Genomic DNA, 144,179 nt, shown 5'->3' with positions numbered 1-144,179 from the left:
CAAATGCACTAGATAAGAAACCATGTAGTGTTACAACCTTTTAGTTGCCCAAATCAACAAAACATAAGTTCTTTCCATAGATGTGTACAGGGTCTCATATTCCAGAAACTTTTTGCTGAGGTAATATATGGCATGCTCTGCCTCCTTTTTGTTTCCTTCTGTGCTAGCAAAGAGCCCATGGAATATTCTCCCATGGACAGATACAAAAGAAGTGGTTCTCCTTCCACTGGCTATGTCAATACTGGTGGATTCATAAGGTACTCCTTGATCTTGTCAAAGGCTTGTTGGCATTGGTCATTCCATTCCATGGGCTGATCCTTCTTCAGTAGATTGAAAATTGGTTCACAGATTGTAGTCAACTGAGCTATGAATCTACTAATATATTGGATGTGACCTAGAAATCCTCGTATTTGCTTCTCAGTCTGAGGTGTGGGAATTTCCTGAATTGCATTGATTTTTATAGGGTCGACTTCAATGCCTCTTTCACTCACCAAGAAGCCTAACAAATTTCCTGTCGTTGCCCCGAACACACACTTCTGAGGATTCAACTTTAGCTGATACTTCTTTATTCTTTTGAAGAATTGCCTTATTATAGGAATATGCCCCTATCGATCTTTCGACTTTACTATCATGTCATCCACATAGACTTCCACATCTTTTCTCATCATGTTATGCAATATGGCAGTGGCTACTCTTCGATAAGTTGCCCCGGCATTCTTCAGTCCAAAAGGCATCACCTGGTAAGAATAGGTTCCCCACGGAGTGGTGAAGGCTGTTTTCTCATGGTCCTCTGGGTTCATACTTATTTGGTTGTATCTTGAGAATCCATCCATAAATGACAACAAAGCATAACCCACCATATTTTCTACCAATATGTCAATGTGGGGTAATGGGAAGTCATCTTTAGGGCTCACTTTGTTAGGATCTCGAAAGTCCACACACATCCGTACCTTCCCATCTTTCTTTGGTATTGGTATAATATTGGCCAACCAATGGGGGTACTTCACCACCTGTAGGAACCCCACATTCCTTTGCTTCATAACTTCTTCTTTGATCTTTTCACTCCATTCTAGCTGCATTCTTCAGAGCTTCTATTTTATCGACTTTGCCCCAGGGTAAGTCAGCAATCAATGCTGCACGATGTTGGGGTTGATACCAAGCATATCCTTATAAGACCAAGCAAATACCTCAGTGAATTCCTTCAGAAGATTAAGCATCCACTCTGCTTCTTCGTCATCAAGGGTACTGCCAATTTTCACCTCTCGAAGGCATTGGTCGGTTCCAAGATTTATAACCCGAGTATCCTTATGGATGGGTTGGGCTTTCTTTGGTTTACATTGTTTTATTAATTCTTGATATTTATTAAGATCATCATCGAAAAAAGGAGGTAAGTCATACTCGAAATCAGAAATTTCATTCATGAACGAAGGAGTAGCAGACTCGATATACAAGGACTCTGGACTCTTCTCAAGAGGGGAGGTTGACCCAGAATCATAAACAGCAAACTTGACTACAGACTCGATAACTAGCTTGATGCTTTCACTGGGGGTAATCAGGGTGGTTGACTCAATAGCATGAGCAAACTTGAAGTTTTCTCTAATACTTGTCCAGTTCAGAAGTGGTTCAATGGCCTGATGGATGAGGAGATGTGGCAAAGGGCCTTCTTCTTCTTCTGAGAAAGTTGTTCCTGTTTCTTCAGTGGCACAATGGGTCCTCTGGACAGGTGCCCGCTTCTTCATGAATACCAACTGATCAATCTCGTGCTCTCGAAAGCCAAACTTTCTGAAGGGTGAAGATTAGTGGAGACTGCTCAATCCCTTTTCTATGAAGTCCATTTTTTTGAGCCTACTGAGGGATGCCATCCCATTGCCTCAGTCACATCTTTGACCACCTTCATGAGCCTTCCCATTGCAATTGGTTCTGGCACAATACATACAAACCATCATCCTCTGTGCTCTCCTTTGTTTTGCATACGTGCTTCTTCCTCCAAAAGGATAGGCTTTGAGCTCATACAACTCTCAGGCCCTTGGCTCTTGTAGGAGGGAGCAAATGAAGCCTTTCACATTAAGAGAAAGTGTTAGACTCTAGGTGAGTCTTATCTTCTTTTCCCACTCCCTTTTCAGGAGGACTCGAGGACTTGGCAATTCTTTAGATTGGATTAGTATTGTGGGGTTGCCGGAGGTGAACCTATCTTCAATCATTGCAACTTCCGCTATCCCAATAATGCAGCTATCTTGATCACTTTCCTTAACTAGCATTTGCTATTGTTCCACTTCATGAGTCACCCAATCGAACTCGTCTTGGAAAAAAACTTCAAGTCCTGGTTGCATCTTGGCGGCGGTTTCATCAAACCATAGCTCCACATTTCCACAAAAAGGGAAGTCCTCTCCTGCTTTCACGAAGTACCCATTAAGAGTAGGATAGTAAGTGACGGAGATCTTCCTAGTCATCCTTAGCACTTTCTGCCCTTTGACAGTTGGGGGAGTGTACCCAAGACCATTCTTCCCTTTGTTCACTGCCAAACTAGGTGGCTTTGGAACTCCTTGATGATATTTCCCTAGCCCCATGCCAGGAAAGTACTATATATTCTTCATCATCTGATCCACTGGAAGATTTTATCCTTTGGAGCTTCCTTGGCAATGGCTACGCAACTGGTGTCTAATTCAAAACCACTCAGTTGCACCTCTTGGTCTCGTTCCCCATTTTTAATGTTAGCCAAAGTGTTAACCACTTCAGGATCTTTAGCCACTAAGACCACCTTCCCCTCATGAATGAACTTCTTTTTTTATGGAGACTAGAGGATACCGCCTTCGCAGGATGCAACCAAGGCCTCCCCAAGAGCATGTTAAAAGCTGTCGGTATATCAATGACTTGAAAATCAACTTCAAACTTCACCGGGCCAATCTTTACAGCAAGGGTAATGATGCCAAGGAACTTCCTCTTGGTATTATCGTATGCCCTTATGGTTTGGGTGGTTGGCCTCATTTTTTCCAAGTTGATGCCGATACTCTTTGCTGATCTCAATGGTAGCACATTCAAAGCGGACCCATTGTCAGCAAGAACCTAGGGAAACACTTTGTCAAGGCATTCAACTGTAATGTGGAGAGCCTGATTGTGTTGGGTTTTCTTAGGAAGCCAAGAATTAATTTGAGAACATCAGAGACTACACTACATATGTTGCTCCTACTATATGTGCAAGGTGTGTCAGATTTATCTCAATTGGCACTTGCACATTAGCGAGAGACTTCAAGACTGCTTCAAGGTGCGAAGGGGACGCCATCAACAATCCCCAAATAGAGATATTTTCCTGAGACATCTTGAGTTGAGTCAAGATTGGGCTCTCTAGCTCTTTCTTCATGCTGCTAGTTCTGGCCTCATTAGCCCTTGGTTGTTCTATTGCTAAAGCCTTACCCTTGCAATCTTTCCCACTTCTAGTTTCCGTCATGTTGATTGGTTTTTTCACAATAATCTTCATGGGATAATTATCTTCATCATCACTATTGGTTAGGGTGATTATCCCCACCATAGAATCATTTTCTTCTTCTGATTCTCCTTCCCTGCTTGGCGTGGGAAGTCGAGGACCTCCACAAATATCCACAGCCCTGGCTCATAGCTTCTTGACTGCATTGGAAACTTATTGGAATGCAGCGTCTATTGCCTCTACGATTGTGTCATCTGGTCCTATTTCCTCCAGATCATCCAATTGCTTCCAATAGTAAAGATCACTGACAGTTTCTTCACCCAGCATTTTGTCAATTTCTTCTATCCTTTCTTGCATCTTTAAGGTAGTGGAGTATACTTCATACAGCTTTTGTTCTGGCTTAACTAAGGAGTTTGGTTCATCCAAATAAACTTATAGCGGCACTCTAGATCCTTCATCACTTTCTAAATATGATGTAGAGTCATCTCCTCCCATGCAGAGGGAAGGGTAAATGCCACCTGTTCAATCAGCTATCAGATGATCACCACTAATAGCATAGACTGAGAAACTTATCAAATATTCTGGTGAGTAATATTCTGACTCATCATCATAATCATTGTACCAAGGCCCTTGGTAGTCATCCCAGTCTGGATACCCATCATCTTCTAGAGAATCAGAGTCATCTCAATCCTTCTCATTTTCATTTTCATCCTCATCGTCACCGTCGTCATCCTCTGTGTCACTTCCTATGTGGATTAAGGAAGTGTATTCCTTGATCTGCTCCCCTATGGCCAATGTGGTTACTGCTAAGATTAACTGTAATCTCTTCAATTACTTTTGAATTGTCTTTTAAAGTTACAGTAGGCTAAATTAGAGAAGTAGGATCATTCTCCTAGTCTTCCCCTAATGCATTTACTAACCCTATTGATGAAGTCATCTTTGGGAAATTTGGCAGTGTAAGCATATCCTTCCAATCATACTCATCCATCCATCCTTCTTTTGGGTTATACACCGAACCCTGAGAATGGGATTGGTATGAGGGTGATGAGGGATATGAAGTGGGTTGGTATGAAGATGATGTAACGTGAGTGGTAGGATATGAAGACTGGGGGTGATAGGATGAAGAGGTTCCTCCACTTTGATGGTGGGGGAAAGGTTGATGATATAGCGGAGGCTGATAATATGGTGGAGGTTGATAATATGGTGGGGGTGGAAAATATGGTGGGGGTTGGTAATGTGGTGCAATGGACCCTTTTGTGGATCAAGAAGGATGAACGGTGGGCGTATGATCTTTTGATTCTTCTTCTAATGATTCTCTTCTTCTGGGGGTCTTATGACTCCAGCCCTTTGACTCATGACTCTTCTGTAAGCATGGGCATTCATATGATTCTTCCGAGCTCTGGGTACAATGAGTTGAGTGGGGTCACTCTCTGCAGTTTCTTCATCCAGATTGTTCATATGATCAGGGAGTGGATTGGTATTGACATTGGGAGGTTGTTTGACCATGACCTCAATGGTTCCATTGTCTACCAAGTTCTGAATTGACCAAGTCCTGAATTGTATGTTGTAAACCGAAACATCTTTCAGTATTGTGCCCCTTCTAAGTATGGTAGGCACAATATCATGATCCCTATACCGAGCTGGAGGAGGGTTGCTGATCACTCTTGGAGCCACTGTCCCTAGCAATCCTTGCTTCTTTAACTTCTCATATGTGGTTGTTATAAGCATTCCCAAATCAAAAACTGCCTTCTTGGGTAAGGGGCCCTTCGGGCGGGTGCATCTACTTGTATTATGAAGGGCTATGAAGAAGTGGTGGGTGAGATTGACTGCTGAACTGCACTCACCACATTAGTTTTCAGACCCTTTTCCCGTTCGACTTAGGTGTTCTTGCTTGCATCTTGGGAGGATCCTTGATACTGGGCCTCTCTCAAAATTCTATTCTCAACATGCATTTTGGTGGCTATTAAGGCATCAAAAAGTTTGTAAATGCTGATAGTAAAGAACATCATAATAGGGTTTTGATAGGTTTTCTATCAACATCTCTACCTGCTCTGCTTCTGAAGGCCTATCTACCATCTTGGCAGCCTTGGCTCTGAATCTCATCAAGAAGATGGTGAATCCTTCTTTAGGCTGTTGCCTTATAGTCTCAAGCTCCCAACGTTTCACATCCACCTCAGTATTGTAGGAGTACTGCTTGGTGAAGGATTTAACTACCGCTGCCCAGTTCTGAGTTTGTGGTGACTCCAACTGTGTGAGCCACCTCAGTGTTGGTCCTGATAGGGTTAACATGAAGGCCTGCCCCATCTGGTTATATGTAAGTTGCTATGACTTGGCGATGCTAAGGAAGACTTTAAGATGAGCCTTAGGGTCTCCTGACCCATCAAACCTATCAGTCTGTCACTTGAATTTTTCTAGAATTATTGCCCCAGAGAAGAAACTCATTTCCTTAGAATCCATGGTTTGGCCTTCTGAGCCTTTTCTTGCTCGAATCATGTTCTCCAACTTCTCTAAATGCTCTCTGAATTTCCTTTCTTTCTCTGTCTTTGGAGGCTCAAAGTGGACGTGTGCTCCAAATTCCTCTTCTTCATCTTCAATCACTACCCTAGGAGGAGGGACCCTAGAATAGGCCACTCGTTGACCATTTAAATGGGTAGGTGAAGATCCTCTCTGACCAGTTGGTCAGACATGCTCTGGTTCTCCTGAGTTAACTCGGGAAGAATTCTCACGATGACCTATCGCTCCATTCTGTTCCACATCTCTCGTAGTCGATGCTGGCTCATTCCTGGGATCAGCTCTGGGAGGGTTCTGAAGTGTTTTTAATATCTGAGCTATCTCTCCCTTGACTTTAGACATTTCTTTCTTCAAGGTCTCCACGGGATGGACCTAGGCCAATTCGGGTGTTTCCATGTTGGGTCGATCCATGCTTACGAGGCTGTAATCACCTGGTGGTAGACAATCTCGAAGAGATGATGGAGGCAATTCTAGACTTAGGCAAGTCAATCGATTACCTTGACGCGTCCAAAGGGACTGCGGAGAATACTTGAGGTATGGAATTGTGCCTGAACTAAAAGTGGTTTATTTTAGGATTCTTGAATTCCCAACCCCTTGTTCATACATTAACAAACATTAATTCATCAAAGGTCAGTCCACTAAATGGTAGGGGTGGATAGGGTTTGATGCCCTTGGTCCACCCAATGTCATAAGCGGGAAGTTCAAACAAATGGCTTGTTGAGAATATTCCCATAAAATATTCCATGTAATAAAGTCATGCTTTCCTTGCTCTTTTTCGCCTAGGTGTCCTTCCTCCTGATTTTTCTCGGGACTTCTTGGGTCTTGACGTAACTGCGATAGGATTGCCCCTGAGTCACATATCTGGACATTCTTCTTAAGTAGGAGGGATACCTTTTATCCAAAACCCACTTAGGAAAGTAATTTTTTATGCTGGGAATATAATATAGGAATATTCCTTTTCAAGACCGCAAACAAGTCCTATAGTTAGCTTGTGGCGCTCTTAGCTTCTTCATCTATTTTCTACATGATGCGAGCATACGATGGATGCAATAGGACCATCAAGGCTTCCTTGACAAGATCTATATACGCAAGGTACATGATCCTTTTGATACACCCGTAGGTACGAGATCAAGGGGGTGACTTCCTTACCCATTACTCCTGACTACACACGAGGTTAAGCAATTGGCCACAGGGTGGTGGAACCATTAGTGATTGTGTGCATAAGTGTAATGTAGGGTAACCATCATTTGATCTCAGAATGTTATAAAGTGCACGGACCTCACCGAGGGTGCTGGCACAAATACAACATCCTTACCGTTTGACGATACCTTTCATTCTTGTATAGGAAGGAGGTATTATTTGCTCTCAGAGTACTCTCCATGACATGCAATGACCTCCCTGAGGGTGTGGGCATGATAGGGAGTCCCTTGCCAAATGATTTCACTTTGAGCATGATGTATGATGCATGATGCATGATGCAATTAGTGAATACAATTACAAACATAGGATTAGCCAAACATGTTTTCAAACAACTGTGGTGGAAAATGTTCATGCATTTAAAGGTAGTATTTAGTATCAAAAGCTTGACATTTATCCCAATGGAGTCACCACTGTGAGGGTTGCGGCGGGAGGAATGGACTACGCATCCCCCCATCCTCCCTTCTCTCTCTTTCTTCACTTTCGTGTGAGGGAAGGGGTTCGTTTCGTGGTGTACTTTGCTTAAGGGCCCTACACCGCTGTATCGTCACTTGGAGATATGTGGAGGCCTATTTCACAAGAGTGTAAAATTCATCATTTGAGACGACGGTTTTGATGATGGTCTAATTTTGGGGATTAGGATCATACAAATGGGGTTTGGAGACGCCACCTAAGGTTATGGGCCTAAGACCCAACGGTGGGCCTAATTCTTGAGAAAAGGGCCCAAAATTTGGTCTGGTCCAGAGATCTAGGGTAAGTGTCAGGTTACAGAGTTGGGAAGGTGTTAAGCATCAGATCTGTTCAGTTCAATCGGTCTTCTTGCTAGATGCTTGAGAACGAACATTTTCCATAATTATTACTATTCCACATGTATGACTAAGTTATCACACATGTATACATTAATTGGATTCAAACTACTAGATACACTAAAGCAAGGCATGTATAAAGTCTACATTATGATGAGTTGGTTGAGAAATTATACCTGAACTTAACCCCTGTTTAGTCAATAGGGGTGGCCCCCTGACTAGTACCCATTTGGACTATCTTTCGTGTTCTCCTAGCTCAGGGGAAGATTCTCTTGGCCTCTAACTTCCTTTCTTGAGCGATGGTGATTGTGATGGTATCCAAATAGAGTTTTGGCTAGGAATGGTCGCTTTCGGATTTGGATTGGGATAGAGCTTCGGCTAGGGAAGGCTATTTTTGGATTTGGATTCGAACAGAGCTTTGGCTAGGGAAGGCTATTTTTGGGCTTGGGATGAGGTGGAACTCCGATAGAGCTTCGGCTAGGAAAGGATATTTCTAGATTTGGGATGAGGTGGCACTCTGGTTGAGCTTCCGTTGGGGATAGGCTAAGGGAGGGCTAGGCTGAGGTGGCACTTCGACAGAGCTTCCACTAGGAATGGCTATTTCTGGAAAGATTCCAAGGACACTCAGACAGGGGTTCGGCTAGGAATGACTATTTTTGGAAAGATTCCAGGGACACTCGGACAGGGGTTTGGCTAGGAATGGTTATTTTAGAAAAGAAATGGGTTGACCTAAAAATGGATTGAAGAACTCCAAAGTCCAGAATAACACTTTAAAGATCCAAACAGAGTTTCCAATCTTAACAAATATCTCTTCATAGACCCGAAGAACATCCAAAAAGGGGGGGTTTCTATCTCATAAACGCTCAAGAACACTCAAGAACATACTATTTTTGACTAAAAACTGGATCTAACTAAGATTTTGGATTGAAGATCTTAAAGATCCTGAAGAACACTTCAAAGATCCGAATGAGTTTTTGGATCTTGATGAAGATCGCTCCGAAGATCAGAAGAAAATCAAGAGGGGGAGGGGAGGAAAATTTCACTATGAAAGAGAGAAAGGGGATTCTAGTCTTGGTTTATTTTTTCTAAGGGAGGGGGTTATTTATAGTTTTTTCTGGCTAAATAGGAGAGGGGGAATCCCTTGATCCAGTGGAAGGAATAGGGGTTCTTGCCTAAAGTGAAGAGATAGGATTTTTGTCCAGTGGGTAAAGGGGGGATTGAAGGCAAGAATGGGTGGGGAGGGCTTTTGTCCGGTGGGTAAAAGGGGGTTTTTGAAAAAATGGGAGGAGAGAAAAATTTTAGACGAAAAAAGGTGATTTTCGAAAAAATGGGAGGAGAGAGAAATTTTTGTTGAAAAAGGCAATTTTCAGAAAAACAGAAGGAGAGTGAAAGTTTAGCCGAAAAAAGGTAGTTTTTAGAAAAGCAGGAGGAGAGAGAAAGTTTATTTGAAAAAAGGTAATTTTTGGAAAAGTGGGAGGAGAGAGAAAGTTTAGCTAAAAAAGGTAATATTTAGAAGTTTAGCCAGAAAAAGGTAGTTTTTGGAAAAGCAGGAGGAGAGAGAAAGTTTAGCTTGATAAAGGCAAATTTTGGAAAAGCGGGAGGAGAGAGAAAGTTAAGGCAAGTAGTGCAGGTGATGTCACAGGTGCACGACGGATGACACGTGGGTAATGGCCGAGGTGGTGCGGGGCAGGGGCAGCAGGTGCGTGCATGCATGGGCAGCAGGGTGGGCAGCAGGGGTGGGCAGCAAGGATGGGCAGCAGTGGGTGGCAGTGGGCAGCAAGGTTGGCAAGGCCGCGGGCCTGTGCCCGTGGGGGCATTGGTCTATGCCTGCGGGGGCGTAGGCTAGCAGGCCCAAGGGTGGCAGGGGTGTGTGCATGGACTTGGGGCTGGGCATGGCTACGTGCATGACATGGCTGCATGCATGTGTGCATGCGCATGTGTGCATATGTGCATGTGTTGCAGCCACACGCTGCTGCCATGAGCAGCAACCAAAGACAATAAGCATGCACGCGGGCTGGCCCTTTTGTCCAGTGCGCACAACATGCACGTGATTATGGGTTTTTTCAATGATGATTATGGGAGATCCATCGGTCTGATTTTGGTGTATCATATATCGTCGGAATAGTATTTCTGAGCACTATTCATCTATATGGTCATCTTAACCGGATTCTCTTATATATGAAAAGTCAAAAATGGACCTTCTCTCTCTCCCGCACAGGGTTTCTAGGGTTTCGGATAGGGGAATATCTTTATTAGCATCTCTGTCGATCGGAAGCCTGGAATTCGTGCCCGAGATTCATATTTCATCATAGCTAGAGGAGGGTGAAAATTTTGGGTGTCTACACTGAGATATGTTATAAGAACGATATCCTTGCAATTTCTCCTATGAGTTGTCTCTCAGGTATGTATTTTCTTCCTTATTAGGATTTAATTGTACATTGTAATAATTTCATCATACTTGCACTTTCGGCCGAGTCTAGAACATTTCATATATGATCTAGTTCTAGTGGTGTGGTATACTGATACTAGTCAATTAGATATACCCTCATATTAATTTCTTGTTTTCATCAAATTTTACCGTCAAGGTATAATCACTTGCCTTTTGCATTGCAGCTCCGCTATTCCTAAGCAGGATATTGGTAGTACATGCTCTAGGGTGACAAAAATTTGTTGTTCTTTTCTTTGCCCTTCGACTGTTGCATAGTCTCGGCCAAAGAGGGGCATTCTGTGGACACCAAATTTTGTCCCCCCTTGGCAATGATGAAACATGTATTCTCTCTTTTGGAAAGAAATACAATTTTCGGAACAAGTCCAGACTAGCCCAGCTATCCCAACCTAAAGCCGTTATGCAAGAACTTGCGATGTAAAATGGAGTGTAAGACAGACCAGGAGTTTAGCACGATATTTTTAATGATGCAGGGAGGATGACTGAAACTGGTCATTAATACCTTTTTTCAGAATACGACAATTAAGCCTAGCATGTGCTCGATTCCCGTATCTTCGGAAAGTATTCGGAAACATGGTCCCATTGATATCTTTTGTGGAAAAGACGGATACCCAGATGTGCCGTATTGCCTACCTAAACTTTGAACCAGTTAAACCAGAATAAACCCGAACCAAACAAAATCTGAACCAAATTAGACCAACCTGGACCAAACCATACCAGCCCGAACCAAACCCCAAACCAGACCAAACTTGAACCAAATTAGACCAACCCGGACCAAACCATACCAGCCTAGACCAAACTAGACCAGCCCGAACCAAACAAAACCTACCTGCTTCCCCTCAGTTGATAAGAATCAACTAGAACTGCCTAAACCTATGGCCGCCTGATTTACTAACTAGCCACCCAATCTATTCCATTCCACAGAGCCATAAATTGGATTCTAGGGAGATGATAAGGTTTACCATCTCCATGTAAGCCCTTACACAAAGATGGTTGTTTCTGTTTTAAAAGTAGCCGCAAGCGTGCTGATCAATGTAGCTAACGGGTTGAACACAAGGAGACCAGCCACTTTAATTTTAACTACCGCCCTAACACAAATGCATCTAAAAACGTCCTAACCAACGCATCTAGGGAATTGGAATTGCAATTGAAAGAAAAATTGAACGACCTAACCATTCACATCTAACCCTAACAATTCATCATCAAGGAATTTAAATACTCAAACCACGCAATTAAAAAGCAAAAAAATGAAGGTAAATATGCTGAAATAAAAAGTGCTGAAAAGTAAATAAATAAAATAAAGGGGGAAAAAGCTAGAGAGAGGCACACAAGTAGGTATCTCTACTTAGCATGAGGGATGCACCATAAATAATATGAGCTTCCCTACTTGACCAGAGAGTACTCTTACAAGGGCTTTTCTACTTGGCTTTAGGGGAAGGGATGCAATATAAATAATCAAAATAAAATGATGGTTCCATAGCTAGAGAGGGGCAAAGCCAACACATGCATCTAGCCAAGGACCATGGGGGAAAGGGAAAGCAATAATGTAAAAGTAAAAATTTAAAACCTAATTTAAGAATGATGGGTAGAAAGAAGAGAGAATGTGAGGGGGGATGAGAAGACAACTGTAGAAGCCTACTTACCTAATTCCATACTTGAATCCTTGAATCAAAATAACTTGATTGATTTGAAATACTACTAGCCCCAAATAATTAGATCTGAACTAAATCAAATATGAAATTGCTATGTCTAAAGAAAACAAATCATGAAGAGAAAAATTGAACTTGAAAGAGATGCTCCACAGCTTGTTCTTGTCACCTAGAACTAAGCCTAGAACTAGAAATTAAAATTATTACACCTTTGAATAACTTGAACAATAAAATAAAAGGCATGCATTAATCAAAATAAAAGACTTGCATTAATAAAAAAAAGATTACAAAAGTGCTTGCATAAAAAACTAAGACAAAGAACTAAAGAGAATAAGAGAGCACAACTGAAAACCTAGAAGAAAAGAGGAAGAGGGGAAGAGAGGAAGAGAGGGACATCCCTTTAGGGTTTGGTCAACTCCCTTATATAGGGAATGGGAGGAAGTACGACTATTTTTGGTTTCCTAGTTTAGGGGATTTTTTGAGATTCTTGTTGATGAGGTGGAAATTAGGAGAGGAGAGAAAAAAGAGAAAATAGGGGAGAGAATGAGAAGGATGACCAAGTGTGGGCCCCTTTTGGATCAAATTTTTGTGGTGGAGGAGAAAGCAGAGAGAAAATAGGAAAGAAAGTAGGGGAGAGAGAAGCTTGGACGATTTTTCCTTTTTTTTCTCCCTTTTTTCTATTTTTCTCTTTTGTTTCCTTCTTTTCCTCTCTCTCTCTTCAAAATTGCACACAAAGCTCTCCTTTGGCTGACCTTCTTGCTTTAAGTAATGAGTATGAGAGAGAAAATTTTTTAAGAAAAAAATCTCCAAAATAATGGCAGCCAAGAGGTTCAAACTTGAGACCTTTTGGTGAGCAAGGGATTTTTGCACACTATAACTCACCAATTGCGCTAGGTAGTTGTTGTTACCAAAAAAGATTCTTCAGTCACTCAAAGGGGGGTCCATCGATCCTTGTTGGCATTTAGAATATTTCTTGTACACTTGGACAACTGCAAACGGACTAGTTCTACATCTCGGTTCAGTTTTGATCCATTATTCTTTTTTCTGGCCTGAAAAGAATAATCACTTATACGGGTGACCAAACGGATGTGTACTTTTAATGCAATATGTCCATCTTGCTTAGAATTTTGTCCACTTCGTAATCATTGAAAGAAATGGGACCTCTTTACGTGTAGAATTAGAGATATGGCACCCGATAGTCCATAATACCTTCAAAATACAAAACCTACAAAAAGAGAGTAAAATCCAAGGTAGCTCCATTCTAAATATATAAAATGCATACTTTTATACCCTAGATTTCACACATAAATGTGCTCATCAAAATCCCCCCACACGTAAACTTTGCTATTCCTCAAGTGAAACAAAAAGAAGAAGAATAAAAATAAAAAGCCTAACTCACTTTTGTAGTAATCATTGTTGCACTTAGCATGTGCAAAAGCCTTTAAACCCCTAGGTCACCCCTAGTAGATGAGTTATGTCTCATGGGTGTTTGCAGTGAATATACACCCAAAATTCAAGAAAAACAAATCCCAACCTTGGCTAAGGTAAGGTCCATACCAATCCTAAGCAAAGATAATTACTCTTACACTTGATCTAGGGACCCCTACACTTGAATTTTTATTACCCTATATCAATTTCAGGCACAAACACATTTCTTTAATTTGGAGCTCACATTGTCTCTTCCAAACACATCCATATCTTAAGGTAATACCACATGTGAAGTAATAGGGAACCAAGGACTAAGGGGTTGGAGTGTTTTTGACCAAACATGTTACCAAGGCATTGATGACATTTGCACATACTTTCCTGCTGTGTGGTTTTCTTTTTTTTTTTTTTTTTTCATAGTAAACTCTATCCTACTCCACTATTGTTGGCTTGAATGACATAGTAGAGCAAACACCAGATACCCAAGTTACTATGTAGCTTCACTTTTTGCACATGCCCACATAGACAGTGATGCTAGAGTTTTTTCAGAAGTTTCCTTCCTAGAAATTTCGATCAAAACACCACGCTTCCTGAGGCACAATGCCTTGTCTAGTTCTAAGGAAACCAACTCTTACTTTTCATTTATATCACTTTTCACACTTCATTTAAAATTGTGTATTTATCAACTCATGCCAATCTAAAAAGAAAGTCTCAACTCCAAATCAAGAGTGCAAGGAACTCATAGACTTACATATGGTCCAACACTGCAAAACAAGGGTTTCTTATTTTTCAAAAGAGAGTCTCATCTCAAGACACAAGCTTGTTTTTTTTTTTTCTCAACAGGGATTTTATGTGTTCAAGATGGGTACCTTAATCAAAAATTCTTACATTCATACATCAAGCAACCGAATGGTATGATCATTAACCAAAAGCCAAAGTAAGATTTCAACCTTAGCAAGCTCAAAAACAAAAGAAAAACAAACAAAGGAAAAGAAAAAGAAAAAGAAAAAGAAACCGATTTCCCTCCCCCTCACTTAAGTCATGCAATGTCCTCAATGCATGGAAAGAATTAAAAATAAAGACAATTCTAGAGGGTCATACCTGATTAAAAGTTAGTCATCAGTATAAAGAGGTTCATGGAGATCCATGGCCCCTTCACTAGCAACAGTAGGAAACTCGAGGAATGATTTCAAACATTGACCATTAACCTTCGAAATTACCCCTAATCCTAGATTCAAAATCTCCACAGCCCCATGGGGATATACATTATGTACAATAAATAGGCCATCACGTCGGGATCTAAGCTTACCAGGGAAAATGTGCAATTGAGAGTTGTATAACAAGACCTTATCACCAATTGCAAAAGATTTGCGTAGATTGTGCTTATCATGGAATGCTTTGGTCTTTTCCTTGTAAATCCTAGAACTTTCATAGGTATCATTCCTAAGTTCCTCCAACTGAGATAGTTGGAGCCTACGATCAATACCAGCATCAGACAAATCAAATTGAGCTTCTTGATGGCCCAAAAGGCCTTATGCTCCAACTCAACTGGTAAGTGACAGGCTTTCCCATACACCAAATGGTAGGGAGACTGACCAAGGTCGGTCTTAAATGTAGTCCGATGGGCCCACAAGGCATCAATGAGCCTAACGGACCAATCCTTATGGTTGGGATTAATAGTTTTCTCTAAGATTTATTTAATCTACCTATTAAACACCTCCACTTGGCCACTAGTTTGGGGGTGATAGGGGGTAGATAACTTATGGGTGATCCCATACTTTTCCATCAAGGCCTCAAAAGGCCTATTATAAAAATGAGTACCCTTATCACTAATTGTAACACGTGGTGTACTACAGCGGGAAAGATGTTTTCTTTAAGAAACTGAACAACCACTTTGTGGTCATTAGATTTACAAGGTATGACCTCTATCCATTTAGAAACATAATGAACGGCCAAAAATTCCTAAAGGAATTAGGGAATGGTCCCATGAAATCAATGCCCCACACATCAATGATCTCAACTACTAGAATTGGGTTGAGGGGCATCATGTTCCTCTTATTAATATGGCTAAAAGACTGGCAGGCGGATAAGCCTTGAAAAAATCTAAAGCATCTCTAAAATGAGTGGGCCAATAAAATCCGCATTGGAGAACCTATGCGGCAGTCTTCTTAGGTCCAAAGTGTCCACCACATGCTTGATCATGGCAAAAGATAAAATTAAGTGTTGCTCATGATCAAGCATAAAATGTTTGATACTTTGGTCAGGATATACTTTAAAAAGATAAGGATTGTCCCAAAAGAAGTGCTTAACTTGGGAAAGGAATCGATACCTATCTTGGGTGGACCAATGATCCGGAGTCACACCTAAAACTAAGAAGTTGACAATGTCAGCAAACCATGGTTCACTGGACACTGTAAGTAACTGTTTATCTAGAAAGTTCTCATTGACTAGAGAATCGATAGTTAAGGAATTGAGAAGCTAGGATAAATGGTCTGCAACTAGGTTTTCAACGTCTTTCTTACCTCTAATTTTCAAATCAAACTCTTGCAAAAGTAAAACCCACCTAATGAGATGGGCTTTGACATCCTTCTTCTGATCTAGGTATCTAAGAGCAGAATGATCAGTGTACACCACCACATGTGACCCAACTAAGTAAGACCAAAACTTTTCTAGCACAAACACAATAACTAAGAATTCCTTTTCAGTGGTTGTGTAGTTGAGTTGTGCATCATTTAGGGTCCTACTAGCATAGTAAATGACGATGGGCATCTTATTAATCCTTTGACCCAAAACGTCTCCTATGGTAAAATCTAAAGCATCACATATCAGTTCAAAAGGTTCAGTCCAAACAAGTGGTTGAACAATGGATGAATTGGTCAACTCCTTCTTAAGGTGCTTGAAAGATACTAGGCACTCTTTAGAAAACTCAAAAGTTTGATCTTTGGCAAGTAGTGTAGTGACAAGGTGGGCTAACTGACTAAAGTCCTTGATGAACCTTCTATAGAAGCCAGCATGGCCCAGAAAAGACTAGACGTCCTTAACAGATTAGGGAGGTGGTAAATTATCAATTAAATCTACTTTGGCTCTATTTACCTTAATTCCCTCCTTGGATACTACATGGCCTAAAGAAATAGCATATTTAACCATAAAATGGCATTTCTCCCAATCCAAAACTAAATCCTTAGATATGCACCTTTTCAAAATTAGGGAAAGATGGTGAAGACGCTCAGAATAGGAATTCCCATTAATCAAAAAGTCATCCATAAATACTTCTAAGAATTTTTTGACCATGTTAGAAAAGATGCTCACCATGCATCATTGGAATGTAGCAGGGGCATTGCAAAGCCCAAAGGGCATATACTTGAAAGCAAATGTTTCATATGGGCATGTAAAAGTGGTCTTATATTGGTCCTCTAAAGTAATTGGGATCTGGTTATAGCCAGAATATCCATAAAGAAAACAATAGTATTTATATCCAGCTAACCTTTCTAACATCTAGTCAATGAATGGCAATGGAAAGTGGTCCTTTCAGGTTGTCACATTAAGTTTCCTGTAGTTTATGCATACTCTCCACCCTGATTGGACACAGGCTGGAATTAGTTGATTATTGGCATTGGGAACTACAGTCACACTAGACTTCTTAGGCACTACGTGAACTGGGCTTACCCATTGGCTATCAAAAATAGGATAAATTATTCCATAATCCAAGAACTTTAGGATCTCTTTCTTAATGGCTTCTATTATCACTGGATTAGCTCCTCTTTGGGGTTCCGTGGATGGTTTGGAATCCTCCATAAGATGTATATGATGTTGCACGATAGAAGGGTTTATACCCTTGATGTTAGCCATGGTCTAACCTAGGGCTTCCTTATTGTATTTTAACACTTTGAGTAATTCCTTTTCTTGGCTAGAAGTCAAATCTAAAGAAATTATTATAGGAAGAGTCTGGTCAGGCCCTAGGAAAGCATACCTCAAATCAGATGGTAACTCCTTAAGATCTAGCTTAGGGGGCTCCACTATAGAAGGTTTGGGAATGAAATTGAAAGGGGCTCCTAAGGCCTCTATAGGTGGTTGGAGACTTTAAACCTCAGACATAATTTCATCATCAAAACCACCCAATTGATCCATACACTTTTGAAATTCATAATCGAAATCAATATCAAAATATGTCTCAATGGAATCTGGAATTTCCTAGAGCATATGAACTTCCTTCTCATGGGGATTTGGTTGCTTAGCCAACCTAAGGATATTAAAATCCATAGAAGTGTTGCCAAATGAAAGTTTCATGGTACCGTTCCTACAATTAATTATGGTACTGTTGGTTACAAGGAACAGTCTACCAAGAATAATTGGGATCTGGTCCTGAATGTTGTCAACTGGTTGGGTGTCTAAAACAATGAAATTAATAAGAAATAAAAATTCTCCAACTTTAAGTAAAACATCCTCAACAATCCCTTTAGGAATTTAATAGATCTATTTGCCAACTGAAGAGTAGTTCCAGTGGCTTTCAATTCTCCCAATCCTAGTTACTTATACACATGGTAAGGTAAAAGATTCACATTTGCACCAAGGTCAAGTAAGGCATGCTCAATGTAGGTGTTGCCTATGACACAAGCTTTGGTATGGCTCTCTGGATCCTTATACTTGGTGGCTATAGGCTGAGTAATTATGAAACTGATGTTACCTACCAAGAATGCCTTTTTGGGTATACTAGTGATACGTTTGTGAGTACACAAACCTTTTCAGGATCTGGGATATGGAATCCAAAAGTGAGATGTTCACTTCTACCTTTTTGAAGACTTCTAAAATCTTGTCCATAGAAGCAGTCTTCTTTTTGTTTACCAAGGAATTAGGAAAGGGGACAGGAGGAACATAAGGACTGCTAGGGATTTGTCCTTTTTCAAAAGAATCATTTTTTATTTTCTCAACCAAATCATCTTTAGTGTCAGAAAAATCTTCAGGTTCATCAGATGAACCTGGTACAAGAGGCACACTTGTGTCCTCAATAGAAGGAGAGTTAACAGGAGTAATAGATGGGGAAGATTTAGGAACACTCTGTTGGTACTCTTTACCACTCCTAAGGGCACAAATAGCATGACATTGGTTGGAGGGCCCTTGTTGGTTCTAACCTTGTACTACATTCAATGATGCATTAGGTGGTGCTTGTGAACTGACTGGCTGATGCCTAGGGTTATGCTCTGGTTGACTAGGCAACGTTCCTTTTTCCCTCTCACGTAAAAAATTGAGACAACTTGGGAGAGTTTTCTTATAATATTTTGATGGCTTTTCATGAGGGTGATGAGCACATTTATGTGTGAAATCTAGGGTAGTAAAATATGCGTTTTACATATTTAGAATGGAGCTACCTTGGGTTTTACTCTCTTTTTGTAGGTTTTATATTTTCAAGGCTTTAAGGACTATTAGACACTATATCTCCAATTTTACACATAAAGAGGTCCTGTTTCTTTTCATGGTTGCGAAGAGGATGAAATTTTGAGCAAGTTGGACATGTTCAATTAAAAGTACACATTCGTTTGGTCACCCGTACAAGTGATTATTCTTTTCGGGCCAGAAAAAGAATAATGGATCAGAACTAAACAGAGACGCAGAACCAGCCCGTCTACACTTGTCCCAGGGTACAAAAGAATATTTCAAATTCCAATAAGGATCGATGGACCACACCCTTAAGTGACTGAGGATTCATTTTTTGTAACAATAACTACTTAGCATAGTTGGTGAGCTGTGGTGTGCAAAAATCCTATGTTAAACAGGAGGTCTCAAGTTTGAACTTCTTAGCTGATTTTTTGCTCTCCTATCTTTCAACTACTTAAAGACTAAGGGCATGGAGGAGATTTCCCATTAAATTAAAAGATTGGTCAAAGCAAAGCAAGAGAAATTCTGCCAGGGTGGTTTCTTGTGCAAGAAGAGAGAGAAATAAGGAAATAACAGAGAAAAATAGAAAAAAGGGAGACAAAATAGGAAAGAAAAAAAAAGGAAAAAGGAAGAAAAATCGTTTGAGATTCACTACTTCCTATTTTCTCTCCTCTCTTTTCCCTCCACCTCATCAAAATTGCACAAAAGACCCTAACTTGGACGTCCTCCTCTACTCTCTCTCTATCCTTATAAAAGGGAGTCCACCAAACCCTAAAGGGTTGTCCCTCTCTTCCTCTCTACTTCTCTTCTTAGGTTTTTTTTTTTAGTTGCTCTCTCTCTTTCTCTTTCCCTTTCCCTTTAGTTTTAGTTTTTTCTTTTGCTATTAAAAACTTTTGTAATCCTCTTTTATTTAATGAATGCAAGTACTTTTATCTTTGATTTAGTCTTTTAATTTTATGTTTTATGCAATTGAAGTTGTAATTTTCAAGTTCTAGTTCTAGTTCTAGTTCTAGGTGAAAAGAACAAACTATGGAGCATCTCCTTTCAAGTTCAAGTTTCTCTTTCAAATTCGTTTTCTCTAGTACTAGCAATTTCAGATTTGGTTTATTCCAGATTTGGTTTTTAGTACTAGTAGTATTTCAAATCTCGATCAAGTTTTCAAGTTCAAGTATTAACGATTCAGGTAGGTAGGCTTCTTCATAAGTCTTCTCACCCCCCTCTCATTCCTTCTTCTTGCTACCTTTTCATTCTTAAAGTAGGATTTAAATTTCAATTTTTACTTTGATGCTTTCCCTTTCCCCTAAGGTCTTTGGCTAGATGCATGTGTTGGCTTTGCCCCTCTCTAGCTATTGAACCATCTTTTTATTTTGATTATTTATATTGCATCACTTCCCCTAAAGCCAAGTAGAAAATCCCTTGTAAGAGTACTCTCTAGTCAAGTAGGGAAGCTCATATTATTATGGTGCATCCCTCGGGCTAAGTAGAGATGCAACTTTGTGCCTCTCTCTAGCTTTTTCTCCTTTTTATTTTATTTATTTACTTTTTAGCACTTTTTATTTCAGCACTTTTACTTTCAGTTATTTACTTTTTAATTGCGTGGTTTGAGTATTTGATTCCTAGATGATGAATGGTAAGGGTTAGATGTAAATGGTTAGGTCATTTAATTTTTATTGCAATTTCAATTCCAATTTCCCTAAATGTATTGGTTAGGACATTTTTAGATGCAATCATTAATCTGTGCACTTTTGCATTACTAGATGAAGCCTAAAATATAGTGGCTGCTCTCCTTGTGTTCATCCCATTAGCTACACTGATTCATACGCTTGCGGTTACTTTTAAATCTCAAACAGAGGGCCATACTTTTTTCCAAATCACTTACTTTACTTGCCTCTCCAGTGTTGGTAAACCCAGGGGGTTGCTGATAAGATGATAGGAGGGGGGCCTAGGGAAACTAGCCTGAGGTCCTACATTTGGCCTAGGAAAAGTATTTGGTGCCAAAGGTTATTGTTCACAAGGAGGGCTTTGGCGTCCAGTTGACCTTGACTATGGAAATTGGAAGGCCTTGCTTGGTTGCTCTGGTTCTAGGAGAAATTTAGGTGAGTTCTCCATCCTGAATTGTAAGTGTTACTATATGGATTATTCTGATATAAGGTATTAGCACTGTCATTGAAAGTGCCCCCAAAGGTGTTGGGGCATTCTTCTATAACATGATTAGGGGACTAGCACCAAGCACACATCTTAACCATATTAACTAGTTATGGCTCTCTAGGAATAATAGCCTCAATCCTTTTATTTAGGCTATCCAAGTGGGCTTCTTTGGCTACTATCTCATCCATAAAATATCCTTTCCCTCCTATGGTGCTTTCACTTTCTTTGGTTGATTCCCACTCACGGGTTTTGTCAGCTAAGTCAAGTAAGAATTCTCATACCTTTCCTTCATCTGCAAACGATGTGAATCCCTTAGGGCACATAGACTCTATCATTTGCTTAGTTGGGTAATCAATACCCTAATAAATTATTTGGCATAAATGCCATAAGTCTAGGCCATGGTGAGGGCATTCTTGGAGTAGATCCTTGAATCTCTCTATAAGTTTGGAAAAGGACTCACGAGGCTTTTTCCTAAATTGAAGGATATCACTTTTAAGCTTATTTTTTTTGTGATTTGGGAAAAACTTCTTGAGGAAAACAACTATGAATTTTTCCCATGTGGTTATGAAATTTGTGGGTAACCCATACAACCACTTCTTAGCTTGGTCTTTCAATGCAAAAATGATGAACCTAAGCTTAATAGTATCATCAGAAGACTATTGAATCTTAATTAGAACACATACCTCTTTTAATTCCCTTAAAAATAGGTATGCATCCTCAGAGGTCAGCCCATGGAAGTGGGGCAACATAGTGATGTATTGAGATTTGAACTCAAAATTATTGCACTAGGCTTATAGTAGAACTATGCAAGACGGTTGGGCTGCTCTAGCAGGGTAGAACCTATCTTTCAAAGATTTAGGTGGAGGGTTTTGCTGTTGGTCTTCCATATTGAAAGGTATTGATGAGAGTATAGGTATAGGGTCACTACTTGTTGGATCTCTTCTTTCTAACCGATTCTTAGTATTACGTACCCACCTAGCGCTCATACAACAAAAGGAAAAAAAAAACCCACAACTAGAATAAGACAAACACAAAAGAATGAAAAAAAAAACTTTTTTTCATTTTTTGGTTGGCTTTTTGGGAGCTTACCGGTAGGGTTTTGGGGTTGCTTGAGTCAATTCCTGAGGTATTGCTACAGGAAAAAACCTGTCTTTATCATACTATGAGGCTTGGGACCTCCACCGATACAACTATTATTGTAAGTTGTTATTCTCAAGAATTAATAAAAGAAAAGAAAAAATAAAACAAAGTGAACAAAGCACTACGATTTACCAAAAGAAAGCAAAGAATAACATGAAACTATCTCCCAGGCAACAGTGCCAAAAACTTGTTTTTGTTTTAAAAGTAACCATAAGCGTACGGATCAATGTATCTAACGGGTCAAACACAAGGAGAGCAGAACTTTATTTTTGGCTTCTTCTAGTAACTCAAGAGTGTACAGATTGATTGATTGTGATCTAATATTAACTACCGCCCTAACACAAATGCATCTAAAAATGTCCTAACCAATGCATCTAGGGAAATTGGAACTGCAATTGAAATAAAAATTGAACGACCTAACCATTCACATCTAACCCTAACTGTCACACCCCGTTCCCACAGAACCGGACCAGTGATCGGGTTAACTCCGGTTAACCCAACCCTGCAAGGATCATCTGATACAGTACCCAACCACAGCATACACACAACTAAGATAATCATTCAAAAGCTCAGCGGAAGACTTAATTTATCTGTAAATACCCCCAATATACTTGATATCCAAATTGTAGTATATAGATAAATACATGTGGGCCCGCAAGCATGATATTTACACAAAAAGAATAACAATTCATATATCAAGTACGCAAAAAGGGGTATTCAAAAGAATCAAAAAGTGAAACTCAGCACGGTGTCAATACTGCGGTCCCGCAGCACAGCCCACGCACGAGCAATCCGTGTCGTGCTCATATTCCTCGGGGACCCACCAATCCTCTTCGGGGAATTCAACTGTGGGGCCCGACCCTTGATCTTCAGGCTGGTGACCTGCAAAATCATCTAATGGAGGTGTACACGTGGGATGAGCTCACTAGCTCAATAAGTGAAAAGAAGGACCACACAGCAGTCCACACAACAGTCACAACCATATGCACTATATGCTATGCAATTCATTTTAAATCACATCCACCTAAACAACATTACTAAGTCTTTGGTTTAGTGCTACTACAATCACAGAGCGCGTATACTACGGGTACGAGCCACGAATTCCATCCCGTGATATACTCATAGGGCTGTCGGAGAAGGCCCACCGTGAGTACTCAGAAAAGTGAAGCATGCCGACTACTGGCTCTCAACATAAAAGTAAATGACAGAAAATAAAGGTGCTGACTCCAGCAATTTAAAAGCAGTACGATTGGCCCTCTTGAATATACCACCGAGGTTGCCAACTGTCCTAATGACCAGCCGGGCGTATGTCTAACCGCCACAGTGACCCGACAACCGCGACCACTGCTTCCCCCGAATGGTAACCCAACACCTCAAACCATGTTGGGAAGGGTTGTAGCACGGGAAGATGATAATCCTAAACCGCATGCTCCTATATGACATAGTACGATTGCATAGTGCCACCGTGTCCCATTCCACGGGCCACCAATGCACTCGTTTCCAAGCCGACTATGGCATCTAGTCTATTAATGCATCATGCACAATGATGTCAATATTCATCACATAAGCACATCATCATTTGACATTGAGAAAGTAAACACCACACACATGTCATAATAATATGAGGATGGCTAAACTACATATAACTTGCATGATGACATGGCTAGTCTAGATACATTTGAATGAATGCCAAACAAGCCTTGAAATAAAGTCAAACGTCCTCTCCCCACTTACTTGTAGTGTACAAAGACTAACGCCCGGTACGGGTGAGATCCGGTGCGAGAAGCGTAAGTTTTGGTGAACCTATCATAAGTGAATGGGGTTAGCATTTCACCACTTTGGGGTCAAAACTAACAAGATTTGATGACAAAATCATGTTTAGAATCATAAAATAAGGATGCACGTCCGTTTTGGGACCATTCGGATGTAAAAATCACGTTGGGAGCCTCTCGGGTGTGTCGGACAGTCCACCCGTCACAGCCCACCGGTCTTCACAGGTGGGCGGGTCAGCCCACCGGTCATGACCGGTGGGCAGGTCGACCCACCGATAGGGGCCCATCGGTGGAGGCCGAGGGCCTGCTAAGACCGACGAGCAGGTTGGCCCACTGGTAAGGGCCCGCCGATTGGCCCCGAGGGCCTGTCCTCTCAGGCAGGTGCCCTCAGGCGACCGTTTGGCCCATCGGTCGTGGCCCACCGACCTTGGCAGAAACATGCCATTTTTCCTAAAACCTTCCCCAACCTTTGGGGAATCAAATGGGGCTTTTTCAAACCCATTTTCCACACATTCAAGGCCTCATAAAATGATTCTAACCTAAATCTAGGTTAGATTTAAGGAATGGAAACCATCTTACCTTCTTTGCTCAAGAACTCTTTCAAAAATCCCCAAAATCACTTCAAATCACCAATGCTTCTCCAACCTTGTAAACACTTCTTCAAATCCTTCAAAATCAACACATAGGCCATCTATTAAACCTTAGATTCATCATCTCAAGGGGGATTTACCAGACCTCAAGAAACTCTACCCAAATCAAGGATTTTACTTGGGTATAGTGAAAGTTTAAGGAATATAGCCTTCGCTCACCTCTAAACGTAGATCTCGTGTTGGAGATCACACTTCCGACGTCAGAATGGGAAGATCAAACCTTGGTGCCGCTTAAATCCATTTCTTCTTCCTCTTCCTTCCCCTTTCTTCTTCTTCGTTCTCTTTTCTCCCTTCTCTTCTCTCTCCTCTTAAATCTTCTCACCGACTTTCCATGTAATAAATGAGATATTGAAAAACACAAATAATGCTATTTATACTTTCTTTAAATCATTAGTAGCACATGGGTGGGTTACTCAGGTGGGCGGATGCGCCCACCTGTGACCGCCCACCTGAGGGCCGAAAATTGGCCAACAAGTGGGATTTTGATGGAATTTGACTCCCGTCATGAGTCCCACACTCGGCACAAGGTATAATATGCGTATGCGCTTTATGATACGGCTACATACCAGCTTTATCCATACATGGCCTTATGATACATGCATGTACACGGCTTGGGTACACCCGTCTCCTCTGGCACTGACTCGGACTTGTCTGGCCAACCGGTGTTCAAAGTCACCCTCGCCATCATGGTCCATAAGGAACCTGCCTTAACCCTCTCCGGTTCGGGTCCTGCATGGTTAAACTGGGTCAACCATGTAATTAGACTGGGTTTAAAAAGTAGGGTATCACACTAACCATTTGTCATCTATGAATTTAAATACTCAAACTACTTAATTAAAAAGCAAATAATTGAAAGTAAAAGTGATGAAATAAAAAGTACTGAAAAGTAAATAAATAAAATAAAAAGGGGAAAAAGCTAAAAAGGCACACAAGTAGGTATCTCTACTTAGCCCAAGGGATGCACTATAAATAATATGTGCTTCCCTACTTGACTAGAGAGTACTCTTACAAGGGCTTTTCTACTTGGCTTTAGGGGAAGGGATGCAATATAAATAATCAAAATAAAAGGATGGATCCATAGCTAGAGAGGGGCAAAGCCAACACATGCATCTAGCCAAGGACCTTGGGGGAAGGGAAAGCAATAATGTAAAGCTGAAAATTTAAAACTAATTTAAGAATGATGGGTAGCAAGAAGAGGGAATGAGAGAGGGTTGGGAAGACGATTGTAAAAGTCTACTTACCTGAACTTCCATACTTGAATCCTTGAATTAAAATAACTTGATTGATTTGAAATACTACTAGTCCTAAAAACCAGATCTGAACTAAATCAAATCTGAAATTGCTAGGCCTAAAGAAAACAAATCATGAAGAGAAAAACTGAACTTGAAAGAGATGCTCCACAGCTTGTTCTTGTCACCTAGAACTAAGCCTAGAAGTAGAAATTAAAATTATTATACCTTTGAATAACTTGAATAATAAAATAAAAGCCTTGCATTAATCAAAATAAAAGATTTGCATTAATAAAAAAAAAAAAAGATTACAAAAGTGCTTGCATAAAAAACTAAGATAAAGAACTAAAGAGAAAAAGAGAGCACAACTAGAAACTTAGAAGAAGAGAGGAAGAGAGGGACACCCCTTTAGGGTTTGGTCGACTCCCTTACATAGGGAACGGGAGGGAGTACAATGATTTTTGGTTTCCTAGTTTAGGGGATTTTTTGAGATTCTTGTTGATGACATGGAAATTAGGAGAGAAGAGAGCCAAAACAGAAAACAAGGGAGTGAATGAGAAGGAGAAGCTTAGATGATTTTTCCTTCTTTTTTTTCTTTCCTTTTTTTTCTCCCTTTTTTCTATTTTTCTCTTTTATTTCATTCTTTTTCTCTCTCTTCAAACTTGCCCACAAAGCTTTCCCTTGGCCGACCTCCTTGCTTTAAGTAATGAGTAGGTGAGAGAAAATCTTCTAGAAAAAATCTCCAAAAAAATGGCAACCAAGAGGTTTGAACTTGAGACCTCCTGGTGAGCAAGGGATTTTTGCATACCACAACTCACCAACTACACTAGGTAGTTGTTGTTACCAAAAAAAAATCTTCAATCACTCAAGGGGGGTGCATCGATCTTTGTTGGCATTTGAAATATTCCTTGTACACCTGGGACATCTTCAAAAGGGCTGGTTCTGCATCTCGATTCAGTTCTGATCCACTATTCTTTTTTCTGGCCCAAAAAGAATAATCACTTGTATGGGTGACCAAATGGATGTGTACTTTTAATGCAACACATCCATCTTGCTCAGAATTTTATCCTCTTCGCAACCATGAAAATAAATGGACCTCTTTACATGTAAAATTGGAGATACAATACCCGATAGTCCTTAAGGCCTTTAAAATAAAAGACCTGTAAAAAGAGAGTAAAACCCAAGGTAGCTCCATTCTAAATATGTAAAATGCATGCTTTAATACCCTAGATTTCACACATAAATGTGCTCAACAATGGTAAACCTTATCATCTTCGTGTAAGATATCCCACAGATCTCATCCTTTTAGTGCATGCTTCCACGGAGATGATAAAGCTTACCATCTCCTTGTAAGCATTCTTCATGGATTTCTCCTTTCTACTATAAATAGGTGACACCGGGTAACCAAGAAAGGCAAAGATAAATCTCCAGAGAGTGAAATCTCTGTTCTCGAGACCCCTGAAAATCAAAAAGAGAAAAAAAAATCCCGAAAGGCTGAGAAGTCCTGAGAGTAAAATCCCTGTTCCCAAAATCCTGCAAAGAGAGAGAGAGAGAGAGAGAGAGAGAGAGAGAGAGAGAGAGAAAATGCAAGAGTCTGAGGAATTTCAAAGCAGATCATTCAAAGCACGCTAAAGTCGACACCCTAGTATGGAAGCCTTATTGCCCTAGGTCTGGAAGCCTACGTCATCAATTTCAGGTTCGTATGTGTCACACCGCACTTCCAGTAGACCCAACTTACCATTAGGAATATCGACGGTGTGAGTAAAATACGTACCCGTCTTACCAATCTACCAGGATCTCTGATAGCAGTACCTTAACATTTTCACAATCTCACATCACAAACCAACATAAGCAGCGGAATCATAGTATAATAGCAGAATCATAAATAAAATAGAAAATTATCTAATAATAAACATAATATCATTAACCAAGTTATTCTGTTTACAATCCTTCAAGACTTACATATATCAAGTTTTAAACATAATATTCATAGACCTGTATCAACATAATCAAAAATACGCCGAACACCTCATGGCGCTGCATATGCACAAAAGTCACAAGCACAGTCCTGGCCATGCTCCTCCGCTTCCAACATCCACCAGTCACTCACTTCGTACTCAAGTTCAGAGAAAAAGAGTCACTAGCCATAAGCACGACCATACTTGCATCATCATCTAAAAAGTGTGTAGACGTGGGGTGAGCTTTCCAACTAGCTCAGTGAGAGGCGGGGTCAAACACATCCAAGCAAGGTAGTAGTAATAATAATTCATGATGCATGATAGCAAAAATTTAACACATAGTCCATGATGCTCGTGATGCAGTTTATTTATTTATTATCCACCTAGCAATACAATCTAAGTCTGGTAAATGCTACTACGGCGCATTAGGCTGTATCCTTCTTCTCAAAACTGCCATCGACTACGCAAGGATACAAACCCTAGCTGTGAATAGAAGCCTATCGATCCCTGTATGCATCCGTGGGTCACCCAGTAAATCCCTGATAACCCCCTCCTGGCAGTCACGAAACCGGTAACACAACGGTCACGCTGGATAGGTTCCCACCTCGGGCAACAATCGCATCGTACCCGGGTGTGGCATTCCGAAAAGGCACATCAAACATACCATAATGAGTTATCCAACACTTCAACCCCTATTGGCAAGGGTTCGTAGCATAGGGAGTGATACCTAACCACATATATTCTACATGCCTTCATAGTGATACAGTTCGTATAAATTACATGATACCGGAAAGACCTCGGCCACAAAGTGTAATCCATCTCCAAATACAATCCCAAGTGCACAATACCAGAGAGACCTTGGTCACAAAATGAAACCCGAGATCGTGTACCTAATCTAGCATACATACCACACATCCTTTTATTTGCCTATGTACATCAGTCAACAATATGGGCTCGAGGCAATGGACTCAGAGGAGTTAGTGAACTTTCACCCACCCGAAGAGTTGTCTCCCCACCTTGTTGCTTACCTATCTTGCCTATGGTAGGAAAGTTGTTCCCTTTTCCATAATTCACTTGGTAATAGAATGAGAAAATATTTGGGTTTTCGTGTTATCCTAATTATTCTAAGTATAATTTGAGTCGTGGAATTGATTATGCCTAAACATTTCAAACCATAAACAAAAAAAAAAAGGGAGAGATTTTCTTTGTGCCAAAAATAAATTTTCATTCCTAAGATGCCATAATAAAATGATGAAAAAACAAAAGGGAGGGAAAAGGAAAAAAAATATACATATGTTTGTGTTTTGCAGGAACAACAGGAACAGATCTCTAGGGATCACCATCCTCATCTGTGCCATATTCAAACCTATTTATGGAAGTCATCAAGTTACTAGACGTAATAGTATCATGCGCTAACAGCGAACTCGCCAACTGTGCTGTGAGGTCCTCAATCTGGGTGGCCTGGTCAGCATTTTGTTCCCTCAAAGAAGCAACCTACCCATCTTGGGAGGCACAAAAGATGCTCAAAGCAAGGAGCAATAATAAAAGAAAATTAAAGATAAAAAAAAATTTGTGAAAATCCCCACCCTCAATACAAAATTCAAAAAAAAAATCAAATAAAAAAAATCAGAAGAAAAAATTTTTAATCAAGAATCAAAATCCAAAATTCAGATCAAGATGGCAAAATCAAAATCGAAAATGAAACTTCAAAGTTCAAAATCAAAACCTAAAATAAAAAAAAATCAAAAAAATTCAAAATTCAAAAATCAAATTCAAATAAAATTTCAAATTTTAAATTTTAAATCAAAATTCAAAAAAAAAAATCAAAGGTCAAGCATCAAAGATCAAAAATCCAAAAAAAAAAAAAAAAAGATTCCAATTCCAAGGTATAACTCAAAAATTCTTACCACAAAATCCAAAACCCAAATCAAGTTTCATGAGGAAGGTGAAATTTACATCACATTCATAAAGGTGAAAATCAAATTCAAGTGGAAATTAAAACTCAAAGTAAATTAATGTGATAGATAAAATTTACATCACATTCATGTGAAAGATGAAAATCAAACTCAAATGGAAAGTAAAATTCATGTGAAAAGCAAAATTCAATCCAAATCAAGAGCAAATCAAGATTCTAATTCAAAAGTCCAAATTCAAGATTCCAATTCAAAGGTCAAAATTCAAGATTTCAATTCTAAAGTCCAAAAGATTAAAAATCTAAAGAAGAATCAAAGAATCAAAGGCAAAAAATCACAAAATCAAGAATCAATTATTAATGTCTTTTACAGGATTGAAAGAGCAGTGAATTTCTTTCCTATAATTGACACTACTAGATAGCCTAGATTGATTCAAAAGAACCTGCCTGAAAGACCAAATAGCCCAGCCTGGTTCAAAAGAACCCACCTAGAAGACCAGTTAGCCCAACCCGGTTCGAGAGAACCCGCCTGGAAGGCCAGATAGCCTAGCTCGGTTCGAAAGAACCCACCTGGAAGACCAGATAGCTTAGCCCAGTTTGAAAGGACCTGCCTGGAAGATGAGATAGCCCAGCCCAATTTAAAAGAACCCACCTGGAAGACCAGATAGTCCAGATTGGCTCGAAAGACCAAGCCTGGAGACCAAATCCCCTGAATTGGCACAAGTGAAGCCCAGCTAAGGAAAATCAAAGAATCAAATGTTTTTACCTGTTGCAAGATTGGAAGAGCAATGAATTCCATTCCTGTAATAGACAGTCCCAGATAGTCCAGATTGGCTCAAAAAACCCAGCCTGGAGACCAAATTCCCTGAATAGGCACATGTGAAGCCTAGCTAAGGAAAATCAAAGAATCAAATGTTTTTACTTGTTGCAAGATTGGAAGAGCAGAGAATTCCTTTCTTGTAATCGACGGTCCCAGATAGTCCAAGTTGGTCTGAAAGACCCAGCCTGGAGACCAAATTCCCTGAAGTAGCACATGTGAAGCCCAGTGAAGGAAAATCAAAGAATCAAGTGTTTTTTCCTATTGCAAGATTGGAAGAGTAGCGGATTCCTTTCTTGTAACCAATGGTCCCAGATAGTCTTGATTGGCTCGAAAGACCTAGCCTGGAGACCAAATTCCCCATACCGGCACATGTAATGCCCGGCCAAGGAAAATCCAAAGATCAAAGTACTAACATCTTTCGTAGGATTGGAAGAGCAGCGAATTTCTTTCCTACCATATTTTGTAGAATTGGATGCGACCTTTCACCTCCGATCAACAGAGTTGATAACTGACTGAGGTAACTATCCCCAAGAGCATTCCATACTCATCCAAAATTCCCAAAAAACCCACGTGAGAGAAACGAAGGTTCCAATTATGATATTTCATGTACGAAGGAATCCGGTCAAAATGACCGCATAGATGCATAATACTCAGAATTCTGATTCAAATGAAATATCATATGCCAAAATCGGACCATCGGATCTCCCGCAATCACTCCTAGAAATTGCACCTTGAGTACCCAAACCCCGCCCATGCAAGCACCCACACAGTGTCTCGAATGCCCAAGCCCCACCCATGCAAGCACCCACACCGTGCCTCGAGTGCCCAAACCCTACCCATGCGAGCCCCGTGTGCATGCAACCAAGCCTGGCGTACACAAGGTAAAGCCCCATATGCACAAAATCAAGCCTTGCATACAAATGAGCAAGCCCTACATGCACTGGACTGAGCCCCACGTGTACTAGACCAAGCCCACGTGTACCTAACTGAGTCTCGTGCATTCTCGACTGAGTCCTGTGCATTCCCGACCAAGTCCTGCACATTCTTGTACCCATTTTAAAGCCCCAACCCCACTATTGGAGCCCTAGCACCACTGCTGGAGCCCCAGCACCACTGCTGGAGCTCCTGCAACTATGCTAGAGCTCTAGCGGCTGTGTTGGAGCTCCAATGGCTATGCTGGTGCCCCAACAACTGTGCTGGAGTTCCAGCACCCCCACTAGACCTCCAGCACCCCTGTCGAAGTTGCCACACCCCTACCGAAGCCTCCGCTGCTCCCACCGACGATCGGAATCCCCTTTTGGCAGTCGGATCAAAGAAAGAATTCCCTCTTCACCTGCCTGTGTACCCTACACTGCCCCACTAGCACACCCTACACTGTGGCCTCCCATTGGTCTAAAAAAGAATCTTTTCTCATAACTGGTCCAAAAAATTTTACCTTTTACCCCATTGGATATGGAAAATTACCCTACACCCTATTGGTAAAAAATTTCTTACTTTCACCCCATTGGTTTAGAAAAATTACTTTTTACTACCACTGGTTGAAAATTTTTCTCTCTCCTCCCTATTGGTCCAGAAATTCTATAAATACCCCCCTCCCTTTGGTTTTCACACAACATTTTCACCACATTCTAAGTCTCCTAGTGAGCAACCCATAGTAGAGATGCTCTACCCTCTCTCCTCCCCTTTCCCCCATTGAGGTTTTCCAAGTCTACGGAGAGATCTTCATAAGATCAGAAGTTTCTTCGGATCTTCAAAGTGTTCTTTGGGCCTTCGGGAATCTTCAATCCTTTGCTTTCTTTGAGTGAGATTTTTAGGAAAAGTCCCCTCCTAGTCCTCCGATAGCCTATCCCTAGTGGAAGGTCTGTCTGAGTGCCACCTCAGTCTAGCCCTCCAATAGCCTATCCCCAGCGGAAGTTTTATCTGAGTACCACCTTAGCCAAAACCCAGAAATAGCCTTCCCTAGCCAAAGCTCTGTTCGAACCCAAATCCAGAAGTAACTGTTCCCAGCTGAATCTCTACCTCGAATATCACCACAATCAGCATCTCTCGAGAAAGGAAGTTGGAGGTCAAGACCATCTTCCCCTGAGCCGGGAGAATCCATAAGGAAGTTCATACTAGCATAAACCAGGGTTTCCATCCTCTTGACCTGAAAAAGGGGTCAAGCTCAGGTATAATTTCTCAATAGAATTAGCACAAAGCAGACCTTATGTAGGTCTTGTTTTAGTGTACATATTTATTTAAATTCAGTCAATGTACATATGTGTGATAACTTAGCCATGCATGTGAAATAGGAATAATTGTGGAAAATGTTCGTTCTTAAGCATCTAGTAGGAAGACTAGTTGAACCAGGTAGATTGGGTGCCTAACACCTTCCCAATTCTGTAACCTGACACTTGCCCTAAATCTTTAGACCAGACCAACTTTCGGCCCTTTTCTCAGGAATTGGGCCCACCCCCAGGTCCTAGGCCCATAATCCTAGGTGACAACTCCAAACCCTTTTGCATGATCCTGATCCCCATATTGAACCATCATCAAATCCCCTTCTCGAATGACAAACTTTACACTCCTGTGAAATAGGCCTCCACGTATCTCCGAGTGGTGATACGGCGTGCGGGGCCCATAGGTAAGCACACACGACACATCTCTCCCTCATGAAAGAGAAAGAGAGGAGAGAGGACAGAATGAATGCAAGCCTTTTGTCTTCCCCCATGAGGGAGGAGAGAGATCTCATCATCATCTTTCGGCCGCTACCCTCACAGTTAGAAAGAAGAAATCCAACAAGTATGGATCCTATACGTATACTCTCATCAATAGCTTTCAATATTGGAGGCCTATACCAACAGCAAAACCCTCCACCTAAATCTCTACAAGGTAGGTTCTACCCTTCTAGAGTAGCATAAATAGGGTTCATCCAAACAAGCCCTAAGGCCTACTTAACTTATAAGTGGGAAATGAGGATTCATTTCCTCATTTCTCATTTGTGTGCAAACATGGGAGAGGAAAAGGAGGAGAGAATAAAAGAAAAGAAGAAGAGGAAGAAGAGGACAGAATGCCGACTGCTGCCTAGTTTCTGGAATCCCAGTCGGAGGTAAGTGCATCCTCTTCTACTACTCTCTCTCTCTTCATTTTGACCTAGGTTAAGCTAGGAATAGGATTGATCTTGGGTCATAACCCTATTGAGCTCGATAAATATGTATTTCATGTCCTCGGTGCCATTGCTGAGCTCAAACTGAGTCCAGTGAGCTCCGGCAACAAGATTGGCCAAATGACCAATTAGGTTTTCGATCGATTGATTGATGTATCTCCCAAACAGCTCAGTGGAATTGGGATTTTATCAACTCATAGTGATGGTAGGAGCATCCCCCACAAACTCCAAAGAACAAATCCTGACGATCGGGCCCAAGTCAGAAAGACCCAATTCACCTTGGCAGTTCTATACTACCACCCAAAACAAGCCACCAGAAACACTGGTCCTGCTTTTCGTGGGCTATTTTTGCTAAACATTCAAGCCTTAGGAGATCTTTGCCATCTCCACTAGAAACAACACTGATATTTTTGGTTCACAGTGTCTATTTTCGGTGGGTGTTTCCGGTGACATTACTATCACTGATGGACTTTGACTGTACCCTTTGGGGGTGACCAATGTGGGCCCCTCCTGATGTTCCCGACACATATTAACGTTCATTTACCTTTGTGTCTAAGATAGTGATGCATACATATTCTGAGGTCAAAATTGAGTTGAATGATCGGTGGCCATATTTGAACCCTAATTCACATGAGAAAATCAAGGTGAGGGATGGATTGCATTTATTTTATGTAGAATTACTCATATGAATAGATCTTCACATGATTTTCAAATTGCTCAAATGATGATGGTATTCTATCGCATGTTACATTTTTATTAGATTAATATGAAATGTTTATGGATATGTATGGTGGGATCCGGTGTGGCCGAGGTGGTACCGGTACCATGATTTTTGTATGTCTCTTGCATTCATGCATTGATTATGTGCATTAGAGTTAGTTGTAGTCATGAGTTACACTTTGTGGCTGATGTATTACTGGTACCGTGTACTTTGGGATTGCATTTGGAAATAGATACGCTTCGTGGCCGATGATTGGTACCGGTGTTGTGTAGTCCATATTGAACCATTATATGCATGCTAGATTAGGTAAAAGGGCGTGGGTTACACTTTTTAACCAAGGTGTTACCAGTATCATGCACCCCGGGACTGTACTTGGCGATGGATTACACTTTGTGGCTGATGTGTTACCGTATTGTGTAATTCATACTAATTATATCACTATGAAGGCATGTAGAATATTTATGGTTTGGTATCACTCCCTATACTATGAACCCTTACCAACAGGGGGTAAGGTGTTGGATAACCCATTTGTGGTATGTTTGATGTACCTTTAGGGAATGCTACACCCGCGGTACGATGTGATTGTTGCTGGAGGCGGGAACTTGTCCTGTGTGGTCAATGATTGGTACTGATGCCGTGACAGCCAGGAGGGGGTTATCAAGGGTTTTCTGGGTGTCCCATGGATGCATATGGGGATCTACAGGCTTCTATTCATGGGTAGGGTTTGTATCCCTGCATAGTCGATGGCGATTTTGAGACGAGAGTTACAACCTAATGTGCCATAGTAGCATTTACCAGACTTAGTTGTATTGTTAGGTGGATAATAAAAATAAATGAATTGCATCATAAGCATCATGGACTATGTGTTCAATTTCTATAATCATGCATCATAATTACTTATGCGAATGCTATGCTTGGATGTGTATGAACCCCACCCCTCACTGAACGAGTTTGAAAGCTTAGCCCACGTATACACCCCTTTTTAGATGATAATGCAGGTATGGTCATGCCTATGGCTAGTGACTCTCTTTCCATCGGACCCGAGTTTGGAGTGAGAAATTGGTGGATGCCAGAACTGGAGGAGCATGGCCAGGACTATGCTTGTAATTTCTGTGCATACGCGGCACCATGAGGTGTTTAGTGTATTTTTGTTATTTGATATGAGCTTGTGGGTGGTACACTTTTGAACTTATTATTTATAAGTCATGGATGATTGTAACAGGATAACTCAATTATTGATATTATATTATCATTAGACATTTCCCTATTTTATTGATGATTCCACTATTATACTCTGATTCTGCTGCATTTGGTTGGTTTGTGATGTGAGATCGTGAAATATTAAGGTACTGCGATTAGAGATCCCGGTAGGCTTGTAAGATAGGTATGTATCTCACTCACACCAGCGGTATTCCTAATGGTAAGTTTGGTCTACTGGAAGTGGGGTGTGACAGCTTGGTATCAAGGGTGATGCTCTGCCTTAACTCACAATCTCAACCAAACCATGGCTTGGGGAAATTTAGGATTTAAAATAAAAACTTCAAAGACAACAATAATAGAATTTACACAACTAGGAGACATGCATAGGTGTTAAACCCATTTCATTAAATAAAAACTTGATTATATAAGCTTACACCATTTTCATGAAAATAAAAGACGAAGCTAGAAATCCTAACTAGCCTAAGTCTATGAAACTCAATTAATTAAAGCAAATGACAAAAAATAAATTCAACTAAAGTCTAGAATAAGGAATTATAAAGAAAACACTGAAAGGGAAATCCTAAAATTACAATGGCAACATGCCACTACTCCTGCTGATCCTGCTGCTGCTCTTGGCCTTGAGCCTAGTTCTGGGGTTGGTTTTGTGCTCCTGGAGGTGGCACCAGTATGGGGAGATGGAAGACCATCGCTTGCATATGTGCCTCAAGAGAGGCCACCCTATTGTCCATAAGACAATAGTTCCTATCCATGCTTTCAAGCCGATTGTCCAACCTCCTCAATAGCTCTGTAGTGGTGTCCAGGTGGGTCATCACATTGTTGAGACCATAAGGCCTTGCACCCTTAGTGCCTTGGGAAGTAGAAGCTACTCTGGAACCCATAGTCTGAGGGTTAGGTGGTGGGACACCACCAACCCCAGTAGCTCCTCTTCCAACACCACCAGCACCTCTTACCAACACATCCACCAACTCCACTAGCATCCCCCTCTGCACCTCAACCAATGACTCCAGCATCGACACCCAGCTGACCCTCTACCTCCATTAGTTGATCATCCTCATCCTCAACAAGTGATACCTCACTCATGTCTAGGATCATCTTCCTCAGGGAGTCTTGGTTGAAGGCTCTGACGTCATCTCCTAAGTATTCCTCACCTTCCAAGTCTACTCCAAAGCGAAGGAGCACGTCTGTCAAGATTCTCTCATAACATAAGTTCCTGGCTCTACGTGCCCCTCCCTCGGACTGAATCACCATGGTCCACATCAGTAGGTAGGGAAGGCATATCTGTACCCCATGTACACGCAGTATGTTACGTAGGCATGTAATACAGACACCTCATCGAAGTGTCCATAGGTGGGAAGGATGTACAGTTGGACTGCTCAGCAAACAACCTTCGGAGTGTCTAGGTAATTGGCTGTGCGGTCCCACCCATAAGCATCCTTAGTTAACATGTTATTCATCTCTTGAAGCACACTGGGGTTTCGGAACTCATAGGTTGGAGTCCGAGGTGGGCAATAAACCAGATCCCCTGTGTTGTCAACCATCAGAAGGTTGGCCAGTTACCTCATGTTGAAGGAAATCTTTACTCCCTTCACACAGGATGTAATCCACATCTCTTTGGTGCCTCAGTTCACACATTGGAAGTTGGAGTAGAACAATCTCACCAGTCGTGGGTAGTACTTCTTGTTGGGTTTCAAGATACGGTACCACCCAATCGCCTTAAATCATTGGCGAAGGTGGAATTACAGAAAGTCCCTTGTCCTCACTTACTTCCCCAAGTCCACATTGCAGTACTCGAAGTTTTCCCATTGATCTTGCTCGGCCATAGAGCAAAACAGAAGTGGGTTGTACTATGCCTCTTCTAAAATGCCTTGTTGCTCTTGTGCAATGGTGTGGCGAGTATGAATGAGATGTCCAGACATGGTTTCAATAGGATTCCTAAGGATTCAGAGAGGAAAACCTGAGTTAGGAGATTGAAACAAAGCTCACAGAGAAGAAAATCTCAAAACTAGGTCAGAGACGAAGAAGAACTTACCTTGATGCCTATACGGTGCAAATCGGTCGTGAAATTGTAAGAGAAAGGTGGAGAATGGGTTGGGGAATCTTCCTTGGTCATATTCTCTTCTTCTCCACAAGTAGGAATAGGGTTTTGCAAAAGAAACCCCAAATCCGAGCCTTAAATAGAGATTTTAGGTCCACCGAAAACAACCCACTGGAAACATTGGACCTGGATCCGGTGACTTTTCTTGGTGGGTTGAAAATCACCAAGTCAGCCTCTGCCAGTCCCATCGGAAATAGGATTGATATTTCCAGTGGAATGGCCCATATTTCTGATGAAAATAGCCCCGGTTTCCAGTGAACTATTTTGGGAATAATTTTTTTTCCAAATATTTATTATTATTTGTTTCCTTAATTATGGGGCCCTTCATGATATCCGTGCGATCGGATCCCAATATTCGTGGACCCCACTTTTGCATGCTCAAACCCTAATTTTTCCTTATGTATACGCGTGGGACCCACTATGTATGCATGTGTTCCAATTACATGCAACATTGTATATGTATGTGAACTAATCAGATTCCTTCAAAGGAGTCATGTAACTCTGGAACACCCGGTCCCCATCCTAGTCATGCCCATCACCTCCCGCTTCCCCTACGTAGAATCAAGTTAGACCCCACAATGCACCCCCAACTCCACTGGTGCTTACAGCTCATGATGTGGCTTCCATCATGAATAATATAAGGAGAGAAGTTGAGGAAAGACAAAATCAGTTCATGGCTGGGATCGATAATCATATCCAAACTGCAATGGAAGCCAGTAATGCACCGCATGCACCCCTACTCCACCGACACCCGTTATGATTCCCACTGGCTTGGCTACTCTTCAAACATCTGGTGGGGCACAAGGGCAAGTGTATGGGCAAGGTCAGCCACAAGTACATGGGTATGTACAAACTTAGACAGCAGAACAAGCCCAGGCACACGTAGAGGGCTGGATGGACCTAACAAAGATGATGGAGAAATTTCAGAGGCTTAGGCCCCATATTTTTCCAAGGTGGGCCAAGATCCGTTGTATCCATCAAGATGGATTGGTGGCATGGAGAAGGTGTTTAGGCTAATGGGCTACATCGAGGAGTAAAAAATTCTATGTGCGGGTTACTAGCTACAAAATGATGTTGATGATTGGTGGGGTGCTACTGAGCCCATTCGAAGGCCAAAAACCCAAACCCCTTTTGGGTAGACTTCAAAGGGGCCTTCTTTGAGAACTATTTTCCTGAAAGCTTCTGGGATAGGAGAGAGAGTGAGTTCTCCCAGTTGGTGCAAGGGTCCCGGTCCATGCTCGAGTATTAGCAGTGTTTTGAGGAGGCATTCCATTTTGCTCCTTGGCATCTCCGAGGTGATAGGTCTAAGGACAAGAAGTTTGAGAAAGGGTTAAGGCCTGGAATTGGGTCAACCATAGTTGGGTTGAAATTGCAGACGTATGCCGAGGTGGTTCAAGTGGCCAAATCTATTGAAGACCGGCATAGGGATAACTTCTCGGCCCAGCAAGGAATGGGAAAGAGGCCTATGAGGTCCACTGACTCCAAGGGAGGTAACAAACCCTTCTAGGTGCCTTATATCAACCAAACTCAGTACAGTTCAGGAAGCCCGAAGCTAGTCAGACTTCCCACTCCTCCTATTCTAGTGTTGTATCTCAGTTTGTGGGGTCAAGCCTAAGGTTTTTTCATTGTGATCAGCTGGGCCATCTAGCAAGGACATGCCCTCACTAGAGGCTAGGTGATGTACCATACACTATGCCACCTAGGCCCCAGCAGACCTATACAGCATCTAGACTAGCACAGTCCCCCACAGGGCCAGAGACCACAGGGAAGGGTGTTTGCCATGACAGCAGAAGATGCAGAGGTTGCACCTGGTGTAGTGACGGGTACATTATTGATATAATTATTACCTGCACGTGTTATTTGACTCAGGAGCCTTGCTCGTTTGTGTCATCAGCATTTGCAAAGAATATGGGGATTCCACCCAAAGGACTAATTTAGTGTTTTGCAGTGAGTACCCCTATTGGGAGTGTAGTGGTCTGAACTATGTGTATGAGCCTTATCTAGTGACCATAGGTGGACATAAGCTGAATGCTCACTTGATCGAGTTGGATATGACCGACTTCGACATGATTCTAGGGATAGACTAGTTGTTCGCATACAGAGCCAGTGTCCTATGTGTAGAGAAGACGATCATTTTCAAACCTTATGATGAAGGTGAGTTTTTCTTTCAAGGGGATAAGCCCAAGAAACCCAAGAAGGTTATCATATTTGCACTCCAGATGAAGAAACTGCTAGCTAAAGGGTGTCAAGGCTACTTAGCATCTATGATGGATACTGAGATAGAGATTAGGCCATTGACCGAGCTAGATGTGGTAAGGAATTTCTCGATATATTTTTGGATGACTTGGTAGGTTTGCCCCCAGATCGAGAGACAGAGTTTGCTATAGATCGACTCCCTGGCTCAACACCAGTGTCAAAAGCCCCTTACCGTATAGCCCCCATAGGGTTGAAGGAATTGTAGGTGCAATTTCAAGATCTTCTAAAGAAGGGATTCATTAGACCTAGTGTGTCTCCATGGGGAGCACTAGTACTATTCGTCAAGAAGAATGATGAAAGTATGAGGTTGTGCATTGATTACCGGGAGCTTAACAAGCTAACCATCAAGAACCGATATCCTTTGCCAAGGATAGATGATTTATTTGATCAGTTGTAGGGTACCAAGGTATTCTCCAAGATTGACCTTAGATCGGTCTACCACCAGCTCAGGATCAAGTATAGTGATGTCAACAAGACGGCCTTTGGATCAAGGTATGGACATTATGAGTTCTTGGTGATGTCATTTAGGTTAACCAAAGCACCAGTTGCATTTATGGATTTGATGAACCAGGTATTCCAGGATGTCTTAGAAAAGTTTGTAATTGTATTCATTGATGACATCTTGGTTTACTCCAACAGTGCAAAGGGACATGCTGTTAATCTAAGGTTGGTACTGCAACATTTGAGAGAGAAGTAATTCTACGCCAAGTTCAGAAAATGCGAGTTCTAGTTGTCATAGCTAGCATTCCTAGGACACATTATTTTAGACAAGGGTATAGAGGTTGACCCAAGCAAGGTGAAGGCAGTCTTAGAATGGGAGACTCCCAAGAGTGTAGCAGACATACGTAGTTTTCTAGGATTAGCTGGATGCTACAGGAGGTTTATTGAGAACTTCTCCCGCATTGCTACCCCAATGACCTAACTCACACAGAAGGGTGTGAAATTTGAGTGGTCTAATGCTTGTGAAAAGAGCTTCAAGGAACTAAGGTGAAGATTGGTATTAGCTCTAGTTTTAACTATTCCAACTGGTATAGGTGGGATTGGGTTGTGTATTGATGTAGCACGGGAAAGTCATTGCTTATGCATCCCGCCAGTTGAAGAATTATGAGAAGAACTACCCCACTTATGACTTGGAGCTGGCAGCAGTGATTTTCACCCAGAAGGAGCTCAACATGAGACAGAGGCATTGGTTAGAATTGATGTAGGACTATGACTATACTATCCACTATCACCCAGGAAAGGCTAATGTGGTAGCTGATGCACTTAATCTGAAATTCCAGTCATTGACTCTTACATCATTGACCACTAATGAGCATCTCATAGAGGAAGCCAGGAAATTGGATTTGGAGCTACTAGTGGAAGGTGTCACTTTATCACTATCGGCATTAGTAGTACAATCTAGTCTTGTACATAGGATCACTGCAGCTCAGGGTACTGATGTAGAGTTGCAAAAGCTGATAACAGAATGCAAGGAAGGAACCCAAAAAGATCCGAATTTCTCCGTAACTAAAAGCGGGATTCTAAAGTTTAAAGGGAGGTTATATATGCCTAGTGATGGTGATTTGAGAGAAACATTTTTTAGAGAGGCACATAGCTCTTCATACTCCATTCACCAAGGCAGTACTAAAATGTATAAGCATCTCAAGGGTTCCTACTGGTGGAAGGGAATGAAGAATGATGTGGCCACACATGTGTTTAGATGCCTCACATAGCAGCAAGTCAAGGCTGAAAGACAAAGGCCCCATGTTTTATTACACTCACTACCTATTCTGGAGTGGAAATAGGAAAATATTACCATGGACTTCGTTATAGGCTTACCCCACACTCAGAACATAATGGATACCATTTGGGTAGTTGTGGGCCGCTTGACCAAGGCAACTCACTTTATCCCAATCAAGGTCACATTTTCTATGGACAAGTTGGCCAAGTTATATATTGACAAGATCATGCAGTTGCATGGTGTACCGATTAGCATTATCTCTGATCGAGATCCCAGGTTCACTTCCAAGTTCTGGACATGTGTGCAGAAAGCTATGGGCACACAATTGAATTTCAGCGCAACATTTCACCCACAGACCGATGGTTAGTCGGAGAGGACTATCCAGACATTAGAGGACCTACTTCGAGTGTGTGCCTTATTTATAAGTTATAGTTGGGATGAGCACATTTCCCTTATCGAGTTCTCCTATAACAAGAGTTATCAGGCCACCATCAAAATGTCTCCATTTGAAGTATAGTATGGTAGAAAGTGCCAGACTCCACTCTATTGGGACGAAGTTGGTGAGCAGCATATTTTGGGTCTAGACTTGATATAGGCAACCAGTGAGAAGGTGAACATGATCAAAGAAAAGATTAAAGCAGCTCAGTCCAGACAGAAGAGCTATACAGATGTCAAAAGGAAACATCTAGAATTTGGAGTTGGAGATAAAGTATTCTTGCGGATCTCCCCAGTTAAAGGGGTAATGTGGTTCGGCAAGAAGGGAAAGCTTAGTTTGAGGTTTATAGGACCATACGATGTGCTAGAAAGGATTGGACTGGTAGCTTACCAGATAGCTTTACCACCAGAGTTGGAGGGTACACATGATGTCTTCCATGTATCCATATTGAGAAAGTACATTCCCGACCCCGCTCACGTCTTAACTTACATACCCCATGAGTTGGATGAGGATTTTACCTACATGGAGTATCTGGAGAAGATTGTTGACTGGAAGGACTATGTTCTCTGCAACCGCACTATTTCCTTTGCCAAAGTGAAATGGATGAACCACCCCAAATAGGAAGGATTTTGGAAGCAGGAAGATGAGATGTTGAAGCAGTATCCTGGATTGTTTGATTTACCAGGTATGCTCAATTTCGAGGATGAAATTCTTGTAAGGTGGGGGCAATGTTACACCCGTTCCCTAACCTGATCTAATTTGAACTGTTGTGATAAGCCTCAGACTAGAGATCACAGGTACAGCTGGGTTTTGGCTCACGGCTACCCATTACCGAAAGGGAAGAGATGACCCCATATGTTCATGCATTTCCTGCTAGTCAAAATGGAGGGGATTCATGCCTTCTGATTCCAGAAGATAAGTGACCCGACACCTGAATCTTAACACGTAACGAAATTATCAGAAGACCATGAGCATGACTGAGGGCAACTACCCATTTGAAACTAGCTGGTGGACAACAAGCACTCAAGACAGTTTACTGTCTTGACCACTGAAAATAGCCTGAGCTTGAATCTGGTGACCGTTTTTGGTGACCAATCAGGTTGTTGGTTGGGTTACCATGCCCGTGGGACCCACCACCCGCATTGTGGATAGCCCTGGATGGTTCCAAATCCTCCCCCAAATCTTCCTCATGATATGAGCACCTTACGGACCAAAGTAGTCTGGTCCTCGTGTTCTGGAAGTTGAATTAACCCGATCGGACCAAATAGGGTTCAGCCAAACAGGCCCTAAGGCCTACTTAACTTATAAGTGAGAAATGAGGATTCATTTCCTCATTTCTCATTTGTGTGAAAATGTGGGAGAGGAAAAGGAGGAGAGAAAAGAATAAAAGAAGAGGAAGAAGAAGGAAGGGAGCTTACCTTAGTGCCGGCTACTGCCTAGTTATCAGAATCCCTGCCAGAGGTAAGTGAATCCTCTTCTACTACTCTCTCTCTTCATTTTGACCTAGGTTAAGCTAGGTATAGGATTGATCTTGGGTCATAAACCCTGTCAAGATTGGGGAATGCGTATTTCATATCCTTGGTGCCATTACCGAGCTTAAACCGAGTCCGATGAGCTCCGGTAACAAGATTAGCCAAATGACCAACTAAGGTTTCGGTTGTTCGATCGACATATCTCCCAAATGGCTTGGTGGAATTGGTATTTTATTATTTCATAGTGATGCTTGGAGCATCCCCCACAAACTCCATAGAACAAATCCCGGCGATCAGGCCTGAGCCGAAAAGCCCCAATTCACGTGGGCAGTACTATACTGCCACCAGAAACACTGGGCCTACTTCCAGTGGGCTGTTTTTAGTGAACATTCGAGCCTTAGGAGCTCTCTGTCATCTCCACCAGAAACAACACTAATATTTCTAGTGGACAGTGTCTGTTTTCGGTGGGTGTTTCCAATGACATTACTGTCAGTGATGGACTTTAATTGTACCCTTTGGGGGTGACCCACATGGGCCTCTCCTGATGTTTGCAACACATATTGACATTCAATTACCTTTGTGTCTAGGATAGTGACATGCATGTACCCCGAGACTAAGATTAAGTTGAACGATTGGTGGCCACAGTTGAACCATATTTCACACGAGCAGAATCAAGGTGAGGGATGGATTGCTTTTATTTTGTGTAGAATTACTCACCTGAATAAATCTTCACATAATTTCCTAATTTCTTAAATAATGATAGTATGCTATCACATGCTACATTTTATTAGATTAATAGGAAATGTTTATGGATATGTATGGTGGGATCCGGTGTGGCCGAGGTGGTACCGGTACTGTGATCGCCACGTGGTTGTTATATGTATGAGACAAAATCCAGTGTGGCCAAGGTGGTACCGGTACCATGATTTTTGTTTGTCCGTTGCATTCATGCATTGATTATGTACATCAGAGTTAGTTGTAGTCGTGGATTACACTTTGTGGCCGATGTGTTACTGGTATCATGTACTCCGGGGCTGCATTTGGAAATGGATACGCTTCGTGGCCGATGATTGGTACTAGTGTTGCGTAGTCTATACTCAACTGTTATACACAACGTAGATTAGGTAAACAATCACAGGTTACACTTTGTGGTCGAGGTGTTACTAGTATCGTGTGCCCCAAGACTGCACTTGGAGATGGATTACACTTTGTGGCCGATGTGTTACCGATATCGTGTAATTCATACTAACTATATCACTATGAAGGCATGTAGAATATTTGAAGGTATCACTCCCTATGCTATGAACCCTTGCCAACAGGGGGTAAGGAGTTGGATAACCCATTTGTTGTATGTTTGATGTGCCTTTCCAGAATGCCACTCCAGCGGTACCATATGATTGTTGCCAGAGGCAAGAACTTGTCTGGCATGGCCGATGATTGATACCAATGCCATGACAGCTAGGAGGGGGTCATCAGGGATTTGCTGGTGACCCATGGATGCATATGGGGTTCGGCAAGCTTCTATTCATGGCTAGGGTTTGTATCCCTACGTAGTCGATGGCGGTTCCGAGACGAGTTATACAGCCTAATGTGCTATAGTAACATTTACCAGACTTAGTTGTATTATTAGGTGAATAATAAAAATAAATGAATTGCATCACGAGCATCGTGGACTATGTGTTTAATTTCTGTAATCATGCATTATAATTACTTTTGCTAATGCTATGCTTAGATGTGTATGAAGCCCACCCCTCACTGAGCAAGTTGGAAAGCTCACCCCACATATACACCCCTTTTTAGATGATGATGTAGGTACGATCGTGCCTAAGGCTAATGACTCATTCCTTTAGACCAGAGTATGGAGTGAGTGACTGGTGGATGCCAAAAGTGGAGGAGTATGGCGAGGACTGTGCATGTGATTTTTGTGTATATGTGGCACCATGTGGTGTTCGGCATATTTTTGTTATTTGATACTAGCTCATGGATGGTACACTTTTGAACTTATTATTTATAAGTCATGGATGATTGTAACAAGATAACTCAGTTATTGATATTATATTATTATTAGACATTTTCCCATTTTATTGATGATTCCGCTATTATACTCTGATTCCACTACTTTTGGTTGGTTTGTGATGTGAGATTATGAAATGTTAAGGTACTGCGATTAGAGATCCTGGTTGGTTTGTAAGACAGGTACATGTCTTACTCACACCACAAGTATTTCTAATGGTAAGTTGGGTCTCCTGGAAGTGGAGTGTGACAACTAAAGATGATTTGGTTGAGAAATAAAAAAATGATTCTTCTAAAAAAAGGCAAATCCCTAACAGTCCTTATGTTACTCCTGTCCCCTTTCCAAATCGTTTGGTAAACAAAAAGAAGCCTGCTTCCATGGACAAAATTTTAGAAGTCTTCAAAAAGGTAGAAGTAAACATCCCTCTTTTGGATGCCATATCCCAAATCCCCGCTTATGTAAAGGTCCTAAAAGATTTATGTACTCACAAACGTATCACTATTGTGCCCAAAAAGGCATTCTTAGTAGGTAACATTAGTTCTATAATTACTCATCCTATAGCCGCTAAGTATAAGGATCTAGGAAGCCCTACCATAGCTTGTGTTATATGCAACACCTACATTGAGCATGCTTTACTTGACCTTGGTGCAAGTGTGAATCTTTTGCCCTACCATGTGCATAAGCAATTAGGATTGGGAGAATTGAAAGCCACTATAACTACTCTCCAGTTGGCAGATAGGTCTATTAAGATTCCTAAAGGGATGGTTGAGGATGTCTTACTTAAGGTGGGGGAATTTATTTTCCCTGTTGATTTCATTGTGTTAGATACCTAGCCCTTCTCAACCAAGGATGAGATCCCAATAATTCTAGGAAGACCATTCCTGGCTACCAGTAATGCATTAATTAATTGCCGAAATGGTTTCCTAAGGTTGTCTTTTAGCAACCAAACTATTGAGTTTAACATGTTTAGGATAGGCACGCAACCACATATGGAAGAAGAGATCAATATTATTAAGGATTATTTGGATTTCTCTGCTGATTTACTTACCAACTTTGATATTGATTTTGATTTAGAATTCCAAGAGTCTTGAGTTTTCATACACCTGTGGAGCTGTGAGGGTAGCTACTGGAGAAATGGACTATACCTCCCCGTCCTCTCTCCTCTCTCTCTCTTTCATATGAGGGGAGGGGTTCATGTCATGTGTGCTTTGTTTGCGTGCCCCGCATCACCGTATCGTCGCTTGGAGATAAGTGGAGGCCTATTTCGTAAGAGTGTAAAACTCATCATTTGAGACGGGGATTTGATGATGGTCCAATTAGGGGATTGGGATCATACAAATGGGGTTTAGAGTCACCACCTAGGCTTATGGGTCTAGGACCCGGGGGTGGGCGCAATTCCAAAGAAAAGGGCCCAAATTTTGGTCTAGTCTAGAGATTTAGGGTAAGTGTCAGGTTGCAGAGTTGGGAAGGTGTTAGGCACCCAATCTGCCCGGTTCAACCGGTCTTCTTGCTAGATGCTTGAGAATGAACATTTTCCACAATTATTACTATTTCACATGTATGGCTAAGTTATCACACATATATACATTAATTGAAATCAATCTACCATATATACTAAAACAAGTTCTGTATAAAGTCTACATTATGACAAGTTGGTTGAGAAATTATACTTGAACTTAACCCCTGTTTCGAGTCAAGAGGGGTGGGCCTCTTATTAGGGAAATAGAGAAGAAGTTTTCCCTACTCTTTGTGTGTGAGTGTGAATGCCATTATTGCTCCATTGAAAGTAAAGACAAGGAGAAAAGAAAGAAGAACTTAGAATTTGGTTCTTGTGAGTTGCTTTAAGAAACCTAAGTACCAACCGGGGTTGAAGCATTAGCGGCACTGAGACAACGTGGTTATGTTCCGCATCAAGTGGAGATCGACATTATTGCATCTCCGACGGTTACTCCTTGCCAAGGCAACCTCACTTTTGCCAAATTTCCATTATTATAAATCATTGTAGGTAAGATGTTTGATAAAATGCCTAAGTGATAGTTATAGTCTATTTGGGGAAAATTTGCATGTATGAGTGTTTCACTATAGGGCATTGTTATAAGCCCAACTTTATTTTTGATTGGTGTTCAGTGGGTGCTGGACACAAGGGCAATGTGTTCCTTAGTAATTACTACTACCTAAACCTATTAGCCGTGGGTGCGACGTCTCAGATCATTTTGAGAAAACTAGGGTGAAGACCTAGCCATTGTATGCCATTGGTGGAAACTGGGAATGTGTTCCCTTAGTTGTGGGTGCAGTTATAATTAGTATTGAGTAAATGCTGAGCCCGACAGTGGGCATTACTCCGAGTATATAGGCAACTGGCCAAAGCATGTATTTCTTGTGTTGTGGATGTGTATGCTTGTATTTGTATTGTAGATTGCAGTGATTGGCTACAGGATGGGTGTGTACATCTGGTAGACCTAGCCACTTGGTGGTGTAGTGTGGATGTGCATACGACTGTATATGTATGAGATAGTGCTTACCATGTGAGATTTATGAGACAGCTCTAGGCAGCAATACATGTTATGTGAGTAAGTTCCATGCAGCAGTAAGAATTTTCAGTAGTATGCATAACAGCTCTGAGAAGCATCAGTAGACTATGTATGTATCTATTGAAGTGCAAATAGTGATTGTCACATCAGCGGTACAACTGAAAAATGAAAAAGGATTTGGCACATTGATTCACCCCCTCTCAGTGTCAACCAGAACCCAACAGTTGTTACCAAAGAAGAATCTTCAATCACTCAAGGGGGGTCCATCGATCCTTGTTGGCATTTAGAATATTCTATGTACACCTGGGACAACTGCAAACGGGTTGGTTCTGCATCTCGGTTCAGTTCTGATCCATTATTCTTTTTTTTTTTTGCCTGAAAAGATTAATCACTTATACAGACGACCAAACTAATGTGTACTTTTAGTGCAACACGTCCATCTTGTTTAGAATTTTGTCCTCTTCGCAACCATGAAAATAAATCGGACCGCTTTATGTGTAAAATTGGAGATACGGCACCCGATAGTCCTGAAGGCCTTTAAAATATAAAACCTGAAAAAAGAGAGTAAAACCCAAGGTAACTCCATTCTAAATATATAAAATGCATGCTTTTATACCCTAGCTTTTACATATAAATGTGCTCATCATAGCCGCTTACTGTACAAGGGTGTGGGGTATTATTAAATGGCAAGGATGTTTGTAATTGTGCCAGTACCCTTGGGGAGGTCCGCGCACTTTATGACATTCTGAGATCGAATAATGATATTCCCACATTACACTTTTGCACACAATCACTCACGGTTCCACCACCCCCATGGCTAGTTGCTTAACCTCGTGTGTAGTCACAAGTAATGACCAAGGTAGTCACCCACTTGATCTCATACCTTCGGGTGTATCAAAAGGATCACGTACTTTGCTTATATAGATCTTGTCAAGGAAGCCTTGTTGGTCCTATTGTATTCACAGTATACTCGCATCATGTAGGAAATAGATGGAGAATGCCAGGAACGCCATAAGCTGATTTGTAGAATTTGTTTGAGGTCTTGAAAAGGAATCTTCCTATAATGCATTCTAGTCATAAAGAAATACTCTCCTAAGTGGGTTTCAGATAAAAGGTGTCCTTCCTCCTTGGAAATGAGATGTGGATGATTTGGTATACGTGACTATGCGGTGGTTCTCATCAAAGTCCCACAAAATGCCAAGTTATTTTAAAGACCCGAGGAAACTAGGAGGAAGGTCACCTAGTGGGATAAGATTAAGGAAAGCATGACTTTATTGGCAGAGAATGTCTTACAGGAATATTTTATTCAATTCATTTGTATATATCTCCCACCTATGACATTGAGTGGACTAGGGCCATCAGCCCCTATCCACTCCCTATCATTGAGTGGACTAACTTTGGATGAATCATTAGTTGACAATTGAGTGGATGAATGTACAAAGGGGTGGAAATACAAGAATCCTAAGATAAATCACTTTTGGTTCAGAACAATTCTACACCTCAAGTATTCTCCACGGTCCGTTTGGACAAGTCTAGGTAACCGTTTGACTTGTTTAAGTCTAATGTCACCTCCATCGTCTCTCTGAGACTGTCTCCTTCCAAGTGAATACAGTCCAGTTCACATGGATCCACTTAACCCTGAATCACCTAAGCAAGTATGGGTCCACCCAGTAGAGACATTGCAAATAGAAATTGTTGAAGTCAAGAATGGATTAGCTTAATTATTGTACCTATTGCGGAACCCACCCAGGATTGATCCCAGGGTTGAACCAGAACCAGAACCAGCTACGGGAGAATTGGAATAGAATGAACTGATGGGTTATCATGGGACTTCCTCTCAGTTGAGTCAGAAGAACTAGAACTAGCCAGGCCAACCGGTGTAGACACCCAATTTTGTCACCCCCTTCGGCTATGATGAATTATGGATCTTGGACGTGACTTCTTGCTTCTGATCGACAGAAATGATAATTGATTTAGGAAACCCAGAAACATCCTCTACCTAAAAAACCCCAGAAATCCCACGTGGGAAAAAAGAGGGTCCAATTTTGAATTTTATATACAAAAGAATCCATGAAGATGACTATACAGATGGATAGTACTCAGAAATACAATTCCAATGATATATGGTACGTCAAAATCAGACCGTCGGATCTCCCACAATCTTCCCTGGAAAATCATATTTTTTTACGCACATGTCGCATGCATTGGCCAGCCAGCTAGCCAACCAACCAGCAGGCTAGCCTCGCATGCTGGGCTCATTGGCCAACCAACCAGCAGGGCAACCTTGCATGTTATGCACCCCCACTATGCCATGTCATGCTCCCCTACCGTGCAATGCTGTGTGCCCCAGCCGTGCTAGCCTACGCCCCTGCGTGCCATGCTGCACTCCCCCTCCATGCCATGCTACGCTCCTGCCATGCCATACCGCTCACCCCTACCGTGCTGTGCCTCACTCCCCTTCCGTGCCATGCCGTGTGCCCTCGTGTGCCATACTGTGTCCCCCACGTGCTAGCCTGTGCTTGTGCGTGCCATATCATGTGCCTCTGCATGCCATACCGCACGCCCTTATCGTTTCAGGTTGCTCCCTCGCGTGCCATGCCACGTGCCCCCATCATGCCAACCCATGCATGCACCCCCGTGTGCATGCCAAGCTGCACACCCTCACGTGCCATGCCGTGAGCCCCCATCGTGCTAGCCCCACGCACCCATTGCCTGCCAGCCCTTTTGCACCCATACCTGCCATGTGTCATACACCGTGGCCAGCCCCTTGCACGCACCCATGCATGCCCCAAACACCCCTGCCTAGCCTTATGTGACACCGTCAATGGCTGGAATACGTGTTCTGCAGACTCAATGGGTGAAGAAATTTTCTCTTCACCCACTTGTGCCCCTTACCTTATCCAGCTAGCATACCCTACTCTACAACCTCCCATTGGCCCAAAAAGGAATATTCTCACCTCATTGTCCTAAAAAAAAGACTCACTTTTTCTATTAGTCCAAAAAACCATCTCCCACCCCCATTGGCCCAAATTTCCATTTTTTCGTTCCCATTAGCTTGAAAGAACCACTTTGTTTTACCATTAGCCAAGGGAATTCCCTTTCTCTCCCCATTGGTTCAAGAATCCTATAAATACCCTCCTCCCTTTGGCTTTTGACAACACAACACCACAACTTTCAAGCCTCCAAGTGAGCATCCTAGAGAGAGAAGCTCTGCCCTCTCTCCTTCCCTTTCCCCCCTGATATTTTTCAAGTCTTCGGAGAGATCTTCATAAGATCCAAAGTGTTCTTCAGATCTTTGAAGTGTTCTTCGGGCCTTAGAAGTGGTCTTCCAGCCTTCGAAGTTCCTCAATCCCTAGGATTGACCTATCAATAGTAGAAGCGCTGCCGAAGTGCCACCTAATCCTAGCCCTCCTATAGCCTATTCCCAGTGGTAGTTTTGCCGAATCAACACATTAGCAAAAATCCGAAAGTAGCCCCTCCCTAACGGAAGCTCTTTAGAACCGATACCCCAGTTTAAAACCCGAAAGTAATCGTTCCCAGGCGAAACTCTGTCCAAATATCACCACAGTCAACGTCTCTCAAGAAAGGAAGTTGGAGGTCAAGACCATCTTCCCCTGAGCCAAGAGAATCCAAAAAATAGCTCATGCCGGCACTAATTGGGGTCCCACCCCTCTTGACCCGAAATAGGGGTCAAGCATAGGTATAATTCTTAAACAAATTAGCATAATGTAGACTTTATATTGACCTTGTTATAGTGTATATAATCATTTAAATTCAATTAATGTTCACATGTATGATAACTTAGCCATACATGCGGAATAGGAATAACTGTGGAAATTGTTCGTTCTGAAGCATCTAGTAGGAAGACCGGTTGAACCGGGTAGATTGGGTGCCTAACACCTTCCCAACTCTGCAACCTGACACTTACCCTAAATCTCTGAACTAGACCAACTTTCGGGACCTCTTCATAGGAATTGGGCCCACCCCTGCGTCCTAGGCCCATAATCCTAGGTGATGACTCAAAACCCTTTTGCATAATCCTGATCCTCATATTGGAACATCATCAAATCCCCATCTCGAATGACAAACTTTACACTCTTGTCAAATAGGCCTCCACGTATCTCCAAGTGGTGATACGATGGTGCGAGGCCCACAGGGCAAGCACACATGACACACCCCTCCCTTGTGAAAGAGAAAGAGAGGAGAGAGGATGGAATAGATGCAAGTCCTTCCCTTCCCCCTAAGGGGAGAAGAGAGATCTCATCTTTTGGCCGCTACTCTCACAGTGGCGACTCCACTGGGGATAAATGTCAAGCTTCCGGCACTAGATGCTACCATTAAATGCAAGAACATTTTCCACCACATCTGTTTGAAAACATGTTTAGCTAACCCCATGTTTGTATTTGTACTCACTAACCGCATCAATCATTATGCTCGAAGTGAAATCATTTGGCAAGGGACTTCCTATCATGCCCACACCCTCGGGGAGATAGTGTATGTTATGGAGAGTACTCTGAGAGCAAATGGTAGCCGCTTCCTGTACAAGGGTGTGGGGTATTGTTAAATGGCGAGGATGTTCATAATTATGCCAGCACCCTTGGGGAGGTCCGTGCACTTTATGACATTCTGAGATCGGATAATGATATTCCTACATTACACTTTTGCACATAATCACTCACGGTTCCACCACCCCGTGGCCAGTTGCTTAACCAGTGTGTAGTCACGAGTAATGGGTAAGGAAGTCTCCCCCTTGATCTCGTACCCATAGGTATATTAAAAGGATCACGTACCTTGTGTATATAGATCCTGTTAAGGAAGCCTTGTAGGTCCTATTGCATCCACTGCATGCTCGCATCATGTAGGAAATAGATGGAGAATGCTAGGAACGCCACAAGCTGATCTGTAGAATTTGTTTGCAGTCTTGAAATGGAATTTTCCTTTGATATATTCTAGTCATAATAAATTCCCTCCTAAGTGAGTTTCAAATAAAAGCTGTCCTTCCTCCTTATAAATGAAATATGGATGATTTGGTAGGCGTGATCTAGGCTGATTTCTGTTAAAGCCCCACAAAATGTCGAATTATCCAAAAGACCCGAGGAAACTAGGAGGAAGGTCACCTAGTGGGATAAGATTAAAGAAAGCATGACTTTATTGGCAAAGAATGTATTAATAGGAGTATTCCAGTCGTGCTATTTGTATGAATCTCCCGCTTATGGAATAGAGTGGACTAGGGGCATCAACACCTATCCACTCCCTACCATTAATTGGACTAACTTTGGATTGATCATTGGTTGTTAATCTAGTGAATGTGTGAACAAGGGGTTGAAAATTCAGGAATCCTAAAATAAGCCACTTTTGGTTTAGGCACAATTCCACACCTTAAGTATTCTACGTGGTCCATTTGGACACGTCAGGGTAACTGGTTGACTCGATTAAGTCCAGTATCACCTCCATCGTCTCTTCGAGATTGTCCACCACCAAATGATTACAACCTAGTTCACATGGATTCACACGATCTTGAATCACCTAGGGAAGCATGGGTCCACCCCGTAGAGACCTTGTAGACGAAAATGGTTAAGGTCAAGAGAGGGATAGCACAGATACTGCATGCACTCCAGAACCCTTCCAAGATTGAACCAGCACAAGCTATAGGAGAGTTAGATCAAAATGGACCCACGGGTCATTGTGGGAATTCTTCCCGAGTTGACTCAGGAGAACCAAAGCAAGTCAGGCCAATTGGTCAGAGAAGAGTTTCACCTACCCGTTTAAATGGAGAATGAGGGGCTTATTCTAGGGTCCCTCCTCTCAAGGTAGTAATTGAAGATGAAGAAGAAGAGTTTGCAGCGCATGCTCGAATGGAACCTCTAGAGACAGAGAGAGAAAGAAAAGTTAGAGAGCATCTGGAAAAATTGAAAAATATGCCCCGAATGGGAAAGAGTTCGAAAAACCAAACTGTGGATTGTGATGAAATGAGTTTCTTCTCTAGGGCAAGAATTCCTGAGAAATTCAAATGGCAGACCGACAGGTTTGATGGGTCAGGGGACCCCAAGGCTCATCTCAAAGTCTTCCTCAGCATCGCCAAGTTATGGCAACTTGCGGACAACTAGATGGGACAAGCATTCATGTTAACCCTATCAGGGCCCGCACTGAGATGGTTGACACAGTTAGAGACTGCCCAAACTCAGAACTGGACAATGGTGGTGAAAGCCTTTAATAAGCAATACTCTTACAACACCAAAGTGGATGTGAAACGTCGGGAGCTTGAGATATTGAAACAATAGCCTAGAGAAGGATTCACTTCCTTCTTGATGAGGTTTAGGGATAAGGCCGCCAAGATGGCAGATCGGCCTTCAGAAGCAGAGCAAGTAGAAATGTTGACTGAAAACTTGTCAAAGACTTATTATGATGTCCTTTACTATCAACATTTGCAAACTTTTGATGCCTTGATAACCACTGGTACACGTGTGGAAAATAGAATCCTAAGGGAAGCACAGTATTAAGGATCCTCCCAAGATGCAGGAAAGAATGCCAAAGTTGGACGGGGAAAGGGTGCCGAGACCAATATGGTAGGTGCAGCTCAATAGTCAGTCTCACCTATCACCTCTTCACAACTATTCATGGTACAAGTAGATACACCCTCCCAGAAGGCTCCTCGTCCAAGAAGGCAGTTTATTGATTTGGGAATGCCAGTGACAGCAGTGTATGAAAAAGTTAAAGACACAAGGATTTCTAGGGACGGTGGCTCCAAAAGTAATCAAAAACCCTCCCCTAGCTTGGTACAGAGATCATAAATATTATGCTTATCACACTCAAAAGGGGCACAACACTGAAAGATGCATAGGTCTCCAGCATGCAATCTAGGACTTGGTAGACAATGGGACCATTAAAGCAAGGTGAAGCAATCTCCTAATGTCAATACCAATCCTCTCCCAAATCATGGAACCATCAACATGTTGGCAACAATGAGTGACTGGTAAAATTGGGATCCTAAGTTTTATAATCCAACCCATTTTATTATGGATGCCAAGAAATACGAAGAAGAGAGGCATGTTGAATGGCAAGAGAAGTTTCAACTTGTGCAAAGGTTGTCCCTTCTTCCAGAATTGGTAGGGCACATTAGTGGATTCGTTAAGGATGCTTGTCAAAAGGAGTGTGACTCCTTCCGAAGGGCTATTCACATGTATCAGTTGGATAAGCACTTTTGTCATCCCATGTTGTACGACCGTGTGAACAACCTAGATGAAGAAGAAACAGAGAGTGATCCCACTCAACTCATTATGTCCCGAGCTCGAAAGAATCACATAAATGCCTATGCTTACAGGAGGGCCATGATTCATTAGAAGGGTCATTAGAAGAAGGATAAAAAAATCAGACACTCGCCGTTCATTTACCCTCATCATCAGAAGAATCCACCGTACTAAACCTCCAACCTTCACCAGATTACCAACCTCCACCATATTACCAACTTCCATCATGTTACCAACCTCCACCATACTATCAACCTTCCCCACACCATCAAGGAGAAGGGACCTCATCATCTTATCACCCCCTATCTTCCTCACAATACCCCATTTCTTCTGTCACATCACCTTCATACCATCCCACCTCATATCCCTAATCACCCTCATACCAGTCCTATTCTCAAGGTTCGATGTATAACCCAAAAGAAGGATGGACAGAAGGGTATAATTGGAAGGATATGCTTACACCACCAAACTCCCCAAAGATGACCTCATCAACAAGTCAGTGAATGCTTTAGGAGAAGGCCAGGATGGTGATCCCACTTCTCTAATTCAGCCCACTATATCTTTAGTGGATAATCCAAAGAGGATTGAAGAAGTCACATATGATCTCCTCAGAGCAGTAATGGCATTGGCAGTGGGAGAACAAATCAAAGAGCACACCTCCCTAATCCATATCGGGAGTGACATAGAAGATGATGAGTCTTGCCTAATCCGTATTCGAGCTAATGAGACCAAGTCTGGCCCTATGGAAATTTTTTGATCCATACTCTCTAAATACTACGAACGTTTGGATGCCAGGGAATTTGATGGTCAAGAGGGATCTGATGAAGAACCAAGTGAGGGGGAAATCAGCGAAGAAGAGGATGACGACAACGATGATGACGACGAAAGTGAGGATCAGAATGATGGAGATGACTCTAATTCTCAAGGCGATGATGAGTACCCAGATTGGGATGACTACCAGGGGTCTTGGCACAATGATGATGATGAAGAATCAGGGTACTACTCACCCAGGGATCCGAGAGGATATTCTGTGTATGCAATTGGCAACGATGACCTGATAGTTGATCCCATAGATGCTATTTAGCCAGCACTCACAATCCATATGGAAGGGGAAGATCCGGCATCGGATTCAGAAGATAGTGAAGGGTATGAGATCATTGTTGAAGGTGAAGCAAATCCTATAGCAGAACACATGGCTTATGTTTATAATCGTTTGGTTGACATCAAACTCGAGGCTGATGAGATTGATCAGATGTTAGGTGAAGTAGCCATCAGTGACTACACCGAGCAGTTGATAATCCTTGAGAAAACAGGGGGCATTCCACACTTACAAAAATGATAGATACAATAGTTGCACAGCTTTCCAATGCAGTCAAGAAGGTACGAGTCAGGGTCGTGAATATTTGTGGGGGAGCTCAACCTCCTAGCCCAAGTAGTGAAGAGGAATCTGAGGAAGAAGATGACCCCATGGTAGGGATAATTACCATGACAAACAGTGATGATGAAGATTGTTACCCTGCGGAGATCATCGTGAAGAAACCTGCCAATGTGATGGAAACTCAGAGTGAAAAAGACTACAAGGGCAAGGCCTTAGCCATAGAGCAGTCAAGACCTAATGGGGCAGGAACCAGTGGCTTGAAGAAAGAACCGGAGAATCTAGTCTTGGCTAAGCTCAAGAAGTCCCAAACTAATGTCTCGATCTGGGGATTGTTGATGGCCTCCCCCACGCTCCGTGAAGTAGTCTTAAAATCTCTCACCAATGTGCAAGTGCTAATCGAGATAGATCCGGTACACCTCTCACACATAGTAGGGGCAACATATGTGGTATAGTCATTAATGTTTTCAGACTCTAAACTCCCTAAAGGAGCCCAGCACAATAAAGCTCTACACATCATGGTAGAATGTCTAGACAAGGTGGTTCCCCAAGTTCTCATTGACAACGGGTCTGCTTTGAATGTTCTACCCTTGAGATCAACAAAGAGTATTGGCATCAACCTGGAAGAGAAAAGGCCACCAACCCAAACCATACGGGCATATGACAACACTAAGAGAAAAATCCTTGGCATCCTCACCATCACCGTATTAATTGGCCCGGTAAAGTTTGATATTGATTTCCAGATCATTGATATACCGACATCTTTCAATATGCTCTTAGGAAGGCCTTGACTACATCATATAAAGGCATTGTCCTCTACTCTCCATCAGAAAATGAAATTCATTCATGAAGGAAAGGTGGTTACAGTAGCCGGAGATCCCGAAGTGGTGAACACCTTAGCCAACATTGAAAATGGAGAAGAACAAGACCAAGAAGTTCAACTTAGTGGTTTGAAATAGAAGAAACTTGTGCAGAACTCACCAAGAAAATGCCAGATGAAAAGATTTTGGCTAACTATAAAGCTATAAAGAGTCCTCCGGTGAATCAAATGATGAGGAACATGCAATACTTTCCAGGGATGGGATTGGGAAAGTATCATCAGGGTGTTTCAAAATTACCTACTCCGGTGGTTAGTAAAGGAAAGAGTGGTCTTGGGTACATTCCTCAAACCCCCCGGACCAAGGAGCAAGAATGGAAGCAAAGGGCAGAAGGTACTAAGGATGACTAGAAAAATCTCCACCTCTTACTACCCCACTCTCAATGAATACTTCGTAAGGGAAAGAGAAGATTTGCCCTTTTACGAAATGTTGAGCCATGGTTTGATGAAACCGCCCACAAAGATGTAACCAGGGTGTGAAGTATTCTTTCAAGATGAGTTCGACTGGGTAACTCATGAGGTAGAATGATAGCAAATGCTAGCCAAAGAAAATGATCAAGACAATTTCATCACTGAAATAGTGGAAGTAGCACTAATTGAAGATGGGTCCTCCTCTAACAACCCCACAACACTGATCCGGACAAAAGAATTGCCAAGTCCTCGAGTACTTTTGAAGAGGGAATGGGAAAAGAAGATGAGACTCATATGGAGTCTACAACTTCCCACGGATCTGAAAGGTCACATCTGTTCCTTTCTACAAAAGCCACGAGCACAGGAGTTACATGAGTTTAAGCTCAGGCCTTTCAGAGGAAGAAGCACTTATGCAAAGCAAAGAAGAGCACAAAGAATGATGGTTTGCCTGTACTGTGCCCGAATCAACTGTAGCGGTAAGATCCGTGAAGGTGGTCAAAGATGTGACCAAGGCACCGGGATGGCATCCCTCAATAGGCTGGAAAAGATGGACTTTATAGAAAGAGGATTGAGCAGTCTCCACCAATCTCCACCAATCTTCACCTCTTAGAAAGTTTGGCTTCCGAGAGCACAAGGTTGATCTGCTGGTATTTGTGAAGAAACAGGCACCTATCCAGAAGAACCATTGCACCATTGAAGAAATAGTAGCAACCTTCCTGGAAGCTAAAAGAGGCCCATAAATTACTTGTCATTTAAAATTATATTTTTATATTTGTTTTGTTTTGTTTATTTATTTATTTACTAATGATAGGGGTTTGGTGGACTCTTCAAGGTGATGCTATTTCTATCTTATAGAAGTTTGCCATTCGAATTTTGAGCCAACCATGTAGTTCTTCGCTTTGTGAGAGAAATTAGAGTATCTGTGATGCAGCACAAACCAAAATGAGGAACATATTGTCAATAGAGATGTTAGATGATTTAGTCTATGTCATAATGAATTTGTTGATGATGGAAAAGAGGGGTGAATTTGAACAGAAAAGATATAATTCATAATGGGGACTGGCTTCCAAGACCACTTGCTCTTTTGATTTGATTAATGTTTGAGATGAGCTATCAAATATCCAAAGGTTACATCACCTGAATGAAGATTTAATAATGTAGAAGGGAGATCCTAAAGGCATTTTCACCACCAAATCAGCTTGGGAAGTGGTAAGAACTAATGCAAGTAAGGTAGAATTGTCAAATTTTATTTGGTTGGCATTCATTTACATCTTGGAGATGTTTGATTGATGCTTTACCCACAATAGACCATCTTATTAGAAGAGGCATTCAGGTTTAACCTTATTGCATTTTCTGTTGGGCTGGATTTGAGAATAGGAATCATATATTTTTTGAATGCCAATTTACTTCTGAGATTTTAGGGAATAGTTTTCAATTATGTGGTCATATTGGTAATTAAGCTACCAATATTGCGGACATTGCTACTTGGGCTACGAAGGCTTTTGGTATTGATGAGCACATGGCAATGATAGTAAAACTTGGTTTTTGTGCCACTATTCACTGTGTTTGGTAGGAGAGGAACATGAGAATGCACCAAAATAAAGTTAGGACTAGACCTCAATTGGTAGCAACAATAAAAGCTGATGTAGTCTCAAAATATTCTTTTATATCCTTGTCGGCCCCTTCTACTGATAGAAATCAGAAGATATTCATATTTGGGGTTTGAATGATAAGTGGAAGAACAAAGTCCCAAAAACGTGCTCATGGCCCAATCCGCCTACTTCAATGGTGGCTCTTCATTGTGACGGTGCTCTGAATAATGGAAGAGCATCTTATGGTGGTCTAATTTATGACTTTAAATGATGACCGATCCTAGCTTTTGTTGGAGGAAGGGCTGATTTGTCAGTCCTTACTATGCTATGCTATTTATAGGGGATTTCTTTGTGTACTGAGAAGGGGCTGCTTCATGTCTCTATTTAGTTTGACTCCGTGCTTATGTCCATGTAATGTCCAGATTTTGAAGTGTAGGATTCTTATCTTAGTGCATTCTCTAGCTAAGAAGGAGTTCATTCATGTGTGGAGGGAAGCAAATCATCCAGCAGATCTCATAACTTCCATCAATACTGTATGGCTGAGTTGATCTTATATCCCTCGGATTTCCCTACAGACCTTCTAGGTCTTGCAAGAGGTGATAGGGATCATGAAGTTTATTATAGAATTTAAAGAGTCCCTTCCCAGGAACTCTATCTTGTTGTTCGATTCCATTTGTTGATGGGGGCTATCCCCCAGGGGTGTTGTGGGGCCCAACGCTATCTTTAGGCATGTCTAATAGGGGATTATAGGGTTGCCAGTTTTTCTGTAAATTCTTTCTCTTCTTCTTCTTTTCAATACATACTACTTACCAAAAATTAAAAAAAAAAAAAAATCCTTGAATAGAAAAACATGTTTCCCATTAATCTTGACACCATTAGTGTCAACGATTTTAATCGGAGGATTGAGGCCATTGATAAAGAACTAGAGAGATTGTTGGATGATGTGGATGATAGCATCACTGAAGAAATGCTATTTGGTGCAAGTACTAGTTTTACTAAGAGCGGGATTCAATCCAGACAATTTTATTTGATTTAGTTGAGTTATGGTGATGTAATACTGATATGCTTTTGCTGATGTTTTGCTTTATTTAGAATAATTTTTCCTTTGAAGCATGGATGATGGAATTTGGTGAGCCATGGGCTAAAAATGATATGATTTTGAACTTCTAGGTTCCTACCAAGACTATTGGTGGAAGGTTCGAAGCATTAGTACATGCTTTAGAAATTGAATTACTGTAACAATTGCTTCCATCACTCAATGAGAACTTTTTCTAAGTTTTGATTGTAGTGCATATGGCCTACAACAATTTTCTATTTCCAGGTTAATTTTCACGTTAATTACTTGATAATATAAAATAGATACAATAAATTATAAAAATAATATCCAAAATTTTTGCTCCTCTATTATTTTGGTAAAAGAATAATTCTCGAATCCGAATATGAATTTTATTTTTCCTGCTTTTTTAATCGAACATGTAAATTAATCATGGAATTATTTCGAATAATTCCTGAATCCGAATTTGCTAACTAGGTTCCAAAGAGGTGGTTTATAGAGCAAAAGTCACATTTTTAAGTTAAAAAACTGTGTTTAGAAGGTAAGGAGGAGTATGGGTTGAGCCCTGAGCCTAGCCCCAACGTGCACGCAAGCCCAAGCCCAAGCCCAAGCCCAAGCCCAAGACCAGCCAGGAGTGGCTCCGTATGGGCTAGGTCAGGCCCTGGATGGTTCATGTGCTGCCGCGCGTGCGTTCAGAGATTTTACTCTCCAGTTCGGCCTCTTCAATTCTCAGTTCTCAAACATTATTCGTACATTGGAGCTTTTCGCCCGCAGTCGAAGCTCCTACCCTTGATATTGGTAAAAGATATATTTCTCTCTGCGACTTCCAACTCTCTCTCTCTCTCTCTCAACGACTAATGGAGACACGATCCTTTTGCAGACTGGAAGGTGATCTAGGGTTTTGCGTTGCCGTAGACTCTTCAACTGAGCAAAAGGTAGGTCTTACCCCCCCTGCTACTCTTTCTCTGTTGCATTTCAATTTTTCTGCTAAACTTGGAATAATTGTTTCAATCGTTTCAATAATCTCCTATTGCATAATCATAGTGCTTGTGGAATTTGGTGCACTTCGATATCAATAATTTCTTCTCGTTGTTTAATTTTGCATACTTTAGCCTCGTTAAATTTGGTGTGCCCTGAATTCCAACTATTGGTGTAGTGCTGTCAGATCTATCTGTGACGACAAAGAGTAAATGGGGAGATTAGAACGCTAGTATCATACAGGATAGGTAGGTAATGCTATGGAAACAATATATAAACAATATCCATTTTGAGCAATAACTCTTAATAGCTATTCTAATCCAGAAAAATGAACTTAATGTATGCTACAGTAAGGTCACAGTTTTGTGTGTTGCTCTTGAAGTTAAAAACAAAAAACTTAGTTAATTTTGAAGGTCTCTCTCTCTGAATAAAGTTGAGTCTTTCATTTTTATTTTATTGGGCTTGTAAAATTCCCAGTCACCATTTGATTTTAATTAATTTAGTTTGTTTGTTTTGGAAAAAATGAAATAAAAAATAACTATCGATCTGTTACTTGGAAACTCAAAATGAGTTGACTAATTTTATTGGATCACTACGAAAAAAAAAAAAAAGGTTGATCAAGTTCTTAGGTTTCCACTAGCGTTAATGTTCTAAAAAAAATACAGATTCTAAGTCCCAACTTGCCTCATCTGTATAGGAGTTTATTGAGCTGTTGTTGGAGAGAACAATGGGTCTTTCCATTAATTTGGAACTCTAATCAATTATGGTCTACTTGACCGATTCTATTAGGTTGTGGATGAGGCTAGCTGGCCACATCACCAACATCTCCCACTTGACAATTTTGGCTGAATCCACACTTCACGTTCCCATTTCCAAGAACATCCGTCATGAAAGTTTCATCTCCATTTCCATTTCCAGAAACAATCATGAAAGGATTTTCATTGTCATGACTCATGACGAAGAACATTTATTTCCTATTCCAGTCTTAGGCTGCTTTGAGTTCCATAAATATTCTGAACATTTAGTTCCGATTACAAGCTTAGGTTGCTCTAAGTCCCATTAAATTCATATGTTTATATAAGCTTCCACATGAATTCCCTTTGTGAGGGGATCGGCTACCAAATCGCTCGTCGGTATATAGGTTACTTTGAATTTACATTTTTTTACTATATCTTTTATATAATAGTACTGGATTTCTATGTGTTTTTCCCTTGAGCTGTTTGCACTACTGTGTATCTGGCTTATTGTTGCATGATTATCATAAAAAGTTCCCATTGGATTATTTACAATATCTACCCCAAATTCCATTAAGAATTGTCTTATCCAAATTGTATGAGTACTTGTCATACTACAAGCAATGTACTCAACTTCTATTGTGGGTCTTGCAACACACCCTTGTGTCTTTCTACCTTAAGAAACAGTTGCACCTCCATATATAAACATATGACTATCAAGGTTTAAAGTATTGGATTGGCCGATACCGATATGATACACTATTTTTTAAAATGCAGTGTATTCTAACGTATCGATACAATACACACCGATACGCACTAATACACGATCGATACACTCCGATACATACTGATACTTAAGATACCTATCTACAAAACACATTTCACTTTCGAAACAAAGCTTATTCTCATTGACGGTACTTAAGTTCCCAAAGTTTGAAACACAATTGCACAATCAATCTCCTTTCATTTCTAGGACTTGGGGCTTTGAATTATTTACAGAGAACGGTTCAAAATCTATAATCATTTCTTATGTTTAAAAGATTAAAGCATAAAAAATCATTCATTGAACAAAACCGGTAAGTTGAAAAAACTCAGATTTTTTTTTTTGCAAATATTTGTTTTGCTTCTGTTTTTGCCATGCTTGAGTAGATTTAGGTGAAACAAACTAAAAGAAGGCATCAAACATGAAATTATTGCATCAATTTGTTTGTAGATTTTAAAATTTCTTCGAAAGTCAACAATAGACTATTTTTACTACATATAAGAAACTTCATCATTTATAACAATTTCAATTGAATGCACTTGTCTTCGTTGGGGACACCCACTCACCTTCGAAAATTGACTCCAATGTTGGTTTTGATGATAACAAACAAATGGACATGCTAATGAGTATCTATCAAGTTATGTAAAGGCAAGTTCTCAATATAGCACATGTATCAAGGCTTTCAAGATACTAGACTTAAAAGACCTCAAGTGTTAAGACTTAAAGATCAGATCATAATCCCAAGCATCAAGGACTTGAAGATATCAAGTTTACAAGACAATGTGAAGATGCTAAAGACGGTATACAAGAAGTCAAGTTAAAGACCTATTGTGTAGAATATTATGTGATAGCACAAACATTGCACACACTACACTACATCACATTGTGCATACATGCATCGCAATTAACCTAGCATGACCCTAGGTGGTTTCTATTGACCATCCTTTTAGACCTATAGTATGTTGGCTATGCCAAGTCACACCAATTGCTAAGTTAATAACAAGGTACTTTATTGTCACACCCTGCACCCAGTACTAGGATACAAGCGGTGTGAGTAAGACACTTACCCGTCTCACATCTCTACCAGGATCTTTGATAGCAATACCTTAACCATCACAATCGCATAACAACGAACCAAAAAAATGTTACAATGAAATCAGAGTATAATATAGCGGAATATTAATTAAAATGGGGATGTCATCTAATGATAGTATATTACATAACCTAGTTATTCCATTCACATCAGTGCATGACTTACATATAATAATCCCAAAAGAATACCAGTTAATAGTTCGGTATCAAAACAATAGAAGACCTCCACTTCACTCAAGGTGCTGCATACGCACAGGTGTTGCATGCACCATTAGGGTCGTGCTTCTCGGCCTCTGGCATCCACTAGTCACCGGCTCCGTACTTGGGCCCGGAGGAAGTAGAGTCACAGCCCAAAGACACTATTGTACCTGTATCGTCATCTAAAAAACAACATATAAGTGGGGTGAGCTCCAATTAGCTCAGTGAGGGTGGGGTTCATGCAAGCATATACACATAATCCCTGATGCGAATGAATGGAGAATTAAACACATAGTTCATGATGCTAATGATGCAATCCATTTGATTATTAAACCACCTAACATACAACTAGGTCGGGTTCATATTACTACGACGCATTAGGTTGTATCCCTGGTCCTGGAACCTGCACATCGGTCACCCATCGATACAAACAATAGTCGTGATTAGGAGCCTGCCGGTCTTGGAATGTGATCATCGGTCACCCAGCAAACCTTGATAACCCCCTCTTGGCAGTCACGACACCGAAATCACTATCGGCCACGCCGGACTAGTTTTCGCCTTCGGCAATAATCACATCGTACTGCAGAAGTGGCATTCTGAAAAGGTTCATTGAACACCACAATTGGGTTATCCAACACCTTACCCCTGTTGACAAGGGGACGTAGCATAGGGAATGTAACCTAACCACAAATACTATATGCTTTGTATAATGATACAAGTAGTATGGACTACGATATCAGAATCAACCATCGGCTACATCACATCCATGTCCAAGTTTATCTAACATATAAGCAGTTAAGTATGGGATACGCAATATTAGAATTACCATCGACCACAAAGCGCAGAATCACCATCAACCACAAAGTGCAATCTACCACTATATACAAATCTAATGCACACCAATTGCATGAAGCAAAGAATTATACGACAATCACGGTATCGGAACCACCTTGGCCACATCAGATCCCGTCTCACAATACATAACATGCATCAAATTCCCAATTTTACATAATTAACACAGTTCAATATATCATAGCATGTTATGAGATTCACATAATCATTTAAGCAATTAAAGAATCGTTATAGGATTCCTATCACATGTAAACAATTCAAAAATATTAAACACTCCGAAAATTAAGGTCAACCACCACTCACCCTGGTTGTGGCTTGGATAGATGAGATTCCAAGTTTGTTAACCTGGTATCAACTCATGTTAGGGCTCGCTGTTACGTGCTTGTCTCTGTCCTAGGTACAAGGGTAAACGGTTGTTAACAAGTGTCTAAAACACCGGAGGGGGCACCCACAAGGTTTGCCCCAGAGAGTACAAGCACTGTCAAATTTGCCAGTACAGTGACAGTCATCGGAAACAGAGTCTGGGTCATCGAAAATGTTAAAGCTGTTTCTGATGTCCTTGGCAAAGGTGATGCAGATGCAGTTGCACTTACCTGGTTGTTCAACAGCTGAACTCCTATAAGGGAGAAACTGATGCAAAATTTAAAGCTCTCACTACCATTGTCACTTCCCTTAAGACAATGATGGAATCCATGCAAGCTTCTATTGATCGTTTGGAGGTAGCAAATAAAGGAAAGAGTCTCACTCAATTTGGGGATTCTTCCAACACCACTCCACAGGATCCGTCACTATTGCTACCACCACTGCCACTGCCTTATACACCACTGCCACCACATCATACACCGCCACCACCACCTCCACCTCCACCTCCACCTCCACCTCCACCTCTACCATATGGAATTGGTAGATATGATGATGGAGCAGAAAAAACTGCAAGATTGGATGTCCTTGATTTTTATGGAGACAACTATCCAGAACTGTACCTTGATTGGATTCACAGCTTAGAGACATTTTCAGATGGTACAGGTTGACTAAGGCTCGAAAGATCCTATTTGCAGAGGCTAAACTGAAAGGCACGGCCCGAGTCTGGTGGATCAAGCAACAGCAACAGAATTGAACCCGAGGTATTGGTTTTATCACTACTTGGGTTGAAATGCATGAAGTCATAAACCAGAGATTCTTGCCTTCTGATTACAAACAATGCATGCATCTCAAGTTTGCACAATTGAAACAGGAGAATTTGACTGTTGAAGAATATGTTGTTAGATTTTATTACTTGGCCACTTGTTCTGATTTTGAGTGGAATGAAGAAGTATTGGTGGCACAATTCCGCAATGGTTTGTACCCTCAACTTAGTGCTGCCCTTGCCTCTAGCCGACTGCTTACAATGGAAGATGATGTACAAGTAGCATATTAGGTTGAGGAAAGTCTGAACACCCATACAATCGAAGGCCCATTTACAGATGTTTTTCCTAAGGGTCCTAGTTCTATTCAACCACAGTCATCTCCACAGGAAAAGTCAATCAGTAGACCACAAGCTAACGCTTTAGCTATGTCATCTTCACGACCTAGCCGGCCGTATTTTCCCCCTCGACGTGATTCAGACATATCATCTTTATAGCTTAATCATCCATACTCCTCACCTCAGTGTGGTTATGACAGGAACTCAGTATTTTCAAAGGAAGCTATTCAATGTTTCCAATGCAAGGGGTATGGGCATCGAGCAAATCAATGTCCTAACCGGCTGTTAGAGTACATCGACGAGGACAATTTTATACCCTACGTACTAGAAGAGCAACCAAACATATGAACAATGAATCTGGAGGTTGAATGTGACCGTGAGCCTAATGAGATTAATGATGGTGAGCCTCAACCGTTCTCTGTGATCCGTCCTCTTTTGACTACATAGAAGATTCCTAAGGAGGATGATTGACGCTGTAACACTATCTTTCAGACCAGGGTGCTATGCAATGACAGTTTGTGTAATATGGTGATTGACCCCGGCAGTTGTACCAATGTTGTTATTGAAGATGCTGTTCGCAAGTTGGGTCTAAAAACTGAGCCTCAGTCGAACCCCTACAAGGTTGGGTGGGTGAGCAACAATAATCTAAAAATTCATGAAAGGTGTTTGCTCACGTATTCCATTGGTGGACTAATTGATCAGGTTCAATGTGATGTTCTCCTTCTGAAAGTCTATCACAATCTTCTGGGGTGCCCATGGTTGTTCGACAAGAAAGCCAAGCACTGTGGATATGAGAATACATACTCTTTTTACCATGGTGGCCTTGAGATGAAGTTCCTTCCAACAAAGAATCTTCCCCCTCTCAAGCTTAAGAGGATGGTACTTTTCTTATCAAGCGCATTGACTCTGACGACATTCTTTGACCTCATCCAAACTCAACGGAGTCGAGTTCTTTTCAGACAAGGAGAGTTGATGCAGATACAACTGCACTTATCTGGTTGGACCAGCATGACCAGCTGTGGAAGCCAAGGGCCAAGAAGAACCAGTCCAGCCCAGGTTTTTGGTCCAACAAGGGCTGGTACTATTTAGTTTTATATTATGTCTTTTATTGTCTTAAGTTTGTCTCTGGGTAGGATACGTAGGAGATAGAGAAATAGGATTCTGTTTCAGTGTTAGAGTCTAAGGAGGAGTTTTATTATTTTCTCTTTTAAATACTTGCACATACTCAATGTTAAAAAAGACGATTTGAATAGTGAATGAGAATTGGTTGAGTTTGAGCATTGTGCGAGTACGTGATTCCCTTCCTTTCCCTCTTATTATTCTGGTTTTCCTCTCTTCCCTAAGGGTACCCCATCAAGAGGCTTCCTAAGGCCTCAGGGTTCATCGAAAATATACCACCGGATCCTGCCCAGGTGTTTCTAATGGTGAACCCAGAATTGTGCCACCAATTTGGGGGGTTCTTCGGCTCGAGTCCAGTTGCCTGGATTTGTTCCATGGAGTTTATAGGGGGTCTTCCCACCCCTCCTTTAAGCCAAAGAAATCAAATTTCCACCAAGCTATTGGGGAGATACGGCAACCGAATAGTTGAAACCCTAACCTCCTATTTGGTCAAAATGTTGCCAGAGCTCAACCGGCTCAGTTTGAGCTCGACAAACACATGGGGGAGTGCGATGCACACTCACCCGACCTCCGGGAGTGCCGGGGTCGAGGCTCACCTCTCCAACCCAGTGATTCCCTACCTTGCTCAAAGGTAAAACTCAAAATGAGAGAAAAGGGGTCTTGGGGGAAGGTAGCACCTACCTCCGGCAACAATCGGCAACCAAGTGTGAAGCTGGGAGCTAGATCAAGCTTCCTTCCTTCTTCCCCTTCTTCTTCTTCCTTTTTCTTTTTTTCTCTCCCTCTCCCACATTTTAGACAAGTGAGAAGTGAGAAATGAACTCACTTCCTTTATTTATTGTATAAGGCCTTAGGGCCTGTTTGGTTTTGCACTTGTCCATTACGTAAGTGAGTTAAGTTGTAGGTTGGGACATGTGGATTCGCCTCCTTAGACTCATAGGGTGTACAAGTCATGGGGAAGGGTGTGAGGTAGTGTGGGGGGTTAGTTGGGGCTGGCTATGACGCAGATAGCGGGGCCCACGGGCATATAAGTCAATTCAGCAGCACATCCGGTGGCTTTGTTTTCGGTGGCCAAGACAATGCTGTGCCTTGGCTGCTTACTGTCCCCCTTTGGTCACTCCATAGGGGGTTGCCCTAGGATACATGCATAGTCTTCTGGCAATTTTAATGCATGTCGGGACTCGAGTGTAGAGGTGCGAATTCACGTACCACTTGGAGTCGGAAGGTTTGAATCCCCTCCAGTTTGACAGGCATGAAATGCACGGGCAAGTAGGATCACCCCTCCCCTTTTTGCAATGGGCTGCCACGAGCCAAAGCACATTGGTACTCTTTATCTCCGGCCCAAGATCTATCACACGTTCAAATTTTACAGGGTTAAGGCATGGGTGTAACACTGATTCATAAAACACTTTGTTCTGCAAAAGTGTAGGTCCTTCAGTTGTGAAGCCAACATAACTTGAATCGGGCCAATCCTAATCTGTACGAGGAAGTTACGACTGTTTTATTAAAGACAGGTTGTTAGGCCAAAATCCAACAGCCTACCGATAAAAACTGTTAAGAACTGGCAGATTTCTATTTTCATAGGACTTGTCGGTCTTTGGCTAACGGAAGCCAACTGGTAACAGCCGGACTCTGTCGGCACCCTGTCGGATGCCTACTGGATGGCGCATGGCCTTCTCCTAATGGTTATATGTTACTAGATCCTACTAGTAAAGAGGTAAATAAGTGTTCATTAAGACACAATTTTGACGTAATCTTAAATATTTTCTTACCCAAATTAAGACCCTTAATCACTTATATAAATACCCCACTTTAGGCTCATTAAATAACAATTATTTCTCTCTTAAGCATTATTACCAAAAGGCCAAAAGTGAGGAAGGGTGTGATCATTGCTTGAGTTCGATCTTTGTTCTTTGTGTTCTCCTTCAAAGAAGAACTCAAGTGTTACATACAAGTCTTCCACACTATTTAATCTCTCTTTGGAAGACATCAAGGTGCATTGACTGCATTCTTACTTATTGTTGCATACTTGCATATCCCGCATTACACGAGGTAATACTCAAACTTTCTATTCTACTTAAATTCTTGTTTTAGCCCAAGGGTTGGTTTAACTCTAAGAGTTGACTTCTTTACCAAGGTTCAAGATATCGGGTTTCGATCCTTGGGGAGACCGAAATTTCGGTTGAAACTTGGGAAATTTTGAGGAAACCAAGGAATTTTTCCCAGTTTGGTGGAAACTTAGGTTTCGATCTCTAAATATTGTTTTTTTACCTGATTTTTTGTGTACATCCTATTTTAGACATTTCTAACACATTCACATCATTAGTTTCATAAAAAAACACAAAGTCATACTTGTGTGGTGAACTAAAGGTTCAGTAATCATTACGCTGAGTTGTTGACTGAAATTCTGAAACTATACTACATAATTACAAAGTCTACACTATATATAGTCTACAATCTACAATAATACATAATACATAATCCAAATGATCCAAAATAAATAAAAATATTACATCATCATGAGTTATCTCTCAACACTTAAACAGTTAAGACTCATTACTCAACACTCAACACTCAAGTGACAACAATTAACACTCAACACTCAAAATTCAATTCCAAGTAGATTGTCTAGGTGGTTCTATCCCACGAGCTGTGTACCACTGCAAATGTCGTAGCCGCTTCTCTGAATGCGCCACATATGCGTCCCATGACATGTTTTTGGCCCAATTGTCTTGGTAGTCTGTCACTGCCCATCTATAAGATGCATCATCAACATCAGCTAGGTATCCCAACCTAGATGAAGCAAGAACCACCCTTAGATTCAACTTTGTTAGGCAAAAAATGGAAATCTCCACTGTTTCCCCAAGTTTTCCACTCTTAGGAGAAAAAACTAAGAAGAGAGGGTCGAATTCTACTAATAGAAGGCTTGGGATTATTTTCAAACTAACTTCTATAGAACATGGTTCGACCCCATGTTTTGGTCGAAACATGGGAAATTTCGTTGAATTTGGTCGAATCATGTCGATACATGGTCGAAACTTGTGACTTTTAAAAGTCACAGGACATTGTTTTGACCCCTGGCGATTCGGTCAAAACCTGTGAAATTTCGGTGGTTTCGACCGAGTTCTCGAACCATGTTCTTTACACAACTATTCTAGACTGTACTTAGACAAGTGTGTAGGATCCTCTTATTTTTAAAAGATTGTGTAAGGTCCCTCCCTACCTGTAAAGAAATTAAAAAGTCATTCTCTACCTATAAAGGAGATTTTGTAAAGGATCCTCTTATCCTGTAAAGAGAGTTATAAATGTATTTCCTCCCCACCTACTGTACTGAAGAGAAAGAACTAGTGGAATACCTCTCAAGTGAAACTTGTGAGGAGTGGACCAGACTCGAGTTGAGTCGAACCACTATAAATCTTGGTGTTGAACTGTTGATTGTGATTGTGATTGTGATTGTTTTTATTCTTATATTCTGCACTTTTAATTACAATCACATCCAAGCTTTCAAAAGGCAAGAAATTTTTAAATTCACTAGTGATAACCTATTTACCACCTTTAGGTTATCCAACAGTCTCTCAATTCAGTGTTTTCTATTTTAGTTTATGCATGATGCATGTTATATATTGCTTTTTTTTACTTTTTTTTTTTTAGTGCAAAAGTGTATTTTCATGTGTATATTGTCCATTTATGTGATTATCTTTAGTGTATCTTGTCAATTTTTATGTGTATCTTTAGCGTATCTTACGTATCTCCAATACATATGATACGCTCTGATACATATCTTAAAATTACCGGATTGATACGACGACCAATATTGATACTTTAATCCTTGATAAGTATCCAATAACCTCAAGTTTTTCTGCTTCAAAACAAAATTTTAAGTGTTTTAGTTCCTTTGTTGTACTTCATTATCCTTTTCATTGCTTCCCAATGTGTAGAGCCAATTTACTTTGGTATCTACTTACCAAACCGACTGGATAGGCCAAATCTGGTCGTGTACATAACATGATGTATATCAAACTACCTACTGCTTGAGTATTAGGTACATTCAACTTCTCCTGCCCTTCTTGAGGATATTGAATTTTTGACATAGTCTTTCTCAAAACAATTGGAGTTGATGAAGGATTGCAATTTTGCATCCCAAATCTTTTTATAACAGTGTTCAAGCATTTTTCTTCACTCAGGCACAACTTGTGTGTGTTTTTTCCTTAGAGATCTGAATTCCTAAGATATAGGATGCTTCCCCCATACCTTTCATTTCAAATCTATTGTTGAGTTTATACTTGGTCTTATTCAGCATATGTATGTCATTTTCAGCTAACAGTATGTCATCAACATACAATGAGAGAACTATAAAACTACTTTCATTCTTCAAAATATATACACAGTTGTCCAATTTACTTTTCACGAATCATTATTTAAGGATCATTTTGTGGAATATTATATACCAATGAGGTGAGGACTGTTTTAATCTGTACTGTTACGATTCCAGAATCCTGCAACCAAACCAAGGAAAGAAAGAAAAGAGAAGAAGAAAGAAAGAAGAATGAAGAGAGAAGAGAGAAAAGAGAAGAGAGAAGAGAGAAGAGATCATAGATCACTCCCAAAAGAGGCAACTTGCGATCAGACCAGAATAGTTTGCCGCAGGTTATACCTTTAATATATATATTCCAAAAATAGGACAGGTATAGAACTACCCCTGTAACCTGCGATAGTCAACCTTAATACAAAATAAAAACCGATAAGGCCAAAATACCCTTCTTACGCCTAAAACTTAACACTCCCCCTCAAGCTAGAGCATATATATCTCCCATGCTCAGCTTGGCACAACCACTGCGAAAATTAGGAGCAAACAAAGACTTAGTAAACATGTCTACCAATTGATCTGAGGAAGGAACAAACAGAGTCTCGATTAACTTCTTCAGTACAGCATCACGAACAAAATGGCAATCCACTTCAATATGTTTGGTTCTCTCGTGGAAGATAGGGTTACTAGCAATACACACAGCTGTTTGGTTGTCACAGTACATCTTCATAGGATTGTTTATGGGAAAACCCAACTCCAAAAGTAACGACTGTAACCACATCAACTTAGCAGTGGTGTGAGCCATAGCTCTGTATTCTGCTTCAACACTAGACCGGGCAATGGTAGTCTGCTTCTTACTTCGTCATGTAACCAGATTGCCTCCAACAAAAGTACAATAACCTGTAGTGGACTTACGATCACTAGCAAAGCCAGCCCAATCAGCATCGGAGTAGCTAATTAGATCCATATGCCGATTAGGGCGATGGATCAGCCCTTTACTAGGAGCACCTTTTAGATACCGAAGAGCGCGAATAGCTGCATCCTAATGTGCTTTATGAGGAGACTGCATGAACTGACTAAGGACTCCCATAGCATAAGAAATGACAGGTCGTGTGACTGTGAGATATATCAACTAGCCAATTAAACTCCGATACTGATGCACATCCTAGAGAGGTTCACCATCACTAACACTAAATTTCTGGTAAGGGTCCATAGGGGTATCCACAGGTCTGGATGCAAGCATACCAGTATCCGATAAAAGATCCAACACATACTTCCTTTGAGATAAACTGATCCCCTTCTTGCATCTGACCACTTCAATGCCAAGAAAATAGTGAAGTTGGCATAAGTCTTTGGTCTGAAAGTGTTGTTGCAAGTACTTTTTAACTTTAGAAATTCCTGCCTCATCATTACCAGTGAGCATAATATCATCCACATAAATCACTAAGATAATCAATTTATTATCTCTGCAACGAACAAAGACAGAGTGATCAGAATAACATTGGGAAAACCCACAAGTTACCGCACTAGTACTAAATTTGTCAAACCATGCTCGAGGGGACTGTTTAAGTCCATAGATAGCCTTGTGTAAACGACACTCGACCTCTATTCTCCCCCTGAGCAACATACCCAGGAGGTTGCTCCATATGCACTTCTTCCTGTAGATCGCCATATAAAAAAGCATTCTTGATGTCCAACTCAAACTACGGCCAATTATAGTTAACATCAAGAGAAATAAGAAGGTGAACAGAGTTCAGCCCAGCAACAGGAGGGAATGTCTTAAAATAATCAACCCTATATGTTTGAGTATACCCCTTGGTAACTAGACGGTCCTTCAGCCACTCAATGGAGCCATCAGAATGATACTTAATAGTATAAAGCGACACTTCACCAAATCCTTACCAGAGGTAAATCTACCAGACTCCAGGTGGCACGGTGCAAAAGAGCATCCATTTCTACATCCATGGCAGTTTTCCATCCAGGGATACTCTAGGCATCGACATGAGATTTGGGAATGGTATGAGTAGAAAGAGATAATGCAAGACCATAGATAGGTGATGGAAGATGAGACAAGGAAATAAATTTATCAATTGGATACATGGCCAAAGATTTTTCAGTGCAAGTGTGTGTACCTTTACGATGAGCAATTGGTAAGTCATCTAGGATAGGAGGGATTGGAGCTTCACCAGAGGAGGGCAGCAGTGGAGGTTGCGAATCGGCTGGAGTAATAGTATCACCACTGGGCGTTCCGAGCTGCTTCCGATGTTGACCTGTAGAGGAGGTGGGATGCTGGCACTAGGGGTATCAGGGAAAGGAATGAGTGTAGGGATAGATGGAGCTCAAGAAGTCCACTCAGTCCTAGGCTGGGATGCTTGGGAAGGAAAAAAAAAGGCATGCCTTAAAAAAAAGACACGTCAGCACTAACAAAATTGCGGTGAGTGACTGGGTCATAGCACCTATACTCTTTCTGAGTACAGGAGTAACCCAAAAAGATGCATTTAGTGGACCTAGGAGATAACTTATCAGACAGAGCATGCAAGTTGTGAACAAAACAAACAGCTGAAAACACGAGAGGAACTGAAAAACTGGGTAAGTTGGGAAAAACAATAGAAAAAGGAGATCGATTGGAAAGCACTAAAGATGGCATGCGATTAATTAAATGACAGGCAGTTAAAACACCGTCACTCCAAAAAGATTTCGGAACATGCATATGTAACATAATTTCCCGTGCTACCTTAGGGAGATGTCGATTTTTGCACTCAGCCACCCCATTTTGTTGCAGGGTATATGAATAGCTAGTCTAGTGTATCATCCCACGGGCAGCACAAAAATCAGAATTCTCATTTTGGACATATTCTAAAGCATTATTAGAACGAAAGACCTTAATTAAAATGCTAAATTGAATTTTTATTTCATTATAGAAAGTCTGAAACACGGATAAAAATTCAGATCGATCATTTAACAGGTATAACCATGTAAGGCGAGAGTGGTCATCAACAAAAGTCACAAAATATCTAAACCCAAACCTATTGTTGACTCGACAAGGACCCCAAACATCTGAATGAACTAAGGAAACTAAAGACGGACTCCGAAGCACAGAGCAAGATGGGAAAGACACACGGTGATGCTTTCCTAACTCGCACACTTCACACTCTAACTTTGGTATAGACTTAAAAACTAGGAAATAAAATTTGCAGCCTAGACAAGGACAAATGACCTAAAAGACAGTGCCATTGGAAAGGAGTTACATCCCCAACGGCTGTAGCAACAGTGGAAGTAGCAGGAGTATCACATTAGAGATAATATAAACCATCTTTTTCATGCCCTCCACCAATCGTCTTCCTCGTGTGAAATCCTGAAAAACGCAGTAAGAGAAGAAAGTTACTGAGCAATTTAAAGACTTCGTTAACTGACTTCCTGAGAGAAGACTTAATGGAAATTGGGAAACATATAACACAGATGACAGGTTAAGTGAGGTTGTAGGTGAGATAGTACCATAACCCAGAATAGGGGTTGAAGCACTATTTGCAAGAACAACATATGTAGATGTGGTACTAGGGGAAAAAGACTTAAACAGGGATGACTTACCCATAGTTTTTAAGGCGGTAAGGCGACGGAGGTGTTTGAGGGTCTTTCGGAGCGCCTTAGCCATAAGGCGGGCATAAAGTGTCGCCTTATCGACTAAAGCGTTCTTGTAATTTTTTTATAAAGCCAATCTATTTGACTCAAATCCTAGTTGAATCCTATTACTCATATGTTAAATAAATATTAAAAGTTCATATTCATACCAATGTAAGATATTCATCAAGAAAACAAATCAATAAAGTGAATAAACTGAGTTCATCTTCATCAATCATCAATCATCATAACATAACATATAATATAAATACATAATTATGAAACTAAATTATAAATATAAAGAGAAGAAGACATAAAAAATACAAGTATTTATTATACTTACCTCTATGATGCCAAAATGAGTGCCTAAGCCCTAAGGTCATCCATTATATTTCTACTCCTGTCAAAGAAGAATGAAGCTCACCGCTGCCGGAGCAAAACTGGATTAGTGGTTCTTCCTTGTTCCTTGATTTCTTCTCAAAGCCCTTTCTTAAAACCCTTGACAAAATCTAAACCCTGTTTGTGAATCGTGTTTTTGTTTTGTTTGTTTTGGTTATTTTTGGTGGAGTAAAGCTGATCCCATACATCCCAAGTGTTAACAAAACCATACACCTACCAATAAAAAATCTATATTTGGAATCTTTATCAAGTAATTTTAAACTGTGTTTAAAAAGAAAAAACCCATAAGACACTTCACATAAGGCGGAGCACTGCCTTACCATCTTTAGGTTGCATCAGTGCCAAGGCGCTCGTAAGGCGATGCCTTAGCAACGCCTTAAAAACTATGGACTTACCAGTCATATGAGCAGATGCCCCTGAATCAATAATCCAGGGGGTAGTAGTGGTAAGAAGGGCTGGTGTACCTGCTTGTGCCAAGGTAGCAGTGGATGTAGACACACCATTAGATGTATTAGAGGATGCCTCAAGAGTCTGCAACCGTGATGCAGATTCTTCAACAAACTAGGCTTGTTTTATTAGAAATGAGTTTAGGGTTGGGTTGTATATGTGTTGGGTTTTCAGTCCATGTGGTTTTGAGTGTAATGGGCCACTTTTATGGGCCTAAACTAAGGGTTCTAAGGTTGCATACGGGATTCATTGATTTGTTTCATTTTTCTTTAGTTTCCTTTTTAGATGGGGTTATTTAGTTTCTAATTTCAATGCCTTGTTATTTTCTAATTTCCAGTCATAAGTTAGTTTCTAATTTCAGTAATTGTATTTTCCTAGTTTCTATTTTTAGAATTGGAAACTAGAGGAGTTGTTTTTTATTTAGTTTCCTATTTCAGTTTTGGAAACTAAACTTAGTTTCTATTTTGTAAAACCCCCCATCATTATTATAAATAAAGGAGAGCTTTCATTGGTAGAGCCACAATTTTAATAACAAAAATACTCTGCTGCTACTGCTGCAATGTCTCTGCTGAGATGCTTCTTGTGTTTGATCAAGAACAATAGGGCTAGTGTTTGATCTGGTCGACGCCTTGCGGTGGGAAGTCAGGGTGGTTCTACAAGTGTTTTCTTATTCTTCTTTCAAGTATTTTCAAGCTCTGTTTTCAAGGATCTGCTGCTGCTAATTGACTCAAGTATCACTCTTCATATTCTGCCCAGAAATTGCCCTTTTCTGTGCAATCGGTCCTGTTTCCCATAGCTGCTAGAGACCTCTATTAAGGCTGATATTCTGTCGAGTGTACTTCCCCACCAGAGTGAAACTCAATCCAATTTATGGGCCATTTTGACCAGCCGATTGGAAGCTACATAAAATCTCTTGGTTTTGTCTTCTAGTGATCTGCCTTGGCCAGAATTGTGATCGATTGGGTTGATTGAATTTCTACTGTTATGTTTAGACTTTGGTTCTTTGTTACTGTTGATTTGAACCTATTTGAGCTGCAGTCAGTTCCTGGATTACTATTACTTGACCGATACCGTTCTGTCCTAATCAGTATTGGTTCCTAAGATCAACAGTTTACTGATTTGTGTATTATTCTGTTGGTCTGATTTATTTGGTGTGTTGGTTGGTTATGGTTGTTCTTTTGACTAAAAGTTCCTACAGTTTGGGTCTAGTTTGAGTTTTTAAATCTAGTCCTACATTAAACCACCTTAGTAATTGATTGATATCATCATGTAGACAAGTAAAAGAGTCTCCTGAAGAAGTCCCTGGTTTAGTATCATTGGGAGACACAAGGTCAGTACCATCATCTGACACTGCATGATTGGCTAATTGGGTTGCCCACTCTGGCTTGTCATGCTTTGCCCAACAAGTCTCTACAGTATGGTTGGGCTTCTCACAGTAAGAGCACTGGCGAGAAGAATAATCAAATTGCTGTCCACGATCAAAGTGCTGTCCACTAGAACCCTGTCCACTAGACAAACGCCCTCCCCCACGACCTCGACCACGTCCACGGTTATCAAGAAAGGATGAATTGTCTTTGGTGGACTGATTAGGTTTGGTAGAATATGTGATGCACTGAAGGCGTGAGTAGGTATTGTTCAGTGTAGGGACGGTGTTGCCAGCAAGTAAGTGACCCTTCACTGCCTTTAGGTCATTATTCAAGCCAGCCAAGAACTTGGAAACAAAGAATTCATTAGGTTGAGCTTTGAGCTTTGCAATATCTGTAGTCAAGGGTTGGAAGACATTGAGTTCTTCAACCATTCCCCTGAAAGCATTGTAGCATTCTGATAGAGACTTGTCAATGGCGAAATTGAAACAACTTCTCATAGATATAGATACGATTCTTCTTCTGGGAGTAGGTTTCCTTCAAATCATCCCATACCCCTTTTGTAGTAGTGTGGAACATGACATTGGCAGCGACATCTGGTTCCATACTATTCCACAACTAGATCAAAATTAATGCATTGTCTTCATTCAATCATTATATCCCTTATCAAACGATTGAGTAGGATCAGTAGTATATTGAAATTTGTCTTTTGTCATGAGATAAACCTTCACAGATTGAGCCCAAAGGAGGTAGTTCGAACTCCCTTTGAGCTTGATAGAGGTAATCTAGACATTCACATTGTCCGAAGAAGATGTAATAGCCGTGGTAGTTTTGGTCTCAGCCATGAGGAACCAAAAAATTAAACAAAAAAGGATTGCAGGTCTAATAACCGGATGTAGAGGCAAACAACCAATCACCTGCATGCAGATCTATATAGTACCATGGAATGGGGGATTCTATTATAGAGCAATATTGTCAATACCTAATCCCACCATAGTCATCACTGAAACAGTTACCATAGCCATGGGTAAAAAATCGATGGGTATAAAAAAACCTTGCTAAAAATCAATTAGACCAAAACCTTGCTAAAAAAATATCGATTAGGGCAGTAGTATCATATCACGATCTAAGAACAATCATTCCATATGATTTAAGCCATAGTGAGCGCAGCAATAGGCGGCTGCACACCAGAGAGTTCAGCTGAAGAAGGAAGTCAGCAGAGAGGAATGTATAAACCCTAGGTTTGATCACAGAGGCTCTAATACCATGTGACTGATTCTAGAATCCTGCAACCAAACCAAGGAAAGAAAGCAAAGAGAAGAAGAAAGAACGAAGACTGAAGAGAGAAGAGAGGTGAGAGGCGAGTTCACAGATCACTTCCAAAAGAGGGGAACTAACCTGCGATCAGACCAGAATAGTTTGCCCGGCAGGTTAGATATATATATATATATTCCAAAAATAGGATAGGTACAAAACTACCCTTGTAACCTGCGATAGTCCCTAATACAAAACAAAAACCAATGAGGCCAAAATACCCTTCTTATGCCTAAAACTTAACATGTACAAAGAATTTTTTAACTATGTAATGTAAGGCCAAGTCATGAGTAACTTAACCCCAGAACATGATCTTAATTACAACCAAAACCAGACATTGGCATCAGTCTCATCAACAATACATGTAATAGCCACACCAATGGGTGAAAATAGGGTAAGACAACCTTTACAACTCTTAACAAATTCTAGCAAGGATTTAGGGTAATCCCAGCTGACATGAAAAGTCAACAGCAACTAAAGGGGGCCCATCACAGGGTATTTACAAGGCCCAAATAACCAGAAAGCTAACAATACTCAGAATATTCTTTTCAAAGGTTAGATGGCGCAAATAATCCTATCAAAGAGGTCCAATAGGACTGAATAAACCCTCCAATTCTTAGCCTAAAATAATGGCTATATGCTGAGATACTTGTTAGTCATGAATATAGATAGTACAGTCTTAAAAATGACTGAAAATCAAAGTCAACAATTGCAGCTGTTGACATATCAGTCACTGTAGAACTCATGGAACTGATACCTTTATTGATGGTGGCCCCCTTTTAAACTGAATAAGTCTGTAAATTCCAGTCAAATTTGATGGCAACACAGGAAGTCAGTAGGGTAGTAGTAATGAGTCTTCACACCTATCCTCAGTTGGAAAATCGATCGGATAGTTCCTTGATAGTCAAGTAGCGGCAACAACAACAAAGCTTAGCCTTATCCCAACTAAATGGGGTCGGCTACATGGATCTGCGAGTATTTGAAAAAAAAAAAAAACTTTATATAAATAATCAAAATAAAAGGATGGTATCATAGCTAGAGAGGGGCAAAGCCAATGTATAATCTAGCTATGAACCTTGGGGGAAAGGGAGAGTAATAATATAAAACTGAAAATTTAAAACCTAATTTAAGAATGAAAGGGTAGTAAGAAGAGGGAATGAGAGGGGGGTGAGAAGACTACTGTAGAAGCCTACTTACTTGAACTTTAATACTTGAACTCAAAAACTTGATTGAGATTTGAAATACTACCAATACTAAAAACCAGATCTGGAATAAACCATATCTAAAATTGCTAGTACTGGAGAAAACAAATCTAAAAGAGAAACTTGAACTTGAATAGAGATGCTTCAAAGCTTAGATCTTGTCACCTAGATCTAAACCTTGAACTAGAGAATTAAAATTACAATACCATAAACCATAAACATGAAAGAAAACTTGCATTCATTAATTAAAACTCCATTACAAAAGTGTTTAACCAAAAAGTAAGAAGAACTAAAAGGAGACTAAACCTAGAGAAAGAGATAAAACCCTAAAGAAGAATTGCACCTAAGGAGAGAGAAAAAGAGAGCACAAAAAATAATAACTAGCCATCCTCTCCCTTGAAATTTTTTATTTATAGAGAAATATCCCACTCACGAACAATCGGCAACTTAGATCTTAGCCCTCTAGGCAGCTCTGTTAGATGCCATACTTGGGTGAAGATTTAACTTTTGCATGTCTCTTCTAACTAACTCATCAATGGTCATTTTTGGCCTGCCCCTAGCCCTTTTAGCTCCATTTATCTACATTTGGTCACTCCTCCGTACTGTGGCATCCAAGGGCCTCCGTTGGACATGCCCAAACCATCGTAACCGACATTCTCTGAGCTTATCCTAAATTGGGCAACTCCTAAATCTGTTTTAACCTGGTCATTTCTTATTCTATTTCTCAGGGTTTTGCCGCACATCCATCTCAACATCCTCATCTCAGCCACACTCAACTTATCTATGTTACGCTTCTTGACTGCCCAAAATTTTACACCATACATCATAGCTGGTCTTATGGCTGTCCTATAGAATTTTCCCTTCTGCTTTAGAGGAATACGTCGATCACATAACACTCTAGAAGTCCCTCTCCATTTCATCCATGATGTAGATCCACATTATGGAAGGAAATATGAGAGGAAGAAGGGTCCAGCCTTAGTCCACTTGAGTGGCTAGGGTCCAGCCAAGAAGCCAACCGAACCCCTACTTGGTCCACCTGAGTGGCTAAGTACAAATAAAGGCCAATTGGGCCCATCGGCTAGGGGAATAATTAGTAGTTGTTTTTAATTAATTAGGGGCCATTGGGCCCATCGAGTTGAATAAGTGGTATGTAGAGTCCAAATTGTCTTAGGACTCTATTTGTTTTCCACATAGGTTTATTATTCCTAGTCCAATTTTGAATTCCTAGTTGTAGTAGGAGTGTCTAGTCCTATTGGGAAACTAGCTCCTAGTTGAAGTAGGAGTATCTAGTCTTATTGGGAAACTAGCTCCTAGTAGTAGTTTGATTGCTATTCAACCCTCTATAAATAGAGGAGCCTATGTACTCATAATTTCATATTTGAATAAAGAATAATTGCAGTCAATTGCTTAGAACAGCCGGGATAGCTATGGGTAAGAAGCCCGGGCCGAGACAGCCGCTCCTCCCCCACTTTTCCCTTTGTTTCTTCTTGTTTAAAGCTTTATATTTTATCCTAAAGTTACTGCTGTTGAAGTATACGACTGTTGTGAGTATTCAAAAGTTCAGATCTATCCAAGTTACAAACCAGATTTGATTCTCTCTCCTAAAGCCTGCGATTATTTCTCCTATGTCAGAAAATCAAGAAAGCTTGTAACTTCACAACCAGTCGTCAGAATCCTCTCAACTTTAGGGGTTTTTGTACCCTCCTTAGGGACTATCTACGCCTGAGTGCAGCTCAATCGGACTCCTATATACCTGGCCGCACCTCTCTCTCCAGCTCTATAGCAGGACTTTCTCTCCTATCGGGTTGTGTTTTGGGCTGGTTTTGCTCTTATATGGGTATTGTATCCTTGGGGGTTTATTTGATGGTCTTATTTCTTTGTTTCCTGGTCCTATTTGTATTGTTGGGATTATAAATTGCTGGGGTAGTTTCTTGTAATCTACTCCTGCATTAATCCATCTTACTTTAATTCTGTGGGAGACATCATCATCAATCTCACTTTCTTTGTTTAACGTAGAGCCCAAATATCTGAAACAATCACTTTGCAGAATCTCTCTCCCCTCAATTTTCACCACCTCGCTATCAATCCTCAATCGACTGAAGTTACACCTTATATATTCCGTCTCCGTTCTACTTATCTTGAGACCTCTCGATTCCAAAGTATATCTCCATAGTTCCAACTTATCATTAATCTCTGGCCTGTTTCACCGACCAGAGCAATATCCATAGTTCTCAAGGCGTCGCCTAGGTGTCCAGGCTTGGCAACGCCTGGACCTAGGCGACTGCCACCTTTTATTTTTGGCACTTATTTATGCCAAATACCATTTAAGTAAATGTTTTTATATTTTGTTTCATATAAAAACATTTACTTAAGATATTATTTATAAATAAGCAAATACCCCTTATTTGAATTCAATAAAAATAGTTTAAAAATCAAATTCCAAAAAGATAAAAAGTCAACCCCCCGGTCCAAGAACAAAAACTGGATTTTTGGTCATAGGGCGATTTTCAACTTTCGAATGCTAAGATTTTTCTCAATTCTGAAAATTTTATAAATCTTATCATGGTAAAACATTGCTAAAAATCAAAAGTCCAGTAAAATAATATTTTTTCTTGATGTCTATAAAATTATTTCCATTCAAGCGATTTAACAACATTCGTACACTTTAAAATAAGTTTGACCGGAATATAACTTCGTCATAACAACTCATATTTAAGTAATCTTAGACTTGTTGGAAAACTAGTTTTGTGTTATACCTAATACAAAAAGTCTCATGTAAAAATAAAATCATTTGACCAATAAAACTTATTATTGAATAAGAGCATTTCTATAAATGTTAATAAGTCGTTGATTTTTTATGACTTGATGTGAGTGACTATGTTGATTTTTTATAACTTGATGTTGCTTAATCTTGATTGATTTTTTTATGTCATAGGATATGTATTATAACATACAAAATAACTGTAAAAAATAGGAGAAATAAAAAATAACACATGGGTGATTTGATCACCATGGCAACGCCATAGCGGGGCGATTCACCGCCAAATCGATTAGCCACCCCTCAACTGCCTTGGGTCGCCATGACGCCGTGACAATTATAACAATATCATCTGCAAAAAGCGTACACCACAGGACCTCTCCTTGAATATTCCTGGTTAAATCATCAATGACAAGTGTAAATAGGTAGGGGCTCAATGCGGATCCTTGATGTAACCTGATATTAATTGGGAACTCAACACCTTGGCCTCCCACAGATCTCACACTAGTCACCACATCTCCATACATGTCTTTAATTATATCCACGTATTTACTTGACACTTCTTTCTTCTCTAAAACGTACCAGATTAAATCTCTGGAACCCTGTCATAGGCCTTTTCTAGGTCGATGAAGACCATATAAAGATCCCTCTTGTAGGTTTTGGCTTTTTCCATAAGCCTCCTAAGAAGGTAGTCGCTTCTGCAGTGGATCTCCCAGGCATGAAACCGAATTGGTTCCTTGAGATATTAGTTTCTCTTCTTAAGCGAACTTCTATTATCTTCTCCCATAGTGTCATAGTATGACTCATAAGTTTTATACCTCTATAGTTGTTGCAGCTTTGGATATCGCCTTTATTTTTGTAAATTGAGACAATAATGCTTCTCCTCCACTCATCAGGCATTTTTTTCGTGTTTATAATCTTGTTAAATAGCTTGGTTGACCAAACAAGGTTCAAGGTATCGTTTTTCGACCCGGTTTCGACCTCTGGGGAGATTGAAATTTCGGTCGAAACCTGAGAAATTTCGAGGAAACCAGAGAATTTTTCCCGGTTTGGTGGAAACTTAGGTTTCGACCCCTAAACAGTTTTTTTTCCTGATTTTTTGTGTACATCCTATTTAGACATTTCTAACACATTCACATCATTAGGCTTAAAAAAAAAAACACATAAAGTCATACTTGTGTGGTGAACCAAAGGTTTGGTAATCATTACGCTGAGTTGTTGACTGAAATATGTTATAGGTAAATGCATTTTCAAAAACAGAAAAAAGCATTAACATGCAAAAAAAATTTGGCCACCTTGAATGCATAGATCGGTCCTCCTAAGTAACATATAAAAAATTTACATAATTCTCCTCAATTTAAAAGTATATTCTATAAAAAAAATGATATTTTGGGAAGTTAGGACTTACCTTTTTGGTCCAAGCTGTCTTTCTTATGTAGATGAAGCAAGAACCACCCTTAGATATAATTTTGTTAGGCAAAAAATGAAAATCTCCACTGTTTCCCCAAGTTTCCCACTCCTGGGAGAAAAAAACTAAGAAGAGAGGGTCGAATTCTGCTAAAGAAGGCTTGGGTTTCATTTTAAACTAACTTATATAGGACCTGGTTCAAGTCAAACTAGTTGGTTTCGATCGAAACATGGGAAATTTCGATGGAACATGTTGAAACATGGTCAAAACCTATGACTTGTTTCGACCCTTGGGGATACAGTCGAAACCTGCGAAATTTCGTAGGTTTCAATTGAGTTCTTGAACTATGGTCCCAAACTCTTCCACACTTCAATTGGGACCTCATCCGGACCTTGTGTTTTCCCTATTTTAATCTTCCTTAGGGCTTCTTTAACCTCGGTCATTCCTATCTTGCGTACATACCTATGATTCTTGTTGTGGAGTAGGTTACTCAAACCACTCCTATTAGGACTATCTCCATTAAGTAGGTTACAAAAGTACTCATCCCATCTCCTCTTTATGTCTTCATCCTTCACAAGCACTTTGCCATCCTCATTCTTAATACATCGAACCTGGTTGAGATCCCTACTTTTTCTTTCTCGAATTTTATCTATCTTATAAATAGCCTTTTCCCCTTCCTTGGTATTTAAATTGTTGTAGAAATCATCATATTTTCTTACCTTTGCTTTCCCCACAATCTTTCTTGCCTCATTCCTGGCGGCCTTATATCTCTCTTTATTTTTAACTTCCCCAGTCCTTTGCCAAATCTTAAAATTATCTTTCTTAGTCTTGATGGTAACCTGAACCTCAACATCCCACCACCAAGTCTCTCTAGGGACCAACTTAGTACCCCTAGACACCCCTAGAACCTCCTTATCAATTTTCTTAATGCAATCTGTCATTTCATTCCACATCGTGTTGGCATCCCCTTCACAATCCCACTTTCCATGCTTCACCACATTATCTGTAAAGAACCCCATTGACTCTCCTTTCAATCTCCACCACCTAACCTTAGGGCACACTTGGTTCTTAGTTTTTTCTTTGGTAAACAGAAGCACATGTCCAAGATCAACATCTATGTTGAGAGGTTAAACTCTCCTCAGGGATGACCTTACAGACCTTACACATCCATCTGTCAGGCCTTCTAGTGAGGAAGAAGTCTATTTGACTGGAATGCTGTCCATTTTTGTAACTAATTGAGTGTTCTTCCCTTTTAATGAAAAGAGTGTTAGCAATGAATAGATCATAAGTGGTTGTGAAGTCCAGAATTGAGGTTCCCTCTTCATTCCTCTCCCCAACTCCATAACCTCCATGCACCTCTACATAACCTCTCATATCCTTCCCAATATGTCCGTTTAGATCGTCTCCCATAATAATCTTTTCATCCGATTTAAAACTATACATCAATTCATCCATGTGTTCCCAAAATTGTAGCTTGTAGCTCTCATCCAATCCTGCTTGTGGAGCATAAACGCTAATAATTTTGACTTCTTTATCTAACACCAGCTTTAAGGATATGATCCTGTCTCCTACTCTTTTAACATCTACCACATCATTTTTCAAGTCTTTATCCACCACTATGCCAACTCCATCTCTTCCACTTTGGTCTCCCAAATACCAAAGTTTAAAGTCGTCCAACATCTTAGCTTTCATCCCTTTCCATCTAGTCTCTTGGATACATGCAATGTTAATCCTTCTCCTCCTCATGACATCTATCAATTCCAAACTCTTGCCCGTCAGTGAACCAATGTTCCAGGAAGCAAATCGAGTCTTCCTTTTATGACCAACATTCTTAACACGCTCTTGAACATGTTGCAAAGTAGATCGATACCGTGTGTCATTTGCATGGGATGCCCTGGCAACAGGAAAAAAAGACAGGATATAGAAAGGGATAAAATGCAATAAAAAAAATACAGGGATCCATGCAAAGGGTGGATTGGTTGGATATAATATGGTGCCGGCTGCCTACTTGACGCACCAAAATAGAGCTATATAAAAATAGTAAGAAAGAAAACAAAAAGATATAGGTAAGAAATGGAACCTAGTACAATAAACAAAGGTTGGATTAGGCCTTTCACACTCTTAAACTCTTAGGCATCTCACCCACTCAATCGACTCTCTTAACCATGAAGGCAAGCTTCAATTTCATTAACTCAAACTCTGTCTAGAAGAGCTGGGATCAATTCACTTAAATAGGCTTGAAAGCCTTTACAAAATAGGAAACTATTGCAAAAAGGGAACTAACATGAAAAAAGAAACTGTTCCTATTTAAAACTTTCCTAATTGAAGACTACTTGCTTGCTAAGAGAATAATATAAAGAAACGGAACTAAAAGAACTCTTCTAGAAGCTGGTCGATCCCCTCTCTTCTTACTTGCTGACCAAGGTTTATGAATAAGACAAATAACCTGCTCAAATCAAAATCAGATGAGTAGATCTATCTTGCTGTTTGACTTTCTGGCCAAGGTATGAATATTGGAAACAAACTCCCATCTATACAACCTGGCTGCCTAAGGCAAAGTAGTCCCACACAAGTGGCAGATTCTCTTGGAAACTTGCTGTTTGATAGGCTGGAATATGCTCCAATTGTTGGGGCCAGCATTGAACCACTTTGATCCTATTTTGGAGGCTCGATCTACGTCCGTTTGCATATTTTATCTTCCTGTCCTATTTCCTATAAACTTTTAGGTTGTCGCATGTATAAGGTTTCTTCCAACTTGCCATTTAGAAAAGCAGTTTTCACATTCATCTAGAATAACTCCAAGTCCATATGTGCGAAAGTGCCTATATTAACCTTATAAGGGAAAATTTTGCCACCTGTAAGTAAGTTTCATAGTAATCTCTTCCTCCCTTCTATGCATATCCTTTTGCAACTAACTGGGCCTTGAATCTACGAACATAATCATATACTTTATACTATTTCATAAGTGCCCATTTGCAATCTATTGCATTCCTGCCCTTTGGTAGGTCCCATACGTCCCATATTTGATTCTTTGTAATGGAATCAATTCCCACATGGCATTCAACCATTCACTTGATTCCCATGATTTTGTCGCTTCTCTATAGATTACATAATTGACTACTTCTTCCACATGTGTCAACTGTATGACAAGATGGTCCACATGAATAAAGGTAGTAGTCATCCAGATAAGCCGGAATTGTTCTGGTTCTTTTAATCCCACTTACCCCAGGTTTCAGGTGTTGTCCTTGAGGATCAACTTGATCTTCATGAACTTGAGTTCCTTGATAAAAAAAATCTTTGTTCATTTTGAGGGTCATTCATGGTCATCTTCAATGACATGCAGGGGTTCTGTATCCTCCTACTGTTGTTCCTTCTCTAGTTTCTCTAGAAATTCCACATCGCTACTCTCAATAACCCCTTTTTTAGGGTGATAAAACTTATACCCTTTTAATCCTTCTAGATATCCTATGAATTTGCATGTGATAGTTGTAATTGTAAAATCCAATTTGTTCTTATATAGCTCAGGTATAAATACATGGGCCATTGATCCTCATCTCCCTTAGGTTTTCTAAGTTTGGTTTCTTACCTATCCACAATTCATAGGGTTAGGTACAACAATGGGAGATAGGAATTGAGATTATTGAGAGTGCCTATGGCCGGACTTTAGTGTGATCTTAACAAATTTATTAAGAATTTTGTCAAAAATATAATTTTCTATGAGAATGGTCTCTTTGTAGAACTTATTGGAGAGAGAAGAATGTGATAACATGTAATGTACTACATTAAGTAGCATTCTATTCCTCCATCTTTTAGCCACACCATTCTGTTGTGATGTGAAAGACAATTTTTTGTTTAATGGTTCTGTGTTCCTCACAGAATTTTTCAAATTCAGTAGGGTTGTATTTTCCACCATAATCGGTTCTTAGAACCTTAATATTTCTTCTCAACTGATTTTGTACTTCAGTTCTATATAGTCTGAAATGTTCAAACATTTCTGATTTTCCACTTAGTAAATAAACATACCCATATTTGGAGAAATCATTAGTAAACGTGATAAAATATGTTTTATCACTATAGTACTCACATTGAGCAGCCTACAAATGTCAGGGTGTAACACTTTGAGGAGTTCCTTTGCTTTCACTCCTGCCAGATAAACAATGTTTGCATGCATCATATTCTACATTAGACAGCTTTGGAATTAATCCAAATTTAATTATTTATTTCATTTTCTTAATTGTAGGGTGTCCTAGTTTCATATGCGAAGTGTATGAATCAACCACATTTGCACAATCAATGTAAATCAAAGAGCCATATGCGTTTCCATTAATATTGGTGGTTGCAATGTGAATATTGTCAATAATGGAAAGCAAAAACAAATCATGCTCGGGGACAAATCGTTCCAAAGAAAAAGAACAACCTTGTTGTCCAATCGTGACCTTAGTGCCCGTGAATGACACATTATGACCCTTCTTGACAAGTGCTGGTATAGATATTAAGTTTCGGCGCACATCAGGAGCAAAAAGAATATACTTCAAATAGGAGTTGTCCCTCTTGGGTTCTAATACATAATCAGCTGCACTGCGTACTTCACTGTATGAGTTTTTCTTCTATATAGGTTCTATGGTCAATAGGTGCAAGAGGCTTCAACTCTTTCTGTTCTAGAGTGGTCCTCACAATGTGGCGCATCGCTCTTGAATCGATCCACCACTCCTCAAACTATTCTCTAGATAGATTGCACTCAATGGTGCCAATGAACTCTTTCTGCTGAGTATTTGCTTGTGGTGCATAGTTTTCTTTGTGATTCTCTTTCTGAGGGTTAGGGCAAACAGCCTTAAAGTGGGTGAACGTCTCACAACCATAACATGCTCCAATAGGCACCTTCTTTATGTTCTTGGGTTTCAACCTACCTTTCCCCTTGAACTTATTATGGTTGGTGTAGGGACGGAATCGGTGCTGATGTGTTAGTAATTTCCACTTGTTCAACCACTAACGATATTGGGTTAGTCTGTGTCATATATAGGTCACTCCAAGGCTTAAAGTATCGGTATTAGTCACCGTATCGGCCAAAATTAAGATATGTATCGGAAGGTATCGTATCGTATCCGAGATATGCTAAGATATGCTAAAGATATGCACATAAATAGATAAGAAACACTTTTTTATACACTTTTGCATAAAAAATTAATTAAAAAAAGCTATTGATAACATGTATTATGCATAAACACTAAATTGAGGGTATCACACTAAGAATTCAAGGTTTGTAGTTGTCCCATAAATGTAATATCATTGTTCCCAATCTTTATTTCCACTTTAGTTAAAGAGAAATATGATTGGCAACAACTTTGGAACAAAAACCCCTAAAAAAATCGTGTTTTTCTGAAAAATGACCCAACTTGGCCATTATATGACTGTAACGAACCTTATCAGTACGTATCGTTCCGTATCGGTATGTATCGACCGATACACACCTATACATACCAATACATATCGAAACGTACATTGCACTTGATTTTATTTTTTCCATAGAGTATCGGTATGTATCGGTGCGTATCGATACGAAAGGGTTTTAAAAATTCCATGTATCGTATCGGTAAGGGCCGATACGGTACGATATGCATCGAAACTTAAAACCCTGGGCCACTCTTAAAATTGCCCACATGCACTCTTAGTGATACTGCTACTGTTGGAGGGTCTTCTATTTGCGACATAGTTGGGAAGCTTGCTTTCGGTGCCTCGACGAGCCACATCTTGATGGAGCGCAATTTGCATAGATGGCCTTGCAACTCCCAATCTTTCGATAAGATTTGGAAGTCATCAACTATGATGTGTCCTCCAACCTTAGTGGTCTCCATCACCGCCCGGTTAGTGACACCCCAAAGAACAAGCACATTGTTGCTTCCTGGGGTCTTCCCTCCTCCATTATATCTGCCCCCGTGATGTATCCCTTCTTTTAGTTGGGCTTCTGACCCCTTCTTGTTATCCCCTCCTTTGGGGGCTTGATCTTTTTGGCTTCCCCCCTGCTTCTCATTGTTAATGAATTTATTTGCTCACCAAAAAGAAAAAAAAAAAAAAAAAAAAAAAATACTGCAACTGTTGGGGGAAGCTTCTCAATAGTTAGGTTTTCACCCAGGAATCTTAATGCCATCTGTGCCATTGTCCTAGAAGGGGGCAAGATATTAATGATGGTGGACGGTTGGTCGTTGTCAGACACTTGTGATCCTGCATTCGGCAACTCAAGAGCCATGGCTCACAACATCCTCAACCATCAGCCATTCTACAATTATTATACCTATGTGTCAAGAGTTGTGTGGGTTTTAGTCTTTACATCATACTAGGTCGTTATAGCTTCCATGACTGTTTTGGTTGTTTTGTGGTTGTTAAACACCTTCATTAGATGGTCTTTCATCTTCATGAGGATCATGCTTCGGCTCTCTTGTCATCTTCAACATAATTTTTCTGCAGCTTTAATTTCTGCAAGGGTGGGATTTTCCCCAACCACAAGTTTCGGTCCCAAAACATGATCCATTTTGTCATATATCAATATGTGTTATTTTCCTATTCCATATTTCATAGTTTGATCCATCTAGTTTCTTGAGGCTGTTCATTTCATGTGCTAGGGTAGCCAAGACGATAAAGTTCTGCCAAAAATAAATAAAGAAATAATTCAGTTTTCTATGCTATTAAAAGAAAAATGAGTCCAATGCTTTATTTTGCTTTGAATTCTGATTCGGTATGGTTTCAAGCGAGCCACATGAATGGTTTTAATATTCTATAATTTAAAGGGTGTCAATAGGTTCTGTTCAATGCAAGTGGCATGGCATACATACTGATATGGGAGAAAAATGATGCACACCTAAACTAAAATGGGAAACAGAGTTGGCATTAATTAATAAAAAAAAAAAATTAAGTACTGACTCAATGCAAAGGGCAACTGAAATGCATAGCAGCAAATACATACTGAATAGAATGGAGCATATCTTCACTGACCATAGAGGCAGCAGTTGTATTCCACTTGTCCTGATGCACAATCAAAGAGAAATCCAAGTGAAAAATACCAACTTATATGAAACGTTATTTTATCAGATGATTTAATAGAAGCAACGAAAGAAAAGAAATAAACAGCAGCTATATAATTTAGTTACAGCATGCAATATGTGGTTAATAAAAATGAAGTTGCTTATGATCATCAACCCAAAAGTAAACTAACATATCACTGCTGTAAAGTCAAATTAAAAAAAATAAAAAAAATAAAAAATTTCAGGCAACTAATAGAAAACTGCCAAATGCTTAGATTAATGATTGCATGGCACAATTAACAAATTTCAATTGCACCACTAACATGAAACTTGTAAATCAGTAAGAGAAAAGTAAACATATCACTGCCCAGCAGTATGGCAGCATCAGCAAAGCAAGAACCAATCACTAAAATAGTTTATTATTGACAAGGAAAAGAGAGAGAGAGAGAGAAAGAAACTACTTTGCAAAATCGAAAATAAATCGCAGCAAGAGGGGGGAGCTTATGGATACGGCAAAGAGATGAGTTGGAGATCCGTGCTGCGAGCACAAGGAGAGAGCGTTAACAGTGAGCTATTTTGTTTCTCCCGTTTGCACAACGGAGATCAAGAGGTGGCTCTCGTTCCCAATCCCAAGAACACCATTGGGTTTCTGTAGCTGTACTGTCTCTCTTCTCCAGAAATAAATATAGATTCAATAAGAATTCTGTTAAGGAAATGTACGACCAAGACCCCCAAACCAACAGCTACTCTGTTCTATCGATGGAAGAAAACAACGCAACAGTTTTGATGCTCTAGAATGGAGCAGAAATGTACAGTGAAGAAGAGTTACCAGCGTTGTTCCATTCACCAAAACAGGTCACCACAGTAGAGAAGGAAACGGAGAAAAAAGGTGGGTTAGACCGTGAGACAAGAACCGTTCACAAATGGGTTAGGCTCCACTTGCATTAATGTTCTAAAAAAAATACAGATTCCAACTCCCAGTTTGCCTTATCTATAGGAGTCTATTAAGCCGTTGTTGGACAGAAAAATGGCTCTTTCTATTAATGTGGAGTTGCCACTACTCTCTCCCCAATCAGTTAAGGTCTACTTGACCGATTCTATGGGGTTGTGGGGGAGGCCAGCTGGCCACATCGCCAACAGATTTGTTGTTTCAGTGACCTATCACACCCTGCCTCCACTCACCTGAAGGCTGGCGACATGGACACGCACACATGTCTACAATCCGTTTAGGATCCATGATGCAGTACTTTAAGTTCATAAGATTATGAAATGAATTCTAAAATCACATACTTATAATATAAACAAATATATCAACTGGTGATTTCTATTGATATTTACCATGTTTACACAAAAAGAATGTTTTTACATCTGGATCATAATTACAGTTATGCCCCCATAGGGCTACATCTGTAAGTACAAAAAGAATAAAAATAGAAGATGATACTCCCATCCTCAACGTGCTCCAAATGCACAATCATCGCACACGCATCCATCCTCGTGCGCAACCAGCTCCTCATCCCAGAGGTCACCTCCGTGGAGAGCTGGAACCTCGATCACAGTTTCTAAGGGATTTCCTGAATCAACATTTAAAAAGGGGCAACAACGGGGGGTGAGCTTCCACGGAGCCCAGTGAGGGGGGTAACACACACAGCTATCATGACAATCCAAGAAAATGCAATAGTATAAATGTTCATGCCCGACCACATCAATATGAATGCAATTATATGAATGCAATGACATGATCCATTTATTATCAAGCAATTCTAAGCAACAATTTCGAAGTCCAAAGGGGGTATAAGTGCTACTGCAACATAGGTGTTATCCCCAGTCATGAATGTACGTTATCAGTCCCCAGGGATACAAGCTAGTTGCGAGTCAGGAGCGTGCTGGTTCTGGAACCCATCGTTACCTGGCAAACCCCTATTAATAACCCTCCCATAATACCGCTACATCAAATCCAACATCGCATGTAGGGTATACCCGTCACTGAATCAAACATTGCGTGAGGGTCTATCACGACGCTGGCATCTTCGTACCTCAGTCACCGGAAATCGTCCCCAACCACGGACAGTCGGATGAGAAGATTGTGCCGCTGGCACCAACCGTTGGCCACCCTGCACCCCAGTCACACACACACTCTCAACCTGAGCATGTAGTGCCACCGGCTCCAACCGTTGGCCACCCTGCACCTTAGTCTCCACACACACACGCACACACCCTGGGCATACAGTGCCGTAGGCACCCACCACAGGCCACCCTGCATCCCAGTCACACACACATGCACAATCATAATCCACATTCTCATGCCACATCAACACTTTACATACGGAATAATATATTAATAATATGCAAAATGATAAAACTCATCCACATATGCATTATGATATAAGCATCCCATAAAAGCACACAAAATCCCCTCACCTCGAGTTCTAGATGACGGTAGATGGTTGATGGTTTCGGGTTGCATGCTCCCATCACTTCTCGGTTCCACTCCTAGGATACATAATGTTTTTAGGTTATTCGGTTATTCAAAGAGGAGTGGGACACTAGGACTCATGCCCCAATAAAAGGATAAAAATATAGCTTTAAAATGGTTCACCGGTGGATGATTACCAGTGGATGGCCATCCGCCGATGAGTTCACCGGTGGACAAATCCGAAAGGGATGCACATCCTGCAATATTTTCACCGGTGGATGATCATCCTTCGGTGAGTTCACCGGTGGACAAATCCGAAAGAAATGCACATCCTGCAATATTTTCACAGGTGGATGGTCCCTGCCTTCACCGGCTATCCGGTGACCATCAGCCGGTGAAGTTAAAATCGGGGGTTTCTTGCCTAGATCAGCCTTATTGGCCCTGTGGCCTCTGTGTATGGTGGTGGAAATGCGTTTTTTCAGTGGGGTGTCATTTCCCAACTCCATTCCTCCCCTCTCCCTCTTTTGTATTGTTTACAAATTGGGTTTTGTGATTTTAGGGTTGGTTTTCTTGTAGGGCATCCTCACACACTTCACTTAGCTTAGGTTTAGTGAAATTAGTGAGTGGATCAACATAGGGTTTCAAGATACACCCAATTTCCTCAAAACACAAGTCTAGGTTAAGCTAAATTGGGGAAGACTTAGGTTGAGCCATGGAATGGTCATTAATGGCTCATGAAATCACTCTCACACACCATACATAGGTTTAATTTCATTTTCCCCAACTTAGGATTAGGTTAGGATGTTAGGTCATAAAGAATTTGCTCAAATTCCCAATTCCTAGGGTTTTGGTTAGGGGTTTCATAGGGATTTGTCCTTAGACCCAAGGTTGAGTGAATAACCTTGCCAATGTAGGTCTCTTACTCTAATTTCCTCCTCCCATTATGTGGTCTTTATGGTTGGGAGGTGAGATTTGGTTAGGTCTCCATTACTTCCAATAAAGAGTGAAATGGGAAGGGGAGAGAGAGAGAGAGAGAGAGAGAGAGAGAGAGAGAGATTTATGTGTGTGTGTGTGTGGAGAGATGAGCATGTGGGCTTACCTTAAGAATAGAGCCCTAGCCTTCCTCCTTCCTTCCTCCTATGCTCTCCTTCTTCTTCTTCTTCTTCTTCTTTCTCCCTTTCCTTCTTTCTATTTTGGTAGGAGAAGAAATGAATGGTAAGAGCCCTATTTATAGCCACTTAAGTCCCACTAAGGGATGTTTGGGGAATTGATGGGTTTTTACCTAATACCGGGTTATTCCGCTATTCGGCACTAACGGGCCCGCTTCGAGATGTCCCGCCACATTAATCAACTCCCTAACACATTTTTCCATCAATGTGGATGGGTTTGGGGTGCACGATTGTGAGGTCTCGGGTCCCACGGAGAAATAACTCAAAACTGGCCTGTGCACTCACCGTATGGTGTTCACCGGTGGATGGAACATTTTCCGTCCACCGGTGACCATCAGCCGGTGAAGGCTGAACTGGTCACTTTGTATGGAGATCTCTCCTCTGTCTGAGTGGGGCCTTCTCCAGGGTTTCTAGTGTGTGTGAGGTTCAACTGACCTTTCCCTTCGGGTCCGGAATCCCTTCCAATTATTTTAGCATGGGTAGCAGGTGCAAGTGGGGTCGCCCTTCCTTCCTTGGCAAAAGACGGATGCAACCTAGTACTCACTGGTACTGGTGTCCTCCGGTGTCGCACTTGAACATTAAATAGGAAGTTTTAGGGTTCGGGTATAAACCTCCAAATGAAGCTGCAGTCAAAAGCTACATAGATATTCCTGAATGCTAATTCCTTAACTAACTCTTTTGGAAAGCTATCACTTTTGATTCTTTGCTTCCATTTTTTATGATGCAAAACGGCTTAATGCTCATTTTCAATACATTATCAAATGTAAAAAATCAAGTACAAATGTTGCAGTAACATTATAACCAACAAGTTAGCACCTAGCGTTTAAAAAAAAAAAATGTAATAATTAATTTACACAAACAACTGTAAAGTGAAGCAGAATTGTCCTGCTGGCTCAGCCGTTAACATTGAAAAGTAAGAAAGAGGAGGTTATGGTCCAAGATTCCGATAAGTCAGAAGATGCAACACTATTAGTCCAAGTAACCATTGAAATTCATTTGGTACCAAGTTAGAAAATGTTATATATACCAACCAATCTCATTCTTCTATAACTCGTGGTTAGCCAACGCTCATCAGGCTGCATATTATAAGGTAACCAAGAAAATGATGTTGGATTCATGGATCCCATACATCCAAACAAAGGTCACTTTCTCCATTGGAAAATCCTACAAGGATGCAATTTGGTGCGATGTCATACCAATGGATGCCTATCACCTCTTGCTTGGGCGACCTTGAATGGAAAGGTAAATTTGATCATTGCCAAATGGCTTGGATACCCTATGAGGTTTAGAAACAGCAATGCTTGCTTTCTTCAATGGAAGTCTTTCCAAAAGTCCTTGTCCTTCTGAGGAACTCCAAAGATGTGTGATGGAGTGACCATTCTCAAGTATTTTAAACATCTACTCAGGCATGGGAGCAAAGAATCCTCTTCCCTCAGCAAAGAAGAAAGTCCTGAGTGCTAGTGTGCCTGAACCAAGCTACGGCTAGCGCTGGGCACTCAAGTTTTTTGGCTTTGCTGGTTAGGGGTTTTCTTCGATCCCACTTTTTCCAAGAATTCATGAGCCACTCGGAAAAAGCCGCCCATTTTTGTCAAATGACCCGGCCTGCCCTGGCTTTTCCACCGTCTGGGCTCCCTTTCCCCTATGCTATGCTACCCCGGCACAGGCCTACGCAATTAACATATGTTTTTTGCGAAACATACTATGCAGAGTCAGATCTTATGTCTACATGTATGGAGACGTGTGACTGAAAGTAGCAGTAATTGACCTGATAAGTGTCTCATCATAGTAAGGAACTTTATGTGGTTAATCCTTGGGGATAATTTGACTAGTCGGATTTTCCACGCTGGTCCTCCACATGGGAATAACCCTTTTACCAGCTTAGAAGGCCATAAATCATGGCAGAAAATATTGTTATAGAATTTTCTTTTTTTGCACCATATATGAGTCATATTTATTATCCTTCTGTCGTACATAATGCAATATGGTTTGCTGATTAAAAAAAAAAAAAAAATATGACAGTCCTTGTTTGTTTTGGATGTTAAAGAAGTGGAAAGGGTGATAGCTGAAAGGTGGTAAAGATGTCAGGAATGGGAGATGGATACGTGGGCACTGCCCAAGATGCTGTGCGGATACGAAGGCTTGAGAAACAGAGGGAAGTCGAGCGGAGGAAAATTCAAGAGCTCAAGAACAAGTCTGCTTCTGTTGGGGGACAGACTGGTCTTCTCCAATTTGGCTCTGGCACTTCTGAGGCACGTATCCATTTCGTTCTTTCTAGGGTTTCTGATTTGCAGTCCATTTCTAGATTTTTAGGCATTTTTTTTCTGCTGTTCTCAATCCTCTTTTACCCATTGGGACTCATAAATTCAAATCTATTTTTCCCCTGATTAGTAAAACTCCTAATGTTGGTGAAATAAGCTTTCTGGTCATGACATGTATGTGGAGTATTTGATTTTCTCTATTTCAGATTCTGGACACTGCTTTTAAAAAGGAGACGGTTGGTCTTGTTACTAGAGAGCAGTATGTTGAAAAGGTGAGAAGCTTTTATGCTTGAGCCTTCCTTTCTTGTTGGAACAATTTTTTATTTTTTATTTTTATTTTAATTTTTTAATTATCATGTTTAAACTTGCGTCTTATGGTGTTGATTTATTTTTCTTGTATAGAGGGTCAATCTCCGTAATAAAATTGAGGAAGAAGAGAAGGAGAAACTTCAGAAGTTGCAACAGGAGTGAGTGGAAGTTTAGAAAGATTCTCTTGCCATGGCTTATGGGATTGTGGTTTCTTGGTTTTAACTCATTTTCTATTTCTTTCTTTCTTTCTTTCTTCTTCTTCTTCTTCTTCTTTTTTTTTGTTGTATTCATAGGGAGGAGGAACTTCAATTAGCAAAGCGAAAAAAGAGAAAAATAAAAGTAAACTCACATCTTTCATTTGCTGATGATATTGAAAATAGAAGTGATGAGGAGAATGGGGGAAACAGTGAGATTTTTTAACCTCCTGATAAGCTCATGATGTTATAGATACTTAATGTTAAGTCAGCTTTTTTTTTTATTATGTTAATTGGATCCTAGATTGTTAATGCTGTCCTTTAAAGTTACTTGACCTAAGTTTTGCTTTCGTTTCTCTATCTGGAGGTTTATATTCTTGAACTTCTTGGAAACTATATAGTTTCATTGATCACTTCTGTTAGCTTGTTCAATTATGGAATGCCAACTGCCAAAATGAGATGGGTTGCTACTTTGTTCTTAGTCCAGCGGGAAGTTTTTAGAGAGTTCATTATGACTTAGATTTGCCTTGTACCTTTTAAAAGGGATGATTCTGCCAATTGTTTCGACTAAGTCAAACTTTAAATCCTTGTTAACATGACTTTTTTTAATCTGCACCCTTAAATGAGTTTCCTTTTCATAGTCCTTGAATTCTATAGTCTTGAGTAGAATGTTTGATGTAGATTGATTCTTGGGGTTGAAGTGTAGCTGCAAGAGTCATAAACAGACTGGTCCTTAAGCCACCTAAAGTGGCCAGACCCTTGGGCCATAGGTCCAGCCAGCAAAGGCTGGGCCAGTCCATGTTGGCTGGGTGTTGTGGCTCACTCAAAGCCAAATCGTGGGACATGATAGCTTGGGCTGAAAGCAATATTTTTGATCAAGTTATTTCCTTTTCTCTGTCAGTCTTTGTTTCCTTTTTATTTCAGTCTTTTATTCACTTAGTCCTATTGGTAGTATTGAAATAGGATTGACCTGTAATACAGAACCTATAGGTATAATAACCTTTTGCTTAATACTAGAATCAACAATTGAAGCATCTGAGGCTACATCAATCGGGGATGCACGACCAAAGGAATTGTTTTTTGACCATCTTTGCTTAGGGAATGAGGCTCACTCTTCCTTGTAAGAGGCTTCTAGTTTCTTTCATTTTAAGTACTTTCTATTTTCTGTTTTAGGGAAGTTTCTTGCTATATGTAGAAGGGGACCTTAGAGTCTCCCCTCAAGATTTTATGAATGAAAAATTTACTTGCTTTGTGCAATGAGAATCCATGAGAGGAAGTGAGGTGAGAGACCTTTGGGTGAGACTTGAAAGGCCCTGGACTGAGATAGTCCCTAATTTATGGCTAGGTAGGAGTGTAGCACTACCCAACCTCAGTTAGGATCGATATGTAATTCCAAACAAAACACAGATGTAGGTACTGATATCAGTACAAGTGACAGCCCAAAACAGTAGAATAAAATACCCTCGTACAACCCAAATAACACCTTACAATAATGGTCAATAATATGACTTAGGCACATCAACATCAACAGCAACCCAAACACCCAATCGACTAGGATCAAATTAGTTTAAATCCAGAAAAATAAAATGTAAACAGAATATTATTATGTAACCGACAGTTGCGGTTCAAATCCTAATCGAAACTGGAACATAATATCATGAAACGAACCCCAAAATATCGACATAAAATTCTGGACAGAATACAGGTTACCTCAGTTCTTGAATTAGGTCAAAAGTGGATATTTTCATTGTCTCGATAACCAGGACACTGGAGGGCCTAATTCCCTGGTTGAGTGGAGCCCTAGAGTGGCCAACAGAACCCCAAAAGTTGGGCTTTAGATGAGTAACAAGTAGGGGATGTGGGACTGCAACTTGCTGCACAGAAATCTCCAGATCTGCAGTACCGCAAGCTTTCTTGTGGGTCTCAGATCAGCAACACTGCAGCAACTAATTAAAGGCTTTAATGAAGGGTTCAGACAGTCTCGGATAGACTCAAACATGCACAGAGGGTTTGGTTTAGGGACTAAAATACCTCTAATGCTACTCATTACAATAATAAATAAGATACCAATAAGGAACTGAAACCGCAAGGACAGAACTACTCCTAGAACTTCAACATGGAGAAATCTGATAACTAACAAAATTATTATCAAATTAATAACAGACTTCAGTTGATCCTGATATATTAGCCCATCTATAAAAATTCAATGAAATAATGTTGGTGTGATGGGACTAATTATGAAAAGTAGAAAAAGGAATAGTGTACTCAAAGGAACAAGTCATCGAAAAATTTCCAACATGAGCAGGGAGCAAGTTAAAGACCAAAGAAATCGAGAGCACGCTTTAGTATATAGTAAGGCCTCTTAAGCACCCCTACTAGTAAAGGGGTTTTCGAGCTGAGGCATGGCATTCTTTGCTTCAGAGTTCAATTCTCTGAGAATCCTTAAAAATTTTAGTGCTACTCCTTTTGTGATGCAGTTGGGTGTGGGAAGACATGGGGTTAATTTAGTACTTTGATTATTTATTTGTTTCCTTTATTGTTAGTGTAGGGTGTCAGTAAGTTAGTAGAGAGATTCATTTTTAGATTTTAGTTTCTAACTTAGGTTAGTTTCCATTAATTTACGTTTTTTCCCCTTTAGATAGCCATGTAACAGGGTAGAGGACAGATTTGATTTTTGAAGAGTTGAATGAAGTTTTAGTTTGAAACCATAGCTGCCGTGCATGCTCCTCTCCTCTGATTTTCCCTTCTTTTTTCCAATTCTTCTTATTTTTCCTGCTGTAATTTCCCTTGATCTGGAACTGCTCCGCATCTGGCAACAATTGCAGCCCTACAAAAGCTCATCGATCTCCTTTGTGCTTGGCCTACTTGAGCTGAGGTTCTGGTCGAGGGTTCCCTACCCTTAGGCGACTCAAACCCTGGAGACAAGGTTTGGAAATCTTCCACAGCTTTGAGAACCGACCTCGGCAATTGACTAGAACGGCCTCTATCGCCAGCTCTGTCACACCCTGCTTCACATTAGGCCAAGGTATGCGGCGCTGGATACCATACCGTACCAGTCAGCCTGAACCACCAGGATCTAATGTAGAGATGAACTTACACAAGTACAAAATCTTCTACCAAATCAGAGTATGCATATAAGGGAAAATTTATATTTTACATTACCCATGGTGATCAATCTAAATGATAAATAATAATTACAGACACAATTGAAGTATAACTCACAATTACCACAATATAATCACATCTTATCAAGCATAATAATAAAACTTCAAAGCAAGGAAAATCTCAGTCCTCCACCACATGTCTTACTGACAACCTCACAACCGTTGCCGAGTCTCGATCCACTCCAGCTCGGGTTCCACCATCTAAAAATATAAATCCACGAGGGGTGAGCTTCACAAGCCCAGTGAGGGGTGAGCATGCAAGCACACACCACATCATAATGCGACACATACAGTAATATCCACAGATGCACAACCACATGATCCATTTTATTTATAATATCCATCCTAATTACTAAGTCTCAGTATGTGGGTATAAGTGCTATAAACAGCGTAGGTGGTATCCCCTTCCCAATACGTCGGGCCTCAGAGATGCAAGCTAGCTGCAAGCAGGAGTCAGCCAGTCCCAGAAAGAACCTCGGTCCCCTAGCCAACCCCTAAATAGTAATCCTTGATAGCTATGGTCCCGGAATCCCACACCATCATCGGTCTCCCATGTTGTCCGATAGTCATGCGTACAGTATGTTGTACCATGCTATGCCCTCTCAGGATACAGTACGTCGTATATGGGCGTAGTAGTCCTCCGTAACCTACCACCGAGTAGGATTAGCCAATAGGGGTTATAGCACTGGGATGTGATCCTAACCATATGCATCTACATGCATCCATAACATCCATAGCATCCATACACACATCTGTGGCCATAGCTGTAAGACTGACCTCTGAGCGCACGGTATCAGAAAGAATCTCTGTCATATCGTGCCTCAGGCCGTCAATGCTAAAACCATCACCATAATTATAGTTTTACGCATCGACAAAACCTCGATCACATCAAAGTCGGTAAAATCATGCCACATGTGCATTATATATAGCTTTATACAAAATAAATCCAAAACATGGTTTCCATCACATGCACATAAGCATGCAAAACATAATTGTATATAGAAACACTCCGTAAAGTAAAACAATCACCCACTCACCTGATTCTCAAATCTGATTCCTTTTCGTTTAATTCCCGTCTACGCGTATCCTTGCCGAGTATCATAGGTGCCTAGTTAAACAATTTAATAAATTAGTTTCAGTATTCATTGTCCAAGGACAGCCCAACTTCCTAAACTCCTATTGAATTCCCTTACCGGAATCCAAACCAACAGTTGGACAGAGGCACTGATTCCTAATCAGCATCTCTCCCAACAACTTACCTACCTAACCAATTTGGCTCCCTAACCCCTATGTAGGTCTCACTAACCAGATCCGCACAATCTCGAGGTTCCTATTTGTCTGAAAAGACCAAACCACATAGTACAAGGGTCATCAGATACCCATCGAAAGCAACCTATGGGTTATCACAGACAACTGACTGGGCTGATTCCCAACACATTCTTCTTTCTTCTCTGTGCTATTCACTGTAAAGGGCATGGTCTTACATTCCCTATGCACATCCCCTAACTATGGCAGAGTTCTCTCAGTTAGTTCAGTGATAGGATTTGGGCTCTGGAATCCCTACCACAACCATCTTTATAGGGCTTAATCTCACTAGACATGTATCAGGAGGCCCCACCCTTGTATAGGGTGCTCCTAGACCCAACCAGCACTATTTAGGGTTCTGAGACCCCAACCAGTGGGTGTGGTCTAGCCCAACCGGCTGGCTGCTCGTGCCCACCAGTTTAGGTCTGTAAACTACAGAATTCTGCCCATCTGTGGACAGAATCTGCCAGGGCAATTTTCCCGACTTCCGGGCCTCCAATTTCACTCTAGAGACTATTTTAGTCATGCTCAGTCTGGTTGAAGTGTCAATTTGGCTGATTGCAACCGAATTCATTGAACACAAGGCCGATTAGGTTCCAATTCTCCCAATTTCCTATCCGGGTAACCCGACTACAACTTCTGTCCATTCTCAGACAAAATTGAGCATATGTAGGGCTCTAACCCATCTCCAATTTCATTTAATTTTACCCAATTGGGAAAAGCTCTATGATCTAGGGTTCTAGGGACAATTGCACAATCAATTGGGTCCCAAAATTAGGGTTTTAGTTGTAGGGAGCTGAATTGAGTTCCCACAGCCATTTCCCTACCTCCAGTTTAATCATACACTAACCCTAACCCTATTGGCAGAATTATACTACCAAAAATCCACAGGGTAGGTCATGGGAAATTACCTTATTTGCAGTTCTTAGGAGTTGAATAGGAAATAGCAGCTTCCCAAGTGCAGCTGTCCAGCTCCAAACCTCATCCCGGGCATGGTAGCAACCTTGGCAGGAGGACCTTGAGAGCAGCAGCAGCAGTTCCATGGCAAGGCCGCAGCCTCTTGGCAGCAGCAGGAGGAACAACAGTAGCCCTTTTTCTTCCTTTCTCCCTTCTTTTCTCTCTCCTCTCTGCCTACGTTTACTGTAGGTGAGAAATGAGAATAAGGGGGTGGGGTTTCCTTATATAGCCATAGCCCTTTAAGGTCTGTTTGGCTGTGACCCAATTTTACAGGATTTGGGTTATTCTTGTGCACTGGCCCACAGACCAACTCAACACATTGCATATCAGGTGTTATATGACCATAAAAATATGCCCTTCCATACCATATGAATGGTCCGAGCATACACAAAGACATATGGGCCCCACAACAAAAGATTCCATTTTGTGCTTGTTGTCCAGCATCCGGCAGGTCCAACCGGCTGGCCGGTTGTCAACAGGGTAGCCTGCCGGTTGCCCTATTTGTGGCCCCCTAGCAGCCAAATCCTTTGTATTTCATAGTCCCCCAAGTGTGAGACCAATTCCATATATCTGGCTCCTTTTACTCCCCTTACTAGGCTAGTAAATTTACCAATTTCCCCCCTCCTACTGCTGTACATGTAGGTTCATAGTATGACAACCTATTACCCTTGTGCCAGCTAGGTCCTAAAAACAGGAGGTCAGCTGCTTCAAAATTCAAGGTGTTACAAGCTCCTCTCTCAGGTTCTTCCCACACCCTTCCAGCCTGCTGATCTGAGCAACTATCTTGTAGGTTTGGTTCGCAAGCTACTGGTCTTCTGCCCTTGTATTTTTTGGCCGAAGGTTGAAGACAACCTTTTTCGTAGGTTAATTTTAAAACCCTTAATTCTGGTTTTCCCCTTATGCCCTTATGAAGTCTCTTTATTTCCCATTATCCTTACTTACTTTTAGTTCCAATAGTACCCTTTTCCCTTCATTCGTTCCATTCCCCCTTGGCTTCTTATCTTGTTAGTGGAGTTCCATATTATTTATAGTCTTGCCATTCTATTTGAGACCTTGCTTAAATTACGAATCTGCCCTGGATTATTAAAGTTGAATTATTGAACATCCAAATGGGCCCATACCCATTGAGGTTCAAGCTGACAATGAGCTCCCTACCTCTGTCACTGTTTCGAATGGTGAAAATCACACTTTTGTTAAAGACGTCAGTTATGAATGGGTGCCTCCGGCCTACTCAATCTGCAATTGTTTTGGTCACAAATTGACATCATGCATGAAAGCCACAGTCGAAGTTTATACTTCCCTCCCCAATCCAATCACCTCTGGGGTAGAAGATACTTTGGTTGGACTTTCTCAGCTAGAATCTCCCTCCGAGATTTTTGTCTCAAGAACCGAGAACAGAAAAAGAAGAAACTGTAACCCTGTACTGCCGGAATCTGCTTTAGCTCTGACGGACCAGAACCTTATGCTCTTTGATCCCAAGTCGAAGGCTTTACCCGCTGGTCCATCATCAGATCTTTTGTCTGGAGGTCACAACCAATTCTCGGTTCTGGCATCTGCTGACCCTGACATGATGGATGGTAATCCCATTTGCTCCAGCGATTTTACCTTTGTGCACAATCTTCCACTTTTAGGTTCTTCGCCTCTTGAAGGACAATCAAGTCCCATTAAAGCCTCGGATGAAGCTTCCATCCCTAAATCCCCTTTACCGCCTCTACTTCCTCTCCCTGCCCTCGTAACCATTCCTTCGGTAACCGCCCCTCTGGTGTCTAATCCCTCGGCTTTGACTTCTAATAACCTTTCTCCCTTTGTCCAACCATCCCGGTCCAACCTTGAACCACCATTTGTTCTCTTAAGTCAATTTCTCCTGGTCTATTTGCTAAACCAACTTTCAAAATACCCATCGGACCACCCCTTTTACCTTAGAAACCCTTATAACCTGACCCACCCATTTAACCAACCTTCTAACCCTAGCGACCAACCTGACCTGATACTCGACTAGTCCAACCCACTACCACCGTCTCCTTTACCCGATGATGCTCTCTCTTGGGATGCTATCATTACCCGAAACTCCTCAGGCTACACATCCTCCTTCGCTACTGCCGGTTTGCCACTTCACCTGGCTCCTTCTTGTGCTTTGACTCTGAACTCCTCCCCCGGTGTCGCCTATCCTCCAGCCGACAACCCTGCTCTGACATCTTCTCTCGATGCCTCGTCTGCTGCAACTGCTTCTTCGTTCGATGCCTCATCTGCTGCGGCGATTGCTTCTTCACTTGATGCCGAGTCTGCTATTGCTGATGTTCAAGGCTTCTCCGACGATTGGAACCTTCTGCCTACTCCATCTGATGTTCAAGTCTTCTCCGACAACCAGAACCTCCAACCTGCTCCTCGTTTGGCCTTGGAAGGCCTTGATACCTCTACCTTACTTTGCTCTCTGCTAAAGACAGCCTTGGAAGGCCCCTACCGTAATCTGGATTCGACACCTGCTTTGGCTTTCTACCAAAGCTATATGATCACTTTGGCTCCTGAAGACTATGATGCCACCACCTGCGACTTGTCTCTGAAGAATTGTTCTAGCCATGGCTATTGCAACTCTACAGCTGGCTGACTATGCTACTTTAACCGGTACCCTGGACCCCAATTTGGCTATCTCTCCTGCCCAATCACCAAACCTCCATTAAGCCACCATCCATTAGCACTACCAAATCCTCCACCCAAAAGTTCAGAAAACAGAAACCCAAAGCCTCTACCATTATCACCAGATCATTAAACAACCCCAGCTCCACCCCTGTCATTGGTTACAGCCGCAGATCTCTTGCCCCACCAGGCCTCCCCACCCCCTCCACACCTTGCAGCTCTTCCAAGCGTCCGATGCCCACTCACCCCTGTTCTAAATGATCCCCTGGACCATCTGGAACGTTCGAGGTCTTAATTCCTTGGCTAAACAATCGAAAATTAGATCTTGCATTCGCTCCTCCAAGTCCAACTTCTGTTGTCTCTTTGAGACTAGGGTCTTAGAACCCATTGCCTCCCGCATTGCTTTGTCAGTTGCTCCCTCTTGGTCCTTCTTGGCTAATTATCTGCACAGTCTGAATAGAAGGATCTGGATTCTTTGTGATCCCTCCTTTCTCAACATCTCTTGCCACTCTTCCTCTGCTCAAGCTATCCACATCTCCATATCCCATCACTCCAGTCCTTTCGTTTGCTTCCTTTCCATCATTTATGCTCACAACCGTGCGTCCTTCCGTATTCCCCTTTGGGACAATCTTCTCTTCTTCTCCAACACAGTTGGTCCCAATCCTTGGGGCATTGCTAGAGACTTCAATGTCATCAGGTACAATCATGAAAAGCAGGGGGTAACCCCATTGATTCTCAGGTTGTGGACTCTTTCAATGATTGCATTGAGGATCTCAATCTTACTGACCTTAGATGGTCTGGGCCTAAGCTCACTTGGCACAACAAGAGAGCTGGTAAGCTTTGGGTGGCCTACAAGCTAGACAGGGCCCTAGCCAATGAATCCTGGCTCAACTCCTTGTCTCCTTCCCCTCTTCTCATGTCTGCTTTGAGCTTCCTGGGATCTCTGACCATAGTCCCATCTCAATCCATGTCCTCCCCTTCCGCTCCTTTGGACTGAAGCCATTCAAGTTCTTCGACATGTGGACCTCCCATCCGGATTTCCATTCTCTTGTCCATGATACATGGAAATTGCCACTTCCCTCACTCCCCATCCCCTCATATTGCTTTTGCCAACAGGCTTAATAGTGTGAAATTTGCTCTAAAGCTCTGAAACTCTTACACCTTTGGGAACATCTCCTTTCGTGTCACTTTTGGCCGAGAAAAGCTCCTCTCTATCCAAGCCAGGCACCAACATGATCTCCTCAACCCATCCCTTGCTGAGGAAGAGAAAGTCGCTACTATTGATCTTTCTCATCTCCTCGTCCAAGAAGAGAGCTTTCTCCGTCAGAAAGCCTGAATCAAATGGCTTGATTTGGGAGACTCTAACTCGGCTTATTTCCATGCTCCCTTAGAGCAAGGATTAATGCCAATTCCATCCCTATGCTCATTTCCTCCTTCGGGACCGCCTCTTTGCCCCAGATCTCATTAAGTAGCAAGCAGCCTCCCACTTTTAGAGGCTATTCAGTCCCTCCCCTACAGCCAAACCCCCATCCCCCATGACCTCCTCAATAAGTTCATCCCTAATAAGTTCATTCCTTTTCTCCAATCCATTCCCAGTGATGAGGAAATCATTTCTGCCATCCTCTCCCATAAATCCAACAAAGCCTCGGGCCCTGATGGTTTTAGTATGGGCTTCTTCTCTGCCTATTGCAGCACCATAAGAAATGACCTTATTTTTGCGGTGTGCACCTTCTTGTGTCTCATCCCCAAGAAAGAGGGATTGGCTTCCATAAATGACTTCAGGCCCATTTTTCTCTGTGATCTCCTTTACAAATTCATTGCCAAAATCCTTACTAACAGGATCCAGAAAGTCATTGACTCCCTCGTCAGCCCCAATCAGTCGGCCTTTATTGCGGGTAGAAGCATCTCTAACAACATCATCCTCTGTCCCAAGATTGTCCGCGGTTTTGACTGGAAGAACCATGCCCCTGCGGCCCTCTTTAAGATTAACATCCATAAAGCGTTTGACACCATTAGCTGGAACTTCATCTCAAATGTGTTTCTCCAGATGTCTTTCCTGCCATTTTTTGTCCACTAGATCCATGCTTGCATCTCCTCCCCTCATTTCTCCATTCTGGTAAATGGGAGTCTTGTTGGGTACTTTCCCTCGGGACGCGGCATTCGCCAAGGATGCCCCCTCTCCCCCTGCTCTTCTCCCTCTCTTTGGAGGTCTTATCTCGTTCCATTCAATCTGCTACTGACCTCCACCTCATTTCCCCCTTCCCTAAATGCAAATCCCTTCTCCTCTCCCATCTAGCTTTTGCTGACGATATCATGATCTTCTCCAAGGCCAATCATCTTTCCATCTCCTCCATCATGTCCACCCTCCAATCCTTTGAATCCTTCTCGGGACTAAGCATCAACCTCCTCAAATCCAATATCTTCATTTCTGGTGTTTCTCCTGATGTCTGTGCCACATTGTTTGAGCTTGCTGGTATCCCACTTGGTTCCCTACCAGTTAAATACCTGGGTCTTCCCCTTATTTCCTCCAGGCTTTCTGCCCACCACTGTGCCCCATGCTGGATAACCTTAGGAAAAGGCTCCAGCTCTGGAAAGACAAACTTCTCTCTTTTGTTGGCCGCCTTACCCTGATTAGATCGGTTCTCCAGTCTGTGTATTTATACTGGTCTGGTATCTTTGCCCTTCCTGCTTCTATAATTAAATCCTTTGAGGGTCTCCTTTGTTCCTTTCTTTGGAAGGGTTCTGATTCTTCTAAATTCCTAAGACCCTTATGCTGGTAGAAGGTTTGCCTTCCTCAAACTGAAGGTGGCCTTGGGATTAGGAAAATCAAAACCACCAACTCTGTTGGAATTCTCAAGCTCATCTGGAAGATTGTGTTCAAGCATAAGAGCATCTGGGTTGACTGGATATACTCTGGTGTTCTCAAGTCTAACTCCCTTTGGACTGCTCCCTCCATCTCTGATGGATCCTGGATATGGCGAAAGATTCTTGAGCTTCGGCCCCTTGCCCTCTCCACCATCTCCTTCAAGATTGGTAATGGCTAGTCCACCTCCCTCTAGAAGGATCCCTGGCATCTTGCGGGCATCCTCGCTCACATCGTCCCCCCCAGAGCCATATACTCTTCGGGTCTCTCTCCAGTTGCCTTTGTCTCTTCCATCCTTTCCCCCACTAGCTGGTCCCCTCCCATCTGTCCTCCTCCCCTTCTTAACCTGTGGTCCTCCCCTCTTCCCCCTCCCCCCTGGTCACAGAGGAAGGGCAGACAAATGCATCTGGCTCCCCTCCTCTAATGAAACCTTCACTTTCGCCTCTTCTTGGTTTTACATTCGTAGCCCCTCCCTAGTTATTCTGTGGCACAAAGTGGTTTGGTTCAAATGGCACATCCCACGCCACAGCTTTACTCTTTGGCGCTGTCTCAGGCCTTTCTCATCCACTGTCATATCCTAGCCATAGTTTTTAAGGCGCTGCTAAGGCGTCGCCTTACCGGTGCCTTGGCGCTGATGCAGTCTATAGATGGTAAGGCAGTACTCCGCCTTATGTGAAGTAGCACCTTATGGGTTTTTTTTTTTTTTTTTAAACACATTTTAAAATTACTTGATGAAGATTCCAAATATAGATTTTTTATTGGTAGGTGTATGGTTTTGTTAACACTTGAGATGTATGGGATCAGCTTTACTCCACCAAAAATAACCAAAACAAACAAAACAAAAACACGATTCATAAACAGGGTTTGAATTTTGTCAAGGGTTTTAAGAAAGGGCTTTGAGAAGGAATCAAGTAACAAGGAAGAACCACTGATCCAAGCGACCATTTTGCTCCGGCAACGGTGAGCTTGCTCCGGCAGCGGTGAGCTTCATTCTTCTTTGACAGGAGTAGAAATATAGTGGATGACCTTAAGGCTTAGGCACTCATTTTAGCATCATAGAGGTAAGTATAATAAATACTTGTATTTTTTATCTTCTTTTCTTTATATTTATAATTTTTTTTCATAATTATGTATTTATATTATATGTTAATATGTTATGATGATTGATGATTGATGAAGATGAACTTAGTTTATTCACTTTATTGATTTGTTTTCTTGATGAATATCTTACATTGGTATGAATATGAACCTTTAATATTTATTTAACATATGAGTAATAGGATTCAACTAAGATTTGAGCAAAATAGATTGGTTTTATAAAAAAAGTACACAGGAACGCTTTAGCCGATAAGGCGACGCTTTATGCCTGCCTTATCGCTAAGGCGCTCCGAAAGACCCTCATACGCCTCCGTCGCCTTACCGCCTTAAAAACTATGATCCCAGCCAATCCTACATACTGCTTGTGCCCCCTGGGTATAGAAGACATTCCTCACCTCTTCTTCTCCTGCCCTCTTTCTTCCCTCATCTGGAAAACTGTCATGTCCAAATGCTGGCCTTCAAGAAGATCCATTCTCCCTTTTGACAGAGAGTGGAATTGGATTGATATGACATTCTCTGGGTCCTCTATCTGTGATTGCATTGGTAAATTAGCCTTTGCCGCCACTATTAATCACCTTTGGATGGAATGTAACATTCGTAGATGGACTTTCAAATCCTGTTCTCCGGATAAGATTTGGAAAGCTATCTACTTTGATGTCATGTCTAAAGCTTTATTCTTTCAGACCCGTTTAGTCCCCGCCACCCCAAGAAATTCCCGCATCGTTGCTTCATAGAACCTGTAGGTTGACTTCATCCCCCCCCACTTGATAGCTTCTTGGGTTCCGGTTCCCCGGCTCTCCCTCGCCCCCCCTTTTTATTTTGATAGTCTATGTTGGTCATTGCTTGTAATTGTATTCTTCTAGTTTGCTTTCTCTGTAGGCTTCGGCCTTTGTTTTCTTTGTTGGCCATGGCCTCCCACCCCCCTTTTTCCTCCCCTTGTTTATTCTTTCTCTTGGTAATGAATTATTTATTCATCCAAAATAAAAATTGGGCCCATAAGTGATCCGATTCCGGTTTTGGAACCCAGATCCGCATCATTTGGAGTAAAAAGCTATCCCTTTTGGGCTTGGGTGCTTTGCTTAGAGAGGGCCATTAGGCCCGGTTTCCTCCTATGGTGTTCACACATAGCATATTGTCTGATCTTAGAGTAGGAGGAAAAATTCCACTACACCCACCATCCTTGGCTATTAGCTACTGAGCTCTTGCTATAGCTGTAGGGCTAGGGCCTCTTCCTAGCTCTTGCTGGCAGAGGCATCACCCATGAGGCTACTATCAACGCAGTGTGGACTCATAGCCTACTTGAGTGCATTCCATGAGCCAATCTCCCAGTTGGACTCCTTTCTTTTATCTTTTCTTGTTCTTTTCTATTGCAGTTCAAATATTCATATATGCTCGAATGTAGCCAAGATTGGTCTCTTCTTAAGTTCTGGTTTTTGTTCTTTTCCTTTTTTCCTTTCATATTATTAGATCTGTTTTTGCTGTGCACAGTATTGATGAATGCTGAAATTTTTTTAGGCTAAGGCCTGTACATCTATTTATATATATATATATATATATATTAGAAAAAGACCCTCTTAATCATATTTTAAACTGGAAACCAAATTACAAAATAAAACGATAAAAACACGTCTGACACCAATGACTTTCTGGCTCTTACAAAATTCTAGGACTTGAAATAAACTTTGCATAAACTAAGTAAATTTCTGCCTATGAACTCCAAGATTAACTCGAACTGAAATTAGAAAAGGAAATCCAAACAAAAAAAGCACCAAGAATCAGGGTTTAAAGTATTGATCCGTATCATATCATGTCGGTCATTTCGGTATCAATGGGTATCGATACGTATCGGTATCTTTAAAGGGGGGTACTATATGAAAGTGTGTAAAGTATTGGTCTGTATCATATTGATCGTATTGTATCGGTATTGGTGGGTGTGTCAATGCAATACGTGACACTGATACTTTAAACCTTGCCAAGAATTGCTTGGTCTGACTTCTAGTGGAGTTCGGAAACTAGGTACACACTGGCTAACTGTTCTGCTCTATGCTGCATAAAATCCCATGTAAAGCCTAAATTCCCCCCCCCCCTTGCTAAATTAGAGATCTAGGGAACCTGATGGAAGGAGAGAAACTTATTTGCATTTCTATGGTAAACCCATTGATTTCTCCATGATTTCTTGGTTGAAAAGACCGCAAGTTCAACAATTACATAATTTTTTGTCTTCTTTTTGTAATCAAGTTCACCCACATCATGAGCTCCTTAGTCTCTGACAACTTCATTATTTTTTTTCCTCCTGTTTGTTTTGTTACCTTTCTTTGTTTCCCCCCCTTTTGTATGGAGTCATGGATCCGTAAAAGGCCAAAAAAATTCATTGGGTCCTAAAATGGGAGAACTCTTTATTTTTAGGGAAAATGTCAAATAGAATTAAAATTTCCAGTCCCACTAGGACTGGGAGACAATCAAGACTAAATCAAAGGAACTATAGCCTGAATGTAGAACAGAGAAGAAATCTGTAAATCAGAAATTAGTAACTAAGAACTTGTGAAGAAGGTGTAAGAGCAAAGCAACTCTGCCTGGACTGGACTTCATACAATAGTCCAACAGGAAAACCTTGTGCCACCTGAATGTAGTTAGAATGTAAATATTGGAAGAGAACAAGAGAGTAAGAGAAGAGAGAAGGTTAGGGAAGAAGGTAGAAGGAGAAGAAGGAGAAGAAGAAAGATTGAGGGTAGAATGTTGTGCTAAGAGAATGATCTCTTCCACTCATATATTGCTTCACTAATATATTAAATGGAATTACATATACTTCCCTAGGGAGGTAAAAAAGGAAAAAGAAGAATTACAATATAAGGGAACAAGTAGCATAACTAGTTCCCAAATTACCCTTAGTACATAATTCTAACTCTCCCCCTCAAGCTGGAGAATAAATATCATACATTCCCAGCTTGGACAACAGAGTACTGAACTGATGATGGATGAGCTCTTTTGTGAAGATATCGGCCAGCTGATCTCCAATCCTTACAAAAGGAGTCCATATGTAGCCAGAGTCAATCTTCTCTTTGATGAAGTGTCTTTCCACCTCTGTGTTGTGTCATGTCATGTTGCACAAGGTTGTATGCTATACTTATGGTAGCCTTGTTGTCATAATAAAGTCTCATGGGTGCCTCAGTATCAAATACCAACTCTTGGACCAGCATTCTCAACCAGATGAGTTCACACACTATATGAGCCATAGCTTTGAACTCTGCCTCTGCATTAGATCGAGCCAGCACAGGTTGTTTTTTGCTCCTCCATGTGACCAGATTACCATCCACAAATGTGCACTCCTGTCAAAAACTGAACCAGCCCAATCAGCATCAGTGTAGCCTTCTATTGTTAGGTGTTTATGCCTGGCATAAAGCAATCCTTGGGGAGGACTTCAAGCACCTGAGGATGCGGTAGACAACATCAAAGTGCCCACTCTTGGGGGCATGCATAAACTGACTCACCACGCCCACTACATAAGTAATATCTGGGCGAGTCAAAGACAAGTAAATAAGCTTCCCAACTGGCCTCTGATATTTCCCTGCATCAACAAGATAAGGTCCATAGTCTTCTCCAAGTTTATAATTCTACTCAATAGGAGAACTTACAGGTTTGCAACCTAACATTCATGTTTCTTTCAGTAGGTCCAGAACAAACTTTCTTTGGCATATATTAATACCCTTTTTGGATCTAGACACTTTAATTCCTAGAAAATACTTTAGGAGCCTAGTTGTTGGGCTAAGTAGGTCTGTAGCTTAGCTATCTCAGTTTTGTCATCTTCAGTCACCACAATGTCATCAACATAGATAATTAGGGCTGTGATGGTGCCATTTCCTTATTTGGTAAACAAGGTATGATTAACTTGACTTTATGAGTATCCATTATTTAGAATAGCCTATTTGAACCTTTCAAACCATGCTTCTGGAGACTGTTTTAGACCATATAGAGCCTTTTTTAGGAGACACACCTCTTCAACTGAAGGGACCTTGAAGCCAGGATGAGTTTATATGTGCACCTCTCATAGTTGTCACGGCGACAAGGCGAACCAAGGCGGTGGAGGGTTGTCTAAGCGATTAGGCGAGAAGGCGCACGCCTTGAGGCGAACAAGGCGACCAATTGTTATATTTTATTTTCCCTATTTTCTAACATTATTTAGTAAGCTATATATACCTTGTAACATAAAAATCAAGATTAAGCAACATCAAGTCATTAAAAATCAACATTTAGCCATATTAAATCATAAAAAATTAACATTAAGTCATATTAAGTTACAAAAAAATAAAATTTTGAAAAATGCTCTGGTTCTATAATAAGTTTGATTGGTCAAATGATATTATTTTTACATGAGACTTTTTGTATCAGTTATAATATAAAACCAGCTTTCCAACAAGTCCAAGATTACTTAAATCTGAGTTGTAATGACCAAGTTATGCTCCGGTCAAACTTATTTTTAAGTGCGCGAATGCTGTTAAAATTGCCTGAATGAAGATAATTTTATGGATATTAAAACAAAAAATTATTTTACCGGACTTTTGGTTTTTAGCAATGTTTTAACATGATAGAATTTATGAAAATTTTCATAATTGAGAAAAACTCCAGCATTTAAAAGTTGAAAATCGCCCCTATAACCAAAATCCAATTTTTTTTCTTGGACTGGGTGGTTGACTTTTTATCCTTTTAGAATTTGATTTTTAAACTATTTTTATTGGATTCAAATAGGGGGTATTTGCTTATTTATGAATAATATCTTAAGTAAATGAAATAACAAATATAAAAAGTGCCAAAACACAAGGCGGCATAAATAAGTAAATGATATTTGGCATAAATAAGTGCCAAAACACAAGGCGGCATGCAGTGCAATAAAGCGACTGTCGCCTAGGCCCCAGGCAAACCGCCTGGACGCCTAGGTGACGCCTTGACAACTATGGCACTTCCTCTTCTAAATCACCACGAATGAAGGCATTCTTCACATCTGATTGATACAATGGCCAGTTTTTATTTGCTGTCAGTAATAAGAGGAACCTTATAGAATTATGTTTAGCATAAGAGAAAATTTCTCCTGATAATCAATCCCATAAACCTGGTTGTATCCTTTTTTCCATCAGCCTTCCCTTGTATCTCTCAATAGTACCATCTGATTGGTACTTGATTGTGTAACCCACCTGCATCCAACTAGAACTCTTACCCTGGGAAGATCAACTAGTTTCCAAGTACAATTTTTCTCAAGGGCCATCATTTCCTCAGTCATAGCTTGCTTCCACTTAGAGTCAGACATAGCTTCAGTGACAATTTTGGGAATAGGAACAGAGGAGAGAGCAATAGTAAAGGCAACACTTGTAGGAGAGACAAAATCATAGGAAACAAACTGGGCTGTAGGATTAGTACAGACTCTCTTTCCCTTTCTAATAGCTGTTGGAAGGTCTAACTCAGATGAAGGAGAAGGGATGTTACCTGACTGAGGAAGGTGGATCTCAAGATGTGGATTCAAAGAGGACTCTTGGCAGGTTTTCTTACTCCTTATGTACACAATATCCACTTTTCATTACCAAAACCTGAACCACCACCTGAATGATCACCAATGTCAACCATATCCACCTCTTTGTGTTTCCCAATGTCAAGCATAAAAGGGGAAATAGGAAATGGGGATAAAAATGGAATGTCATCAATAGCCTTTTCATTCCTATTGGATGCTGATGAGGAGCAAAAAAGGGGGCAGACTCAAGGAAGGTGACTTCTTTTGAAATGAGCTTTCGTTTGGAAGAAGGATGGTAGAATTTGTAACCTTTGGTAGCGGAGGAACAGCCAAGAAAGATGCATTTGAGAGCCTTGGGGTCCAGTTTGTTCGAGAAGATTCATTAATATGGACATAACAAATGCATCCAAACACTTTAGGGGGAAGAGAGAAAGAAGAAGACTGAGGAGACAAGGTGTCCAAAGGAGTTTTGGAACCAAAAAGTTTTGTTGGTAGACGTAAGGAGAGCATCAGACCAAAAGGTTTTAGGAACATACATGCCAAGAAGAAGACTCCTTCTAAACTTCCATCAAATGACGATTTTTCCTCTCAGCTGCCTCATTTTGTTGGGGGTGTGTCAACACAAGCTAGTTGATGGTTAGTGCCATTATCAGTAAAAATAATCTTGAAGGCCACCATACATATATTCCCCCCCTTTATTAGAATGAAAATTTTTAATTTTGTTGTCAAACTGAGCTCATATGGTAAAAAAATTTTAAAGGCATCATAAACATCACTCTTATGTTTTCATCAGATCAGTCCAAGTGGTATGGGAGGAATCATTGACAAATGAAACAAAGTAGTGATAACCAAATAAAATAGTAGTAGTAGAGGCCCCCCATACATCATAGTGCACAATGTGAAAAGGAACAATAGATTTATTATTATGATAGGGATAAGAGGAACGACAATGTTTTGCTAAAATACATGGTTCACAATGAAAAAAGTGGGAAGTAGAAAAAGAAGTAAATAATGAGGTAATGATTTCCTCATAACGACAAAAGAGGGATGTCCTAAACGTTGGTGCCAAAGCATTACATGATGCACGAAATTGCTATCACTACGTCCAGTCATCCACATACATAGGAATGAGGTATGGCCAAAAAGGTGATTGTGGTTCAAGTAGAGCCCTTTCTCCTCACTCCAACTGCCAATAATCTTTTTCGTCTCCAAATCCTGAAAGAGAGAATGATAAGGAAAAAATGTCACGCAACAATTTAAAGATTTTGTCATGTGACTTACAGATAAAAGATTAGTGGTAAGGTTAGGGGCATGAAGAACAGACTTAAGTAAAATGGAGGAAGTAACAAGATTGCTACCTTTACCAGAAATGAAGGAAAGAGAGCCATCAACTACCTTAACCTTATCCCTATTGGAAAAAATGGTGCAGGAATTATAATAATGGGGCGTACCAGTCATGTGGTCAGTGGCACTAGAATCAATAACCCAAGATGAAGCTGTGGAAGAAGCAAATGTGGAAACCTGCAAGGCTGAAGGTGAAGAGTTTGGCATCGTGAATGAAAAGATGTGCCCCCTAGCTATAACATTACCATATGGAATGCTATAATATCCTCCCTGGTAACGGAGTTGTGCTTTGTCTGTATGTTGGGAAGAGACCCTGTATTGTCAGTCTCAGTCTGCACACTGTGTGCTCTAGCTCCTCCTCTATGGCCACCACGTGTGCTAGGAAGAAGGCCATGAAGAACCCATCATATTTCTTTGGTGTGCCCAGATTTCCCACAATGATCACATCAGTTTCTATCTCTGTCATCTCCACGAGGTGGCCCTTGGTCTCTACCGCCACCACGCCAATCCTTTTGAGAGCTAGAAGTAAGATTTGATCGGTCAAGAGGAGGTGTAGGTTCCATGGCCACTCGCTGAGTCTCCTCACTCGTCAAATAACTACATACCTCATCAAGGGACGGAAGGAGAGATCTGCCCAGGATTTGTATCTGGATTGGCTCATACTCCGGATTCAAACCACCAAGTAAGATAAGAACACGCTCCTTTTCAAGTGTGCGGTAAACGTAGCTTCACCTTCTGGATTGGACAATTGAAGGTCCCTATAGCGATAATACTCTTCCGAGAGACCAATGGCAATGTTTTAGTACTTAGAAATGGTCATATTTCCTTGCTTCATTGTAATGACCTTTTAGAGTAGTTGATAGACCTTAGCTGAGTTTCCCACTCGGTCAAAAGTTTTGGCAACAGTCCCAAATGTGCTTCACAGTGTCTTTTCTCATAGACCTCCTTCCAATCTCAGGTTTATAAAGAATATCAGCCAAATCATAACAGTAGAGTTCTCACTCTCCCATTTTTTATTTTGGGTCATTTTGGTTAGGAGCTTGGATGGTACTTGTAGCATACCCAACTTTCCCCTACTCCGCAAGGAAAACTTCACAGAGTGAGCCCAATTTAAACAATTGATGTTGTCCAGCTTCACAATAGAGATGTAAGGATTTGGATTCTCAATAGTCATCTGAGTAGGATGAGCAGTACTCAATGCACTGGTAGAAACTTCTCTAAGTCCACTATTTTTAGACTTATCGTATAGAGAAACTTTTGAGAGTAACACAAGATGTGGAGTACACACTCAACCCAAATCTTCCTTTTCAATACTCAAAAACAAACATAGCAAGGGTAGCAAACACACAACACAAAAAAATCCAAATCAAATTCTCATTTCAAGATGAACCAATTCTCCATAACACTTTAATAGCTCAAACAATACATCTCATCAACCCAATATTGCTGGAATCCACCACAAATTGCATTTCAGATGCAAAAAAGAACAAAACAGGGGAGGGGATACCTTGAGAGAGAGCAAGTTTTGAGTTGTGACTTCACAACTCTATTCTCTATGAACTGAGGGCATACATGGGTGATAGATCTGCCTTGGGTGATCCAAAAGAGTCATAACCCACCTCCAATGGTGGTCGGATGGGAGAGAAAGAGGAATCCCAAGAAGAAGCTGGCGGTAGCCTTGTGGAACCTATTTTTTGTTGATATGAGCTCCAAACAGATCCAATATTCTGTATCTTCACATAGAATTTCTTCTCAGGTTTGCTTTGATCTTCCTTAAACTCATTTCATGAGTTCTTCATGCTTTTCACATAATGGTCTCTTCCTTGGAAACTCTTTGCAATCTAGGGTTCCAAAGAGAGAAATGGAGGTGGAAAACTTAGAGAACAACTCCCAAACCAAGATCGCAGTGCTCTGATACCAAGTTAGAATGTAAAGATCGGAAGAGAACAATAGAGTAAAGAAGAGGGAAGGTTAGGGAAGAAGGTAGAAGGAGAAGGAGAAGAAGAGAGATTGAGGGTAGAATGTTGTGTTGACAGAATGATCTCTCCCACACATATATTGCTTCACTAATATATTACATGGAATTGCATACACCTCCCTAGGGAGGTAAAAAGGGAAAAAGAAGAATTACAATATAAGGGAAAATGTGGCTTAACTGGTTCCCAAACTACTCTTAGTACATACTCTCTAACAAAGGTTTCTCAATCATTCCGGGTGGTGTGATTTTTGTGACATGCTAAATAGATTACTCTCCATTACTAGTAAGAGAGGGCAGGCGCAATGGAAAGTAAGGACTATTTAAACTTGATCCATTGACTGCTCAATCTCATTCCTTTGATGTAATAGACCTGTAGTTGGGGCATGCCCATTACAGGTACCAATGGAATTTACTTTTGCCTATTAAATGAGTCTTTGGCTAATTGTCTTAAGAGTAAAATCTAAAAATCTCTCTTTGATTTTTCTGTAAAGAAGTTCATTTTGATGAATAGCATGATGGCATGGCGTTGGAATTGTTACTATGAATTCTATGTTTTCTGTTCTGTTAATTTTCAGTTCCTTTTCACCTATCAGATGAAACACTTATCATTTTTTTTTCTGACTGCTCAGAAGGACAGGAGTTGAAGAGGTTTGGGAAATTTGGCAAGGATCCAACCGTAGAGACAAGTTTTCTGCCAGATAGGTATTGCATTTCTTTCTACCTGGTTGTGTTTTTAGTATGAACTAAAAGCTAATTACGTTTTTCCTATTTCTCTTTGAGCATGAGGTGCTGAGGATTTTCTTTCAGTGAGAGAGAAGCAGAGGAACAGGCTGAACGGGAAAGGTTGCGGAAACAGTGGCTTCATGAGCAGGAACAGATCCGAAGTAATTCTGCAATTCTAATTCCATTGAATTCTGTCATAATGCGTAAAGAATACTCTATTTGTTGAACTACTTTCTTCATGTGTTTTAGATGAGGCCCTTGAAATTACTTACAGTTACTGGGATGGAGCAGGCCATAGGCGTGTGATTCAGGTCATTAGAGAGTAAAGCCTCTCAGTATTATATTTAGTCATTGCTCGATGTTTGACTTGGCCTTCTTATCAGCATCAGTTGTCTTTTGCTGTTCAGGCACGGAAAGGTGATACCATAGGAGAGTTTCTTCGGGCTGTTCAGCAGCAACTTGCACCTGAGTTCCGTGAGATCCGGACAACCTCAGTGGAGAACTTGCTTTATGTCAAGGAAGATCTGATCATTCCCCATGTGAGTACATTTCTGAGATGATTTTTTTGCACTTACGGATTTTAACATATAATAACTAATCCTGCTTCTTTACTTTCCACGAATCTTGGAAGTTCAGCAACATAGTTTCTATGAACTGATTGTCAACAAAGCCAGGGGAAAAAGCGGTCCGGTAATGCTCTCTAAATAATCATTTATTTCTTTATTTATTTATTTTTTTGTGGGAGTGATCTCTATAATTTTTTGTAAAAGCAATAGCCCATATATAATTGCTTCTGATTTATCCTAGCTATCAGGATGATCTTAAAGCTTCTCCTAATTTTTTCTAGGGTGGGATGGACTTGCAGTGGTTCTTAGCATGTTTTTTTTTTTGTTCCAAACAGCTTTTCCACTTCGATGTTCATGAGGATGTTCGGACAATTGCTGATGCAACAATAGAGAAGGACGAGGTAAATTTCTTATTAAGTTCCTTTGATAGCTTCCTCCCTCCCCCCACCCTTTTCCTGGTGATTGCATTTAGAATGTCATTTTAAACGTGGCATGGTGTAAATATGGAACTTAAAAGTGGCTTACAATAATAGCGAAAATTGAATAGTGGGTTCAACATACCAAATGAAATACCAATTTCATATCTTCATATCAATATGATGGAAGCATGGTTGGCAAGGCGCCTAGGTGACCAAAGCGCCATATTCCAGTCCAGGCTGAGCCGCCTTGGTTGGAATAGTGGCCCATGAGCCAGCATTCAATCCCTCTCCACCCTACCCCCCACAAAAAGTAAAATCTGACCAGGAGTAGAAGGATAATCTTCACAGGTGAGGGAGGTAGATTGGGTCCATTGGGAAACATTTGGACCCTTAGTTGTGTTAAAAGAACTGTTGGGTGCATGATTCGCCATTATCTGTTTGGTAATCCTGCTCATCAGCTCATGTGTATGTGTGTTCATGCATGTGCATCACATCATTGTGCCCAAGCTTGTGCTTGGGATTTGTTGCCCGTAAAAAGTGAAGGCATAACCTACAGACCTGAGCTCAAAATCTGCCTAACCATGACAACTAAGCAGTCACCAACTTTGCTATCCCTCCCTTTTCCCTCACCATGCAAAAGAAAAGGGAAAATTTTGGAAGATAAGCTCATCTTCTTGTCTCATGTGTTAAAACAGTCCCATGCTGGAAAGGTGGTGGAGAGGCATTGGTACGAGAAGAATAAGCATATCTTCCCTGCTTCAAGATGGGAGGTTCTCTCTCTCTCTCTCTTTCTCTGTGTGTGCCTGTTTGTCAGGTTGTATATTGCACATACCTCAGTGTAGTTTATTTAAGCTTGCAGAAAAGAGTTTAATTGTTTGCACTCTGTGATGACCATGGTTTTAGTGAATACCTTGTAATGCGCATGTAATTGAACCATAGGATGTTGAAATATACTATGTACCTATGAATGGAACTACAGAAAATGCCCTTTAATATAGGGAACAGGTCATTGGTTGCAACCTCACCTATTTCTGCCACAAGGGGCTGGGTCTGATGCTGCAGTTGCATTAGTCATTAATCGCGTATGGATGTCTATTGGGCTGAAATTAAGCTTTGGGTAGTTATAGTATAGGTTGCCCTTTTATTTCCTTGGATTTCATTATAACGGGCCTAATTTATAGGCCCATAAAGTGGGGGTAAAGTTAATGCACGAAATCAATGTCTTAAGTGTTTTGAGTTAGATTAGGATACTTTAGCTTTTAAGAGTTTAATTTTGAGTGCATTTACTTGAAATCAGTATAACAGAGTGATTATGAGTCCTTTTTTGAGTCATTTAGGAGTTCTAGATGGTTTTATATATGGAATAGACCACCATCAATTGTAGATGATTTGAGTAAAGAATGTTAGTTTGTTTTAGTGAGCTTGGCATACAAGATTAGTATCCCAGACTTGATTTCTTCTTTTCAATAATCTTTTCTTCTCTTCTTCTCTATTAATTACAAGGTTAGTTCTTGCAATTCTCTTCTCCCCATTATAATTTATTATTCTGATTCTTTTCTATTTTTTGGTTCTGGTTTCTTGAATTTCTTCTTCTACTAAGAATTTTCTAAATATTCAAATCTAACCATGGGATTTCAATTCTACTTCCATATTTAGCATTTGGTTTCTGTTCTAAAGTATCCTATGTTTTAAATAGGAATTGCAACTTAAGAGTTCTTAGGACATCTAAAATTTATAATATTGCTATGAAAATATATTTGTTGTGGTTAGCCATCTAATTGTATATCCTGGATGGATTGTTGCAGATTTATGACCCAACAAGGAAATGGGAGCGTTATACCATTCATGGGGATTGATGGGAGACCCGTTTCCTTCTTGGTTTTCTTATTCTCTCTCTATATTTGTTTTCTTTTGGGTTGGGACATTGTCTACATGTTACTTAACATTAGAATATACTGCTTGATAAGTAATTTTTTTATTTTTATTGGGGGTGGGATTTTTTTTTTTTTTTTTTGGTGGGGGGTGGTGGGGAGAGAAGAAAAGAATAAGAAGCTGAATCTGTCAACTGACTTATCATTTTTTTACCATCTATAATGAGATAGTAATTCTCTGTTTTGTGCATCTGTTCTACAATCTTAAGGGGGTGTTTGAATTGCAGGATTTCATGGTTTGGATTTGAAATTTGTCCGTCAAGTCAAATTTCACGTTTGGATATGCAGTAAGGGCAAGGAAATTATTCGAATTGGAAAATTGCCAGAGCTTACATCATTTCCCCAAATCCTACTTTTAGTGATTTTGTAAAGGAATAGGAATGTGATCAGGTACATATCAACCATTACCTCAGTGAGATTGGTGTCTTTGCATCAAATATCCCTTAAGAGGATTAAAATTGAGTCAGATGATTCAGATCTAGATGGCAACATGTCTGGACTTGAATCCTTTGTAGCGTAATAGGGCGTCTGGTGTGCATTCAACGTTTATAAATGATTTGGGCTATGTCTGATTGCTTTGGACTCCGTGCCTGAGTGTTTCTGACCGTTGGATGCATGCCAACGCCAGACGTCATGTTGCACCACAAAGGAATTCAGTCCCAACATGTCCTACCTACCATCATGTCATGTTTGATTTCTTTATCTCGGACTACATCGAAAGCAAGTCAAAGAAAAATAAAGGAATGATGCAGATATCTAGAAGTGACCAGTATCATCAAAAACTTGTTTTGATTATCACCGTGACATATGGAAGGTGTATGGCAAAATATAATATGCCAAAATGAGCGTCATAGATTAAACTTAATTAGGTCATGGACCCTTAATAAGTAAGACTTCAAAATTTTAAAGGCGGAACTTCGAATGTATCACACTTTGCACCAAGGATGATTTGATATGCCACCATGTGATGATCATATCAATCGCTTGAGTGTTTCATTACGGTTAACATTTTGGTGCAATCTAGTATCATATACTTAACAACAACTGCCTAGCTTCAATTGGTGAAGCTGTGGTGTGCTACGCCCACACTTTCGAGGTCTCGGACTTCGGAACTCCTAGCCATTATCTCATATTTTTACATCCTGTTCAATGTTTTAAAATAGTCTATTCATGGAATATCATACAACAACAAATATAACCTTATCTCAACTAAATGGGGTTGGTTAAAAAAAGAACCAAGAAGCAACAAAATAAGGAAAAAAAGTGAAAAAGGGACTAAGAGAAGCAGATAAGGTAGAAACCAAATATTCATCACATTGACATCCCTTACACGGGGTCGGCTACCCGGATCTTTGTCCTCCACAAAACTCTATCCATGGTTATATTAGAATCGAGCCCCACCATATACGTCTTTTCTCATAACTTCAATAATAGTCATTTTAGGCCTACCACTACCTTTTTTGGCTCCCTCCAAATGAATCTGCTCACTCTTCCTTACTGGGGCATATATAGGTCTCCGTTGCACATGATCATACCACCTCAACTGGTTCTCGTGGAGCTTGTCTTGGATTAGTGCAACACCCAACTCGTTTCTTATACAATCATTCCTTACTCTATCTCTCCTAGTCTTGCCGCATAATCCTCTTTGCATTCTCATCTCAGTTACACTCAGCTTGGTCAAATCTCTCTTCTTAACTGTCCAACACTCCGCTCCATATGTCATAGTTGCCCTTACCACTACCCTGTAGAATTTTCTCTTAAGTTTACTAGGCATTCTTTTTGTCACATAGTACTCCTGATGCACCTCTCAATTTCATCCATCCCACTTTAATTCTGTGGGCAACATAATCCTCTATATCCCCCTCTTTGTTAAAGATGGACCCCAAGTATTTAAAACAGTCACTCTGAGGTAGCTCTTGCTACCCAAGTTTCACCACTCCTTCCATTCCTCTAGTCTAACTGAAGGGGGACATCATATACTCTGTCTTCGATCTGCTTATCTTAAAACCTCTTGATTTCAAGTTTGATCTCCATAGCTCCAGTTTAGTATTAATCCCTTCCACCGTTTCGTCTATCAAAACAATATCATCTACAAATAGCATACATCATGGAACCGGGTTTTGTAAGTTCTTGGTTAGATCATCTATTATGAGTACAAACAAATAAGGACAAAGAGCCGATCCTTGGTGTAGCCTAATAGTAATTAGGAATTCATTACTTTTACCCTCTATCGTCTTGACACTCATCACCACTTCCTCATGCATGTTCTTGATTATATTTATATAGTTATTCCCACCCCTTATCTTCTCTAAGACATTCCAAATGAGCTCCCTTAGTACTCTATCATAGGCTTTCTCTAAGTCAATGAAGACCATGTGTAGATCCTTTTTGTGGGTTCTAAAAACTTCCATAAGTCACCTAAAATAAGTGAATAGCCTCTATCGTGGATTTCCCTGGCATAAAATCAAATTGGTTCTCCGTTATCTTAGTTTTCTTCCTTAGGCGTGCTTCAATAACCTTTTCTCAAAGTTTTATAGTATGACTCATAAGTTTTATACCTTTATAGTTATTACAATTTTGAATATCTCATTTGTTTTTAAAAATCGGAACTACATTGCTTCTCCTCCACTCATCTGGCATAGTCTTAGTGTTCAAAATCTTGTTAAATAGTTTTGTTAGTCAAGACACCCCATGTCCTCCAAGGCTCTTCTACACTTCAATTGGGATCTCATCTTGTAATATCCCACTTCTTAAACCCGGTCTGATTTCGCGGTTGAACCGGTTTAACCATGCAGGAACCGAGCCAGAGGATGTTAGAGCGAGTTCCTTATGGGCTATGATGGCACGGGTGACCTTAAACACCGGCTGGCCCGACAAGTCCGAGCCAGTGCCAGAAGAGACGGGAGTGCCCAAACCGTGTACGTGCACCTACCATAAGGCTATGTACGGATAAAACAGGTATTATATCCGTATTTTAAGGTATATACGTATGCTACATCGTATGCCTGGGGTGAGGTCCGAGCCGAGGTCCGAGCCCGGTCAAAATCCCAAGTTTTGACTCTTGGATGGGTATGTCAGGTGGGTACACCCACCCACCTGAGTGACCCATCCATCACTATTCACTTAAGTAGGAATAGTATATAAAGCTTTATGGCTTCTTTTTCTTTCCATTTATTATCCCCGTACGTTTGGTGAGAAAAGTAAAGAGGAGAGAGAAAAAGAAGGGAAGAAGAAAGGAAGAGGAAGAAAGGGAGGATTTCAGTGGCGCCGAAGCTCGATCTTGCCATTCCGGTGCCGGGAGAGTAATCTTCAACTCGAGATCTACAGTTGGAGGTAAGAAAAGCTGGGTTTTATAAACATTCGCCAAACCCACGCTTTAAACCCTTGATTCGAGTATGATTTCTTAAGATCTTGTAAACACCTCTTGGAATGATGGATCTAAGGTTTAATAGATGATTTATGTGTTGATCTTGAAGGATTTGAAGAGATATTGACAAGGTAGAAGGAGCATTGTGAGTTGGAAGTGATTTGGAGGGTTTGAAGTCATTCTTGAGCAAAGAAGGTAAGATGGTTCTCCTCACTTGAATCTAACTTAAATCTAAGCTAGAACCATCCTATAGGACTCTAAAGGTGTGAGGAATGGGTGGAGAAAAGCCCCATTTGGGTCCCCAAGGAATGGAGGAAGATGAGAAGAAACTGGGGTTTTTCCGCCAAAACCGGCGGGTACAACCGGTGGGTCCCTACCCACCTGAGACACCCACCCGAGAGGACCAGGGGGTCCCTGGCCAAACCGGCGGGTAGGACCGGCGGGTCCTACCGGCGCCGGTCCCAAACCGGCGGGTTGGACCGGTGGGTGGACAACCCACCTGAGTGACCCACCCGAGTGGACAGAATGTGATTCTTAGGTCCGATTGAGCCCAAATCGGACGTGGGACCTTCTTTCGACGTTCTAAACACGATTTTGACGTCGGATTTCATTAATTTTGATTCTAAATTGGTGAAGTACTAACCCCGCTCAATTTTGTTAGGTTCACCAAAGCCTTCCCGATTCGCTCCGGATCTCACCCGTACCGAGCGGGAATCCTTGTGCGCTACAAGTAAGTGGAGAGAGGACGTTTGGCCTTGTTTCAAGGCATTTGTTTGGCATTCATATAACTATATCTAATTTAGTCATGTCATCATGAATGCGCTATATAGATTAGTCATTTCACTCATTGATGTGCATATATGCTATGTTTACTTTTCAAATGCAAATTGAATGTGATGTTATATGTTGAATGTGTACATCATGTTGCATAATGCATTGATAGACTAGATGCCGTGGTCGGCTTGGAAACGAATGCATTGGTGGCCCGTGGTATGGGACACGGAGGCACTACGCAGTCGTACTGCATATAGGAGCATGCGGTATTAGGATTCTCACCATCCCGTGCTACGACCCTTCCCAACAGGGGTTGAGGTGTTGGGTTGCCATTTGGGGGGAAGCAGGGGTCGCGGTTGTCGGACACTGTGGCGGTTAGGCATTACGCCCGGCGAGTCGTGTAGGACAGCCGGCAACCCCGGTGGTATTTCAAGAGGGCCAATCGTACTGCTTTTAAATTGCTGGAGTCAGCACTGTCATTTAATTTATTTACATTTCTGTTGAGAGCCGGTGGACGGCATTGTCTTTATTTTTCCGAGTACTCACGGTGGGCCTTCTCCAACAGCCCTATGGGCGTATCGCGGGAGGGAGTTCGCGGCTCGTACCCGGAGTATACGCGCACTGTGGTTGTAGTAGCACTAAAACCAAAGACTTAGTAATGTTGATTAGGTGTATGTGATCTAAAATGATTTGCATGGCATGTAGTGCATATGATGTGTTGTGATGTGTGGACTGTTGTGTGTGGTCCACCTCTCTACTTACTGAGCTAGTGAGCTCATTCCACGTGTACACCCCTTTTTAGATGATTTTGCAGGTCATGCATCTGAGGAGCAGGGGGTGGGTCCCACCGTCGAGTTCCCTGAGGAGGACTGGTGGACCCCTGAGGAGTTTGAGCACGGCATAGACTGCGCGTGTGAGAGCTGTGCTGCGAGACAGCAGTTCTGAGGCCGAGCTGAGCTCCAGCCTTGAGACCGAGCCGAGCTGTGTACTCTGATGATTTTGGTTAATTCTTGTATATACTTGATATTTGAACTTTATTCTTTTTGTGTATATATTATGCCTTCGGGCCCAAATATATATATTTATTGTATTACCAATTGGGTATCAAGTATATGGGAATTATTTACAGGTAAAACTTAGTCTTCCGCTGATATGATGAATTGATGTTAGTGTGTGTATGCTGTGGTGGAATACAGTATCTGATGATCCTGGCAGGTTTGGGTTAACCGGTGTTAACTCGGTCACCGCTCCGGTTCAGGGTGAACGGGGTGTGACAAACGGTGGTATCAGAGCGTGATGCTCTGCTCCGCTCACAGCATACCATTAGAATCCCGTAGATTCTATAATAGGAAAATGGGGTTGGGCAAATATAAAAGCTTTAAAGATTAAAAGTCAAAGAAAGGAAGTATAAAAAATTGAGTTATATTATAAGTTGCATTCATGGCATGCGTGAGTGTAGATAAAAGGTAATTAGGTTGGTACTATAACCTATAAAGTGCTATTTCGACGAAATTTCGGCAGCATAACGGCGTAAAGTGGGATTTCCAAAAATTTTACACAAAACCTGATAAACAACAGATAATAATATAACAAAGAGCATAGATAGAAAGATCACATCACCACAAAACCACACAGGAATTCCACATATGAAAACATTATAATAGTCCAATATCCAAAGATGTTTCATTCCATAAATGAAATTCAAGTTACATCGCAATTACAAGGAATGAGAATAAAGAAAGGTACAATGTCTACAAAAAAAGAGAAAAAAAAAATGGATAAATAGCTGGGCGGCCAAGCTAAGCCTCACTGGTCGTCATCATCGTCGTCGATGATCACCACGTTCGCTGGAGGCCTGGAGTTAAAGTCGAAGCGGTGATCGTAATAATCTAACCTCGTGTTCACCAATCGTACCTCCCTCCTAAGCCGGCCATAATCTGCTGAGATGGCGGTGGCCCTGGTATCCAAGTCCTGACCCAACCTACGGAAGGAATCCTCCAAGGTGATCTGCCGGGAGGCAATCTCGTCCAGCCGCCTCAGTATCTGGATCTGGCCATCCTGCAAGGCCCGCATGGAGGCTGTCCTGTCCTCATAGTCGTAGTCACCACTCCCAGGTGGTGGGGCTCCATATGGTGGGGCTGTAGCTCTGGAAGAACTAGGGCCCGTACCTCTCGATGCCTGAGGCACCTCCTCAGGGATACTGCCGCCCATCAGATCCGCCTCCTCGTCCTGAGGAACGTAGTCCTCGTCCTCCTCACTGGACTCCTCCTCCATGAGGACATCCTCTACAGGGGCAGCCCTCCTACCCCTACCTCTCCGAGCTCCCGATCTGGGAGGTGAATCCATGAGGGTGTGGAGACCCATCTTCAAGAGGTTGCTCCGATCAAACCTATCGGCCGGAGTCTTCCCCTCCTCTCCGCTCAGATCCACCCTGAAGAACTCGAAGATCCTGGTGAGGATCCTGCCGTAGGGGAATCCTCCGTCCTCTGGGTGGGAAGCATGGTGCTCCATCGCTCTGAGGATGATATAGGGAAGGCACAAGTGCTCTCTGCCTCCCTCTGCGGCCGTAAAAATACAAAAGGCAATGAAAGCCGTCATGAAACCTACCTGGTTCCGATGACCTCCCCTGGGGAGCAGGTTGAACTGGATCAACCGGGCGAAGAGACGGACCTCAGGGAAGAAAGATGTCTCGGACTCCGGGCGACTGCTGCTGCCGCAGATGGTCTCGTAGATGAAGTCCGGTGTCTCCATGCTCATGAACGGTCCCTGAGGTCTACTCCTGGGGGGACTGTAGTATCGGTGTCCCGCCGCCGATATGCCCAGAATGCTGGCCAGGGTGTCTACCGTCAGCTGGATATCCACTCCCCTCACCAGGCTGCTGACAGTGAGTTCCCCGTACTGATATGACACCTCGAGGTTGCAATAAAACCGACGGACGAGCTGATCGTAGCACGGTCGGTCTACCTGAAGAATAGTGTCCCAGCCCAATGCTGAGAACCTCTCCTGAAGCTGGGCCTTGTGGAAGTCCTCGACTACCACGGTCTTTTCCATCAATACTGGCCCCTTCAGGAATATAGGCCATTTGGCTGCGGCCTCGGCACTAGTGAAGTGCTCCTCATCGTAGTCTGAAGGGTCAGACTGAACAGGTACAGGTCTCCCTGTGCGATGAGCTGAAGTGTTGGTCTCCGCACTTTTCCGCTTAGAAGCGGTGGTCTTGCGTCGAACACCAGAGGAAGAGGGTCCTCTGCCGGTGCGTGAAGACATCCTGACAATAAGTAAAGAAAGTTGGGTTAGTACAGTAAGAAAAGACAGCAGCATTAAAGAAGGGGAAATCCAAAACCCAATTTCTGCAAGACGGGAACGGTAACGATATAGAAATGATAGAAAGCTTATAACATGAGACATGGTAGATGATGACGCATGGAAACGTGTAAAATGACAGCAAAGGACAGCAAAAGCAATAGGCATGAATGAAATGGGGAAATTCAAGTCCCTTGTGCAAATTGGAATAGAATGGAGTGAAAGCTTGAAACCCTAGGTCTAGAATGAAATGCCATAGTAATGGGATGATGGAATTGCAAGAATATACCCCAAATGGACTATGGAATTCCATGAGTGCAAGTGTGGATGAAAATCAAGGAAACCAATGCCAAAATAGGGATTTCATGGAAATACATGAGGATTTTAAGCATAATGGATGATCCAATGAAATCTAACTCATATCTAGCGTAAAACAAGTGAAATGCATTACATAGAAGACATCAATTTGAGAAAGACAGTAAGGATTGAAGAAACCCCAAATTTGAGAACCTAGGGCATCAATTTGGGTTTTTCTCCAAATAAAGAGTGATGAATCCTATAAACTACAAATGAGCACAGTGGAATCATCACAAACACATGATAAGACTATTCTATGGTGAAAAATAGAGAAAGAAAGCCTAAAAAGTAAATCCTATTCAAGTAATTCACCCAATTTGAAATTCTGGAAAAAGGAGAAGAAGAAGAACTTACTTGGATGAAGACGAGTTGACTCTTCACTAGAGCGCCGTGTGGATGAGTGGAATCGCGAGTAGGAGCGCTGGGTAACCTCCCAAAATCGTCCAAGAGGAAAAGGGGGTAAGAGAAGGGAGAAGGTGAGAGTGACAGCCAAAACAGGGCTTTTCTGGCCCTGTTCGTATTTTAACCTCGGGTAAGACCGGCGGGTCAGACCGGCGGGTCCCTACCCGCCGGTGACACCCGCCGGTTTGGGGTGCTGGGACCGGCGGGTCAGACCGGCGGGTCCCTACCCGCCGGTTCATCCCACCGGTTTGGACAGAGGGGAAAAATTTTAAAATTTTTAAAATTTTCTTTCTTTGTCTTTTCCCTCCTTTTCTCCTATTATGAATGCATTGGTTTTATGGTGGAGATTAATCCTATGATCGATATGCTACGGTCAAGTGGGACCATTCGCATGTATGTTGTGAACTTTGCCCGTATCTTGGAATTGAGCTATGAATAATTACAGGCTATCATACACTATAACACCTCACCTAATGGCATATGATTATGTGCCTAAATCAGTCTGTGGTGTTTAACCAGTATGGTGTGTGACATGTTCCAGGTACAAGGATACGATGGTACGTACTAGATCCGGTAGTGATGCCCGAGGTACCTCGCGGGGTCCTCGTCGGGTCGGTCGACCACGAAATTCCGGAAGGGCCCGTTCTGTGGGGCATACCTCGCCTCCACTACCTGCAGAGACCCATGGTCAGGGTGGGGCACATGGGGACCCACCTATGACTACACTCCCGGACCCTCCACCGGTAATTACACCGGGAGATGTTGCTACAATAATCCAGCAGTCTCAACAAGCTTTCCAACAACAAATGCTTCAGCAACAGCAAGCATTTATGACTGCCATCCAGCAACAGTTGGATTTTTCTCAACCGGGTCAACCTCCCCGGGTACTCACTCCGCAAGACCCACCTGTCGGGTCGGAACGGGACCACCAGTGGGTACACCTCCAATCCCACCATTCGGTATTCCTCAGCATGGGATGCCTCATCCTTATGCCTACTATCCTACCTATGCTCCTAACTTCCCGGCGACGAGTAATACATCAAGGGTGGTAGAGTCGTTCAAGAGGAACTTACCGCCGGTATTCTCTAAGGTGGGGAGTGATCCTCTAGAACCGGATCAATGGATCCAAGAATTGGAGAAGATATTTGAGGTGCTTGAGTGCACGGACGCCCAGAAGCTCATTTGTGCTGGGTTACAACTCAAGAAAGAGGCAAATTCGTGGTGGCAAGCTTCCAAGCCTATATTGATGGCTGCTCATCCAGAACCCACTTGGGAGCAGTTTAAGGAATTGTTCTTGGATAACCATTATCCGCGCAGTTTCAGGGATCGAAAAGAGACGGAGTTCATGGCCTTAACTCAAGGAGGTAAAACTGTTCTTGAATATCAGCAACAATTTGAAAGTTTGTTCCATTTCGCCCCAAGGCATATGCGAACAGCCGAAGAGAAGGCAGCCAGGTTCCTAAAAGGCCTAAAAGCATCTATTGGGTCGGTGCTTGAAGTCTTGGATTTGACCGAATATGGTCAGATTGTACAGAAGGCCAAAACAATGGAAGATAAGCAAAGGGGTGAACAGTCCCTCACTCCTGGACTGTGGAAGAGATCAAATCCATTCTCAGATGTGGGAAATTCCTCCAAGGCATACCGTGGATCATATAGTTCGGGGCCTATGTATAGGCAGCCCTATAGGCCATCTGGCTATCCTCCTAGGCCAGTTGGTGGTTCGGGTTCAACCTCTATTCGCCCGAACGCTAGTGTGGCTCCTACAGCTCCGAGGCCACCTCGACCTTCGTCTGCATCGGGTCAAGTGCAGAGGGGCCCCGCTCCAGTTTCGACGTCTCAGATTCGTTGCTTCAATTGCCATTCCTATGGGCATTATACGAAAGACTGTCGGTCCCGACCAGCCTTGCCCTCCAGTCAGCCCTCTGCTTACCGACCTCCCTTGCCTCGAGGCAATCAACCGCAGGGAAGGATGTATGCCCTATCAGCCGAGGAAGCTGAGGCTAGTACAGAAGTTGTAGCAGGTACATTTTAAATTAAGAAGTTCATTATGATTAATGTTGATGACCTGCTGAAATTAATATACACCGTTATATTAGGTATCCTACCCATATCGGGCATACCAGCCTATGTTTTATTTGATTCAGGAGCTACTCATTCATTCGCATCTAAGAGATTTGTGGGGAAGCTTGGGATGTCACCCAGGATCCTAGACCAGGGAATGATTGTTAGTATGCCTACTGGTAAAATTGCACAGTTGAAGGAAGTGTATGGACCGTGCCTAGTGGAGATTAGTGGGAAGAACTTTGATGCACAACTTATTAAATTCAATATGCAGAACTTTGATGCTATATTGGGTATGGATTGGTTGTCGGCTCATCGAGCTAATGTGATCTGTGCGGAAAGGCTGATTAAGGTAACAGATGACGAAGGGAAAGAGTGGGTATACTGAGCAGATACAATGAAAAGGGTGAGGAAGGTCCTTGTCTCCGCTCTTCAAGCGGTAAAGTTGCTAGAAAGTGGATGTCAGGGTTTCATAGCCTCGATACTCGATGTTGATGCAAGAGTTACACCTCTAGAAGAAGTAAAGGTGGTTAAAGAGTTTCCCGATGTTTTCCCAGATGATCTGATGCATTTACCACCTGACAGAGAGTTGGAGTTTGCCATAGACTTGATTTCTGGAGCCGCTCCAGTATCAAAGGCTCCATATAGGATGGCACCAGCTGAATTGAAGGAGTTGCAGATGCAGTTACAGGAACTATTGGAGAAGGGGTTTATTCGCCCAAGTGTTTCACCTTGGGGTGCCCCGGTGTTGTTTGTCGAGAAGAAGGATGGTAGTTTGCGTATGTGCATAGATTACCGGGAGTTGAATAAGCTGACCATTAAGAACCGGTATCCATTGCCACGCATCGATGATTTATTTGATCAGTTGCAGGGAGCCAGAGTATTTTCAAAGATAGACCTTCGGTCCGGCTATTATCAGCTCAAGATAAAGAGTAGTGATATACCCAAAACAGCATTTAGGACCTGATATGGACATTATGAGTTCCTAGTGTTGTCTTTCGGGTTAACCAATGCGTCGGCAGCATTTATGGATCTAATGAATCGAGTATTCCAGGATGTGCTCGACAAATGGGTAATTGTTTTTATCGACGATATCTTGATCTACTCCAAGACCGAAGAGGAGCACACTCAACACTTGAGAATGGTATTACAAAGGTTGAGAGATCAACAGTTGTTTGCCAAGTACAGCAAGTGTGAATTCTGGCTTGAACAAGTTGGATTCCTGGGGCACGTAGTGTCTAAAGCCGGAATCGAAGTGGATCCTGCTAAGGTAAAAGCAGTAGTGGAATGGGAAAGTCCCAAGAATGTTACTGAAATTAGAAGCTTCCTGGGTTTAGCTGGATACTACCGGCGTTTCATCGAGAATTTTGCTCGGATCTCAGCACCAATGACCAAGTTGACTAAAAAGGGTGTGAAATTCGACTGGGCAGAGGAATGTGAGAAGAGCTTCCAGGAATTGAAAGCAAAGTTGGGTGACTGCCCCTGTGCTGACTATTCCTGAAGGCACAGGTGGAATGACGGTCTATACCGATGCTTCCAAAGTTGGTTTGGGTTGTGTTCTCATGCAACGCGGTAAGGTAATAGCGTATGCATCCCGACAACTAAAGGAATATGAGAAGAACTACCCTACTCATGACTTGGAACTAGCTGCAGTCATTTTTGCCCTTAAGATCTGGCGACACTATTTGTATGGGGAGAAGTGTGAGATATACAGTGATCACAAGAGCCTGAAATACTTCTTCACCCAGAAGGATTTGAATATGAGACAGAGAAGATGGCTTGAACTCATGAAGGATTATGACTGCGATATTCAGTATCATCCCGGCAAGGCTAATGTAGTGGCGGATGCATTGAGTCGGAAGACACAGACTGTGTCGCTTTTATACTTAGCAGTCAGCTCACTACTTGTGCAAGAAGCGATGCTAATGGATGAAACCCTCTTATATGAAGGGGCAACCCTAGAGCTTGAACCTCAACCAGAAAATCTTAAGTGGTTGACGGCATCCTTATCGGCTCTACAGGTGCATCCGGCAATTAGGCAAGAGGTGATAATGAAGCAACCTTTGGATCCTGAATTGCAGCGGATCAGAGTTAAGGTTCAAGACCAAACAATGAACGACCCAGATTTTGCTTTAGCCAGTGATGGGGCATTGATGTTTGGAGACAGATTGTGCGTACCCGATGATTTGGATATACAAGATAAGATAGTGAAAGAAGCACATAGCTCCGAGTACTCACTTCACCCAGGAAGTACCAAAATGTACAAAGATCTCAAACAGAGTTACTGGTGGCCAAGCATGAAAGTCACCATAGCTTTGTACGTGGCGACTTGTCTTACCTGTCAGAAGGTGAAAGCTGAGAGGCATCGACCTTATGGTACCCTTCAGCCACTCCCAGTACCAGAATGGAAGTGGGAAAGGATTACAATGGACTTCGTCACCGGACTACCAAGTACACCTAAGGGAATGGATGCGATATGGGTGATTGTGGATCGGCTTACCAAGACTGCTCATTTCATTCCTATCAAGACCAAGTTCTCCATGCCCAAACTAGCACAACTTTACATGGACAACATAGTGCGTTTACATGGAGTGCCAGTGAGCATTGTTTCAGATAGGGACCCAAGGTTCACTTCCAGATTTTGGAAAAGCTTACAGCGTGCCTTGGGATCGCAACTGAATTTGAGTACAGCTTTTCACCCACAGACGGATGGTCAGTCGGAGCGAACCATACAGATATTAGAAGACATGCTCAGGGCATGTGCAATGGAGATGAGTGGCAGCTGGGAAGAATATATACCTCTTATGGAGTTTGCATATAATAATAGTTACCAAGCTACAATTGGGATGGCTCCATATGAGGCGTTATATGGCAGAAAGTGCAGAACTCCTTTGTATTGGGATGAGGTAGGTGAACGTCGAATGTTAGGACCTGAGATGATCCAAATGACTTGTGACAAGGTCGACGTTATTAGGGAACGGATTAAAGCAGCTCAGTCCCGTCAAAAGAGCTATGCGGACACCCGCAGGAAGGAGATTGAATTTCAGCCAGGAAAAAAGGTATTTCTCAAGATCTCTTCTACTAAAGGTTTGCAAAGGTTTCACAGAAAGGGGAAGTTGAGCCCAAGATACATGGGACCATTTGAGATCTTGTCCCGGGTTGGCTCAGTAGCCTACATGCTTGCCCTGCCACCTTCTCTTGGAAATGTTCACAATGTATTCCATGTATCCATGCTGAAGAAGTACGTGCATGATCCATCTCATGTACTACCCGTGGAACCAGGGTACCTAGAAGCTGATATGACCTACACAGAACAGCCAGCTGAAATTTTGGACCGGAAGGTGAAAACCCTTCGCAACCGCTCCATTTCCTATGTAAAGGTGCGATGGGCTGGTCATTCACTTGAAGAAGCATCTTGGGAGGTAGAAGAAGAAATGCGAGCCAAGTACCCTCATCTTTTTGATCAACCAGGTACGCAATTTCGAGGACGAAATTTTTCAGAAGGGGGGGTAATGTAATATCCCGCTTCTTAAACCCGGTCTGATTTCGTGGTTGAACCGGTTTAACCATGCAGGAACCGAGCCAGAGGATGTTAGAGCGAGTTCCTTATGGGCTATGATGGCACGGGTGACCTTAAACACCGGCTGGCCCGACAAGTCCGAGTCAGTGCCAGAAGAGACGGGAGTGCCCAAACCGTGTACGTGCACCTACCATAAGGCTATGTACGGATAGAACAGGTATTATATCCGTATTTTAAGGTTATATACGTATGCTACATTGTATGCTTGGGGTGGGGTCCGAGCCGAGGTCCGAGCCCGGTCAAAATCCCAAGTTTTTACTCTCGGATGGGTATGTCAGGTGGGTGCACCCACCCACCTGAGTGACCCATCCATCACTATTCACTTAAGTAGGAATAGTATATAAAGCTTTATGACTTCTTTTCTTTCCATTTATTACCCTCGTACGTTTGGTGAGAAAAGTAAAGAGGAGAGAGAAAAAGAAAGGGAAGAAGAAAGGAAGAAGAAGAAAGGAAGGATTTCAGCGGCGCCGAAGCTCGATCTTGCCATTCCGGTGCCGGGAGAGTAATCTTCAACTCGAGATCTACAGTTGGAGGTAAGAAAAGCTGGGTTTTATAAACATTCGCCAAACCCACGCTTTAAACCCTTGATTCGAGTATGATTTCTTAAGATCTTGTAAACACCTCTTGAAATGATGGATCTAAGGTTTAATAGATGATTTATGTGTTGATCTTGAAGGATTTGAAGAGATATTGACAAGGTAGAAGGAGCATTGTGAGTTGGAAGTGATTTGGAGGGTTTGAAGTCATTCTTGAGCAAATAAGGTAAGATGGTTCTCCTCACTTGAATCTAACTTAAATCTAAGCTAGAACCATCCTATAGGACTCTAAAGGTGTGAGGAATGGGTTGAGAAAAGCCCCATTTGGGTCCCCAAGGAATGGAGGAAGATGAGAAGAAACTGGGGGTTTTCCGCCAAAACCGGCGGGTACAACCGGTGGGTCCCTACCCACCTGAGACACCCACCCGAGAGGGCCAGGGGGTCCCTGGCCAAACCGGCGGGTAGGACCGGCGGGTCCTACCGGCGGGTCCCTACCCGCCGGTCCCAAACCGGCGGGTTGGACCGGTGGGTGGACAACCCACCTGAGTGACCCATCCGAGTGGACAGAATGTGATTCTTAGGTCCGATTGAGCCCAAATCGGACGTGGGACCTTCTTTCGACGTTCTAAACACGATTTTGACGTCGGATTTCATTAATTTTGATTCTAAATTGGTGAAGTACTAACCCCGCTCAATTTTGTTAGGTTCACCAAAGCCTTCCTGATTCGCTCCGGATCTCACCCGTACCGAGCGGGACTCCTTGTACGCTACAAGTAAGTGGAGAGAGGATGTTTGGCCTTATTTCAAGGCATTTGGTTGGCATTCATATAACTATATCTAATTTAGTCATGTCATCATGAATATGCTATATAGATTAGTCATTTCACACATTGATGTGCATTTATGCTATGTTTACTTCTAAATGCAAATTGAATGAGATGATATATGTCGAATGTGTACATCATGTTGCATAATGCCTTGATAGACTAGATGCCGTGGTCGGCTTGGAAACGAATGCATTGGTGGCCCGTGGTATGGGACACGGTGGCACTATGCAGTCGTACTGCATATAGGAGCATGCGGTATTAGGATTCTCACCATCCCGTGCTACGACCCTTCCCAATAGGGGTTCAGGTGTTGGGTTGCCATTTGGGGGGAAGCAGGGGTCGCGGTTGTCGGACACTGTGGCGGTTAGGCATTACGCCCGGCGAGTCATGTAGGACAGTCGGCAACCCCGGTGGTATTTCAAGAGGGCCAATCGTACTGCTTTTAAATTGTTGGAGTCAGTACTGTCATTTAATTTATTTACATTTCTGTTGAGAGCCGGTGGACGGCATTGTCTTTATTTTTCCGAGTACTCACGGTGGGCCTTCTCCAACAGCCCTATGGGCGTATCGCGGGAGGGAGTTCGCGGCTCGTACCCGGAGTATACGCGCACTGTGGTTGTAGTAGCACTAAAACCAAAGACTTAGTAATGTTGATTAGGTGTATGTGAATTTAAAATGAATTGCATGGCATGTAGTGCATATGATGTGTTGTGATGTGTGGACTGTTGTGTGTGGTCCACCTCTCTACTTACTGAGCTAGTGAGCTCATTCCACGTGTGCACCCCTTTTTAGATGATTTTGCAGGTCATGCATCTGAGGAGCATGGGGTGGGTCCCACAGTCGAGTTTCCTGGAGAGGACTGGTGGACCCCTGATGAGTTTGAGCACGGCGTAGACTGCGCGTGTGAGAGCTGTGCTGCGGGACAGCAGTTTTGAGGCCGTGTTGAGCTCCACTACCGAGCCGAGCTGTGTACTCTGATGATTTTGATAAATTCCTGTATATACTTGATATTTGAACTTTATTCTTTTTGTGTATATATATCATGCCTTCGGGCCCAAATGTATATAATTATAGTATCGCCATTTGGGTATCAGGTATATGGGAATTATTACAGGTAAAACTTAGTCTTCCGCTGATTTGATGAGTTGATGTTAGTGTGTGTATGCTGTGGTGGAATACAGTGTCTGATGATTCTGGCAGGTTTGGGTTAACCGGTGTTAACTCGGTCACCGCTCCGGTTCAGTGTGAACGGGGTGTGACATGAGTGGTGGAGGTATTAAGGAGGGGCATCTCAACTCCAGGGCCTAGGCAAACGAGTCCCTGGAGGTCGAAGCCAAGTTTCAACCTTGACCGAGGGGGAGCTAATGGAGCTCCGCGCTTCATGTAGTATCCCGAACGAGTTCGTCCTTCTGATATCGAGGCCTAAAAATAGAGCAAGCTACCAGAATCCTAAAGAGCTTCGCTTCTATTGGGATGCCTTCAAGGCCAGGTTTCGGCTTCCCCTACACCCTTTCTTCAGCTAGGTGTTTCAGCACTATGGCACCTCTCCAGCCCAGTTGACCCCGAACAGGTGATGACAAGTCCTCAGTTTCATCGTCTTCTTCTCTCGGATGGGGAGACCTCTCTCCCTTCCTCTCTTCCTCAAATGTATGTCTCTTGGTTCTAGTAAGGGGACTTGGTTCCTCCCTTCCTCTCTTCCTCCGATTTTTGAACCGATACCCAACCTCGATTCATGGTTGAAAGTTGAAGTTCTTTTTTGTGAGGGTGTCCGAAGGGTTCCCCTTCAGTAATATTTGGGACATCCCAGACCTGAAGGACGGGAACTCTACACCTACCCTCTTTGGGACAGATGCAAAGTCACTGTCGATGGCCAAGGATAAGGCCCTCCGTCAGCCTGTCGAGTCCAGTAGCCTCCAGTCAGATGCCTTCCTGTTCCTATTCGGGGCTTAGCCTTGGTGAGTCTTAGGTTTGCACATGTTTTTGCTTTGGATTTAGCATTCTCATACTGATCTTGACCCTCTTTGTTACAGTGTAAATTTTGAGAGCAGAAGCCAGAGTTACCGCGGCCGAGAGACAGGACCAGCTGAAGGAGGCCAGGGCCTTAGACGCCCAGCAGAGGCAGCTGAAGAAAGGCAAGAAAAGAGTGGCTCCGACTTCTAATTCCCTCCCAAGGAAGAAGCCTAGATCCAAAGACCCTACCACCGAGGCTGTTCAGGCGTTAGAGGCCCCAAGCCGCGACCAATCCCTCCGAGAGCCTCCTCCCCTGGTGCTGACTTCTGAAGCCAAAGGCAATCATTCTCAGGTCGAAGTTGGGTTTGTCCCTCAGTGGTCCATCAAGGAGGGCGAAACACTTTCCATTGGGCGGGTTACCCGAGAGCTCGTCTAGAAGGGGAGCCTGCCAGAAGATGCGGCCGAGGCCCAAAGCCAAGGGACCAAGGCCATGATTACAAGCACTTGCGTGTTTATAGCAGTGGTAATCTTCGGCCTTCGGCCTTTAGTAGTTTTTCTCTTTTTTTTCATTTTTTTTCTAACTATTGATCTCTTTCAGGCTCAGAACCAAGTTAGCCAACTGACCATCCGGGCCAAACCCCTAGCGAGGGACCTCGAGGTGTCCGAACGTAAAAAGTCAGCACTTGACAAGGAACGCACAATCGTCCTCAAGAAAGTGGAGCATCTGGAGGCCAACCTCCTCTATGCATAGCAGGAGATCGATCAAAAGCTCAAGGAACTGGAGGTGCAGATGGTCACGAAGCTGAGGAGGCAGAAGCCCAAGCCGTCGAGAGCTACAAGTCCTTTGAGGACTTTCGAGAGGTGGTAAAGCGAGCGATCACCCCTGGATTCATCATGGACGCCACCGATGTTCGAGACTGGGTCCTTGAACATCATCCCGAGGTATCATTCGAGGGGAGTGGCCTCATCTTTGAGGGGACGCCGATGCAGCTCCTGCTACCACCAAGGTCGCAGATGGAGAGGATAGCGGCAGTGAGGGAGAGGGGGTCTAGGTTTCTTGTGAGGTCCTTCTTACTTTTGGGAGAGGAGACTCCGATGTAGACCCTGTCGACCATACCGGGGACCTAGCCATCCCTCCTGCAGACGCTCCATGAGGCTTCTCTTTGTAACTTAGACTTTTTTTTGTAATTTTGGCCTTCGAGCATCTTCATGTAATTTTGGCCTTCGGGCATCTTAATGTAATTCTAACCTCCGGGCGTCTTCATATAATTTTCGCCTTCTGGCATCTTCATGTAATTCTGGCCTTCAGGCATCTCTATGAACGAAATGCTTTTTGTTCAGATTTGTCTCATCGATTCACCTTTTGCCCTTTTTTTTTTTTGCAATCCCAAAGACCGATTATGAATCTGAAGGTATTTTTCAGATCTTCGGCCTACAAGTGGGGTATGAAGGTTGAAGCTCTCATTCAAGTGGTGGGAGCCCTTTATCACAAGGTTTGGTCCTGTTGAGGCATTGGTTCGACGGTGGGGGAATAAAGGCCAAGGCTCCCTCGTACCTTGGGTTGTCTTCATTTAGCCCCCGTCACAGGTGCTTCCTTCGTAACCCCTACCTATTGTTGGCTCTCAACTAAGGTCTTATCTAAGGTTTCTGGTCAAGTCTGCTCTGCCTTGGCCTAAGCTCCCAACCAAGGAAGTGCCTTATATTAGCAACTATTAGGAAGCGACTGCCGTAACCCAGCTCACATATTTATGAAATGAAAATCCTTCAGAGTGTTTGTGATGGAGAGTTACAACTTGGAAGTGCTTAGGGAAAAAAATTACGAAATGTAAATGTAAATGTGCATGCTACTTCACTACTGGTAGAATTTCCTCAAGTTCTTCGAGTTCCGTGATCGGGGTACCTTTTCTCTCCCCGTAGTCTCTAGGTGATAGGACCCTGGTCGTATTATCCTCAAGACTCTGTAAGAACCTTCCCACTTTGGAGCTAACTTTCCTTGATGCCTCGGGTCTAATATCTCTACCCTTCTGAAGATGAGGTCACCCATTCTGAACTCATTCCTTTGGACTTTGGAGTTGTAATGCCTTGCAACCTTTTGTTGGTAGGCGGCAATCCTTTCTTGCGAGGTGTCTCTGACTTCAGTCAAGAGGTCTAAATTAGCTCGGAGTCCTTTATTGTTTTCTTCTTCATTGTAATACTGGATCCAATGGGTTACGGCTCCTACCTCCACCAAGAGTATAGCTTCGGTGTCGTAGGTTAAAATGAAGAGTGTTTCTCCGGTGGCTGATCTCTCAGTCGTGCGGTAAGCCGAAAGGATGTTGTACAACTCTTCTGCCTATGACCCTTTGGCATCATCCAATCTCTTCTTTATTCCTTAGAGCAGGGTATGATTGGTTACCTCTGTCAATCCGTTGGTTGATGGGTAACCGAAAGATATTTTCCTATGGTCGATGCCGAGGGTATCACAAAACAAGCCAAAAGTTAAGGTGACGAACTGAGTTCCATTATCCGTTACCACCACCTAAGGGATTCCGAATCGATAGACTATTGCCCTCTTGAAGAAGTCCCTTACATTCTTTTCAGATATCGTAGCCAGTGCTTCAGCTTTTGCCCATTTTGTGAAGTAATCTACCGCCACCACTATAAATTTTCTTTGCCTCGTGGCCAGGGGGAATAGGCCCAGGATGTCCATTTTCCACATGGCAAATGGTACCGGGCTTGATAGGGAGGAAAGCTCAGTAGAGTGCTACCGTGGGACGGGGGCGAACATTTGACACTTAACTCACTTCTTGATGAATGACTCTACGTCCTTCCTCATGGTCGGCCAGAACAGGCCCTGCCTCATCACTTTATGGGCTAAGGCCCGGGCTCCCGAGTGTTGGCCGCATATCCTTTCATGTACTTCTCGGAGTACGTACTCATCATCGACAGGGTTCAGGCACTTGAGGTACGGTGTGGTGAACCCTATTTTGTATAGCGTCTCGTCCTTCAATAGAAAGTGTACGGACCGCATTCGTACCTTCCTTGCCTCGTCCCTGTCCTTAGGGAGTGTTCCTTCCTTCAGGTATTCGATTATGGCATCCATCCAGCTAGGGCCGTGCTCACCAATGGATAATACCTCATAAGGCTCTTCGGTACTTAGTTGGGGTAATACTTCAAAATACACCGATCGTCCAAGGGCTGTGAAGTCAAAGGTGGCCAATTGTGACAACACGTCTACGCTGGCATTCTCTGCCCACGGCACCTGCTTTACCTCAAACTCCTTGAAGGTTGTTGCTTTCTCTCGCATTGTCTTTAAGTACTTGGCCATTCTCTGTTCCTTAGCTTTATAGTCCCCATTCACCTATCACACCATAAGCTATAAGCTATTGTGCACTACTAACTCTTGTACCATCAGGGCCCGCGTCAGGTTTATTCTGGGTATTAGGGCTTTGTACTCAGCTTCATTGTTGAAGGTATCGAAGTTGAACTGTATTGCACACTCGATTTTGAATCCTTCAGGGCTAACAAGTATGATCCCAGCACCGCTCCCGGCACTATTGGATGCACCATCCACATACAATGTCCAAGTCCTTTCTGCCTAAGACTCAACAGACTCCTGGGGTTCATCTGTTAGCGTTGTCTCGGCTATGAAGTCCGCTAGAGCCTATGCTTTTATTATGGTTCTTGGCTTGTACTGGATGTCGAATTCTCCTAATTCTATGGCCCAGTTTACTATTCGGCCAGACATATCCGACCTCTGTAGTATCTTCTTCAGAGGTTGGTCTGTGAGCACACACACCGTATGTGACTGAAAATAGGGCCTCAGCTTTCTTGCCGCTATCACCAAGGCGTATGTTACTTTCTCCACCTTCCTGTATCTCGTTTCTGCATCCAAAAGGGTTCGACTAACGTAATATATTGGTCATTGTTGTCTTCCTTCTTCCTTTATCAGTACCGCGCTCACTGCTATTGCCGATACAACTAGGTATAATTGTAAGTTATCCCCCATATTTGGCTTCGTCAGTAGTGGGGGCGTCGCTAGGTACTCTTTCAATAGTTCGAAGTACTTTTTGCACTCTTTTGTGGCCTCAAAATTTTTTGACCCTTTCAAGGTTTTGAAGAAAGGAAGGTGCTTATCAGCTAACATAGACATGAACCGTCCTAGGGCGGCAACTCTACCTGTGAGCTCTTGGACTTGCTGCACATTATGTGGTTACCTCATATCTCGAATAGCCTGTATCTTTACCAAATTGGCTTCGATTCTCCTCTTCGAAACGACGAAGTTGAGGAACTTTTCTGATGCTACTCCGAACGTGCACTTTGTTGGATTCAGCTTCATGCCATATTGCCTTAATACTTGGAATGCCTTTTCTAGGTCTCGAATATGGTGTTCCGCTTTCAGGCTTTTCACTAGCATGTCATCCACGTACACCTCCATAGTCTTGCCGATCATCCCCTTAAAGATCTTGTTCACTAACCTTTGATAAGTGGCCCCCACATTTTTTAGTCCGAAGGGCATTACGTCGTAGTAGTAAAGTCCTCCCTTGGTCACGTAGGATGTCTTCGGGAC

The 144,179-nt window shown here is 41.7% G+C and overlaps 2 protein-coding genes and 1 non-coding gene across 8 annotated transcripts; 2 read left to right on the top strand and 1 right to left on the bottom strand.

Annotated features, from left to right (window-relative positions):
* Nucleotides 1–21,369: 21,369 nt before the first annotated feature.
* On the top strand, nucleotides 21,370–21,476 carry LOC122086828. Its single transcript, XR_006142541.1, has one exon. It is a non-coding gene; the product is annotated as a small nucleolar RNA R71 (small nucleolar RNA).
* A 39,821-nt stretch (nucleotides 21,477–61,297) lies between these two features.
* On the top strand, nucleotides 61,298–122,666 carry LOC122078887 (protein XAP5 CIRCADIAN TIMEKEEPER-like). Of its 6 annotated transcripts, none has more exons than XM_042645093.1 (14): nucleotides 61,298–61,422; nucleotides 61,505–61,559; nucleotides 97,281–97,485; nucleotides 97,701–97,766; nucleotides 97,897–97,961; nucleotides 98,097–98,209; nucleotides 119,470–119,539; nucleotides 119,645–119,721; nucleotides 119,810–119,871; nucleotides 119,968–120,099; nucleotides 120,197–120,250; nucleotides 120,462–120,527; nucleotides 121,241–121,315; nucleotides 122,351–122,666. In XM_042645093.1, the coding sequence occupies exons 3-14, from the start codon at nucleotides 97,315–97,317 to the stop codon at nucleotides 122,399–122,401; spliced, it is 1,002 nt and encodes a 333-aa protein (XP_042501027.1). In that variant the 5' UTR covers nucleotides 61,298–61,422; nucleotides 61,505–61,559; nucleotides 97,281–97,314; the 3' UTR covers nucleotides 122,402–122,666. The 6 variants fall into 6 exon arrangements, with proteins under 6 accessions (XP_042501027.1, XP_042501012.1, XP_042501040.1 ...); XM_042645078.1 differs by having other exon boundaries at nucleotides 119,467–119,539; XM_042645106.1 differs by lacking the exon at nucleotides 98,097–98,209 and having other exon boundaries at nucleotides 119,467–119,539.
* Nucleotides 85,743–90,487, bottom strand: LOC122059320. Its single transcript, XM_042622081.1, has 2 exons — nucleotides 90,267–90,487; nucleotides 85,743–86,529 (listed from the first exon to the last, which is right to left on the bottom strand). The coding sequence occupies exons 1-2, from the start codon at nucleotides 90,485–90,487 to the stop codon at nucleotides 85,743–85,745; spliced, it is 1,008 nt and encodes a 335-aa protein (XP_042478015.1).
* Nucleotides 122,667–144,179: the final 21,513 nt, after the last annotated feature.

The sequence above is a fragment of the Macadamia integrifolia genome, chromosome 1 (genome assembly GCF_013358625.1).
Source record: "Macadamia integrifolia cultivar HAES 741 chromosome 1, SCU_Mint_v3, whole genome shotgun sequence".
Classification (NCBI taxonomy): domain Eukaryota; kingdom Viridiplantae; phylum Streptophyta; class Magnoliopsida; order Proteales; family Proteaceae; genus Macadamia; species Macadamia integrifolia.
Note: the sequence above shows the minus strand (reverse complement) of the source record. Positions and strands in the feature narration are given on the sequence as shown.

What these genes read in the sequence shown, in the direction of transcription:
- LOC122059320 (XM_042622081.1), bottom strand. Translation starts at nt 90,487, where the DNA reads ATGGAGACCACTAAGGTTGGAGGACACATCATAGTTGATGACTTCCAA. An exon ending in AATTTTAAGAGTGGCCCAGG is followed by an intron (nt 86,530 to 90,266) that starts GTTTTAAGTTTC and finishes TCCTGTTGCCAG; the next exon opens with GGCATCCCATGCAAATGACA.
- LOC122078887 (XM_042645078.1), top strand. Translation starts at nt 97,315, where the DNA reads ATGTCAGGAATGGGAGATGGATACGTGGGCACTGCCCAAGATGCTGTG. An exon ending in CTTCAGAAGTTGCAACAGGA is followed by an intron (nt 97,962 to 98,096) that starts GTGAGTGGAAGT and finishes TTGTATTCATAG; the next exon opens with GGAGGAGGAACTTCAATTAG. An exon ending in GCCATAGGCGTGTGATTCAG is followed by an intron (nt 119,872 to 119,967) that starts GTCATTAGAGAG and finishes TTTGCTGTTCAG; the next exon opens with GCACGGAAAGGTGATACCAT.